Source organism: Calonectris borealis, chromosome 3 (assembly GCF_964195595.1).
Source record: "Calonectris borealis chromosome 3, bCalBor7.hap1.2, whole genome shotgun sequence".
Taxonomy (NCBI): domain Eukaryota; kingdom Metazoa; phylum Chordata; class Aves; order Procellariiformes; family Procellariidae; genus Calonectris; species Calonectris borealis.
Window position 1 is genome coordinate 118,300,577 of NC_134314.1, and position 144,179 is coordinate 118,444,755.

Sequence of the window (144,179 nt, forward strand, 5' to 3'; positions counted from 1 at the left end):
CGCCCCGTGGGCGTCCTCCCCCAAAACGTGCGAAACACCTGAAAACCACCTAAAAAACACTTGAAAAAACCACCTGCCCCCACGCTCCCCTCTGCGTTTGGGCGAGTATGGCCCGTGCCCGAGGCCAGCAGCATTTGCCACTGAAAAACACAGAATAAATCCATTTTTTTCCTCAGAAACCCCGAGGTCTCGGGGAAGCGACTCCGGCGATGGCCCTGCGTTTCCCGGCACCCCTCATTTTCCAGCCATCCGAATAACAATAAACGGTGTCATTTTGATATGATGTATTTATATTTACATGGTACATTTTAAAGCAATAGCTACACTGATCATACATATTAGAAACAATAAAAAAAGAAGTTAAGAACTAAAATGTACATCATACACTTGTATATATATTTTTTTTTTTTACACAGAGGTAAAAAGGCTTATAAAAATCAATACAACAGGGTTTTAACTTTTAGTATATAGATACAATAATGATGAGGCTTCAGGCACTTTAATTTGTTAACGTGAGCAATAGCTTGGAAAAAAAACAACAAAAAAAAAAACTTTCCACAACAGAAAAAAAATTTGGTTAATGTTTTGTTACCACAGATACAAAAATAAAATCTGAATAATTTCTCTCAAATGATTGATGTCAGTATTGCAAAGCTGACTGGGAGAACGCTACACACTGTTCAGCAGCAGTGTGGAAATTAAGGAGAAATATTTACAAAAAAACACCCATTTCTATCATTGTGCCCTTACACCATTGCCTTCACAAACCAAATAACACACGCAGCAAAATCTACAAGTATTACAAAAACCCAAGAGAAGAGGGAGGAAGAAGAGGGGAAGAAAAAAAAAATTTAAAAAAAAAAAAAAGAGGGATTTTTTTTTTTTTAAAAAAAAACCTTTTATTTCCAGACATACAGAAAGGCTTGGAGTATGTCTACTTTACTTAAATAAATAGGGGCACTTCAAGACCGGACAAAAAGCTGTAAGATCTTTTTGTAGTGTTGTGCTTTATAGAGAGAAGATCTTACAGATGTTTGTTTACATGAAACAACTTTCAGAACAGAAATAAAAGGAAAAGGTTGTTCCATTAATTTTTTTTTTTTTTTGAGGCTGGCTTGATGTTTACTAGACACCATTGAGAGATTTGTCAACTGCTATTAGGCACAAAATATTTATATTTCATTCAGCAAACCCAGACACATCACCCAGAGTGTAACACTCCATCCCTTTTCCACTATCATTCATTTTTTTTTTTTCCCCAACCGAAAAAATCCCCAGCAACTGCTACGAATTAAGCCTACCAAACTCTATAGTGTATAAGCACATTGCATACTTAATTCATGGTTGACTAAAAAGCTGTGATTAACTCTTAGAGGAACCGTTGGGACATTCCACCAAGAAAGAATGGCAAGCGTTCCTTTTACATTTATTTGGCAAATTAATTTAAAAAAAAAAAAAAAAAAAAATTCCTCTCTTTTAAGACTGATGTCAATGTGCAATAGAGGGAGGGAAAGGACATGCGCCCACTGGCAATTTACTGCAGAAAGAAATTATGGCAGGAACAGCAGTGCCAGCTTTGACAAGCCAATCCCTAGCTGCCTCAAAGTATTCAGATTGTACTATGCTAGTTAGAGCTCACTGCGCTAAATCTTTTTTTTTTTTTTTTTTAATAAAAATTATTTGGCTATTCCTTGTAATATATTAGAAAAATACTCTTTTCCCAAGCTAATTACAAGCCTTGTACACAAGACAACATGACATTTAAAAAAAAAAAATTAAAAAAATTAAAGTAATCTTATCCTGCTGTATGCACCTTATGCATCCACTTGATAAATCTGGGTGGTGAACTGGGGAGGGGAAAGCCAGGGAGACGCTTCGGTCTGGCTCCTGCAAAGACTCACATGCTTAATCCTACACACAGACTCACAGGAACGCCGGTTGCACGCGCAATACGTCGGGACACGTGTAAGCATCTGGAGGATTGGGACCGCAGGTCAGGAAATGGAAGTGGTGGTTAACATCCTGGCTTTTGATTTTAAATACCTGTTTAGATTGCTAAATGTAGTTTCTACCGTGGATGCGTATGTTCTCATGCTCATGTATTATACAGAACACAAACAAACAAATACGATTTTCCATATAATCCACCACTTAATGCAGCATTTCCCCAGAATTGCCATAATAGTGCTTTTGACATTGCATTGTTAGTAATTCTTTGCATAACAACAATTTTCCTCATCTGGAACCTTAGTGTTTTATTCACAGATCATTACATGGCTGGCTAACGAAGAAGTTCCCTTTCTTTTGGGCAGAACTCTGAAAACACAGTTTTATTTTTCCAATGTTATTTAGGGAAAAAAGAAAACCCTAAAATTGTAAGTTTCCCTTTCAAGTAGTGGTCTGAAATGATTACAGGTAAGGAGAACTACCAGATTCTCAATGGTTATGTGACTATGGTAACTGAGCCTTGCTTTCTGTTCCCGGAGCTTTACGAACAGAGAAATAATTTACGATGTTTGCTGAAGGAAATGACGATGGACTCTAGAAGAGAAACTGCAGCTTAGATGGCTATTTTGGCTTTGGAAAACAGAACAAAAAACCCAAAGAAAACCAGTGACAGAAATACTGTGTTGTGGTACAAGTTTGTTACTAGCACACCTTCTATACACACACAATAACTTGACGGCAAGTTAAAATATCTTCCAAGTGAGATTTCATTCACTACGCCACCCCGTTTCTAGAAATGCCAAAGCTTGCTAACACGCTGATGGTACCACACAAGCGGAGGCAAGACGGACACAACCTGGAGATGTTCTACAATCCACCACCATTTAAAGCAGTTCTTTTCTCAAACTCATTTTAACTGAAAAAAAAAAAATAATATAAACATGTACAAGACAGTCTGTTTTGATTACAGATTAATAATACAAAAGTCTATGCTGTAGGTTAGTTAGTTAGAACACTTGATGAGCAAATCAATGCAGTGTGAGCCCCAGACGACCGAATGTAAAGTGATCCGAACTGGTGGTTTCTGGATGCTGTTGGGCACAGTGGCTGCATCAAAATGAGTGATCTCAATGCTCCAAAACCAACGTGTTCCTTGAACTACAGGAAAAACGTAACACTTTGAATGCATCTGTAGTCATCCAGCAGCTTTGTGTTTTCCACCACAGCACCTGCACATGACCCCACAGTGGTAACAAGCCCGAAGCGGCAAGTAACAGCACATACATGGAGCAATGAAAGACAAGGCGATAAGGGCCATCCACCGGAGGCAAAACATTTCATCACTGGTGTCGCACGAGCAAGGATCTGTATAGTCTCCTTCTGGATCGGACATACAGTGATAGAGCATAGTGTCTGCGCACCACATACAGCTCACTCGATGGATGCAAGTCTTGACGCGGTCTGGAGCATCCTGGCATTGACCCCGTTTGTTCTCCTCGTGGTTGAACATGTCCCTGCAGTACACGCACCGCGACCTCTCACCATCTTCCTTCCGCCTGGGCTTGAATTTGACAGGTTGAGTCTTTATCACAGCACCCTTGATATCTTCACCCAGGTCAAAGTCCGAGTTGTCTACGTAAGGATAAGTGTATTCGTGTTTTGAGGCCTCGCTTTTGGCAAAACGTACGTAGGAGTCCATGTCATCAGGATCAAAGTTCTTTCCTCGTGCTGGGGCATGGCGATAGTCCTCGTATCCAGTCATCCAAATCTTTTCCCGAGGATTGATACGCACTATCTCCTCATCATCGTCTGGAAAGTTGACGTGCCGGTAGGATCGCGGTACTGACTGTGGAAGTAGGGATGGAGATGAAGAGGGAGAAAAGATAAATAAGCTCACTTTGCTATCAGCAATCACTGTCTCCTTGCTTAGTGAAAAGCCGATACGTGACAATTTTGTCTTTCCTTCTTTGTTCGCCCTTCACCGTGACCCATCGCAGAGTTTCAGCCTTTGGCTCAGGAATGAGTACAACTGTCACAGACCTTCAACGGTCTGTGTGCACGTGGTACAACGTAACATATTAAATCACAGTGTAAACCCCCCCTTTTTTTTTTTAAGAATAACTGGAAGCCATTAAAGCTAACTGAGAAGGAAAGGGGGAGAAAGGAAGGGGGGTCCTTCAGGGATGTGGGGGGAAAACCAAACACCAGTCTTAGCTATGGCAGACACAGCCCTTTAGGTGGCAACACTGGGAAGAAACCTTACTTGTTCTAGATGGTAGTGGTCAGAGCTATAATGGTCGTGAAGGTGTCCACGAGTGCAAATTCTTCGATGTTCGCAGGATGCAGGAGAAGCCAGAGTTCGCGCAGGCTGTTCCCTTTTTTGAGAGGAGTTAGAGGAGCTATCTGTAGCATTCTGTTTTAAATGAAAAGGAGGGAAAAAAATCGTCATACATTCAGCTGTTACTGCACGCGGTATTAAAAGAGATGTTTTGCCACTCACTGACTCCGCGCACACCTGCAATATTGGCAACACCTGACAGCAGGCAGCTTCATAAAGTTTCACATAAAATACTTGAAAGAGGCAGATCTGTTGCCAGGCCATAAAAGCTGTCGCCACACACATGGAAAAATAACATGCCATAGCCTACCCGTGACATATTCACCAACACCACTCGTATTCGCTTGGCATGTTATTTGTTATACTGGGCATTGCGGGATGATGAGCGTCCACGCTAGAAGCTACCTCTGAAGAGCAAAGTTAAACTCCGTCAAATGATGCAATCGTGTAAGTCCTGCGGGCAGACTTGGACAGAGCATCTGTGTGCCCAGGCTGTACCCCACTGGTTACCCAGGCTACAAAAATACTGGCAATTTTGTTAACCTGCAAGCGTCCCATTAAGCCAAAAACTCCTTTACACGTTCTCCTTCAAACACTCACCAAATTCCAGTTCATCACAGGCTACTTGAATAATCAGCTTTTCTTTAAAAACTTCAGGCTTTTTTTTCTTGTTTTTTCACTAATCTCTAATGTGCAATGAATGTTACTTGTGTTTTTATACATTCCTGGCTCACGGTGAGCACTTTCTTTAGGTTAATTAGTTACATCATTACACAACAACGATCATGAAAGGGTGAAATATCACGCAATAACATGCTGTTGCCAATACCCGCAGCTTCTTAATATATATCTTTCTCCTCCTGGAGAAATACACAGTGGGGTACCAGTCTTAGCCACCCTCTCTCCATAGCCCTTCCTTGGTTAAAATAGTTTCCGTACAATATCTAGACATTCAGGATTTTGCCCATTAATTCTTTTCATAGATTGGTTGGGCTTTTTCATATTACCATGAATATCAGAGGACAGCTGCTAAATGCACTAACAGATCAGGAGCAGGAAAAAGAGTCTCCATGCACAACGACCAGAAAAGCCATAACATTGCACGTGCCTAAAATATTGGTGCTTTGACCTAAAAAAAATCTCCATCCCCCTCCAACTAACAACCTGTGCTGCAGCTACAACGAGTCCAAGGGAAAGGTTTCCATTTGCCACAACAGTTAGCTAGAGACAGGACCTCAAGAGCGGAGAAAAGTTGTATCGGTAGTGGGAGAAGACTGGTTTTACCTGAAAAACCTTCTCTCCTTGTCAAGAATGCACTCTCTAAACACTCTTTTCCAATGAATCGTACCAGACACGTCTCTTACTCCAAGAATACAAGAGCGTTCATTGTGGATATTTGTTTATTCTGAAAACAACGCTCTGCAAGACTCTGTCCAAAGGTTAGCACACCTTAAAGCATTACAACACAAAATAGACGTTGATCCTCTTTAACCAGGATAGTATTTAAAAGCACTGAACTCCCAACTTACTTTGTTGAAAGCAAATATACAGCTCTGTTTGCAGTGTGATGTAAAGCCAGGCTGGGTTATCTGAGAGGTACCACAAGCAGGATGAGTTTTGAATGGCTGACCCACCCATTAGGAACAGACTTTTAATGCATGTGTTTGTTTTGTTGGTTTGTTTTTTTTTTTAAACAAGTACCTAGAAATAGAACAACTCTTAACATAGTTAACAACACCTCTAAAATGTAACTGCACTGATATTCAGGCTCTTTTCAAAAAGTGGTTTCATCAGCCCAGTCTTCATAACTTCTTAGTCAAAGGCACTTCAAACCTGAGGTTTAAACCCTTCAAAGCTAATTCTTGTGCCTGTAACTTTAGGTCCTACAACATCTAGCACATTTTGGGGACATTTCAAAAGAAAATGAGCAGCTTCTACAAGCAAGTACTTCATAATAACACTGAGCTTCCAACCTATTTGGAAAATCTGAGTTAGGATTTAGTTACAACAGCCGCCTCATACGAGTACCTTTTTGCAGTGCCGTATGCTGTGCAGACCCAGATGCTGAGCTGTAATTTAAGCTTCTCAGAACAACAACAGAAAGGCACACACCCCATAGTCCGGGCAGCCTCAGCCTGCAGCACGCTCTCAAAGTTAAACTTTGACTGGTATGAACCAAAAAGGAGGCAGGCCCTTCCTTAACACGGTGCCGTGCCAGCCAGCAGGACCCTTCACCTTCACCGGAACCGCGGCCGAGCCCTGCTGGGTCAAGCCTTTCGGTGAATATGCTCCAAAAACATCGTGGGTGCTCACGGTCAAAATAACGAAGCCTGGGAAAATTACCCAACTGGAGGAGGTTGCACATACTGGCCTGTAATCCCCTCACCCTCCTAGATGAAAATAAAAATCCCGAACTGGATATAACTGCTAGATAATCTCAGCGGGGCAGCTGGGAGCTATAACCAGCCCTCCAAGCAGCGTGCTATTTGCTGCCTCTCGGGGAAGGCAATATTTCTGCAATAGGCAATTGGAAAAGAGGCTGTCGTGATTTTTATCTTGCCCGATTCTTATCTACCTTTGCTTTCCTCCACACCTTATTCTCCTTCAGATCCGGCAGGGCAACCGAGCCTCTCCTCCACATGTGTTGACATGGCTACAAAACCTGTTTGCAGCATACCGCAGAGGCTGCGGCTCTGGCCTCCGCTTTCACCTTATTAAAAATCGCTGCATTTCCACGTTCAATGTCCTCAGATTAGAGGGGCAGTTTGCCAACAGAAACACTTACTCTGAGCGCCCAGAAAGGGAGAAAGCAAGCTATCCGAGTCTAGGTCTCTGCTCACTCGTCCATAAAAAAGTTCACGCTGCCTACTGGTTGGTGACGCTAAAGGCAACTGGTTGACAAACGCAGTGACTGCAGGGTTACCTTGCTGACCATCGGCTGGGATAAGCACTGTTATTTTCCAACAAGGTCCCCCATTGAAGCTTCAAAACTTCTGTAGGAGAAGAGAGAAGGTTCTCGACACATAGGAACGAATGGTTTGAAGATGCCGAAGGTCACCAATGAACCCCACAGGCTTCTCACCTGTGCTAGTGAGCATATTCAATGATCTAAAGAGAGAGGTGAACAACAAGATGACACAGTTTTCTGATGAAACTTAAGTTATTCAAGGGAGTAAAAATGAAAGCTGACCCTGAAAACTTGCTTAAGAATCTCATCATGTTGAGACACTGGATGATTGGGGGGGTGTGGAAAATTACCCCTAAAGTGCAAAGTGACAGAAACACCTTCATCTGCCACGGACGATGATGCACTCTGAGCCAGCTATTGCTGCTCAGGAAAGAGGTCTTGGGGTTAAAAGACAGCCCTGTGACAGTGTCAGCTTGGTGGCTCAGCAACAGATTAAAAAAAAAAAGCAGCAGCAACAAAGATTATTATCAAGGCAGTGCATGTATCTGCTGTCCTTCCCCAGTCTGCCTGCGGTTCCGGCCCCCCCTCCACCCTGTGTCAATAAGGGTATTTCCACCACGGTAAGCTCACAGAGCCATGGTCAGGACAATCGAGGACACGGGACAGCTTCTCAACAACAGCTAACTAAATAGTCTGGGCCTCTACAGTCTGGAAAAGAGATGATGGAAGGGACCATGAAGATGGGAAGAGAAGCCTACTGAATCGTGAGTCCCATGGGAACGTGAGTAGGAAGAGATTATTCTTCTGGCATCCTTCAGAAGAGAAGATCATGAGGCATTCACCGGAACAGGCTCAGATAAGGTTCAAACAGACGGAGGTACTTCTAACAGAGCCCATAGTTAAAACGTGGTTCAAGAAGCCATACGGGAACACTCAGAAGAAAATAAGCGACCGAGGATCAAAGGCATGATGATGCTCAGGCCTTCAAAGGTGTACTGTTCTCTCAGTACTGCTTCACTAGGACTGAACCTGGACTTGGTGACTGGCGAAAACCAGGCATGTTCTCACAGAAAAGGCACTCTCATCTTCAGCCAAGTGAAGAACAAATGATGGCAAGACTTTGTCAGTGATGGAAGCAGGGAACAACTTCTGCCCCCCACGACAAAACTGGGTCTTGGCTGGAATTTTCTACCACCAGCACAGCAGTGAAAATTTTAGGGAGGATGGTGGAGGGGGGAGACATGAGAGGTTTGTTGCAGGTCACCCAAATACAACACACTCGCCTACAGGAATACATCTAGAAAGGACATGGTCTCCAGAGCCAGGCTATTTCACCGATGGAAAAACATGTCCCAAACCATCGAGCCACTGGTCTGTCAGAGAAACACTGTCTTCCTCTAAAGCCTCTTGAAACCAATCCAGCTCCAGTATTTGTTTTTGAGGGGAAACTATTGAAAACATGCCCAGTAGCCACATGAGAGAAATGAACCCAAATCTAAAGTTGTTGGAACAGGGAGTCCAGTAAAAAACTCTGTTTCAACACGCTCTCAAATGCTCAATTAGAGAAATCCGCGCCGCACGTACTAGAGCTTTGCGATTGCTATGGCGGTGGCGAAGTCTTGTGGTTTCACTGCTCGGATAACAAAATCGTTAATCATGACCATAATAATAATTTTATAAAACCCGTGCAACACATTTCCTTTTCCAAGTGAGCTGTACGTATCTGAGCGAGCACACGTACCGCATGTTTGATATGGCTGCTTTGAGAAACAACACCGGGCTTCTACATGCAATTGACTGCATTGTGATCATTTTTAAAAAAAAAAAAGTGTCCTTGTTTCCCCCTCAGACTTTCAGAAGTGACTCATTAAATTAAAAAACCCTAGTCATTAGTAAAGAAGATTATGTTAATCATTTACTGCAGTTTACTTCTCATTGAAATGGATTTGTTACACAAGAACGGCCGGCTAATCAGGTGCCTAAGTAATATTCTGAGATAAGCATCTATCATAAAAACCATTGAGAAAAAGAAGCCTTCTCCTGCTCCTGAACTGGACGGATCACCTTGCCTCTAATGGCTTTACAGACTAGGTTCACTCCGTGTGATGCAACACCCAAGGGTGACTATGAAAAAGAAGAAAGATTCATCGCAAAATTATGAAGCAATACAATCCGCGACAGCCTGTCAGAAATGGGCTGCCAAAGGGAAATTGTGGAGCTCTGTCACTCGTAACTTCCAGAAGTGCTCTCAGCCAGCTAAAGCATTCGCAAGTTTGCTGTCAAAAATAATTGTGGGTCAAGCAAGACAAGAAGGGTTTTTTTTCCCTCTAGGGTTTTAATGGTTACATGAGGTGGAGGGGACAAGGGGGAATAGAAGTATCATGAATGTTGAACGAGCAGTTTCACAAGCAATGGTCCTAAAGGAATCGAAAACCCGTGTCAGCCTGACCTTTGCAAAGCACAAGCCCTCTACAAGCCGACCTGCTCTCTATTGCCACTTTCTGCTTTGCTCACCTCCCACTGCCCTGCAAGCCCGCTCACTCCATCACCTGTATCTGAGGGGCACTGTCGACACGCGGCATGGAAATGCAAAACTTGGTGGGGCCTCAAGGTCTCGTCTTTACCAAGGCAGCCTTCTGCAACAGCCAAACCTCCTCGCAGCAGCTCCTGTGTTCACTTCAGAGGAAAAGGACCTGGGGGTGCTGGCTGACAGCCGGCTGAACATGAGCCGGCAGTGTGCTCAGGTGGCCAAGAAGGCCAACGGCATCCTGGCCTGTATCAGAAATAGTGTGGCCAGCAGGAGCAGGGAGGTGATCGTGCCCCTGTACTCGGCACTGGTGAGGCCGCACCTCGAATCCTGTGTTCAGTTTTGGGCCCCTCACTACAAGAAGGACATGGAGGTGCTGGAGCGTGTCCAGAGGAGGGCAACGAAGCTGGTGAAGGGCCTGGAGCACAAGTCTGATGAGGAGCGGCTGAGGGAACTGGGGCTGTTTAGTCTGGAGAAGAGGAGGCTGAGGGGAAACCTCATCGCGCTCTACAACTACCTGAAAGGAGGTTGTAGCGAGGTGGGGGTTGGTCTCTTCTCCCAAGTAACAAGCGATAGGACAAGAGGAAATGGCCTCAAGTTGCGCCAAGGGAGGTTTAGATTGGACATTAGGAGAAATTTCTTTACTGCAAGAGTGGTCAGGCCTTGGAACAGGCTGCCCAGGGAAGTGGTGGAGTCACCATCCCTGGAAGTATTTAAAAGACCTGTAGATGAGGCCCTTAGGGACATGGTGTAGTGGGCATGGTGGTGGTGGGTTGATGGTTGGACTCGATGATCTTAGAGGTCTTTTCCAACCTTAATGATTCTATGAAAGACATCGCTGTCCCCAGGACAAGAAACCCAGCTCCCTCCCCAATTCACAGCTTGAGGATGTGCCTGGAAAAACGACAGCCGGCAAGCTGCATCCTCCCCTCCCGGCCGTAGCCCAACCACCTCCGGCTGAGACCCAGGCGATGAGCTCCCCGCAGGCAGCCGGAGCCCTTTGTTTGCGCGCTCTGCCCAGGTGCGATCCCTTGGGAGCCCCGGCACAAGCCAGCTCTTCTTTACTTGGCCCTTTTCATTTGCTGGAACAAGGGAAAACACAGCTGTGCTATCAATATGGAAAGGAAAAATGATAAAGCCGGCGGAATGGTACAGCAAGCGAGCAACACTGAGCTAAGCGCCAATCTGAAGTTTATCTGCAGAGCCTCCGCTGTTTATGAACTTCACAAAGAGGAAGTCCGAGAGTTATTTCGGACGCATGGCAAAGAAACTTCCACTTTTCCAAAGAGACTAAGATAAAATATAGTCTCGCAGAACTCCCTCAGCTTAATCTTGCCAGAACAAGTCCCTCCTTTCCCCTCCAGCTTATTTTTTTTTTAAAGCCTAAAGAGATATAGCACTTTTGAATTTCACAGAGAGGGGAACAGCAAAAATCCTAATTTTTGTCTCAAAACATCTTTTTCTCTCTATTCAAGAAAATTAGAAAAGGAAACAGTTGACATTTTTCATCCACCTCTAAGGGTGCCCCGTATACTCAGGACAGCCCTCTTCAAAATGGGCTTAGATTATCTAAGTATTAAGAAAAAGGTTTAGTGTGAAAAATCTTTTAAGATTTGAGACTCCTGTCTCCTGAGCGCAAGCTTTTAATTTGTCATGGCAAGATAAAGCCATGGAAGAAAATGCTTTTGTCAAATTTCTGTTTGTTTCCTATCACTGAAGACAAGACAGAAATTGAAGAAAATCGCTTCCATACATTTTTGAAATGTTTTGACACTCTCATCCACTGAGGACCGCTGGAGCTGAATCTAGTTCTATTCCCTAGCAGAGAGTCTGAAGGAAAACCTTCATGTTAGATCATATTCCAGTACAGTTCAAAGACAAATTGGCTGTACACAACCACTACAATACACATGGATTCAGATTCTTCTAAAACCAGAACAGGACTATAATTTCTCAAATGTTTGGACTGTTTCCTAGTCACTACTTACACAAATACCAATATAAAGTGCAGAAAGCTAGCTAGTTTTACTGCTACCTTTTTTATTTTTATTTTTAAGCTTTGTGGTTATAGCTTTTAGTGCCAGAAAGATGCTGGTGGCTGTGCTGTCTTAAGTCAGCAAAACTTAAGGAACATTTACAAGGATTCGGTGCACAAGATCATTTCCATTAAGCTAATACTAAACTCAATTCTGGCATCATCGGTCAGTTCTGCATGGACCACAGATGTGGCTTAACGGCTCACTTCGAGGAGTAAAAAGAATATATGAGAATCAGACACAGTTAAATGATACGGCAAACACTCAGATGTGGTAAGGGGGAAACCTCAATGAGATTTTCCTGTTTCACTACTTGCCAGTGATACAAGGCGTCAGATACATCTCTGCAAAAGCAGGCATTTGAACAGATACAAAGAGAAACGCCTGCAGAAGTCAGAGGAGGACTGAAGTAAGACAGCACCCCATTTTGCTCGGACTCAGCCCAGGACCAGAGGCTGTGAGCGGGTCCACACAATATTTCCTTCCCATATGATACCCCTCACCTTGCTCTTACTGCACCACTGGGCTAGAGCACCACTGCAATGGAAAGAAAAGTCAAGTACTTATAAGGGAAAACCAGAATGTTGTAAGGGGAAAAAAACCCAAACCGCAAGCCCCAGCTACTGGGGCTGCTCCCCAGGCAGCACAGCAATCCCACGGTACAGCCGTGAGAGTGGGATGGCTCTGCCTACCCACGAGGCACTCGTGTCCTCCCCGATCTGGGGAGCCTCTCCTTACCAGGACTCCTAAGTTTCCTTCTTCATTCCTGTAACTCCTCCTTGCTGTGGCCTGATTGGATTTCTCCACGCTGAGATGAGCTACATCGCTTCAGCGGGATCTTTTTTGCCTAAACCTGGGAACTGTTTAAACCAACCAATTGCTTAAAACCATCTAGGGACAGAGGCAGGCTTTTCCTTTTTGCATAAAGGGCTCCGTTAATCTGTTTATGCCTTGGAAATGACATCTCAGTGCGGACTACAGCATTGTCGGGATGATCAGCTGCCCAATATTTGTGTTCGTACAGCTCCGCGAAGATTAGCAAAGCTTCCCTCCTCTAACAAGTAATATTAGCCACATTACCACAGCTGTCCTCTGCTAGGGCCATGAGAGACGGCCACCGAGGTCCGTACCGCTCTGGGGAGGTGATGATCCCTGCTTCTCCCTCCCACCGGTCCCATCACCTGCTCTGTGCGCGTGCTCGGGTGGAGAACCACAGGAATCCAGCCCCAAATCGTTTTCGTATCAGCTCCCAGACCCCAGTTGAGGGTAGAGGCTTGTGCCCTGATGGCACAGGAGGGTCTCCAGGCGAAGCAGGGGGCAGAGACGGGGGGGTCTGGAAAGGGAGGTGGGTGCCAGCTCCTCTTTAAAGTCTTCCATCTTTGACCCGCTTGACATCAGCACAGCTGCAATTAAGTTGGAAAGCGCTAGCTCCTAATTTTAAGGTGCTAACAGGGAACTGAGCACATCCAATGCTGCCGATAAGCTTTCCTTTCGGAAGACGGGCAGGGATGCTAGGAAATAAAGGAGCGAAGCTCAGCCTGGGGGGTTAAACACTGGACGTGCACAGGGGATGGCAAGAGCCCGCGCTGCTGCTGAGCGCAGCCGGGAACAGACGGCTCCACGTAACTCACCACTGAACCTCAGCTCTCCTACACAGAAATTTCTAAGGGTGGTGGTGGGGGAAATAAGATTGGAGGGGGAAGGAAAATGCTAATGAAAATTAGATGAGCTAAGCTAAAAGAATAGGTGCACCTAATCCATCATTAATGTCTTTGCTATGTACAAATTCAACACTTCAGCCTCGACATTCAGCAGCGTGCTCGTCCTATATAATACACCAGGTTACAAACAGAGGGGAAAAAACAGTTAAATGCAAACTTCCCACAGCAGACTGATACGATATTTTAAGAAGTCAGTTAGGGGTCATTTATTCACACAGTTATGAGCATCCACGTTATTTTAGCTGGAATTCATCACCAAAATAGAATCCAACAGCTGATGCAAACTTTTAAAATACCCTCTTCACATGCACTGCAAATATGTCAGGCTCCGCTTAAAAATGCAATGGTACTTATTTACTTCTGCCTTTCCTTCTCCTTTTGCAGACAGAACCAGAGACAGATGAACCGCTCCCTATAATCACTTCTGATTTAATTTTCATAAAATATTTACGAGATACAGGGAGAGCAGACCCTTGACAAAACACATTAGGCAGGTGAGGGAAGGAAACAGGGCTATTTAGATGCAGTTGTTTATAATGCATTTCTGTACTGGGCAGAGGTCCATTTTGAGCTCCCCGGACTCATGTATTCTGTTGTTCATCCTCATTTACTACCAAACACATGCCTGGGGTCGGGGCGGGGAGTACCATCCTGCAGTATTTTGTCAGTCAGAGGGTTTTTTCTTTTTTTTTTTCTTTAAAGGAATGAAAGGGCGAGCCTACCACTTTAAAGGAAAATCATTCTTGAAGCCTCATGTAAAAGCACATTTCATTGTTTAGCTTTACCAAACTCCTCCTTTTCCTTTCCAAACTCTCCCAAAAAAGAAACCTCAAACAAAAAAAAAAAAAAACCAACACATTTGAGAGGATGCAACCAAATTATGGTTGGACTAGCAAAACTCGGGCGCGCACTCCAAGCAGCCTGAATTCTCTGTGTTGTGGTTTTTTTTTTTTTCTTTTCTTTTCTTTTCTTTTCTACCTGTTACATGAGACAACAGACTCAAAGCAGATTTGCCAGTGTTTAAACAGCACGTGGAAATCATAGGCTCCCTCACGAAGAGCAGGGCAACACAGTCATTTACCCCACGGTTCCGACTCAGCCCCCTTCATGTCACCGCCAAGACGGATGCTCTAGTTCGGCACGAGGAGCCAAATGCTTTCCTCCCTCTAAATTACGCAGAGAGGCTGGGATGCCGGGGCCGAGCACGGCTTTGCCCGCTCGCTCCAGACCCGCATCCCTCCGGCCCCACCAGCGCCGCCGGGTTATGTGCCAGGCGGCGATTCCCTAATCCTTTCTGGTGCGGCGCGGGAAGTTGTCAGTCATCGCTCTGTCCCCTGGCCAAGGCTGCCTCTTTCCAATCGTGTTTACACCCTGTGCAGGGTCTGCTCTGCCTGTCACCTACAGAGGCGGCACCCGGGGACGGGCGAGACACCCCAAATCCGGCCAGCATCTCTGGTGCCTCCTACCACGAGCACCCCGGGACAAAGTGTTTGTTCAAACACAGCAGCAGGAGAGATTGCAGCTTACAAACATAGCTGCCTGCTGAAACGACTTCCTTAGGTTGTATGTTAAACTAATAGAAAAGGCCATTTTCTGTCTTTCCAAAATTTTCAAGCACCCTGCGGCCGAAAAAGGACTATACACTTCAAAGGCTAACTGCATAGCCCGGATTAAAGAAGGAACATAAAGGAAAACTACATAAATAATATCAACTGTGTATTTTCAAGGTAAGAGCGTAACATTTGGCCATAACACACCCCATCAACACCACCTCAGCTATCCTGTCATGTCCTCCTTGTCTCAATCGAAGGATCAACTTGGCAGGGGCAACATGAAGGAGGAAAATGCCATAAATACTAAGCCAGGCTCAGCCACTTGGCAAGAACCACTGGCACAAGCACAGCAAAGGTCTGCAGTGAAGCTGTCTTGCAGAAGGTGGTGTATCCACGGCCAGGGGTTATGCGACAAATTTCAGGCGGCACGATGACTATTAGCGGGGTGCGAAGGTTTTTTACCGCCTGCTTAGACGATCACTCTTACAGTTTCCCTTGAGCCAGCACTTCTGCTTCTCCAGCCCTACAGCGAGCTGGCTCGAGGAGCTAAACCACCGGAAAAGTATTCGCTTTCTTTTATAGGGCTAGTTTTTGGTTCACTTCCCCGGGCTGGCTCAGCACGGGCTCAGCCGTGCTGGTAAAAGGGGGACGGCAGGAGTCCTGCTCTGCTCCGCTGGCTCTCAGCAGCGCTGAGGATAAGGATGCATCAGTCAAGTTGCATCCCTCGGCTGCGGTTTCACATACGGCGCTAAAATAACCCCCGCAACCTCATTCCCGTTCCCCCACACCGGCTCTGCTCTTGGCACGGCTGGGCTGCAAAAGCAAGGTGGGGGGAACCGAGCTGGTTGGAAAATAACTTGCTTTTCACCGGCATCTTGCCTCAAATCAGGTCCCCCTTACATAATGCTGAAGAAATGCCTGGGGAACCACAGCTGAACAAAAGCAAGACCAAAACGAGAAGGCCACAAACCCAGTCTGCAAAGCTCTGTTGACAAGGCGAGGTAGGCAAAACCGCCGCGCTGCAAACACGGAAAAGACGAGCTGCACTTGCAAACGCTCCTCCCGGCTGAGGGCGAGGGATCAGAGCTATGCAAGGGAAATAGCAAGGGCTACGGTGGCTGCTTTTGGGGAAGAACAGCAAAGGCCACCTTCAGCAAGGGGTCCCAGGGATGGCTTTGTCGGCAGCCAGCAATTCGGGCTCCACCTCTGGATGCTCACCCCCCCCTGCATCCCCCCCTTTATCGGAGCTGCTGCTGTTGCCTGCGGGGCCGTGCGCTAAGTCCAACTAGTAAGCTGATCCAGGTTAAAAAATAAGCCTTTAAAAAAAAAAGTAAAACAAGGAAAAAAAAAATCTCTTCCCCCTCCGTTTTACTGTACGTTAAGAAAGGGCAATTTTGTCTTGGCTATGTTTTGTTTCTGACACATTTGTGCCTTCAGCACACAAATGCACTAAAGCATTCAGCTCCAGATGAATTAAAAGGGAACACGCTCATAAACAGCTTCACACTTTAACTCATCACATAGTTTAAGTACATTACTACACAGCCAAATTATTTTTTTGGAAGGCAAACATGCAGCTAGCTGATTGCAAGTGTGAAATGGTGCTACAATGCACGCAGATCACAAATTCATCGGCCAGAAACTACAGCTAAGAAGGCTCCAGTCAATTCACCTTTGGACAAGGAATCGTACAGGCAGGTTTGCTGGTGATCCTTCTCGTCCTGAAGCCTCAGGTGACTGCATATTACAAGAAAACAGGCTTCTGGTAGTCTGAAGATTACTTAAATGAATGCAAGTCTGGTTATACCTAACAAAATAATTAAATAGAGTATAAAACCGAAGGAACCGGCACACTAAAATATGCCACCACATCATCATTTAAGCACAGGGAAAGGGGAAAACAGGTGTTAAAAAGAGAAAGAAACAAAAAAACCTGACAAAAATCTCCTTTGAACTGCTGGGGCAAACTGAACAAAACTCAATAACTTAACTGGTGCACAAATTACAACACTTACAATTTCTGGCAAGATATAGCTATAAGGAAACTTCCATCACAGCAGAAGATCAAATTTCAGTTTCCTGCAGGATATATCCCGATCCCAGTGCAAGACCAACTGTGTTTGTATGTGGGAACGGGACAGAGCCAGAAAATACACTACAAAAACGGTCTTGAGAGGAAGAATTGTGACAAGAGAAATTGCTTACCCTCAGCAAAGTAGCTCAACACATCCAAGTCGCTGCTATAATTAGCTACATAAAAACTACATGACAGCGAGACTTGGAATATCTGATAGCAATACAGATATTTTCTGCTTAGGAATTTGTTACTGAACAAGAAATGCTCCTCGCCTTGTCTTCACACAGACACCCCAAACACCCCAAACTCTCAGTGGGCTGATATTTGCAGGAAAGGACCGCTTCCCGTATTTGGGCTGCTTGGGGCGGGGGGGGGTGGAAATCACGTCCTTTCTTTTGGATCTGGTTTTGTGACAGCAAACACTTTTCTGCTTCCTCCACAAAGCACACATGGGTGCCCGTGACCGACCAAATTTCCGACCGCATTCCCATCACCTCCCCTCCGGCACGGCGGCGACTGCCGAACCCTAGAGAAGCGCTGCAGTACTGGTTGGGTGATCCCGTCCTTGCCAGGGACTCAGGAGTTTGAAGACTGTGTGTGGTAAAACAACCAGACTGATACAGTTTGGTTTAAAAAAGGGAAAAAAAAAAAAAAGAAGGTCTTATTGTTTTAAAGCCTTAGACTGAAATAGTGCCAAAGCAACTGAAGTTCAGTGTAGCAAGAAAAGCCTGCTTTGCCCACCAGAGATTGACCCGAAAGCAAAAAAATAATATGATAAATACAATAAAGCAATACATAAATTGTGCAAGACCTCTACTTCCCCCTCCTTTCTTTTAAAGCAAGCAAATAAAGCTTCACGTCTACCCCACGGTTCCCTCTCCTATCAGTTCCCTTTAGCTCTTCACTTGATTTACATCTCATGAATCTGTTATATACCTAAGAATAAATAGATTTTATGTACTGCGTACCTCCACACCACAGTAATTTTTGTATTTCCTTCTCTCCAGACAACAGCTGCGAGTGAGCCAGGACAATCTATAGGCTGAAGTAGACAGTAATTGCCCCTACAGTTTTGAAGGACCTAAAGAAAAGAGCAGCTGCCACCCCAGATCACAGCAGCGATACCTCCATCTGAGTGACAACGTTATTAAATTATCAGAGTGAGTATAGCTTGCTTGTGCTGGTAGAAAGAGCAAGAAAATAAACGGGTTAACTTCCAGCATCACTTAAAAGAAACAGGAGGTCCTGAAGGACAGGGAGAAACACAACACTATAAAAAAACCTGACAGCTAGAGAAAAACTTTCCACTTGACTTTCCCTACTGAAAAATCTCTTTGAGCATCGGTAGCTATTCCCATTGAGTGACGTGAATTTGTTGTGGGCAAAGTTAACCTGCAGAAAGGCAGAAAACAAAGGAATAAAAAGAAGCTAGCCTTAAAATAGCTGGATATTCAGGACCTTTTCACTGTTTCAGTGGCATCTCTCCTGCCTCCTAACCCCTGGCATGAAAGCAGGAAGAATTCCACCGAGAAGCTGATATACCCTGGCATTAATGGGAGGAAGGAAAAACCAATTAAACTACAGATAAACCAATTACTTCAGACTCTGGGACTACCTTGGTAGTCAGTCTGCTGGAACAAATCAAGGCAAGATTTCACACACTGAAGTGCGAAGAGCGAAAGCCGCGTTCAGACGTGACGAGCGATTGCTAAGTTGGTGTTGCACCGACTGTTCAAGCGTAGGACGGGGACGCCCAGAGCACTGTGTATAACTTGAGAGACCCAGCTATAAAAAATATGAATAAATCTTAGTCCAGTTCATTGCTCAAAGCCAGGAAAAGCTTTTTTCTTTTTTTTTTGGAAGGAGGGATTTGACCCTACTGGTTTCTGTGTGTGAATTTCTCTCTTCTTGGCAAGTACTTTTTTTTCTTTTAAAATCTGAATTAGAATAGCTGTGGTTTACAATGCAAGCCCAAAATCCAGACATCAGAGGATGTGGCTAGCAGCAACGAACCCTTCAGCCGTACATGCACAGCACAGCTGGCTGCTGAGCAGGAAGAATAACAAAGGCAAGGCCATCTAGTCCTATCGCTGTGACCATCCCCTAATGGCTTTGCTCAGCCTCACAGAGCAAACAAGGTGGATTTGCTCGCGGTGACAACCTAAGCACCGCACCCCACCACCCCCCTACAGAGCTCTGCGCCTCCAAAAGACATTTTTCCTTTCTGTTACTCTAGCTTAGCCTTAAGAAAAAGGAAATTGCAGGCTCCTGCGGCTCCTCAATCCCTGAGTGCGACCCGTGAAAGAAATAAATCTTGCAACTCAGTGCTCCTCTACTCTCGGCAACGTTGTTTTCCATGGAGGGGTGGGACGAGAGATGCTCCAGCGTCACACAGAACTTACAAATATATTCCAAAGTAATTGGACTGGGTTTCTACATGTCGACTTTAAAGAAAAAGAGCTACAGTGGTTCTTTAAAAGAACCATCTGAACGTGAAACGACCAAGCCAGCAAGAAAAATTAGATTTAGTGTTTATCTAACTAACATAAATCTTATAAATTTTAATAGTGAGGCTGTAACACGCTTGAGGCCCACATGGGAGATGAAAGTAGGGAAAAGGTTTCATGGAAAGGCAGCAGGGAGGAATCTGTTTTTTTAATTAGGGAACCAGAAGAGATGCAAGGAGGACTGTAACGTTAACATCTGCCACAATCTGCACCGCTACGGCGGAGAATGGGTAATTGTGTCTGTCTCTTAAACGACTGTCAGCAGCGTCCAAGCCACATGACAAACTTCCTAACTCGAACATCCCCGAGCACGGGAGTACACGTTCATGCTGAGAAAACAGGCACGAGGGGCGCAGGATCGCTCCAAACACGCAACTTCGTGGTGAAAACACGAGTCTGAAGGCTTCTGCTGGAAGCCTGAGAAGAAAAGTGGTGGCGGTGGTGGCAGCAAGGTCTGTCCACATCGCCTTAGTGAAGCAGGAGACTATTCTCCCCGTCTTGCAGTTGGGGAACCAAGGTAAACAAGTTTTTTGCCAGGAGTCAGCAAGAGAAGCAATGGATCGGGTCTAGGTATCTTGAAACGCAACCCTGTAGCTCAGCCGTGCGCCTCTAGATCACGCCTGCTCTACCTGCAAAATTCTGCAAGTCTCATTTTGAACAAAAACTAGGATTTTTAAAAAAATTATTTCTGATTACATGAAAGCTATGATTGTAACATGCATATCAAACTTAGTACGATTCAGTTTTGTGGTTTTCTCCCTCACATGCCCGTTAACCCAGAAGGGGACTGCAGTCATTTTTAGGTTCACAAACCAGAACTGACATGGGAGCTGTTGCTCCTCCTGCCAGTGGGTGTCTTTTCTTTAGCACTAAAGCAGGCACAAGGCTGCGGATTTATCTGAAAAACACACGAGCGGTGTTTCAGCTGAACTGGTCTTAAGAAGAAACACCTCTGCTTTTTCGGATGGGTTGCTAAAAGAGACCATTTCAGGCACTCTGCAGACTCTGGAAGACATTGACCTTTCTTTCCTTGGACTCAATTCACATTTTTCACTTCATAGTCATGTGGGATTATTATCTGTAATTGAAAGGAAAAGTGTAGATTAAGGAAAAAAATTTGCACTAGAACTCACTTATATATGGCAAATTCTGTAGCTGAGGAACTACAGAATATATTCAGGCCTTATTAAACGTTATTTCTGAAATGAATGTTAATTAAAGAAGGCTGAAGATGCGGGCTGGATGGATGAAGACAAACAGAACAATCTCAGACCGTTGCAATGACAATGTTTCCCCCAACGGAGACAGAACGGATGGCTAGTCTTACTCAGATTGCATCTCTTGAGAGGACGATTTATAATGTACAAGACAGGAGAAATTTATTTGCTAACATATGGAAAACATTTATGCGCTCTACTGAGGATCTGGAATTAAAGAAACACAACTACATATTGTTAAAACTTCTAAATGGAGATTTCATTTCAGAAATGAGCATTTTTCCCCTCAAGTCAGTGACATTTATTTCTATATACTTCTGCTTTCTGCCCTGTCAGGTATGAATTTCAGAACAGGGGGTTGTATCGATTCGTTTAGTTGCTGTAGGTCTAATCCACAGGAAAATTATTAGATCGCAAAGTCCTGTTTTTAAAGATATAACCCATGCTTCAGAATGATGGATGGGGAGCACACGCCGTAGGGATGGGGCAAGGCACTGCTGCCCAAGTTATCGTCTTGGCACCGCGAGTGACAGTGATGGGAGGAGATAAGGCTACCGACACCAGTGATGCTTCCCAAGCAAATGCTCACGCAGCCACGGCTGCAGATAATTCACCCCCTTAAAAACAAAAAAACCACCTTCTGGTACAAGAAAATGATCCTCCGTTAAGCCACACAAGATCATAGCCTGAGGGAGAGCTCTACCTCTGGGGCAAACCTTCTCTTCCCCATGAAAATAACTTGCTGGATGCCCGGAAGGGTTGCGTGCTGGCTGATGAATAAACGAAACGGATGATGTACGAGTTGCACGCGCAAAAACACGCCCAAAGTCATCATCCCGTGGAGCGGTATGGAAGCTAACAGGATCAGGGTCGGTATAAAAGCCCTGTGTCAATCAATATCCAACAGCCATATCAGGGTCAGTGCTTACACGTAATGAGGGTGGTTGTTTTAAAGCCGGTACCATTACATTGGTGCAAACATCGGCGCTGACGTGCAAGATAAAGCTGGGGCGGCCATCTGTAAAGCAGCGTAAGAAATGTGAAGTTTTGGACCGCTGTGGTTGAACGTCTTCAAGGAGGGGCAGGACCTCGGGCCAAATATTTGAGGCAGCAGCGACGGCTGGGATTTTCAGAGATGGGTAAATGACTGATTAAATGACTCAATCATGCAGATGCTTTTGAAAATTCTGCCGCACGCAGTTTAGTTTATTCATGCATGTGTGGGAGAGGGGGAGGACTGTGAAGATTTTAATAACTACCTTAGGAAATGAAAAAGAACAAATGTACTTTCTCTTTAAAACAGAGCAAAAAAAACCCAAACCCAAAAAATCCACTGCTGTGGCTGGGGAAAAGACTTTACAGAAAAGTTGTAAAGAAGTTTTGTGTGCAAGGATGACCAAATGGACTATGCTACACAAGTCAAAAAGAAGCGCAAAGAAAGAATGAAACAGAAGGGTAAAAATAAAACATACCACAGCCCTATCAATTTCTTCCAGTCTAAAACCCCTCCACGTTTCAGTCTGTTATTTCTGGCTTATGCAGACTTCATACTCCACCGTCACCTCCCAGATAAATGGGAAGTTGAGAGCTCCAAAGAGTTTAAGCACTGCAGGAAAAGGAGAGACTTCATCCCGGGAAAGCAAAGAAGAAATGTTCAGGAAAAAGATGCTCCTAAAACCCGATTTTTGGAGTATGAGAACACATCCGCCCCGATGCGACAGCTTGACCAACGGCACCACGCGAGCTACCGCCATCGGTGTAGTCCCTCTTGCCACTCTGGAGATCGTGCGACACGCAGCGCGCGCTGCCGGGCAGGGCACAACCCCGGCGTGAACGTCCCCCCGGACCCCAACACGGCGCCAACCGCAGCTGAGGTTTCCCTCCTTGCTAATGCTATCGAGTAGCTTGCTCCTCCTTCTCCGCCGAGCATCCTACCATAAATATCTGCACGGTGGGGGGTTATCTGTCACCTCCCTGGGGGTCAAGTAGGGGGGAAAAAAATCTCTCGGCTCTTCACTTTGAGTGCAGCAGTTTGAGCGATTTTGATGCAGCTGGAGCACCGTTCATCCAACTTTCCCAATGTAAAGCAACACCTGCTTAAAGGCAACAACTTCTTCCTCCCAGTAAAAAGCACCCTACGAGTTTAAAAATCAATACTCGACCACAAGATTGAGCTTGTGGAGAAATACAGGAGCACTCCCAGGTCCCTAAACATCAGCCGGTTGGATTTTAGCAAAAATATCCTTTCCTATTTCCACAGGCTACTTTTCACTGCTTTAAACACGGAGCATTTCCACGTCTAACCCAGCGAGAGCTGGCACACACCCACCCAAAGCACATTTCGACGGTCGTCCCTTTTCCGACGAGCACAGAAGAGCCGCACTCAAGTCCAGGGTGACATCCAGCCCCAGCAGAACACAGCTCACCCGGCAAATTTGGGAACAAAACAGCACAAATTGGTAAACCGCTCTGGCTCCAGCGGTGCCTCCCCCCCCAGCCCGGCCCATCCCAGCGCCTATAAATCACTTCTGGCAGGTAGTTGGGAAGCAGCTGCTAATGATAGTTTTGCTGCGGAGCGCAGGAAGTCACCTTTTAACCCTGCCCGCTGTTGTTTGTCTCCCGGAGCCGTGACAAAAGGACAGATGCAGACAACATGCCAGCCATCCGGAGGATCTGGTCAAAACGCGGCAGGGAACCTGCCCTGGTCCCACACCGGTGAAACATCACCCTCAAAAACACCTTTCGGCTTCGGGGGCTTCCCGGTGCTTGTTTTCAAAAGGCTTGATGCCGGTCCTCAGTTTTCCCTCACTCACCCTAAAGATGCAGGGAAGCATCCCAAAGACGACTTTAACTGAGTTTGCTGCTGCTGCGCTGAGGACGTCCCACCTTCCACCCTCCTGCCACCCAGTCCCCACCTGCGCCGCGGGACAAGGACGGCATTTATAATATAACTAACGCACGTACGCGTGTGCGTGGGGGTTCATGATCGGAGCTGAGCAAATAAATTTAATAGACAAAGTATTCCTTGTGAGCGTCTTGTTTTCAGCCCATGGAATATCCACGATCGGATTACAATTTCATCCGACATAATTTTTTTTTAATTCCTCTTTTAAAGTGTTCAAGTGTAGCAGGGACAGTAGCTTCTTCTGTTTCAGAAAAGCTCCAAAACACGCTTTAGACATAACCACAGATTAAATATGAGCAACTCACTCCTACTTCAGTCACCGCAGGTTAGGTAGATGGCGTGCTACTGTGCCTGCCTCTAGCTGAAAAACACTTGTTTGAACTTTCTACATTTCATGCATAGGCAAAACACCTTTAAAGTTGGTTTTTGTTAACAACTGCAATTCAAAATCTCATTTCCTTGAGTATGCACCTGAGTAGCAGCCATGTACTCTAGCTTGTGGGAAGCTTCTTATGGACAGAGAGAGAGGTATTAAGAGGTGTGTGCGCCACTCAGACCAAGCCATAGGAAATTTGAGGGTTATTATTCGCTCACTTCTAGCCCTGACAACATCTGCTCTGCCATGCTTTTCACGTGGCGATGGAAGGCCAACTTCTGTTGGCCAAGGCTTTACCTTCTGGAGAGGACATACTTCCATCAAATAAAACACACCCACTGGCCAAACACGATGACGGCTGGAAGCCAACCCCAAGGCATAAAAAGAAAAACCCTTTCCAACCTGAACCATGTAAAGCGGAGCGTAAAGGAGAACGACCTCGAGTGAGATGTACTTACAGTGAAGACATCATCATCGCCAACCTCGGCCTCGTTGTGAAGCGTTGATGAGGAAGTCGTAGACCCTAGAAAAAAAAAAAACAGCTTTTTAAACACATGACATTTCTACGCAACTTCTTTTTATTAGGCTGGTAAACATCTGGATTCTCACAAGTTTGTATGTTGTAGATGTGTATAAGAGTGGCTCAAGTTAAAGAAGAAAAACCCATCTACTGGTAGCTGGGTTGGAAAGGTAAAATCTGAAAGTGTTTCTTGACACACAACTGCATGGCTGCCAATGCTAATTAACTATGTTAAAAATAGCAGTTACTATTTCCAATTACAGAAGACTTTAATTTCTCAAGAACGGTAAAGCTACGTACTAATCAGTGCTCGAGACTCGATCCTCCGCTGTCAAGAAACCATATACGAGTTATTCTTCACGTACTCCCTAAATCTGGTGGGAAAATGACTTTTTATTTAAAAAAAACCCCTCACTTTGACAATGAAGAGTTAGATTGGGTTTTTTTATTCTTCTAATTTCAGAAGTTGTTATATTGTAAAGGTCTTCTCTGTTATCAGCTATTTCTCAGAGAACCACCTCGCCCCACGTAAGCAAAGTATTTGAAAGGAGCTGAAATGTGTAAAACCATAGACAAGAGCAAAATACTGGGGTGCAGTTCTCATTAATTACACAGCAATTATCTGGAAATCATATTAAAAAAAACCTTCCTCCAACCTCTTTCCCCATCCCGCGGGTGTCCCCCTCCGGAGCCGCGAGAGAGCCCGGTCAGCACCCACATCGCAGAGGGTAGCGGGGAGGGTGGCACTCGCCGTCACTGGACTTGGCAATAAATTTATGCTGTGGCTAGAAGGGGGTGACCCCTCTCCCTACCCCCAGCCAAGGATCCCAGAGCCCCCTCCCGGCTGGTTTCACCCCCCATGAAGCTGCCAAGGAGGGTGGGTGCAGCAAGATGCTCTGATGGGGGGAGAAACCCCAAGACAAAGGCTTTTTTTTTTTTTTTTGATGTAAGCCCACTGTTATACTGAATTAGGGCCACATCACATCCCTAACTAAAATAGTTGAGTGGTTTGTACCACCTTCATTCTGGAATTTTTTAAAATAATGTGCTTTATATAATGGTATCCGCACCAGCCTTGGCCGCTCTCATTTGCATCATCATGAAGATGTGCAGAGCTAAGCGCGAAAGCCCACTTAAAACACTAAGTAACGTGAAAACATTTGTGCCATTTGCCACATTAGCTTTAAAAGTAAAAAATCCAGACGCTCCACAGAGCTACCTAGGATTCCTGTACTTGTGCACAAAACTTCTGATGCTACAGCGAATAAACTATCGGTTCAATATTAATAATAAAGCAGCAATTTTATGAAGTGACGTTTCGAATGCATATAGTTTGTTGTGCTTAATATTACCTGCTAAATTTGATGAACTACGTGAACAAAAAATGAACGATAAATGAAATCCACTGCCCGACGCCGTGTGTGCAGGAGCCAGTTACTGTTTTTCATTCAGAAAGCCTTATTTGGAAATTAAGGAGGAACATATTCATGAGGATCAGTCTGTGCTATTAATGGGATAAATACAGATTTGCTGATTCTGAAGCATCTGAGATACAGCAGAACTTGATTTTAAATACCTCCACTGTAAAATGGATCAGAAAGAGCAGAACAGGAGTTGCCACGTACCGGCGTCTCCAAAATACCACTCAATACAGCTGAGTTATCATCTCCTTGAAACTTTGCACAATCCCATGCCACTTACAAAAACATCACTTTTATGACTCAAAATGCTTCCCAGTTTTAGCAAGCAAGAAGAAGAAAGCGGAAGGCCTAGCTGTAACTAATTTCTTCACGTTAATGGCAGAGGAAAAAGCAAATGAATAATTAGTTGAGAAGATCCTTCCTCTAACTGATGAGGCATTTACCAGGAAAGAGCCGTGGGAGATTAATTCTCTCCCAGTATCTTCCATTTCCACGTTAAAGCAAGGAGAGGGCATTCAGAACGTTAAGCTGTCTTATGGAGCTAATGTCGTCAAAAAGAATGTATATTTGTAGGAATATATGTATATTTGAGCTAGTATCCTTAAAAAATAGTACCATCTGTATATAAAAATATCCCAGTCACACTGGATGAGGAGGAGAAAGGCTTTGGACCACTGAGTCCCTACATGAAGTGGCATGGTTAAAAAAAAAAAACCAAAAAACAAAAAACAAAAAACAAAAACCCAAAAAACCCAAAAACACCGAGTAAAAAACCCATGAAGAATCAAATTTCATTAAAATAAAGTACTATTGAATTATAGCTGTATTATGATTGCCTGATTGTAATGAAATGTGAAAAGGAAAAATTTATGACAACTTCAAAGCACAGGCAATTCAAACACATTTTTTACAGAATTAAAAAGAACCGAAAAACACAACAAAGTCTTCAAGAACTACCATTCAACTAAGAGGACGCAGACAAAACTAATTACTGCAAAAAAACAAAAACAAAACAAAGTTTGATTCAACTCCAGGCTGGAATTCATACTATGATTTAACAAAGACTCAGTAAGACGAGATTCGGCTGCGTATAAGGAAGAGCCTGGGCTGTTTGAGTTGCCATCATTAGCGTGAAACCCAAGCCTATCAAAAAAAGCAGTAATAACAGACTTTTAAGGGGAGAAGTCTGGACAGACCAGGCCAGATAGGATTGGAAAATACTTGGGACTGAAATCCCTTCTCTCCATAAGGGATGAGAAAACTCAGTTCTTAAAAGTAAGCTGGGGCTTGCTCAGCGCAGGGTAAGCGCCCGGCTACACTTGGACACATGCACAAGAGATGTCCAAGCTCAAGAACTGTTTTTAAACCCATCTTTCTTGCCAGCTCCGTGACTCAAACACTGTTCCCCATCTTCCAAGGGTCGAAGCGGCCACCACCGCACGCTGCGGTACCTTCAATGAGGTCCTCGATGGCTTTCCTCACTCCTCTGTCGAAGGCTCGAGCATCGGCGGGGCTTTGAAAAGTGAGCCCGAACTTTCTGTTGTCGACTTTCCAGTGGTGGAAGGTGGGGTTCGCCTTTGTGTACACCAGGTCCTTCTTCACAAAGCACTCCAGCACCACCTGGGAGGGCGTGAGCCCCAAAAGAGGAGCAAAGTCACTTTTCCCACCCCAAGGACCGAGCCGGCACCCTCTCAGCCCAGACCCAAAAGCAAGCCAAGTCATGCCTCGCGTAGGGGAACATCCTTCCCTACCAAACGATGACTAATAAACACCAGACACTGTAATTGTTCTCATAACCATTGCACATTCATCTTTTGCTTGAGCTTCGAGTAGGTGCTTGCTCCCTACCCCAGAAGCCTATTTCGGACCCAGACCCAGCGCGGCACAGGTTACAGCTGGTGGGGGCTCAGGTGGAGGGAGAACCTCTTCCCTCAATAATTTTGCTCAACAGAAATGCTATTCGCCAGCAGATTTAGGAGGTGCTGTAACACTCCCCTCACCTTTTTTTCGTCCCTCGCACCCAGCCAGGCACTCATCTCAAGCTCTGCTGTGCCAAAAAACATCTCTAGGGTGATGCTCAGGGAGAACAGGAATGGCTCATAAGTCTTACCCCGTCCCCCAAAACCATAAGCATGGCTCCAAAATAGTGTCAAAAAAAGCATCCTAAGCAAAATAGTATTGCTAAAGACAAACTGTACTTGAAACAGCTTTAAAACACCAGTCTTTTTGAAAGCAAGATAATTTCCGACTCAAATAATGCTTTTTTTTTTTTTTCCCCAAACACTGAGTTCGCAGAGCCTGTGCAGGGAGCGTATTTTTAAGCTAGCCCATCTCTTCACAGGAGCGAATTTCAGAAGAATCAAACATATAGAAACGAGATAATAAACTGTAACATCTAAAATGGACCCTGGAAATAGGGAAGAGGCCTTATTAATTTGATTTGTGCGGGGCAAGAAGAGAGCTCCTTTTTAGATAAACAGCTACCAGGAGAATCCGAGTGCGTCAATTCATAAGAGACAACTTGTCTTCATATTCTCACTCTGCTCATTCAAATCTTGAACAGCACGCAGCATAAATAATTCATGACCATTTTAAAGGCTTGCACTGCATTACTCAGTGCAATGTGACTGGCTTCATGGGTTCTTTACACTTCAATTCACTTCTCACTTACCCCTGCTAGGTCTTAGAAAAAAAACACAGGCCCTTTTTCGATCATCAAAGGGGGTCTTTGCATATAGATGTCAAAAATTTACCTGCTCCTTCCAGGTGGCGGCACGCCAACCTAAATAGCGAAAGACGGCAATGCTAAATGAGGATGGGTTTGTTTTGTCCAATCTGGTACTATTTGCACATGCCTGTTTTTTACGTTTTAAAAAAACTTGCACAAGAATACAATAGCAACAGATTTGGGATAACTCTCATTATAAGAACAGACAAAAGTTGAATTAGGGTCTATTACCAGTTTGTCTTTCTGCCTTTCACCATGGATTAGAAATCCACTTCTTCCATTGCCCTCCGGGTACGTGACCTTGCAGACGCCAACTCTACTGAGACCGCCTCCTTCTTGCGGCAACCATCCCCCACTGGAGTCATCTCGGGTCATAACCACAGCTTTGACTCGCACAATATAGCTGTCACTGCAATGGTAACAAAACAAAAACAAAACCTTTTGTGAGCATCACACAGTCTCATCAGAGCGTTTTTCTTGAGGGCGGTATTTAGACAGCACTGGTCTGGCCCCAACACAGAGTTTCTGCCCAGGATGGAAGTTCACCTCCGTGACGGATGGCCGTGACCACTCAAGCCACCATAGGAAAGAGACCCATCAAACAGCAAGGAATGAACCCATTGGGTTTCCAGATGTTAACATACAGATCAAACAATGGCCCTGGACACTCTTTCCTTCATGCAGCTGGGGACAGGGACCAAGAGAGCGGGGTGAGCCAGGCAGCACCCCAAGGCCACCACCCACAGGGGATGCATTGGGGCATCAGGTCTCCAAAGTGTTGAAAGAACTTGTGGAGCTCAAATAACCCATGAACGAAGTGTTTTAAGGTTTTTGTGATCAAATTACTGAAGTGGGCTTTGGAAGATGACACTCAAATTCCTCCGCAACTGGGACAGCCTCATGGGAAATAAACCACAAGTGTGGCTCCAGCTGGTACCTCAGACGAAAGGAGATGGGAACCATCTCAGCTCAGGTCATCAGGACCACACCATGTCCCTAAAACAGCTCCACCAGCATTTCAAGGGGCTTTCAAAGGTGGCACGTCATAACCTCACAAGAAGCTATTCTGGAAGCACCTGAGATTTGGGGATAATTCAGGTACCCATCGCAAGGGGTCAAAAGAACCCCCCACAGCGGGAGGCTCTGTTCCCCCAGACTCCCTTCCATACCCTTCCCACAGAGCAGTTGCTCCAGCACGTGCTGGGATATCACCAGGGAGGGGTCATTTGGGAGCAGAAAGGCCACTACAGGATGCAAGCAAAAGCCGTGCACCTTGCATGGGACACGCAACAGACTCCAAGCTAAAACGGGTTGTTCCCACCCCAGAGCTGCTGGAAATACCCAAATTAGCTTTTCTGTCCTTACGCTGCCACTGAGTCCCGGCTCGGTGCAACCCATCACGTGTTAGACATCAATTAACCCAGTGACTGCTCAGGAAGAGCGCTGATGACTGTGATGCCCTCACAAGGAGGTCACCACGGCATGGTTAGACATCAACCACGCACAACCAGAGCACTGGCAGCTGGAGAGCTGCCGAGACACCCACCAGCGCCCGCAAAGGTGCCGCAGGGCACTCAAACCAGGGCAAAACTGGGAACATCAACAGGAGCTAAGAAAAAGGACGCACAAAGAAAATTGCCCAGGAATTGTCCATCTCCAGGCCACCAGGTGAGCTCACCAGGAGGAAGCTCAACGCACAGAGGGCTCCAAGAGGAGGCCTTTCAAAACGACAGATACCATCTTTTAGGGAAAGAAATTCCTCCTTGACAGATCTCGCAAAACACATGCTGCGATTTTCTCTTCACGGGCTTTATTTTATGGATACACCAACTTTCTCACCGGACCTACACGACGAAGGCAGCACACAGATGCTTAAGGTTCATCCCCTGTTGCTCTGAGGACTTTGCACTGGCTGATAAAAAGCTTTCCAGCATACTCAGATACACGGCCCGTACCACAGCTGACACACACAAGGCATTCACAGAACTGAGAAACAACATTTTTAAGAATATTTTTGCTCCTGAGTCCTTAAAGCAGCATCCTGGTAGAGGAAACAGGGCAAGCGTGTCTATAAAAAGATCCAGTTACCTTTTTATTTTCTAATGAAGACCCGTTTCGAGATTTTACCAGTGGTAACTTTAATCTCTTGGCTTCCTGATACTCAGAATTAAGCAAAATACTTCAGCTCATTTCCTACTATGCAAAAATTGCACTGCTTCCATCCAAGATAATTTCTGTTTTCTTCTCTGTACCTTTCCCATATGGTCTATAAGGATTAGCAATTAACAGATAAAGAAAAAAGAAAGCAAACTATACGTTCCTGTATGGTTCTCCTGTTCCCCAAGGATCCGTTCTGGACTTATTTTTAACTCTTCTCACTTCTGGGGAACTCCCATTAAATTTCAAGCTCTCTTCTGAAGTCGGAGCTGCTCAATACGACCTTCCTTCCCATCCTCCCACAAAAGTCATCCACGCAAACTGCTGCTTCTCCTGCTGCACTTGAAAATTGCCACTGGCAATATAGCTTCCTGCGGGATTTACCGTTCACTTTTATGGCAGCAGCCGGAGCTTTCGGCTGTCCCAAAAGTAATGTCGTCTTCAGTTACTTTGCTGCAGGAATCGTCCACTTAAAGGAAAATTAAGAAAGCAGCAGCTACTCAGTAATTTCTACTAATTATTTGTGTGTTTCCATCACCTCTCGGTCATTTTTCTAGGTTCATAATTACATCTGAATACTAGTGGATGCCTACACATTAAATTTAGGTCCCCTGACTACTATCCCTGCCCATTATAATCAGAACATGGTGGGGCACAGAGCCATACGGTTTTCATCTTCATATCCACACCGATACCGTGAGCTATGGCTCTTACAACCTCTGCCACCAAGGCCACTGATCTCACCCACGTGCCAAGTGAACACCATATAAACTGCATTTCTCCCATCTTGAAGAGCTACCTCCTTAAATATATCAAGCCAGAAAACCTAGTTTCTTAGAATCATAGAATAGTTTGGATTGGAAGGGACCTTTAAAGTCCACCTACTCCAACCCCCCTGCCGTGGGCAGGGACATCTTCAGTGCTGCTCAGGTTGCTCAGAGCCCCGTCCAACTTGGCCTTGAATGTTCCCAGGAATGGGGCATCTACCACCTCTCCGGGCAACCTGTTCCAGTGTTTCACCACGTTCACTGTAAAAAATTTCTTCCTTATATCTAGTCTAAATCCAGTTTCCATCTATCTCATTCCTAATCTAGTTTCCATACCCCTACCATGGCAAGAAGACCTCTACTCCCCTATTAGAAAAGGGCCTTGTCCAGCAGAAGGGTTCACCTTTGGCAAGGTAAGCAGAGCTCTGGCTCCATCAACGTAATCCTTTGGCACGCTTTCCTGCACTATCATGGTGACATCCCCATCCCCACTCCCAGGAGACTCCAGCCACGGGCGCACGTTTCCCAACACGCAACCTACATCAAGGGACTTAGGAAAAAAACAAAGAAAAAAAGAAAAAAAAAAAGGTGTTTAAGGCTTCTTAGGGTTTGACGTCTTGGTTTAGTCACTGGATTAGGACTCAGAAGCTGCACGTTGAGTTTTTGAGGCTACGCACTGCTTCCTTCAGTTTGATGTGTCAAAATCTTGCCTGTCGTTTCCATCCGCAAGCCTAGAATAGGCAATGCTTCTTTCCCTCATGGCAGTGTTGACGAACACTTGGGAGGAACTCAAATATTTCAGGTCCATATAAGGACCTTGCTTCCTTAGCGTAAAAGCTGTTTATTTTCTTTGCTATTTGATTTTATGCGACTGCACTGAGGCTCTGGCTGGCTGCAAGCGCTCAAAATCCTTCGGAGCGAAGGAGCAACCTGCAAATCATAGAATCATAGAATCATTAAGGTTGGAAAAGACCTCTAAGATCATCGAGTCCAACCGTCAACCCAACACTACCATGCCCACTAAACCATGTCCCTAAGCGCCACATCTACACGTCTTTTAAATACTTCCAGGGATGGTGACTCAACCACTTCCCTGGGCAGCCTGTTCCAAGGCTTGACCACTCTTTCAGTGAAGAAGTTTTTCCTCATGTCCAATCTAAACCTCTCGTGGCGCAACAAATCCCACGTGATGTCACTGCTGAAACCTTGGTGCACCGCAGCAGCAAAACAACCGTGTTCAAGTCATCCACCTGCACTTTATCATGGCAACTGTGCAATTTGACTATTCCAGGAGAAATGGTTCATGAGGTACGTGAAAATATTTGGTCCATTACCATTAATGAGATACCGATTGCTGCTGAGATTAGGTAACGCAAGCCTTGCGTATAGTTAAAAAGGAAACAGCTAAAAAAAACCCGCAGCAGCCTTAGTTCCCCTCATTTTATTGGCTTCTTAAACTTTAAGACTGCTCTAATTGTCGGGTTTATGGCCTACGCGCTACGCATTTCATGCAAACTATTCTTAACTACGCTCTTAAATAGAATACTTTGCTATCTTAACCCTACAGATTTGTCTTCAACAGCCTTAAAAGCTTGGGAAGAAAGTATCTGCAGGGATTACCCAGCTGCATGGCAGCCGGCCAGCGTGTTCCAGGGCTGCTTCAGGTTGTTCGCCCGCCCCACCCTGAGCAAAAAAACCATAATGAACCTGGGGAGTAAAGGTAGCGCAGGAAACCACGTGCTGTTTTTATTGGAAGGAAAAGAGCTTTAAAAATTATAGCTCGTGGGTGTGCGCACATATATATATATATAAAAAAAAAAATTAGAAAAAGAGCGTGTGCATATATAATTGCTACTCTGAGGGATATTGAGAATTTTCCTAAACAAGAAGTGACGGTATGATTACCTCTGCGATAACTGAAACCACGGGTGCATTACCTATAGCCTAACTTTTATGAAGCATTTGTGTGTCTAAGAGACAGGTGACATTTAAGGCGGATAAAAGCGCTTTCCTCCAGCACGCATGAGCTGCATTGTAACGCCCAGCCGACACCACCCAGGCTCTCCGACACGAGCCACATCGCTTACAGCAACCGCGCCGCAGCAACAACAGTGGGGGAAAAAGCCCTCAGCCTTGTCGTACGCTTGGCGTGGGCTTACGGCCGCAATCCTGCATCCAGGACTAAACGGCAAATAACTCCTTCGTTAGTTAAGACTTTAATTTTGCCAGGGTCTTTGTGAAAGGAGGGTCGAAGTACGCAGCTCCCTTCCACCAGTCGCTGCTCTTTTCCACTTTGCTTCAAACGCAGCAACTGCAAATACCTTGTCTGAGATGTCTTGCAGCTAAAAATCCCAATGGAAAGAAGAAGGGGGGGAAAAAAGAAAGCCTCCAACCCACCACATTTACTACTTTCCTTTGAGTCACATTTAGCATCTAAAACACTTCCCAGACACCTTCCATAATTCAATAATATTTTTCCTCTAGTTGACCAAAATATAAACTTCCACGCAAACGCAGCCATAAGGCACTTCAGTATTTTCCTCCCTTCTCGACTTTCCAGCTTACAAGGCCAGGAGAGATTCAGGTCTCAAACAGAAAGGTAATTGCATATAACGGGTTTCAAAAATATAGACTGTTGTCTTTAACGCATCAGCATTCCCAAATCCCAGGGAAGAGCCAAAATAACAGCAGGAGGCTGCTAATGCAACGGTGGCAGAGGTCGGGCTGTTCAGCTGAACTGAACTGCAGACAGCGAATGCTTAAACGCAATTTAAACTATTTGGATCCATGCAAATTTAACTTTATGATTAGTGGGACATAACCTGTCTTTGGCTGAGCTGGATGTATTTCACGGTGCTCTTACTTTGCCCTCCGTGCCCGGCAACTCTGACAGCTGGAGTTAAAGCCACCCAGTTCTGCCCTGGTGATTGCTGGAAAGCGAATTGCAAGATCCTCTCCGGAGTTCATCCCACCGCCGGAAAGCAGTGGCATTTTGATGGAAGTCATGAAAACCTGCTATTTCTGGAGTCCCGCTTTCTTGATCTGATGCTTGGTTCATGAACCTTCTAGCAAGGGTAAAATATCTGCAGAGTATAACCAGCATTTTCTTCTTCAAAACCCTAATTTATCACTTCGTTAGAAAGAAAAACTTCTGAGTGCACGGAGCCACAGCAAAATAAAGTTGATATTTTGATACCATTTAGATTTCCAGCAGGTTTGAAGCTTTTTCATTAAATACCAACAAGGAAAAAAAAGAAAGCCATCTGCACCACCCTGGTCAGACCCAACGTTAAAATGGTGCCTGTATAAAACCATGGAAAAACCCCAAAAGTTTTCCTTGCCCTCACCTCTGCATCACACCAGGAACACAGAACCACCACATCGGTAACCCGTCTCAGTATAGCAAATTTGCAACCTGTATTTTTCTGTCTTTCAAATCCAATACTGACAGAATAAAAAGGCGTTCCGGGAAATTTGGGTTTCCACCTGGTCAGAGTAAATACGAGACAGTTCAATCTCCACACGCCTTGCTCCAGCGATGCTGGCCGAGTCCTGCAGTACGTCTGTCCTGGGGCACTTCACCTTAAACCAATATTAACTTTACTAGCGCAGTTTCAGGACATTTCTCTCTCTCTCAACAAAGTCAGAAAGCTTTGTTGGCATTTAGCATTTCCTCCCAGCTTCCCTCTGAAAACGGAAAGGAGTTTTCTCTTCCAACTCCCCAGTTCACACCTGGCTACTGAACTGAGTTCGGCAGCACGTGTTCAGCTTGTACACTGACCATGTCATGAAAAAAAAGGGAAAAAAAAAAATTATATTAACTCCAAGAACGCTGTTAGCTGCAGCAGCGCAGAAGGTGGCAGAGGAGAATCCTGCCCCGAAGGAAGTGCTCGAGTAGGATTTGGAAATCGCCGCCGGTAAGGTATAAGACATGCACAGTCCTACCTGCACGTCCCATAAAGCACCCCCGAGTAGTTTTGCACGAAGGTTATTACCTGCTGGGAGTTTTCTTGCTGGCTGAGTGCTGAGTGCCCAAACTCTTGTTGTGTGCAGCAAAAAAACCCCAACCCAGCGGGGCGATCGCTCCGATGGACTGCGAGGGGGCTGGGTGCGGCAGGGATGCTCGAAGGCTCCAGCGCCTTCAACCCTCAAAAGCTTGTCTTCTCACACGATGCACGGCCTCACGCAAGCAGCACAGCTCTGGGAGGCCGGGGCAAACCCAAAGAAGTACCTTTTGATTTTATTTTTCATTCCTCGATGCCTTTCTGGCTCTACAGCAGCCCTAAAGGCAGAATAAAGAGGGGCCAGGTCCCTCGTGGCTGGGCTATGCCCCTTCTCCAGCAAGCTGGGGTTGGCTTCCAGCACTGCAGCCCCATCCGAAAAGCCTCCGTAAGAAAAACTAATAGCAGTTTTGTTTGTTTGTTTTTTTCAGAAGGAAAAGGACTTCTCAAAAAACCAAGACACCTGCAACAATCCAGCCACCCGCCTCCACATCTCCCTTAAACGCCGAGGCAACGACGAACAAAGGAACCCTTTCACCAAAACGTTTGTTAAACATTTAAGGCTGATTTTATTGAGTTTACGAGAAACAGCTCTATCCTAACTTGCTCGAATGAGATTTCATAATCCCATAATTATTTCAGATCCTTCCAGGAAGTACATGGAAAACTCTTTTTTTTAATATATATTTTTATATATTAAAATATACATACATAATATAGAATGTAGAGATGAACATTTTCTTTTATATCTATTCATTTCTTTTATATATATATAAAATTTTTCTGTTTGATACATATTTTTATATTTTTTTAGATGACACACACAAAAGCATCAGCTTCTGCTACGAGAGTAACTCTCGCAGAGCATTTTTACAATGCAACGTCCCAACTAACTTGGATGCACCGAACTAGGGGACAAGAGCAATTTTCGGCTGCAGACGGGGCCCTCGGCCCTCGCTCCTTACGGATCTGGTGTTAAAAACCAGCAGGGTTTGGCGTGGGCAGGGTAACGCTACTGCTGTTCACACAGCTGTGGGGTTGGGTGTTTCAGCCCTGCATGGGCTAAGCCCATTTTTTCAGCCAGCGTAACCTCCCCGCCTGCGCCAGGCTGGCCCAGCGATCCCCACAAAGGGCTGCACATGTGGGCAAAACCCCAAACGAACCGGCAAGTGGCTTTTTAGGGAAAAAAGCAGACTTGCAAACATGCTGACCGGCAAGCGAAGATCCACTGACGCAGCTCGAGCGCATAGATTTTAAGGGCTCTCCCCAGAAATTAGCTTACTATGCAAACAATATTGAATTAAAATGAAAGTCTAACTGCATCAGAGGCAGATTAATTTACTACTTGCGGCCCTATTGAAGCACCTATGTAACATATTGTTGAAACTGTGTTAGAGCTATCGAAACCCACAGCAAACCTTGCTACAAAAATACCCCAAAAGTTGTATTTTTTTCTAAAAGACAGCCACACCACCACTGGGATGCACACTAACGACAAAACTTTTAATGAGCAACCATTTAATGAAACCTCTAAAAAAAAAAAATCACAGCAAACCTCCGTCTCAATGGGGAATTGAGCTACCCCAGGGCCAGCCTCCTTGCAGCTTTGCAGGGCAGCTGCTTTGTCGGTCATTGCAAATTACAGGTTTGGGGTTTATTAAAAAAAAAGCTTTTTCTTCAAATCTGTTTAATGGATCAATTCTGCCATAAATCATTATAGCTGCACATGATGGTATGTCTTGGAAAGTTGTAAAGAGCAGCAAAACAACAAAAAAAAATCAGTTTAATAAGGTAATGCATTTGAATAATTTACCCTGCAGCTCATGAAGCCGGCATGCAGTACAGGGAAGAGTTGCACGCTCAAGTCCTCCTATTTTCATGCAAGGGTACAAAATATTAACAGATTTTAAGGAAAGCTAATTAGTATTATCATTTACTGTAATGAGGAAGGAAGTTGTTATTGCATGACAGATGGTATTTGGTTTATATCACATGCAAGATAAGCAAAAAGCGCATAAAAGCATAGCCAGACGAACAGGTAGTTGCATGAGATCTGCATCCTGAATTGATTTCCACCCCCCACCTTGAAAAAAAGCCACAATCAAGTTCCTAAGTTTTTTCTAACATATACTGACCATAAACACTCCATTACTGTTATCCTACGTTAGCTAATGAATGGCAATACTTAGCAAAATAAGAAATAAAATGAACAAGCACAGCAATTCTGTATTCCAGCTTTAGAAGTCTTACTGCCCTCCTTATTTTGTAAAATGAGACTAGGGATTTGACACCGCTCGCCAAAAATTAGAGGAATGTAATGGAGAAATCTATTCAATTCACAAGACGACGGGATTTCCACATGACGCTCTTCCTCAGCCACTGAGTTTTTGCTGTCACACTGTAGACGGCCGTGATGTCCATGATGCCACCAAAGGCGCTGACCAGATGAGGTATCCCATTGCTCCCGTGTAACATCATATTTTGCAGATTAAGTGTTACCCGTCCTAAGGCAGCTGTATTACAGCGCGAGAGAAAATAACGCAAGGCGTGCTTATCTTCAGCTACAGAATCAATGATAATCCGGAACATAAAAATAATTATGTATGCACACACACATATCCACAGTATTGCTGAAAAATTCGAAGTTTACAAAGAAAAGAAAAAAAAATCAGAAATTGCTCACCCTAAGCAATTTGCATTTTCCCTCCACTCTCCTCCATTTTGATGAATGAAGAATACAACTATATTTATCCCCCTGTAAACATCCTCCCTGACACGTACGATACAACTACAAAGGCTAGACAATATTTTGCAAATATAACAAAAAAATTCCGTGACTCAATTCCAGCTGAATCTATTTCAGAGAAGGGGGGAAGGAATAAGCAGGATAACTGCCGTCTAAATATAAATGGTTTTTATCTTTTGCCAGGTAAATGCATTTTAAAGAAATAAAATAAAGTAAGACATTCTTAACTACATCAAAACCAGCATGCCCACTGAGTTTACCTTCCACCTCTCTTTAACGCCCCCCAACCCCAATAAGCATCTGTGGAGAGGGACATCAAGGGAAGCAGCTTCCCAGGTAGCATCTATTTTCCTCTTGGGATGTAAGAGAGGGTGCATGTTAAACCATTCATTCTGGAAAAAACCTGTATGTGATCATAAAAGAAAGCCTATGATAAATTATATGCTGATTTAGAAAAGATTCAGAAGGCCTGTGGGGGCAGATGGGGGGAGGCGGAGAAAAAAAAAAACAAACAGTAAAAAATATGAAATTATACACAGCGAGAGCACACACACATACCTGCCGGGGGATGCCATTTCCTCTACATTTTACACCCCGATTGCTCCGTTTTACCATCATTGCCACTACCAGCCAGATAGATAAAGGGGCTCGGCGTTGGCTGCCCGGCGTCCCAGCTGGCTGCTGCCGAGCGAGCGAGCGGCTTCCCCCCGGTGCGTGATTCAGTCTCCTTGAGGGATGTGCTGCATTGTACCGGGTGAGTCATCCCAGAGGTATTCTGCACATTACAGCCCCGGCCGGACCATTACTCATTGGCAACATCCTCCCGGCTCTCGGAGAGCACAAGCGCACGCACCGACCAAAGATCCTTGCTTCCCCACCCCGGTTATAGGCTGGAAAAAAAATAAAATAATTACGATACAACCACCATAAACTAATAACGGGGGCGTTTAGCAGCGGCTGACGGAGCGAACGCGCTACCGAGAGGTTGCACCAGACCGGCGGGCGCGTCACCCGCTCACCCAGCGCTGCAAACAGGTCCAAAGTTGAAAGCCGGCGTCATCTCCTCCGGTAACCCCGGCTGCACTTTGTTCCCCAAAAGCTGCTAACGCAGCGCTGGGACCAAGGGTCCAAACAACTCAACAGGCTTGGGGGAAGCACTCAGCCTCCCGACGTCCCTGTCTCCATCGCAGCTTTTAACAGGATTTTAAATACTTCCAGTTTGCAACAAATTGGTATTTATAAATATCAGCTATAGGTCCTTGTATACCATACCTTTGCAGGCAGCCCATGCAACCAAAGTGCCTACATCCCTACGCGCGAGCTTCGTTTTGGGCAGTTGGTCTCAATTGCTCCCTTGCTGCTCAAAAACTTTCATAACCGCTTTAACTCCTCGCTCAGCCAGTGCGTCGTCCCCCCCCAAACTTATATGATCATCCCTAAATGCCCTCTCATATTTTTAAAGCAGAAATGTTGCTCAAGAACTGCGTCGGCACCAACGACAAGAATAAAAATTGTGACATTGGGGCTCTGAAAGCAGCTTCTAAAAATACTTGCCTGGTTTCTGAACTAATCTACGCTGATGATTAGGCAGAAGGGGGGAAGAAAGATAATTTAAGTGTTTCCAGGCTCAGCTGCTTCTGCCTTCCTTAAATCCAAACTGTTTTAACCTTGATTTGAGGCAAAAATCCCTTTTCCCTAGGATGGAGAACGGCGGTCGAGGTGCTGCTGCCTGAAAGCATCCTTTAGGAAAGCTGCATCCCCATTTTACAGACATAATAACCTAAAACCACACACGCTCTTCAAAACTTCAAGCTTGGACCATGGAAACACCGAGCTCGAGACCACCGAGGCTCGAACGCAGTTTCAGCGCGTAGACACCAGGCTGCACGGAGGATGCTGAGGACATCCCGAGTCGCCAGGACGGAAGCATTTGTTCGCCGCTTCTCTCCAGCATCCAGCGAGCACGAGGGCAGGTGTAGCTGCAGGCACCTATTCGCACCTTGGCTGGATTTTGTCAGGACAACGGCATCACGCCACAGTCCAAAGCCACGCTGAAGGCAACAGGCTTCATTTTAAGTTTGTTATAGTGGCATCAAGCGACAGCTGCGTTACCTATTTCAATATACAACATAAAAAAGTCCTTAATTTAATGGGCAAAGGGTATTCCGTTTTGGTAGAAGTGCATTTGCGACCACTGGGTAACGTATTAACCAGTCAGCGGATTGTGCTATCCAAGTAATTTAAAGGAAAAAAAAAAAAAGTAGGTTTTGGGTTTTTTTAAATTTTAATTGCACATCCCCAGTCCACAACTCATCCTACCCAGATGCGCCAGGATTTGCCGCCTTGCTTTCCTCTTCAAGCTCTGCAGCAGCGCTGCTTTTACCCTCAAATGCTTAACACGGCGCCCATCACCTCTGTCCTCAGCTGTCTCCAGCAAGAAGTCGGCACACAAGTCCAAAGTAACGTCAGCCAGAAAAATTAAAGAAAGATGCCTGGCCCTTTTTGCTGCAAGTCCAGTTTCTAAAGTTTTTCTCCCGAGGGACGGGGCAAGATGAAATTAGCCTCCCAGTGTAAGACAAAACTATCTTTGAATAAGCTGTGTTGTAATCATGTTTTTGAAAGAACAGCTTGAGCTGTTACATCTCCCCAAAGCTTCCCTGTTTTCTTGCCTTCCCACTGCTCCACAGACCTGCCCACCACTGGGTCCTCTTAGAAACTCAAAGCACAGCAGACGGCGAGACTCGGGACTGAGCACCGACACAAGGCAGCTTACGGAGGAACAGCGTTAACAAACACGATGCCAGCATTACACATCAAAAGTCGGGTTTACAGGGAAAAGCCCTCACGCCATAAAGCTAACGCAATTTCGCAGCTGCCGCAGGGGAGCTCTCGGCTCAGGTGGCTGGGTTGAGCCATGACTTGGGTATTTTCTACAAAGTCACCTGGCGTGCTGGGATGAGGGGCACGTAGGGAGAAACGCTCTGCCTGCGAAAATATAAGACACAGAAAAGCTCTCCATTATAAACGTTACAGTGTGCTCCATCCGTATGGATGCAACTGAAGCAAGTCGTGCCCTGGCTCTCCGTCCACACTGAGAAGCTGTTGCATCAGTCAAGAAGAACCACCACCACCTAATTCAGTCGGCTTCAAGCCCTGCTCCCAAGGGCTTTCTCCGAAGGGAAGGGGATATCAAGTCACCGGATAGTTGTGAGCATCAACTGAATCACTGGCTGGGTTCTCGCTTTTGCAAACGTTCTTACGGCTAAGCTAACAAACCTCAGCTCCAGGGTTGGCAATGCTGCTGCACTTTTTTTGTTTTTAAATTATTATTTTTCCCCTTAAATACTGCCCAGTCCAGTACACCTCAGCACATTCATCCCTACTAGCTTGGTGTTACACTGAAATATCCTCCAAAGCTTTTGTGCATTTCCTAGCTTGGACTGGTGAGCGGCTGCCCTAATACATGAATATTTTCTCCAGATTCCAGCGGGATGCACGCTGCTACAGGATTTTGCTGTTAGAAATCTAAAGCAAACATTGCAACTGGAGAGCCAACAAGGCGGTGGATCTGCTTTCCGCTGCTTGCCGGCCAACTACAAGCACGGTTCAAAGAGCCGAGACTGTGGTCAGAGGAAGAGGAGCCCATTTTCACTGCAGCTGTTGGAGTATTCGTGATTAAGAGAATGAAATTCAGTCACCTCGTTAATGCCACTCGTATTAATGGGCTGAACTTCTGCAGCACAACATTAACACAGCGCACAGGACCAAGCCCTGACAGCTTGTGAACCAGGCAAAAATATGTTTCAGCACAGTAATTTCGGTGCAGTGTAGGCTTCCAAGTATCTGCAGTCCCGCTTGTAACGTCTCATCATCTGGGAACACCAGGCAACCTACCTTAGGTGTAGCATTCAAGATTTGCTACAGCGATATTGCCTAAACATTGCTTACTGTGCCTTGTGAGGGGTAAAGGAGGTTGCTTTTCTCCATTTTTGTTTTAATTTAAAAACAAAACACACACAAAACAACCTAAACAAAAGACTTTATAGACACGGTCAGTGTAGCTTTTTGTCCACCACTTCAGAGACACCCATTTCATTCATGCTGTCCTTATTGCCCACAAAGTTTTTTTGAATACAGCATTCATTCAAGTTGCGTTGCAGGGAAGAGCTGGAAGTATAGCAGAAATAGGAAAAAGGGCAGAAAAGCTGATCCTTAAGAACGACTTCAAACTCTTTATGATGTGCTTGGGGCTGCTGAATATTCAGGAGCACTGAAATGCTCCTCCCTACCTACCATTACCATGCTTTCCCTATTTTCCATGAAACTGGAATAAGGCTCTCCCCATGCTGCACACCTCTGCCAGCACAAAAGCAAGGTATTATTAAAAGTAGAGTTGAACAGCACTTCAGCAGTTGAGGAGTCTGCCGGGGGATAGATGGTCTATAAAAGCCCACGCGGGAGCAGTTCTGGTCATGGCACAGCTCGATTCTGCTTATGCATTTCTTAATATAGACTTCACCCAGATGTTAAGCATCACTGAACACGATGCTTTCCAAACACAAATGCACCCCGAGTACTCCAGTAAAACTAAGGGAAGAGGAAAGCTGCAGTATTTAATCTCTTGTAGACATCATCTGATCTGAAACAGAGAGGATCCATCCCCTTTTCTTTTTGCAGTTGGCTCCGGCAAGCTGCAAGCCACCAGCACGGTGGGAGCATCTTGCCATTAACGCCCGGCAGCAACTGCTTGGCAGCTCAGGCCATCGTCCCAGCTGGACTGGTGCAGGCGTCCCTTCGGCACCAGATCACTCCATATAGTACAATCCCGCATCCTAGCGAAGGCATAACCTATTTATCAATTACAGAGATGTTAAAAGAGCATGGCGAGTTGGAGGCGGCATTTCTTTGCCATTTCAAACTGTGCAAACCAAGGCAACTCTTTATATATCGGTTTAAAAAAAAAAAATCCATCTCCAGGTGACCGACAGCTTCCGACAACCATTTTTCTTTTCTGGGTGTTTTAAAGCTTAGGCCTTGGACAGACACGTCATTCTCATAGATGAATGGACCTTTGTACATATGAATGACAATCAAAACCGACCCCAGCATAGATGGGTATTTCCATCCAGGATGCAGAAAGGTTCTGGGTGGAGGCCATGTGGATTTAATTTTCCTGCAGACAGATCAAAGGAAAGCCTCCAAGAGCGTCTTAGTCGACTCCAAATAAACATCCATGACCAGAAGAGAGGTTACACAAATGACATGCACCGAGCTCCTCCACGCCGGAAAAGCCTCGTTTGCTTTCTTCTAATTAAACCCTTCCTCCATAGCTCCTAATTGATACCTGGACAAACAGCTGTAATACGCTCCAGGAAATCTAACCCTGCACTTTGCACTCATCTAACATGGACTCGATCATCACAGGGCAGGCTGCGAATTTTTTATTTTCTTGATAAAAACATGGTTTGGGAAAAAAAAAAAAAGCCAGTAAAACCCCAAGACCTTCCTCCTTCCTTTTTTCGCACTTAAATACATAGTTCAAAGGAGAGGTGCTTTTGAGGTCCTGCCTGTCCACAGTTTGCATCTGAATTTGCATTTTTCTTGCACTGCTATCGATATCTCCTAGATTGGCCAGATGGCAGAGCTCAACCGCTTGAAGAGCTCCTTGCCTCTACGAGCCAAGATCAATCACTGCCACGGATGGATTCATACCTCTGACCCCCCGAGAGAACGGATCGCTCGTAACACAGGTTGAAGAGCTTGACTTGGCTGTTTGTTCCTAAATCAAACTTTTGTTTCATTTCAGCTTTAAACTAGACTGTCTAATCTAACAGACCCTTTACTCCAGTTTATCTGCAGCAGATCTCAACTGATGAAGAATCCACAACATTCCTAAAAAATGAACTTTTTTTTTTTAAATGTGAATCTTCTTTTAACTTCTAACCACTGCATCTTTGCTTTCCCTTTCTGTAGGATAAAAACTTTTCCCATGCAAGTACTCCCAGACTAATGATGTGTACCCCAGACCGCGTATATCCAGTTTCTTGACTTCTCCGATTTCTTCTTTCTAGATTTCAAATCACTCTTGCTGCTCCTTCTGAGGGTTGGCACTACCTTTCGCAAAGCTCTCATGCCAGGGCTCAATACTTCATGCTAAAAGACCTGCAAAGGCAGCAAGATAGAGCAGACCACGAGGCAAGCACCGTGATACGATAACCTTTATCCACTTACATCTCTAAATCCACTGAAATATTCCAGAAAACCATCTCGACCAGCTCCAAGCTCATACACGCAAGCCGATGTTGACTGCACCTCCTCTCAGCCAGCTCCCTGTTTTGCTGGGGACTGACTTAATCTGACCGGCTTAAATTTTCAAGATTTATTCTGCCTCTCCTCTAAGCATTACTAAAACATTATCTTGCCCTTAAAACGTACCTCGTCCGGCTCTTTTGCACTGCGCTCTTGGGAACAAGCTGCTATTTTATAGCCTTAAAGGAAGATGTTGAATGCTTATGACTCTGCCTTGATTTTTAGTAGTGTGGGAATTATTTTATTGTTAATTGAGGGTACCGATCCTCGCAGCCTGCCTCTTTTGGAGCACAGAAATGATACGGGGCAGCTTTCCCCTCCTGCAAAGAGTATGCCTGCCCTGTACGAGGACGCCTGGCATTAACTATCACCCAGCTTTCTGATGTTATTATTTAAATCCTATAGCGACCGGAGATTTCTCACCAATACCTTTGGTTTCCTGCAACCAACTGCGCGCATCTCCCAACCTCTACTTTGTTCTCCCTGCAGCCAGCTTTCCTGTTTACATCTCTGCCGCCGCTTCCCTTGCGAAGCAGAAGGGCTTTGGAACAAGCACAAACAAACAAGCGTTTCCTCAAGCCGCAGGCAGTTGCGTGCCTCTCTTCCTACCACCATCCTTCGCCCGGTCACAAGTGTCACTGGCATTTAACGGCTTGTATTTCCTGTGCTCTGCTTTAACAGGCAGATCTTTTGAACGCTGGAAGATAGGGCGGTGCGAAGCGCCTGCTGAATGTATCACTGGCAAGAGCAATTTTGTTCGCATGCGGCACAGAAGTCAACCAGTGGAGATCACCTCGGGGTCATCCCGTATTCTCCCTCTGACGGCTAAGGATGAGTGGTTCAATGTGCTGCACGTTCGTCTTTTCATGCCAATTCTTTCCAAAAAGGTTAAGTTTTAGGTATGTCTGCCTAGGGACAGTCGGTGTCCTCTGGCATATCTGAAGGTGACTGAAGCCTTTCGGTCATGAGAGAGGTGGTCTTTCTTTTGAGCAGCGCAGATGGCAAAGGAGCTTCTCGTCCCGTTCCCATCAGGGTTTTTGGTGCAGTCAGTATCAGCTGGGAGCTGTGATCTCAAATATTCTGGGTTTAATACCAGAACATCAATGCCCCACACAAGACCAAAAAAACCTGCTAAGCTTAGAAAATATTTAGTAACAGCTTATGCAAGTCTATGCATTTAATAGGCCACAACACTCGCTTTAAGCACTGTTTAAAAACATGAAAAAATGAATACTGAAGAAAAGCAACATTATCTTCTTGCTGAAGATCTGCGAGAAGAAAATATTTACCTGTTATCTTTGGGCAAAGCCCCATCTATACCTTGCCCACCCCCAATAAATTATTAAGGTAATGTCTAGAAAGGAGGAAGAAGATATACCCTGATTTTTTTTCCAACTTCTCACTTGTTTTTCACTGTCTCAAGCTGTGTTACAACCACTCTATGCGTGTTCAGCAGATGATAATGGAACCGCAAGTGTTTATCTCAATCCAAAATGGCTTGGTTTTTTTTTTCTCCCCTTAAACTCAGATTTAACTAGGGTTTTAATTTCTGTTTACCAAGGACACAAAATCGAGAGGAGGGGACGTTGAAGGATAAGCATGCACTTCTACCAACTTGGTTTTCTTTTTCCTTAAGGCGGTTTCATCCAGTTATATCATGAGTCTCTGGCTTCCTCGCTTAGGATTTACCTGCCTCCGCGCTATGTCCGCTACTATCTCGGAGCAGGAGAAATTTTAGGAAGGAAGAGCCTTGGTCTGAACACAGGTCTCCCCTGCATTCGTGCAAAGGGAGAGCAGCTCCGCACCCAGCAATCCAGCGGGATGTTTTGGCTCCCAGACAAGACAGCAGCGGAAGCGCAACGTGCCAAGACTGCCCTGCAAGGCCTTGTTGTCCGCTACAAATTAATATTCAGAGAAAACTGCGATGGTGTTTTGGCATGCTAACGGAGAGAAATACGCACATATTGCCCAAAAGCAAGTTGAATACGAGCTTTGCTAAACAATTCGCACCGGGATGGGAAATCACAAGTTGTCAAGTTGCCTTAAAAAAAACAAAAATAAAAAAAAATACCCACCCCACCCCCCAAAAAAATACCCCCAAGCCTTTCTAAGTTTGATCAAGCGCTATTTCCAATATTAGTTTGCAAGGTGGGGCAAGGGGCAATTCAAAAGGTTATGCCTCGAAAGATCCGCAAGCTGCTTATTTGTCCAAGGATGCCTTTTTATTTGTGTTAGCATCATGAGGAGGCAGGTGCCCAACCCATGTTTTCTCCACCGTGGGGACAGCCCTGGAGGAGGCACCAGGCCAATGCTGTGAAGACGCTGTGGGTATCGACGCAACCCAGCGTGTGCCGCGGAAACCCGAGGCGGTGCCAGCACGAGCACTGAGTTACAGGCGGCGTAACAGACCCAGCTTCAGCGGGTTCAGTGACGGAGTCGGACGATGACAGCTCCATCGGAGATAGAAAGCCGAGGTGGAAAGCCACCTACTCGTCCCAGCCCAGCACTCTCCCTTGGAGATGCATGGATGATGCATACCGTCAATTTTGAGGTAGAAGGGAGAAACCCCATCCTCGCTTCAGCCCATCCAATGTGCTCGGGCTGTTAATGAGTCCACAGAGAACTTGGGAGTTGAGTCCCCATCCACCACGCGCATGCATGCAGGTTTTAGGAGGAATATATTTAAATGCATGTATTTAATGCACGTATTTAAAAACTGAGCTGAGATAAGCTAAAAGTAACAAAAGTTAGTGGCGTAGTGGCTGAAAAGATCGCCTCCATCCCGTTATTACAAGGCAACGCAGAAGTTGGATGTAGAAAACAGGCATTTCTCTGTTGACTAACGGCCAACGCTCACCTTGCTAATAAATTAGGTGGAAATCCATGGCTGTCTCGAAACAAGCTCCAGACGTAGCAGCATCCCTCTTCTAGGAGTCTAGGTAACACTTGGACAGGAGACCTCCAGATGCACTTACAACCAAATAAATGAAGTTTAACTGAAACAATGCTTCGCCAAAACCAACACAAAGACAGTGACCTCTGGAATTTGGGGCTACTTGCAGATGTCCTAAAGGATGCCATTGACTAAGTCATACAAAAGGTACTTTAACCCCTGGCAGTGATTCATCTAGATAGTTTTTCTAGCAAAAAGCCTTATTACTGGGGGAGAGTTTCCTATTATTTGCAGGAAAATTCAGAAGAGAACAAGCAGACACTAATTTGTTAAAGAGACAGATAAACATGTACAGGAAATACTTCTATGAAGGTCCTGATCCTCTGAAGATTAATAATCTACAGTACTGGAGACAAAACCATGACACTGAGGAAATAAGCAAACTATAAAAACAGGAAGAAGTGGAAGTTTATTTTTTTTTATGTTATTTTGAGGGAATATTTGTTTTTCTGAAGCTTAAGATACCGGCAAAAGCTTCCATCTGCAGGTCACACTATTCTCTATACAAAAGCAGCTGCAGAGTTTCCTCACCCAGGTCCCCAGAGCTGTCCTCCCGCTCTGGGGAGGCCATCCTGCCCAGTACGGATTAGCTGCCTCCCTAGCCAACACTGTTATTGGGTTTTCACCTCATTTAAAGTCTTTACAAGTCACTGAAAGGGCTGTCGCTGCGTGGACAATGTTTCATAGGTGATACCAAGAAATCAAGTGATTTTGCTGTTGCATTTCCCCCCCCATAGCCACAGGAAGAAGGCGCTCCCTCCAGATACGTATTTCACTGTATTTACTTTAATACTCAACATTAAGGTAGTACTTGCTGGAAATGAAGGGTTTTGCCACAAACAGAAACTCTCAAGAAAAGCTATTCTGGACTCTCCCGTCTTGGTTTTTATTCAAACGAAAATAAAACTACGGCCGCCGTGAATTACAGACCCTCCAAGGATGCAGCGGGGATGTGCCGAGGCCAACCACCCGGCCAATCGCTTCTGCGGCGATTTGGTGGTACAACTATTTTCGGACCATCGGAAGTCACCAAAACTGAACAGGCACCACCGCTTTGTCCGAAGGCACTAACTTTTTCTTCCATCTCAGAAACGTCTCATGCTAGCTGACGGTGGCATCACAAGGAGCCCTCGGACTCGTGTCATATACATTAAGTTATCTTACTTAAGTGAGTCAGGCTGAGGCACAGCACTGCCCAGGGGTCTTCCGCTATTAAAGGAGGTGGGGGAGAGTAGGGGACAGGGACACCACATCAATTTGTCCTCATCCAGGAACTTTTTGAAGCAACTTCTCCACCTCTTTCTTGCAAAAGCCTGCAAGAAATGTAGATCATTCCCACTGCAACCAATGGTATGCAGATATACTGAATGCCACCCTAAGAGCTGAATTAAGCTCACGTCTGTCTGCACAATTCCCAGAGCACGGAAAGCCATCAGTACCGAAATTAACTTTAACTTAACCTGAAAAAAAGGTTTAAGTATTTATGCTTCTAATATGTTCTCGTCACTTCGCTCTTTAGTGCCATATGTAGTTGAATTATTTTTGTCCACTGGAAGTGACCCCTTTGAACTATGACATTCATCGTTTAGGAAATGTAATTAAATTTCCACATTAGTTCACAGATGTTAGTTAACTAGGGGGGGGGGAGAATGATCTACATTAAAAAAAAGCTAGTGCAATACTATCAACCCAGCTTTCCACTTGGATTTGACCTCTACCACAACTGCAATGAAGACCTATACGCTATTTGTATGCTTACTGCATGGAACATTTGTATAAATACATAAATATCTATAGATTGTATCAAATATTAAGCATTTGTTATTTGTCTGACACAGAATATACCAAGCCACATGTTTTCTGTTTTTATACGTATCAACTAAGACAGCAACCAACTATAACAACAGTATGGTCAATTAAATTGCCGTAAAATCAGAGAAGCAAAGATCTGATTCTGAAACGATTTAAAATTTCAGTTCACGCAAATTATTCCTGTCTAGAGAAATGCCGATGCTGCTACAGCGGCGTAGAGCGCATCGACGTGCGTCCCGATGGTGAGGGATGAGTAAAGGTCTATGGTCAAAAGCCCACCTGAGCCAGCCAGGCTAGCCAGCGGGTACCTGCCTTATGCCAATTCACATTCCCTTTTCAAGTAATTACTTACATTAAAATCCTGCCGAACCGCTGCACATCCAAGTAGACCAGCTGTTAATCTTTTCTAATTGTGTCTCCCACGTGTGTTAGCGTACCAGGGTTTTGCGCAACGAAACGTTTTACACCACCTCGTAGCTCCTCGCGTTAACGGATGGTATTGGTAATTAAACAACTCGCATCAATTACAAGCAGAAATTGGAATAATAACAACAGACACAGACGGAGCCCTTGAGCACCGGCTTCTAGGAAATCACTATCAAGAGCGCTGTTAAAGTTCACGCTCTCCGGCTAATTAAGTGTTTGAGGCGGCGGTGAGAAGCTGCACCCATATACAATGCTCGCCAACATTCCTTGTGCTTCATACCCTGAAATCTCACCCAGAAACGTCATTTCAACCCTGAAATGACACACAGATATTCTGGCTTCCCCCCTTTTTTGCTCTAGACGAATACGAAGGAAAGAGCTACCAAAAAAAAAACAAACCTGGACAATACTTCACACAAAAATACCAAACTTTGACTCCTGCCATTAAGGCAGTTCATCAATTAGCAAAATACATCAGTCTGTTTTTCTCCATCATCTGCCAATACCCAAGAGATACTTTCAGAAGTCTTTGATTGGCTCTTCAAGCCCCTTTCTTCGAAGCACATAAAAATAGTATGAAATAACGAAAAAGCACAATAAAATGACGGGTGCCTTGTCCGAAGCAGTCTTCTAAGCTTTGGCAGCCCTGGTTACAGAGCACGCGGTGCGTAAGGACAGCTGTAAGCCAGCTGATGCTGAAAGCATCGGACACCTCTTCTTCTGGGGCATCTCTTGGCTTCTTGGCTTTGCACAGCCCTGGCTGCACGGGGCGTTTTTGCCTTATCCGTTAAATCAACCAGCGTTTGAGGTCCATGGGTACTTCAGCGAGGCAGAGATGCATGCCAATGACATCAGAAATAAAATAAAAAAAAATAATAAAAGAAATCAAGCAGCTTTAAAAATTTCCACGGCACTTACAGGCTGTGGACCCTCCCGCCAACTAAGGTAGCAACCGGGAAGGCTGGGCTCTGGTGCCAGGGACCCCAGATGCCCATCATGCCTATGATGACCAGCTGTTGCCAGTATGGAGGATGGTACGGGGACTATTCCAAAAATCCCGCTCCTGGATAGCGCTCGGGACTTCCTCGTGACCTTCTGCCAAGCAAGCGGCATTGCGAGCTCGCAGTGGCTCCTCGCTTGCTTTCCTGAAACGCTGCTGTGAAATGGGCACGGACAGCTCTTATGAGCCCGGCGGTGCCCACGCCGTTTCCAAATAGCAGATTTTATTAACTTTAACCTGCTAACAGCTGGCAACGCAATAACCCGCATCCACGGGCTGCTGAAGGTGCTACATCCCATTTAGATTTGTAGGGCTGGAATTAAGCTTTTCCTTTGACAAGGAGTAATTTTTGTTCGGTGCCCCAATGCTTGTTCGGGCAGGCTTTCTATTCACCTGGGGCAAGCATGCTCTTCAAGCTTAATTAAGTCATATCCCAGGCTAAAGAATTTAATAGTTAATTGAAACATCGCGCCAACCTATGGTGTGCTCTGCATGTCTCTCATGCCTCGCGTAGTGGAAGTCCAAGGGTGGGAGAGCAGCTTGGGGTGGGGAGAAGGTTTAATTTTAGCCAAAAGGAAGAACATGTTCAGCACACTGCCTAGCTAAAGAAATAAAAATAAAATAAAAATCTACTCTGCCACAATCCTGCTCCATGACATGGCCAGACTAATTTATGCATGATCCATAACGCAGAGGAGCGCTAAATGGCAAAAAGCGTTCACAAAACTAGAGCTACAGCCATAGACAATGTAAGCCAAGAGTGCTGTGCTACGCAACGTGGAGAGAAAGCCTGCACAATACCCAAACCTTGACGCTACCCAAACCTTGACGCTACCCAAACCTTGACGCTACCATGCATGACTTCACCAACACACTAAGGGAGCCCATCACAAACCCCATCGTTGAGCCGTTGCTGCCGAAAGCGTGGCCTCACAGAAGCTGCTGGCCACGCTCGGGCAGGAGACTATCTTCAAGCTACCTCCCGGTCACCACACACATGGAAAATACCTTCTTATATAAACAGGTTTCTTGCAAGCTTATATATCGCCGTGCCAGTTCGTTGTGTGTTTTTGTACAAAAAACCACAAAGACCAATCTCAGAGAAACTTTTTCCATGTCTGCCTGCACGCATTTGAGCAGAGGGAAGACGGTAACCGTCTTCTGACCTTTACAACAAGGCACTCTTGACAAAATTAAGGCTATCCTGCAGAGGGAAGTTACCACATACAGAAGTAAATATCTTCCTTGAGCACAAAAAATGTTGGTATATTTAGCATTTTAATTAGATCATGAATAACAAAGCCACATTCCTGCAAAAAAGTTCCTGTATTTGAGATATTCCAAAATAAAACGAATATACAGAGACTGGATTTTAGCCTTTAAGTATTTCCTTCCCCATATTTAAGGTCTACAATTTTCTGAAGTTAAATATAAAATAGCAAGAACGTGTACAAGCTGTGAACATGCACAACCTTTCAACTTCTTTTATTCAATTAAGCAAAGAAACTCTTGCACGGCAGCGTTCCCGTTCCCTGCAACGCAGCACCTTCCAACAAGCCACATTTTCCCCTCCCTCAGTCTTGAGTTTTCTCAGGGTTTTAAAAATTTACCTTTGCTGTCAAGGGAGTTTCTAAATCCCCTTTATGAATTATACAGCAAGAGATGCCTGAACCAGGTGCTCAACCAGGCACATTCCTATTGGAGCCATCCAAGGAAAACCCTGCTTGGTTTTCTGCCATTTTGCCAACCTAAGCCATCTCAGGCAATCTACAGCTAGGACTTTCCCGGACCTTATATCATGCACCCTCTAGAAAAGGATTTTAAACTTCTGGAGGTTTTTTTCTGTCCAGAATTTGAAGCTAAACATCGTATCAGCAAGACACCCCAATGGATGACTTCCTTTCCTTGATGAAGAGTTATCATTTTCAAGTCTCTTGAAATGCATAACGTAACAATGCATAACGTAACAGGAAAATTTACCTATGGATTGAAGAAAACCTTTCTGCATTTTTTGTACTTGTGGCAAGAGACCTTGAGCATAGCTTTAGGCACCAGTTAGTTTTCTCCTAACACAACACCACTTCTGTAAAACACGGCATGGTTCCCTTTATCGTTTGCTTTGCGGACTTCCACGCCGCACGCCCTTCCTCGCCAACCGCAGCCATCCGTCATGCTTCAGTCGCCTCTCCCTGGCTATTTACTTAAGGCTGAGTACGGCCAGGAATTCCTTCGCGTAACAAAATGTACAAACGTGCTTTTATACGGTGCATTTCAGCGCTGGAGAGTGCTCTCAAGGAGTTTCCCTCTTCTGTCCTGAGGAGCTCATTTTACTCAGAAGCTGAGGGAGCAGCAGAAGTTTCTCGCTGACAAAAGTCACGCGCAGAAGTAGAGGAAAGGGGCCGAGTATTTATTCCTTCCACCTCAGGAAACGACAGCTTAAAAGAGTGGTTGGGTTTTTAGTTATTGGGAGCCTCTTTCAATTGAAGAGCTAGCTAAACCCACTTGGGCTATTTTGCAAATAGGGGCTCGGCGTGACCTTGTGCTCCCCACTGCTTCACAGAAGAAAGCAGAATTGGGCTTTCCTCTGCAAATATTATAGCAATTCAGCGCTGCCAGGCAAACACATAAAACTGCTGTCGCTGTACCTCCGGAGTCACCTGAAGCCGCACCGGCACCACGCATCTGGGTGACACGGGGTGCGCAAGGCAACGAGGATGAGCCTGAACTTGCAGTTGGGGTTGAAGCCAACAGCACGTCCCCCGCTATCCTGCCACGCTGCCGGGCATCCGCAGTCTGCCAGGAGCCAGAAAATAAGACGTGGTACTAGGCTTAATGGGTAAGAAAAAAGCCAGGTGCTCCATACCTGATAAGAAACAAGCCTCTGAACGATAACGCAAGGAAGACGCACACCATCTGGCACTGGAAGACACTGTCTGCAGACACGAAGAAGATTCACTTCTGCTGGTCTAAGAAAAATACAGTCACCACCTTCCCATGCCCCTTGTAACAAGGGGTGACCCAAGTGGCCCAGGCTGACTTTGTGGAAAGTTTATAAAACCACAAACTGGAATGAATCAGTACAAAAAAACATTAGTACTTTTTCTGTGGACCTATCACCAACTAAGTCAAGAAATTTCTCTGCCATCCCATCCTTTTCTCCTCTCCCCACCGCCCCCATTACACACAGGGATGTTTTCTTCCATATACACTGCAAAAGAATCCAGCGCTAACCGTACTCAAAAGCAACGCGGGTAGCTATTTACCAGGTATTTTTTAATGCATCCTAATATTTAGACTGTCACTTTCATAAAAAGATGAGAGGATGTGAAGGATCTCTCTTTGATGCTCGGTTCCTAGCTGAAGGCCAGCTAACGTTAGCCATCTGAAGAGAACCTCTTCCAGGGACAGGCATGTTCCCTGCAACTACGAGCAGCAGCTAGATCCCTGGAATGCCACTGAAGGAGTCCTTTATAGCATTAATTGCAACAAACAGCATATGTCATATATTGTCTCCAACCGTTCCACAGACGACTGGTGAGAGACAACAGATCCAGAGGCCCCTCGCAAAGCCGCTGGGTTTTTCCACCCTTGCTTACAGGGCAGGGGTTGCTTTGTTGTTGGACAAACGCGGCACCTGGCTGCTTTAAACATCTATACCATGAGTAGGTAGCCAGGGCTCACCTCCGGTGACCCAAGGTGGATGATCATCTGGAGAACGTCCAACTGGGGATGCTCATTTCTAGTCCCACCCCTACCATTTCTACCCTAAGCACAGAAACCAGAGCAACTTTTTCCTTCTTAAAACACATATAGGGAAGTACTACTCGCAGTTGACTATTTTCAGAAGGGTACCAGACCCGTGTAGAACCACAATCAACACACAAACCTTAGATACATTTGTAATCCAAAGAGAACTGATTTGCAAAAGCACCGAGTGATTTTATTGCTTAAATCACTGCAGAACTTGGAGTGCATTTTGTCCAAGAGGCAAAACCCAAGCAGCAAATGCTCTCCTGCTCACTGCTTTTCCCCTTTGGTTTTGTTTAAGTCAACGCTGAGAAATCAAATTAAGCTTCCGACTCTCAACTCCTATAATCGCATGAGTTACACGGCACAGACTCCAGAAGTTTATATATTTTCTTTTTAAAACATGAATGGGAAAGTGTACACAAACACCCTTCTTTCCCCATCCTTTCCTTCCCATAAGGAGGAGTGTTTGTTTTTATATTCGACCTTATGAAAGGTTGGGGAAGCTATTCCACCAATACTCTGATAAAGGTAGCCCACACTTCCTCAGAGATACAGTAAAGGAGGAAAAAAAAAAAAATCCACCCAAACACCCCCACCAGCAACAAAGCTGCTAGAAATATTTTTTAATGACTTTTGTACAGAACAGCAAATGATATCAATAAATTAACCCAGTTTACAATTCACCTAGAGCTTTCATGAACAAGAAAATATAGGGGTACACGGATGCCGAGGCACTAAGCAGAATTTCGGCGCTCCATAGCCAAACCCTCGTGTCCAAGATAAAAATGCCTCAGACGGAGTTTTTTGAGTTTCTATTTATAGATCTTCATGATCACCATTTCTAAAATAATCCACGCGGCTGCTAACTTTAGGGAACAGTCTTTTTTGTTGCTTATGGGAGTTTGGGGTGGCGGGGAGGGCTTTTCTGCACACCCTGGAAATTTATTTCAGGGATCTTGTTTAAAGGCACGCGTGCAGAACCAAACCAAATGAGCGGTCGGTGGCAGACTTCGTTAAGCCATGGTTGTTTTCATTCACGGGCTGTGATTTCGAAGAGCTCCTTAACCGCTCGCTGGGGGAGGATCGGCGCGGCTGAGGTCAACAGGCGCACCAACTGCTAGCTCCACACCCAAGCCTGGGAGACCCCAGCTAGATCTCGGCCTCTGGGTACGCAAGCATTTCTGGGACCTAATAATAAAACTGGGAGAGAAGCAAGAAGGTTTTTAATGTGCAAACACAGGAGAGAAGTTGGGTAAAAACATCGCTGTACTGCAAGCACATATATTTTAACCCAGCATCATGCAAGACGGCCATGGCAATCCCAGGACCAACAAACTCTTTTGGAGTTCCATCCAAGGCATCAAAATAAGCTTATTTCTGCCTCCCCTTTATCCGCTGTCTGTTAATCATTTCCACACATACCACATATGTATAAGCACAACTTTTAAGTGGGGGAAGACCCCCACGCACACATCAAGTCGAACGGATAAAATCACCCACCCTCCTTCTGCCTCTGCCCATCGGCACCAAGCCGCGCAACTCTGCGTTTGGAAGGATTTTAACCAAAAATGGTCACTTATCCAGACGAACTGAGCTGGGAAGGTTTATGACTTTTGGATAAGGACGAGGGAGACGCAGACTTTTTAATAACTGATAAAAGCACAGACAAACCTGATGAACAGCTCAAAAAAAAAAAAAAAAAAAGGCTGGTATTTATCATACAACTTGTTTTAGGAACTACTGTAAAAAGGCCCATCGCTGACCTGATAAGATCTTCCAGACCAGCAGAGTTTATGTATACATAGGCATAGGGGGAAATGGTTTATTTGGGCTTTAAGGTTCTTCCTGTAGGATGCAGTGTTTATAAAGGGTATTTCTAGAACTTCCTGACTGCATTTGTGAGACCGTGCTCTCCGTACGCCTCCAGCTCCTCTCCGCGCCAGCCTGCCTGTCCGCAGTATTTATACCCAGTGCCTTAGAAGGACAGAGGCTGCAGATGCTTCACGAGAAGTCCCGCGGTTCAGCAGGACCAAGCTCCAAGTCACTCAGGTGGACAAGATACAGGAAAATTACAGTTGTTCTTGATGTGTTTTTTCCTAGAAAAACCTGCAAGTTATCCTTGTCTCTATAACACATAATGCTGTTTGGGTTTTTAACTGCATCTTTAAAATGCATTTAGTCCCTCCTCTCCTATTGCTCCCCCTTTAATTTTTTATTTTATTTATTGTTTTTAACCAAGCTAGCTATCTCTCTACATTTCACTTCCTTTGCACAACAAGCAGAAGCTCATCTCCAGCATTGCTTAATAACTTCCCAGCCATTCAACATTTGGGCTCTCATGCAGTATTACAATACCAAAATGCTAAATACTTGCAGAGAAAAAAAAAAAACAGGAAATTTTTCTCTTAAGCAGCTCTAGTGGTTTAATTATACTGCAGCCTTTTATTCTTGTTTTTAAACACAGAAAACAAGCTCTGCACTAAGTTTTTCCTCTAGTTCAACTAAACATCAGATGCCTTTTTAAAAACACAAGGTCATTCAAGCAACGCAAGTATCGGAATTACGATTTTACAAAACTCTATGCCATTTCCTAACCTTTCTATCTTAACAGCCACCAAACTGCATACATCCAGTAACAACATGTAAAGCAATGACGGGCTGCAACCAGCTTAACACCTCCCATGCCAAGTTTCAGTCAAGGATGAATTATGTTGGCAGCGCTATAAATCTCCAGCGATAAAGTTTTCGCTGTAATTTCACCAGTATTTTAAAAAAACAAAAAGCGCAAGCATGCTCCGCTGAAGTATCAGTGGCTTTTCTGTAATTTATACACACACACACACTTTATATACATGGAGCGTAACAAGCTCTGAAATACCAGGATTTACGCTGCGGTCTAACAGGAGTGGCTGTACCCTGGCTCTCCATCCCTACCGAGGCAGCGGGGGTTTTAATAGAAGTTAAAAAATAAACTCTAAAAAAAAAAAAAAATCAAAAAAAAAATCAGTGCTAAGGAATCAAGCACCTTGGGTTTTAGGAAACGTGATCAAGTAAGGCGGTCGCATTGCCAAAACCGAGGAGAAGATGGCAGAAGGCAGGTCTAGCCCCCGCTCTCAGCAACGTGCTCTCCCGTGCAGCTCTTCACCAGCCAACCTGGCAGCAGAGGAGGGCGAATTTCTCAGCTTGCCAGCACCGTGAGGACCCACTGCATTGGGCGTCTAAGGCAAAATTAGGCATTCATCTCCCCATCGTGCCGCTGGACTTCTGTCCTCGCGCCCCCACCCACGCAGTACGGACGGACGACGGAGGGATGCAGGTCCAAGCATTACAGGAATGGTGCTATCAAACAGAAATGAAATAAAACAGCTGAAAAAACTCTGAGCGTGCTTTGAATTCGCCTGGGTGATACTTTCTGATCTCTGTGTAATTTTTAAGAACCAGACTGTTTGTAAATAACCCGCAACTCCACACCCAGAAGCCCTGCAGCAGCGGCCGAGCCTATTCGCCAGCTCTGCTGATGCCTTCCAGCAGCTCTTTACAGCGTCCCTTTGATTTCTGGAAAACAAAAAAAAGTAGCTCTCCAGTATTAACACCTGGACGCTTTTTCTCTTCTCAGCCCTCAGAGATCTTCTAAAGACCCCACGAACAACCGTCCCGATGGTACCCTCCTGGCACCCCAGCCCAGAGGCGGGGTGATGGGCTGCAGGGGAGGAAGGATGAGCATGACGAGCCGCCCGGGCTGCCGCTCGCTACGGGGGCACGAACCCAGCTATTCACCCTCTCCTTGCCTCAGTTTGTCCCAACTCCAGGCAAAGCACACGTTTCCCTATATGCTGCAACTTGAAGCATTAGTAACCTTATATCAGCTTGGGGGCATACCTTTCCACTCGTAAAACCACGTAAACAGCCAGCTTGCCTTCCAAGCGCTTAAAAACCCAGGCGGGAGTGTTTGGACATGTTAGCGGAAGAAATGCAGCGAGCAGAGGTGAGCTGAGCTCTCGGCTTTCAGCGAGCGCAGGCGTGCGACGGAAGGGGGTGAGCACGACGGAAGGTATCTTTTCGGGAAGCATCCCCCTCACCACGAGGACCTGCTCCAGGTGCTACAGGCGAGGAGTCATTTGGGCTGCAGAAAAATGAGTGTTGCCCATATTTAAAGGGAGGAACCCTCCACCTAGAAACAGATATACATAAGGCTATGGGAGAGCCTTCTTTCACCTCATATTCCGGCCCCCTCCACCCCAAGAAATGCTTTCCACCACCAGTATGTGAATTAATAAATAAATAAAAAGCATAAATGGTCTAGAGACTCGAAAAGAAAAAAAGTATTACACAGATGTGCTTTAGCTCAGATGCTAATTGCTGCTAGTGGCATCAACTAATCCTAAGCATGGACTTAATTCCTATAAAACCACATCATTTAAGAAATGTTGTCTTTCCGCAGGCGAGGGGAGGAGGAGGAAGGAGCTGGTAGGCGAGACCGTGGTGCTGCAACAGGCTCCGGTGTTTAGGGAAGAAGCTTCATGATTTCCCACAGCGTTTTGAAACTCTCGACTGCCGTGCAAACACCTTCAGCGTCTTTAAGCTATTGCAAAGGAAACTAATCTTGCTCCTAACTACTCACCGAACGGGCAAGCAATGCTAAACATTTTAATGTACGGCACAGGGAGGGAAGCTGCATAGTCTTCAGACCCACTTTTAACTAGCAAAAAAAGAAGTAATGGGACTATCCAAACAGGACGTACGTATAATGCAATTAAAAAAAAATAATCTAAGCGTTTCCAGACCTCCTCGGGACTTGAGTGCATGTGCAGAACACGCTCCTGTCCTTGCACGGCAACGCAGGTCCTTACAAGCAGAGAGACATGTTTCCCATACGCTAGATCAAAAGACACTATCAGGTTTTACAACACATCTCCCAGCACCATCAATGCGAGCCTGACAAAGAGCAACAGCAGAGGTGTAACAGCCACCAACTCAACCTTCCTATTAAAAAAAGGGGGGGAAAAGTGGTTGCTCTCAACAAGAGACACACTTTTGTTCCTAGAGAGAGACGTACACAGGCAACAAGTCCTAACGTTACTTTTGAAAGGCCATTTAATACAGGCGCAAACAAAAAAAAAATTCATTTAATTGTTTAAGTAGTTCACTAAAGACGCTATTTTTGGCTTCCATTTTGCCTAGTTTCTGTAGCACCTCGGACAAAAAGCACTAGCTAGCAAGGAACGAGCTCCACCGCCACGGTAGTCTTCAAGCCATGAAACGCTTTTCTCCTTGCTCGGCACCGCTGTCAAAGTCCAGGCACTTTGTGGCGGTGCGCAACTCCGCAATCTCACTTTTGAAAACACCACAGATAGGGAAATCAAGTAATTTTGTTAGAAAGCCCTGTAACCCCTCCTCGCCACGCCTGCCAGTAAGAAGTTTCCTTCCTAGCTGGAATAGCCATCAGCTATCGGGCTCAGCTGATAGACTCAAGATCTCTCCTCCGATTACAGCACACGTAGGAGTTGAGAACAAAGGGAAGGGGGAAAAAAAAAAATAAAAAAACCAAAACATAGTCCTTGAAGTGTGAGTTGCAAGCAAAGAGAGTCAAAGAAGAAAGTTATTCAAAGAGCCTAAGAACAAGCAGACCGGAGACAAAAATAATAATTTTGGTTAAATCTCACTTAGACCTACTGCAACAGGTAGAACCTGCCTGCTGTTGCCAGAAAGGTTTTTAACAGCCTTGAAAGCACACTTTGTAATGCTGCTTTTGATAAAACACAGCTTACTTTTAAGGTGAAGCATCTACTTCTACTGCATGAAGCAGACAGCGTTTCACTCCAGCGGCTACATCAGACGTACGTTACGGGAGACCACCTTCCCCTGACGCTGGGGAGAAAATATTGCCACCAGTGGAGACAGCGGGGTTTGGTTTGCACCAGGAGTTGCGACGATGGCAAAAGTCCGGCTTCCAGACAAGAGTGACATGTGAAGGAATAGAAATAAAACAAGCAAGAGACAAAAAAAAACCAAACCCAAGAGCGCAGGGGAAAGGAAACGAAAGAGCAGAAAACAAGAAGCGAAACGGAGAAAGCGGGCAGGAAAGCACAGAAACCCAGCGGAAGGAGGGAACAGTCCCTCGCCTCCAGCTCCGCGCCGAGAGCTGCTCCAGCCTCGGATGGAGGCAAAGCTACATCTCCCGCGCCGGAGAGCCGCTTCCCTGGGCGCGACGGGTGCAGGGCAGGGGAGGGAGGAACTGCCGGTGACTTTGCAGAGGAGGAGGGACAGCGATGAGACGGAGTGAAGACATCCTCTTGGACTTAAAGGAGATGCTCTTCCTCTGCCCACACAACATTTGGTTGACATCAAGCTGGACTAGGAAAAGAGGCGAGGAGCACCGCTATGATATTTGCGGGTACCAACACCTGATATGATTAAAAACCGTAAAAACGACTGCGCCAGCAGGCAGAAGCGCAGTATTCGGGCATTGCTTTGCTATTCTTGCTGCATTAGCAGGGCTCACCCCCGTGCCCCAGCTGTGTTTCTGCAACCCGCCACCCTCAGACTCACCGAGCGGAGGGGACGAGCAGACGGCCGGCCTCGCCGCGTGAGGAAACGAAGCGTGAGAAACTATGCGGGCAAATCCAACCTTTGCTCCGAAAAGCTGATGCAAAACCAAAGGTGAGGGTTAGGCGCAAAAGGAAGGCATCAAGAAGGTGGCCGACGCAGCCCAGCTGCATTTCTCCGCAGCTTCAGAGGGTCAGGTTTTCAGTTACTGAGCAAGCACCAAAAAAATAAATGATTAAAGGAAATTTGACAAGGAAAGGGGGCGGACGTGGGTAGGGAAAAGGGAAGGAAGGAAAAGAAAACTCACAAAATCTTGGCAGAAAATCAACAGGGTGGAAAAGGAACAAAAAAAAAAAAAAAAGGAGCATTAGAAACCATCAGCTAAGTTGACCCATGGCCAAGGTGGGAAGAAAGGGTCAGTGCAAGTGAGGTGCCGGGAGATGCTGCACTGCTCTGCTTGCTGCCAAGCTTGGAGAAGACCTTACCAGTGTCGGGATTTATGTGACAACAGCTTCTCACTTGCTTTCTGTAGTCCACAGAAATGGGGACCGCTGCAGCTCGCATCTGCTGTCAATCAACTCCGCAGCCTATTTGTGTCTTTTTTAGTCAACTGACCTTTTTGACTTTATTTCTTTTTAAATTTCTGCATTGCTTCAGAAGTTTAAGTCTCCAGAGCTCTGCTTTTAGTTTTACTGATCTCTGTGCCCTCTCCACTCCTGCACATCTCTTGCAAGAAGGATTACCTTCTGCTGTTAAAAAAGGCGGGGAAAAAAAGGAAAAATAAAACACATTTTTCAATGAATTTGTTGAAGGGAGCAGTTCCTTTGGCCAAAGCTGGTCCTAACGGCGGAGAAAGCAAGAGGTGCACCTTTGCTGATCAGCCCCAAGATCTGAACTTCTGCAGAAACAGGGCGCTGCCATTCCACGGGCTGGATCAATGTGCAACCCCGCTTGCGTCGGGATGCGGCCGACCGCCTGCACCCTGCCGGGACTCAAACTTTCCAAGTACATCTCTCCCAGGTTTAATACCTCCAGAGGATCATTTATTCTTATTCTGCTGGAGGGAAGGAAATTGAATTTACCCATTCCTCAAGCATTCCAGAATGTGTAAGAAAGCAAAAGAAGGGATTGAAACCAATAGTTAGGTTGCCTCTCGGTCCTCAGCTCCTATTTTCCAGCCTGGACCAGAAGAAGAAGGACAATTACCATCCTCTCCCTGCGGTTCGGTGACCGACAGGAAACAATTTTGTGGTTTAAATCCAGCTACCAGAGAACCAAGTCCACGTTAAGAGCGAGCCTCGCCACACAACGTACTTTTGTTTGCAGCCTCGGGATTTAATTAAACGAGCAGATAAGGCCTACCTTTTAACCCACGCTCGAGGGTGCGCCCCAGCGAGATAAAAACCAAGCTGCAAAAACAGGTCGAAGATGATCCCATTGCGGCATCTGCGCCACGCTTGAACACCGTCCCACCGCGCTTCTTGCCGAGGGAAGCCTCGCCGAAAAACCTCACTTTCCAGCCCAAAGGCGGGTTGTTTAGGTTTCTCCTCTTCAATACAGGATGGGGGTTATCCGAGGGCTGCCTGCGGCCATAGCGTGGATTAACACACTGAGAAATTCAAGCCCTGCTCCCTTGTGCTTGCGGCATCTCTCTTCCCACAGGTCTCCCTTCCAGTTGTCTGACCAAACACCCCCTCCATACGTCTTCCACCTATAGCTCCTTTCCAAGTCATTTCCAAGACAGAAGTAGAAAGGGTAAATCCCTTTTTTTCATCCTTCATACGACAGAGCTATTATTCCCTTATAAACAGCAACTTCTCCCAGTAACCGAACAAAGCAGCCACTTACATGTCATATTTTAAACAGGCATGTTTTCAGGCCAAGAAATAAACAGTTATATTTTGGCAATCCTTCATTTCCTGTCCTATTTGCGAGCAATAATGTCATGACATACAGCGTGTCCCATGCCTTCCTCCCCGGCTTAAGCTTGCAGCAAAAAAAAAAAAAAAAGTTAGCTGAATGAGCCACTTATGACAGCTACAGAAAAATCATCAGTATTGGGCAAAAGCGTGGTGAAAATTAAGAAAACAAAAAAAAAGAAAGAAATTATTTTTTCAGTGTAAAGGGCAAACTGCAATATCGATAGACTCAGTATTCCGAGCAAGCGTCGCCGGTCCCTGCTTAGCGCTGGACGCAAGCGGGATTTTGGGACCAGCAAAAGGACAAACGAACGTGAGTCAAGTTTAATTTTCTTTCCCTGGAATGGGAAAAATGCATCACCCCGAAGCATCGGTGCGATCTCTCGCCACATTTTGCTGTCCCGTATGACACTGCAGCAACCCCCTGCGCTGCCTGAGACGTATCCCACTTAACCCAGCTCGTTAAAAACCTCCGGGGGACCGGTCCCACTTGCAAACACTTGGCACAGGCGCCCCGGGCTTGCTGGAATAAATGGAGCGGGCGTTTGCCGAGCCGCAGGGACACCCCGGGGATGCGGCCGCTGCCTGGCTCGGGCAGGGCGTCGGGGCTCCATCCCAAGCAGCGAAAGGCTGCGGACCGACACTTCCTCGTTCTCTGACCTTTTCCATTTAATTACTTCCTGTGACTTTCTTGGAACCGTGCATCGGAACGAGCAGGCGGCAGCCTGCGGGTGTAACCGAATCACTTTCAGGCTTCAGCTCCATCCTCCTACTTACAAGCGGAAAGAGGCCAGCAGCCCACCCGGGAGCTGCCGGCTGCGGAGAGGGTCACCGCTCGCAGCGGGCAGCTGCCCCTCTCCCGGGTGCAGGCAGCGCTGCCCAAAACTCTCCCACCACTTACGCTCAGCATCGCAGCTTCCATTTATTACCGGGTGTCCCCATTTCACACACCCCCCCCCCCCCAATGTGCAAAGGAGAAGCGCAGCAGCGATGGGGGGAAGGAGGGAAGCAGAACTAAAGGCTGAGATGCAGAAAGAGGCGCTGGCTTTGCAATGACAAATTGACCTCTAAGTATCGATCTCAAATGGTGCAGTCATGAAGGGACCAATGAGTTTCCAGCATCCTAAGCCCTATTTTTTCCCCTCCTCGGTTTTATAAATTGTTTCAAAACTCAAAATCTTATCGAGCTGTTCTCAAGGAATTAAAAAAAAAAAAAAACAAAACCAAAAACAAGGGGAGGGGGAACTCTCAGTTTACTTGAAGAGGGTTATTTTAAAATGCATCCTGACAGTGGTCTTTTTTTTGTAATCTGGCTGTTAACATTTGCTCACAGTGCACTCAGTGAAATGAGAATAGCTATGCAAATTAAAGCCAGATATCTAGGGCAAATAGCACGCTATACTACCATTGTTCTGACAGCTTGAGAAAACTTATCAGGAGAGCCTGTCCTTATTTCTTTTAACACCATATATATTGAAAAAAAAGAAAAAAAAAAATCACTTCACCCACCACCGAAATGAAAAACAACCCATGAGTCACCGGCTTCAGCGACGCTATCAATCAATGCAAGGCTGGAAGCGAAGAGCTTACGAAGGAAACCATGGCTTCCCTAAAACACCTAACCGTGCCCTGCAAGGCGAAGGCCCGGATCATACCGCAACGAGCCCAACTGCAGCCTCCGAAACAGCTGCTCGGGATGTGCACCGGGGTATGGACCACGGTGCATCACTTACCCTGAAAGCCAACATGTCCAGCCACCAAGAAAACAGCTAAAACAGCTAACACTGGCCTGGGAAGCGGGTTGGGTACCAGCTCCCCATCTTCCAGGGACCAAAGCACAACTTTGCTGGGTTGACCGGTGACCCCAGGAGAGGCGGCGTGACCCAAGAGCCTCCCTCCCCAGCCCAGGTAGGACACACACGAAATCCTATTAGCCAAAGCCTCCCTCGCGGCGGCACGTGGAGGAAGAATTTACTCCAAAACAAACTGCAGCCTACAATTAAGGGGAAAAAAAAAAAAACAACAAAAAAAAACCCAACAAACCATCAGAGCCGAGCGCTCGCTGTTTTACGCCGACACTCACCTCCGCACCGAGCCCTGCAGGAAAACGCGTTTGGAGCAACGTCTTCCCGCAAGATGAAGGTTGGCGAGCTCCAGCTTTCATCCACTGCATCGGGTTAGGTTTGCCCCCGCGCTCTCAAGCTCAGGGATAGGGACCCACCTCTCCTCCTCTTGTCCAATTTGAGAAATGAAACCAAAAAAACCAAACCAAGAACCAGTGGGGGTTTATTGGAAACGAGTTGGCCACATTTTTCCAGCCTGCTAGGTCATGGCAATCCACGAGAGAGAAACTCAACTTTTTTTTTTTTTGGAAGAACCATACCAACTTCAAAATAACCACAATTTCAGAAGCTACATATAAACATGTATTTATAGTCTCTTCATTAAGAAGTGCCAAAATAACAATTCCTCTTTACACACACGTTGCAGGCAGAAGCCATTTCCTTCGCTGCTCACATTTCTCCAGTAAATCACCTTAAAATAAGTTTGACTTTACGAAGGTATAAGCGCAGCACATGCCGCCAATTATGATTTTTTTTCGGACTCCAAAAACCGAGCCGAAAAGTTGCACAATTTTGACGCCGCTTTATAAGCCCTGAGAGAAGTCATTTTAAAGCACGGTACATCCTATGGCGCTTGGCACGAAACCAGTCCTGCACGCAAGTGAGTCATTTTTCTTGACTGTCAAAAGCCAGAAAGAGATAGCCAGGAACAATGTTTGGGCCAGCACGGCTTGTAAAAGCCTTTCCTGTAATTTCGCTGTAATATCTTTAAATTTGGGGGAAGAAAAATTTAAAAAAAGGGGAAAAGAGCACCATCAGGCATTTTGAAAGCCTCGCTGTGGCCTCTCGGGGGGGGTTTATTTTGCGGGGAGGTTGCGGGAGCGTTGCCGAGCGGGGGTGCCTTTGCGGGGGGTGGGTGCAGCCCCCCCGGGATGGGGTGGGGGGGGTGGTGGGGAGCGGTGAATGGGGAGGCCGCCGGTGACCGGGTTTATGAATGCGGCGTCATGTGACGGCGGCGGCGGCCGCCCTCCTATTCACAAAACGGCGGCGGCGGCCGGGGCGGGGATCCGCGACGGTCCCCCCCTCCGCCCGCTCCCCGATCCCCCCCCCCCCCCACACTTCAACCCCGGGGGTGCGGGGCGGGGGAAGGGGAGCGCACCGCCGCGCCGCACCCCCCCTCCCGACCTACTCCCCCCCCTCCGCTTCCGCCGCAGGCCGCCCCCGCCGGGCGCCCCGACCCCCCCCAGCGGGGCGGGGAGAGGTGGCGGCGAGGGGTGTCCGGGGGTGCGCTTTCCCCCCTCCCTCCCCCAACCCCGCACCCCGGCCTCCCCGCGCCTCCCGGGGGTTTTTATGAATGAAAAGGCGGTATGCAAATGAGCGCGGCCCGGGGGGGAGCGCGAAATGGCGGATGCGCGGGCGGGCAGCGCGCACACGTACGCGCGTGTCCGTGTCCCTCTGTCCGCCCGCGGTCCGTGTGTGTGTGTAGGGGGGGTAAGGGATCCGCACCGGCTCCCGCCGGGGCAACAAAGGGCGGCCCCCGCCCGCCCGCCCGCCCGCCCGCCGCCCCCGCCCGGCCCCGGCCCCGCTCACTCGTCAGGGTAGGCTTCCTCGGTCATCTTCTCCCCGTCTAGGCTCATCCCTCGCCGCGGGCGGCCGGGCTGCGCCTCCGCATCTTCCTGCGCTTCACATGGCGGGGGAGGCCGCGCCGCGGCGGGCCGGGGCTGGCGGCCGCGCCGGGCCCGACGGCGCGGGAGCGCGGGCGGCGGCGGCGGGGGGGGCGGGAAGGGGGTGGGGGCTACGGCCGCGCTCGTCGCCGGGCGGCGGCGGCCGGGGGCGGAGGAGGAGAGGCGGCGGTCAGCGCGCCGCGGGGGCGCGGCGGGGCGCGGCGGCGGCGGCGGCGGCGCGGGGTCCGGGCCCGGGGGAGCGGCGCAGCGCCCGGGGGCAGGCGGCGGCGCCGGGCCAGCCCCATGGCCGCGCTCACGCCATGGCGGGGCGCCGCGGGTGGGCGGCGGAGCGGGGAAGGAGGGAAGGGAGGGGGAAGCCCCGGCAGGAAGCGGCGGCGCTGCCGAGCGGCCGCGGCCGCCGGGAGCGGGCAGGGCAGCGCCGGACCCGGGCGGGAGGGAGCCGCGGCGGCGGCGGCGAGGAAGGAGGAGACGCGCCTGGTAGTGGCACCTCCCCCGCGGCGGCGCGGCCCGCCCCGGCCCGGCCCACCGAGCCCCCGCGGCGCAGCGCCCGGGGTGCGGCCGCCGCCGCGCTCGCCTCCGCCCGCCGGCGCCGCCCCCCGCGCCGCAGCCCCCGCGCCCCGCCCGCCGCCGCTCGGCTCCGCTCCGCTCGGCTGGGTTCGCCTCGCTTCGGCTCGGTCCGGCTCGGCTCGCTCCGATTCGGCTCCGTCCGGCTCGGCTCGGCTCGGCTCTCGGCTCTCCTCAGCTTTCCCGGCTGGGTTCAGCCTCATCCAGCCCCGCTCCGTCCTGTTCGGCCTGACCTAGTAGGGCCCGGCTCAGCCCGATCTAGCCCATCTCAGCCCTGCCAGGCCTAGCTCGCCTCAGCCTGACCGTGCCCAGCTGGGATGGGTTCAGCCCAACCCAACCTAGCCCGGCTCGGTTCGGTTCGGCCCAAGCCAGCCTGGCTCGGCGCAGCTCCTTGCCGCGGCTGACGAGGCCCGTAGGAAGGATTTAGGTTCCTGCAGGCGATGAGCGCGATGCCACCTGCGCAGCGAGGGGCTTGACAGCCCGTTGGTAGAAGAAGAGCTCAGGGAGGCGGCATTGCCCCCACAGAGCCGTGTCCTGAGGTGACGGGGCTCCTCTGCCCGTACGGCTGGGTTTCTCACCTCCCTTGCGTTCTTCCTACCCCACCTTGCCCTCCTCAAGAGCTCAAATCAACCCTTGGAGCCACGCTCAGCAACGCTATGGGGTGAGCGCAGGCATGCTGGTAGTAGCATCGCACAGCTTTTTTTGTAGGTCAGTTTAAATGTTTTTTGCTACAATGAACAGTGCCGTAGCCGTAAACACTCTCCCAACTTGTGGTGTGGTCCGCAGCTACACCGTGACATCTTCTCCTGCCCTGGAAACTTGCTTGGTCCACAGAGGAGAGGGTGACAGGAGCTGACTTTTGAAAAGAAAGTTTGGCCCATGAAGTTGAATAACTAGCAGTGAGGTTTGGTTTTGCTTTCTCCATCAGCTCCCCTGTGACCGGGCAATCCTGGGAGGAGAAATCTGTCTGTCCCACCCGAGCACATCACCTTGCCCTTCCGGCCTCCGCAGGCTCCTTAGCGGCAGCATCTCTTTCCCATTGCGGGTAGGGAGATGCCCTGTCTCTGCTCTCACTGCATAGGGATATTCAGACCCTGTACGGTTGCGATTCCTAAGGAAGCCACTTACCAATTTATCTTTCAAGTCTAGTCTATGGGATTTAGTCTTGAAGGGGCCTTCAGATTTTGGGGTGGAAATTGTGTTTCTGCTCGGTTGGGTTTCAGTTTCTAAGTGCTGTAAATTTTCTTTTCAGGAACAGAAGTGGAAACTTGGAGAAAAATCTGTGGACTGCTAGTAATGCGATGGAGGCAAGAACTGATGAAAGCTTTGAGGTCTTCTTTATGGGAGGTTACCCCCAGGGAGAAGCAGCATGTCCTTTGGAGACGGTACCAGAATCCGCAGCTTTGGTGGCGTTACAACACTATAGTAACACACTTGTCATTGCTAGAGGTTTGGCCATAACACCAGATAACGTATGAGAGCGCAAGCCCCCTTCCCTCCCCTTGGCAGCCTGTGGCGTGCTCATTTGGGTGGCAACGCTGCCTCTCGTCCCATTCCCTTCCCATCCATTCATTCCTCTGCAAAGCACAGTTTGACAGCCCCTCGGCTGTGCTAATGCATCCCCCCGTCGGGGAGTTACACTGCTGGATCTGCTAAATGGTCCCAGCTAATAATACCCCCCAATACCTCTTTATTTTGGAAAGTTATTCAAGGATCCAGCTTGCAGAATGGCATGAAAAACATCTTGGCAAAGCTGAGCTGGCAGAGAAAGGAAGTGTCAGGGCAGGAGTAAGTGGTTGGGGGCAAGGAAATGGCAAGAACGTCTTCAGCTGCTGTAGCATAAAAGACCAGATGTAATGATTTGACACACTTTCACTCATCCTATGTTTTTTTTTTCCCCCTAAATGATGCTGAGATTGCACAGACGTCTAACATCCTTAAAATCTTACATGCCAAAAATCTCCGTGGTCAGCAGGAGCATCGATGCGCATGAAGTGGGGAGCGTGGCATTTAGCAGTTGGCTACTACAGAACCTGAATAAGGGGAGAGTTATGGCCACATGAAAAACCCAGGGCGCAATCATGTAATTAAAAGGCCATTATAATGCACATACCGCTGTGGAGGACTGGGTATTAATCACTGTCTGATTAATGCTTGAGAGCTTGTATGATCTGGATGTATTTTTGTGTACTTGTGTTGTGTATGCATGTATTTGCCCCAATGGCGAGACGCAAATGTGTCTGCGGCTTGGAAGCCGAAGTTTTACTCGATCTAGTTTCTTGAGTCATTTCCTGTGGATTTGCAAGATCTCACATTTGATCTCTGCTTTCACTGTCCTGCTTATTTGGAAGCTGCTAAGCTATTTATTCTCCGAACGATTTCTCTCACTGCACAACCCTCTTACTCTTATGTATACGCCTTTCGTGCCGATAAATATTGAATTTAATTTTCTAATATTCAGGTTACTGTGCCGGTTCTTGCGAGTAGCGCTTTCAAGATGACTGAATTTTCTGAATGAAAAGGCTCTCAGAGGTGCGATTTCTGTTTGTGCATTGTACTGTTTGTATACAGGGCTTCTGCTTACACACAGAATAGCGCTTCCCTGTGATGTGATCGTTATGGTACCTAGAATTAATTAGCCATTGGTGGCGGAGCTTCAACACAGCAGCTTCTGCGTGCTATGACTATTCTGTATTTTATATTCAAAAGGAATGTTTATTTTGCAGCATAATATTTCAGTCGTTGCAGAGAACCTGGTATATGAACCTTGTTTCTGCTTGGACTGAAAATGGACTTCCCCAAAGTGCTGTTACACCTTTAGCTGGCACTTTTTTGGGGTGAGAAGCGCTGGAATTTGAAGCGGCAGGGTTTACGATGGCATTTACTGCAGGCTTGCAGTAGCCTGCTCCCTTTACCCACTCTTGCTTTTAAAACCCATACCTTTGAGCTGAAATCTTCCTCACTGTTGATTTAGGAACCTAAATACGAATGTCGGTACCTTGTTGACTGTGCTAGTTTCAATGACTTTTCCACTGACTCACACGGTGACTTTGAATGAGTGAGAAGTAGAAGTCAGCAGTCCTGAATCACACCATCCTCCAGACAATTACCCCCCTCCCCGATAATTCTTTCGAGCAGCAATCATATTTTAAAAGCAATTAGTACATCCATGTTTTCCCCCATTATAATCGTTTAGAATTTAAGAGCTACAGAAACGATCTGCAACATTTGCAGTCAGCTTGAAAGCTTTCAGAGTTGACACATTTTGGGAAGTCACAAAGTTTGGAAATACAAAGGTTTTTTTCAGCAGGAGAGGGATTTCAGCGTGCGGTTTGGAGAATTGTCGGGAGGATTTCGGGCACCTGCCAGGGGAAGAGGAGGTGGAGGGCTCCTCGCAGTCTTCCCAGGATGTCCTTCTGAAGGGCGGTAAAACCAGAGCAGGAAAGCAGAAAGGGACCCTCGCTGCCGGATGGGCTGCTTTGCCCAAGATCTGACTATCCCACTGTTTTCTTCATTTCTTGGTTTTTGTAACCATGTGTTTTACTAAGACAGAAAATGGCCACAAAGCTTATGCGATCTCTTCGCTACTGCATGCGTGCGCCTCTTCTGTACAGCTTTGAGACGCTGGGGCTGGTGGCCAGGGGGAAGAAGGGGAACGGAGGAATGGGAAAGGAGAGTAGAGATCTCCAAAATAACCCAGTGCTTGCTGGTTCAAGTGAAATAAATGGCTGCTTAGAGGAGCAGCTCAGTGCTTTCAGCTGAAAGCAGAGGTAGAGCAGGAGCTCATCCCTTTCTGGATACCACAAGATCCACCTGGGCAACAGCAATGTCCCCCGACAGCCAGGAAGGCATTGACCAGCGCCTGCAGTCAGCCATGAGTCACACATACAGGACAAACCTGGTTCCATTTGTAGCTGTATTCACGAAACCATGCGCTCTCCACCACCGTCTCCCAAATTAAAAGCAAGGTTTATTGAAATGAAGGGATTGTGAGGAAAAGAGGGCTTTTTAAAACCCTTGCTTTTCTACTGGGCGCTCGGATGTCCTCTTAATATTCAGCAGTAAGTGATTTATAGCCCATCCTGACATGATGGTTTAGTGTTTCCTTTGTGTGCATAACTTCCTTTTGATTCAAAGGGATGATAACAAACCCAAATTGTAATCTCACAAACACATGACACATTGTCTTTGTGGTGCAGATAGCAGGAAAATGCTCTGATCTTGAGTTCAGCGCTTCAGCCTCCCCCCCCAGCCAAATTTCACCCTGGTGTCACGGTGGCATTAGCAGGTTTAATGAGACAGCAACATTGGTGGGGGAGATTCCTTCAGACGTAGTGATGCAGGATGACGTTTTTTGGGAGTCCCACTAGAGCTGAGTCCCCGGCATGGACTCAACAAGAGATGAGTGCACAGCTGCTTCTTGAACTTCTTGCATACCTTTTTTTCCTGAATGCTTGGAAAGAAAAACTGCTACAAAACCTTCACATAATCAGCATCGGTTCCCCAGCAGTGCTTTGCTTCTGTGCGTTCCCAGCTCAGAGCGTGCCCTGGCCCATTGGATGGAAAAATAAGTGTGCACCAACTCTGCCAGTGTCACGGATGCACTGGCAACCTCAGAATTAGTCCTAAAGCTGGGCTACTTTTGGCATGAGGGAAGGGCTGCTCTCCTCTCAAGATGCCTTTCCACCTTTGAGAGGTTTCTGCATTTATGATACAGCTGTTTCCGGGGCCTTAGGGGAGCTGAATAAACAGATGCCACATAATCTGTTTTTACTTTAGGGACCACAAAAGTGGATGGATCTGGGAAAAACACTGGAGCTGTGCACACCTTTCCCTCTGCTCCTTGGGGATTATTTGAATTAGGCTTGAACCCTTAAGTGTATTTTAAGAAAGTCACCTTCCGATACCCAAACTTCACTGGATAACCGGCGTTCCTCCCTTTCTCGCACAGCTAATGGGCGACCATCCCATCTGAGCACCCCTATCTCCTTTATTGCAAAGCTCTTTGGTCGGCCTCAGCAGGTGACAGGATGAACTGTTGACTACTTACTTTGGCAAAACCAGTTTTCGTGGCTTGACCTGCTTTTCTCACCTAGCGTCTTGCTGTGAGTAGAGGGTCAGAGTTCAGTATCTGAGCAGTTGTAATTGCAGGTTTATCCAGTCCAGGCCCAGCCGTGGCAGAAACCCCCACACAAGTATCGATCAGGAAAGGCTTCTGGAGTTAAATTAAGTTTTTGAAATATGGAAATGAGGACATGGCTGGGTCACGCGTTTAGTGGCGTATGGTACGCAGGGGAAACGAGTGGAACGAGCGTTGTATGTACCCTGCCTGTATCCCTTCAGGGCTGCTGAGTGACACTGACCCACGCAGTCCTTTACAGATGCTTGACAATATTTAATTTCAAAGGGTAGCAGTCCACCCTCTTCTCCAGGCAGGTATTTTCCCTTGTGTCAACGTCCTCGTAACAACTCCAGCTAGGCAAATGTAGCACATGGCTTATGAGTGTCCTGGAAGGACTCAGAAGGGGAGAGTTGGAGCTAAAGAAAGTTCATGCCCCACGCACCAGTGGATGGCTTTGCCAGGAATAAGTCGCAGCACACGATGAAGAAGCTGGGAGAGTTTAATGGTCCTGCAGAGAGCACCACCTTAGACAGCCATCCTCCAAGACGCTTGCATCGCTGTTCCCGAGGATTCCCATGGAAAATAATCATAAGCTCCTTTTATGTCCTTGTAATCACAAACATATTATGCTTCCCTGCCCACTTCTAAGGAGAAAAGTAATTAGTTACCCCACACAAATCTTTTGGGACTGTATATATACTCCGGTATGTATTCCAGCTCTGTCTACAAGCGAATGAAGATGCACAGCTCTGCTCTGTGCATGGTTATTAACAGATGCTGCCATTTGCAGAAACTGGGTGCAAGGCCTTTCACGTGCTTACTGCCAGCCGCATCTCCAGCAGCGTTTGCTGCCAGGGTTAATGAAGCCCAGAAATGCAAGCCCAGGTTATGAGAGCTTCACGCCTGCAAAGCTAAAAGCACAGGCTTGTCTCCCCAGAGCTCGCAGCCTGCTCACAAAACTCCCTTGTTTTAGATAGGAGCCTCTCCAGTCTCTTAGCGAAAAAAAAGGGCTGGTTATTGCTGGGTGCATGTTCTGACCTTAAAAGCTGAAAGCAAAAACAATCCAAGATATGAGGCATACTGAAGTGGCAGCTGAAGGGCTTTTTTTTGTTCATTCTACAGTTAATACCATCATGCTAAAATTGCAAGCGGGGAGGAATGGGGGTTAATTTAAGGTTTATTGTGACAAAGAAGAATTATTTAGAAAGTGCTGGAAAACAGCAAATGGAGGATATTCTGGAAAAGAAGCTTCATTTCCATAGTGAGGGTACTTGACTTATGTTGCAGGGACTGTGAAGGAAACCGTCTAGATCCATGGTAGGTAAACATTTGCCTTTGATTCTGATTTTCCTCTTCAAGTCTATAAACCCCAGCATTTACACTTAAATGGATGTGCTGAAAGCTGTGTTTGGGAAGAGAATTTCATCCCCTCCTGCACGTACTTTTAACACGTGATAATTGTTTAACTGCAGCTTTACAAAGTATGGCTGGAGGGGTGGTTTGTACAGGAGGAGTTACGTGGCACTGATGATATCTGCCTGATTCGGCCCCACTGAAGGCAGTGGCAGAAGGATCAGAAGAGACTTTGTATTTTAAATAGCCATAATGTACCTTCAGTGGCTTATGTCAAATTCCTGCCTCCTGATTTCGCACATCGGAGAGGTCCCATTGACGCATGGGGAACACACCTGTATGCTAGGACTATGCGCGGCTTCAGTGTCACACGTGTTCAGTGTGGGTGTGAATCTCTGCACATTATGGGCCTTGCTTCAGAAAAGTTTTCAATTGCCCTAAATTTCTGGGGGAACAAAGAACAAGATCCTGAACAGTATCCAGACACCTAGCTTCTTATACATCTCCAACTCGGCAGCACTGTCTGGCATTTTAAGCATTTTATCACTTTTTTTTTTTTAAACAGGGAGATAGACAGCTTATGAAGACGACGTTTTGGTGACTGATGATTTTTTTTTAATGCCATCAGTTTTGTCTTCATCAGACCTATCACTGAGTCTGGGCTTTTCCTTTATTTTTCACTTTCTGCTGCTTCTCTCCCACCAGATCTGTTCCTCCCATACAATGTAGTCCAAAACTCATTGAGGGGTGACAGAATTACCCTAACCGCATGGCCCGTATGCATTACCTTGCATATAACTGCTGCTCCTCGTACCAAAGCCATCGCCACACTACCAGTATTTAATTTATTACTGCATAAAATTCTCTGGATGAGTATGACATTGAAAAGCTGCTTATAAATCGGTTCCTGCTCAGCTCTAAAGAGAGTTGGGTCTTCTCTTTGACATTTCTGAGACTAAGGAAGTAACAAACATGAAAGCTCTCCTACAAGACTTGATGAAAGGCCTGGGAGATGGCAGTCCGAATTTTGGCCCTTCTCCTCTCTCGGGGTTGCAGACAAACTGGGATAAGTCTTTGTCTTCTTGAAAGAAAGATGGATAGCTCTCTTGCTTTAAAATCTTGGGAGGGTGCAAAGCAGAGGTGATTTTCACCTTGCTGTAGCAAGTCAAGGTCAACTCTATCCCCTCTGCAGATAGACTTTACCTCCGCTAGTAATGGGATGAGCGAGGCACCCTTTGAGAAAGGGCACAACAGCCTGCTGCCTTCTGCTTTCTGAAGAATACTAACAGTGGAAAGGGCTTTGTGCCACTACTATACAGCTGTCACCAAAATCACGGCCAGAGCTTTACTTGACCATAAAATCTGCTATACCAGAAAGCGGTGGAATCTTCGCAGTAACTTACTTTCCTGCACACAATTACCCCAAAAGGGGCTTTGACCTTTTAACAATGGCACTTCATTATATAGAATTTTCTCATATTCATTTTTCAAGTATCGGGGGGAGATAATCACTGAGGAACATGAGATCTTGAAAAAAGATAATCACCCAGGTAATAAATGATATATTGTGACTTTTGATATAGTTAGTGCATCTGTGTGATCATGTCTGGTCTTATATACTAATTTTCATTAGTATCCTTCACAGTCATTTGTAAGGACGGAGAAGAGCATTGGTCTTCCCTTACAGCAGAAGAAATCACAGCCCGAGGAAATACCCAGGTGTCAGGGGGAGAACTCTGGAGCACTTGGGAGTCATCTCAGACAGGAAAACAACATCTACTTGAGCTTAATTCCCCGTGCTTATTTACGTGTGTCTAATTGCTTGGCTGTAAGTGGTATTTAAATCACCTAAGCCCCTCTGTTCCCCTGTAATTTACTATCAGAAAGACAGAAATAAATTCTAACATGTTTGTGAGACATATCAGAATTATCCCAAACTTATGAGAATTTTGGAGTAAATTTAAATGCTTCAAGCCTAAATACCACACTGCTTATTCTCTTCTCATAGTTTATATCAGCATGGATTAAAATTAAATGCTGCTGTGAAACTGCCCCATCAAACTGAATGTGGTTGTAATCGTTTGCCCGGTGTGGCCTGAGTGAAAGTGCTCCGGTGTGTATTTCCACCCTAGGAAAATTCTTTATGCCCTAATTTCCAAGTTCGAAAATAACTCCCTACAGATGAAACACATTTTTCACCCTCCAAAGAAGTGTTTTTACCTACAAATACTTTTTGCTGCCTAAACAAGAGCCCTTTCCTTTGCACTTGTGCCAACATGTAACTTGGATAAAGAATTAAACTTAGATTCTTAGTTATAATGCTTCCCCTGACTTTTTTTTTTTTTTAATAATGACTGTAAGACATATGCCGTCTCTCTTCTGAATTTTAATCTTTCTAATGAAGGTGTGTTTGAAGAAGGCACGCCCTTCAGAAAATGTTTTGCGGTATCATATTTGTGCCTTTAGTCTTGAGGACCAGCTGCCTTTTCAATTTTAAATGCACTTTTCAGGGTCTTACATCACAGAGGCCTAAATTAAAACACACTTACCATAAAGAGGTGCAGCGTATGCATTCATCCTGGAAATTGCACTGCGACATGAAAGATATCCAAACACTATATGTAATTTCGAAGATGAGCAAGGCTTGGCCTTTCAGATGTCCCACGCGAGGGAAGCACCCACATCCCGCAAAATTGCAAGCTTCTGAATCATGGAAGTCAGATCATAAAGCGTCTAATTCCCACTGGTTTGAAGACGTGTGCGACTGTGAAAATTGAGCCCAGTGCTGAATCGGGGGTGGCCGACAGCCTGGAGGATGTGAGCCTGTGCAGGAACCCCTGTGGCCAGGCAGCCGGCGTGACCCAGGGAGCTGCGCAGCTCAGGGATGGGGTAACTCTCCCTCTCTGCCTCCCAGCTCCTCCTCCACATGGTTTTCAGGCTCAGGGGTCAGGGTCTGGTGGCTCCCCGTGGTGTGAAGATTTTGCTTAGTGGTTTGCAGGCTGAGAAGGGCTGGTCATGCCCAGTGTAAAGAATTATCTGTTTAGCTCTAGGTGTCTTTCTCTAATTAAGACTATTGGAGAAATTTTTTCCTCTCCAAGTACGGTGGTATAGACCACCAGTAATACCACTGGTGCCTTTACTTTGGATATATATACCATGGTGGGACCAACAGCTGGCCTTTAACAGAGCTCCCTGAAGGTATGCAGCTATGGAAACCTTGCCACAGACTGTGCATCCTTCAGAGCCAGACTCCTGGGGTTGATGCCAAATTGGTTCTCCACCTCCACGGCTCCCGGGAGCCAAACGAGTAGCTTTAGGGGCCATCAGCCTGTGGGTATGGGGACCCCCCATAGAGGGGACCCCCCAAACTCCAGCCGGAGTGAGACTTCCTCTTCTGCCTCTATTCGATGGCAGTCTTTACTTGTAACTCACTGTTGGGGGAAAAGATTTTGCAATTCTTTTCAAGTATCGGACATTGGCAATCCCTCTCCTAGAGCGTCGCAGTTGGAGAGTATCCTGGGCTAATTTAGGAGGCGCAGTGCTCTCCCATGTCTAGACATTGCAGTAAATGTTATTCAGCTGCCTGCGGGGTTACAAATATGCTAGCCAAGCTCAAAAGGAAGAGGAAATATGGGAATATTCACCACCAGAAGACACTGCCTCTCTTGACATTTTCATCTGCAAAACAATGGCTTACAGAGAGTTTTGAACTGGAAGGTGTTGTTGACCTTTTTCCTTTTCCTCTTTTGACTTTTGTTTCCTGTAGGAGAGTCTCTGGAATTACTTAACATTGTCATCGAGTCCTAGGGATTCCCCTCCCTGTCCTCTTCCAGTTGCGCTACATCTCCCACGTTCCCTGCGATGCGAAATTGCTGAGGGAAGACGTTTCTGTTTAAACTGGAAGCCATGAACACAGGAGCTGCTCCTCCCAAAGGAAATGTTGTTCTTTTTACTTCCATGTCCTCAAATAAATCTTCAATCTTTGCTCTGTACCCGCGTAGGTCCACTTGGGACTTCCCAGTTTCCTACAAATTCTGATTTACTCTCTTGCTGAGTCTGTGGAACCAGATACTAAATCCGTCTTACTGAAAAAAAAAAAAAGAACAATAAAACCCTAATTGAAATATTTTGCTGAAAAATGTCACAGCGTAGTGATTTTTGAAACAAAAGCCCAAGAAATATTTTTTTGCTTTTCTAAACTAGGAAAAAAAATGCATGCATATATCCCTTTGGTTGGAGTGGAACTGGAAACGTCTGATATGTTGTACGCAGTGCCAGCTTCAGGGAAAGGAGAGCCTGGCCTTGCCTTTTTATGTGTATTTGTGTGTCGTTGTGATGAATATTGTAGGGTCTGTCTTGGGAAGTTTTGTCGTGATGTTGAGGAGAAGGCGGCTGTCTCAGGCACTAAGGTGGCTCCTTCGGAAAGGCTGAAATCTGGCTGCCTGCCCTCGGGTGCCCCTCACCTCCTCTCTAACCTCAGTCAAACCACGGGGGCTCTGCACCCCGCTTCTCTCTGACTCAGGGCAACCAGATGCCCAAGGCTTGGGTCCGTCCTGGCACCCTAACAAGCATCTTTGGGATATTGTTTTGTCCTGATTTTCTTTTCTGGATATGTTTTTTCTCCCAACAAGCCCTTCTTAATACACAATGAACTGACCTTATTCCATGCCAAGAAGACAGGATTCTCCCACGCAGGAGACACGTGCCTGACCCATCTCACCACCCTCCCCAACTCTTCCTCCCTTCACTGCTCCTTTCTCCCTTCAGAGCCATCACTCAACTAAGCACCTCATAACTTCAGTGCATTTACACCCCTGCTCTCCCAGATCTCGAGGGATAAATTCCCTGTTGATCCCACACAGAGGGATCATTCTTGTGTGTCCAGTGTCTTTAGGGTGCACTATGCAGGACCTCGACGCAGGACTCCCTGGCTGAAACCCAGTCACCACGTTCTGCTCCACCACGTGAAAATGAAAGCTTGGCCGCAGCGAAACCACAGAGCAGCGGTGGAGCCTCGTGTGTTTGGGGAGACGGCGTAAGGCACCCAAAGCTTTACTTCAGATTTTCAGGGGAATGTGTCCATCAGTAGGACCTCCTGAAGGACAAAATGTCACTGGGAACCCCGCTCGCTACGAAGAGCTGCCCCAAGGTCGGTGTCACAGGATTTCCGCAAGCTTGTGCTTATCTTCTAGACAGATCTCCTGGGGAGGCAAAGTCGGACACACACACAGGTACAGTGAGCACAGCTGTCTGTTGTGGGGCTGTAAGGAACCGCCGGAAACCCGCAGAGGAAGATGCAAAAAAAAAAAAAGTGAAAAGGAGAAAGGGGGGGAGGGAAGAAGCTGTTTTTCTCAAAGCTTGGCTGCCCTTGCAAGCAGAGTAACATCCCAAAAGAGACACACGCATTGGGCAGGTTTAGACCATTACAACCTTTCCGTATTCTGTAGATGCTGAAATAGAAGGAAAGAAACTTCGCTGCACAAGAGTCCAGTGGTTAACGTGCTGTTTTCAGGAAAGTGCACCCATGAGCAGGCACAGCAGCCTGCTGTGATAAAGCTGATAAAGCTCGTTTCTGCTCTGGAGTCGGGGAAACTGAGCCATGGGAGCAAATCGACTTGCCAAAGCTGCACAGTAAGTGTGACAGAGTTGGAAAGAAGATTAAATACGAACAGATTCCCCTTACCCTGCCTGCTTCACGCACTCATGCAAAGACTGTATCTGCATTGAGCGTTTTACATGCTCGTGAAATGCATGAGTCTGGCGGCCTGGATAATACCGACTCGGTTCTTATGTAAAAGTTAAGATGGAGTAAAAACAAGGCACCTGAGGGTTTGGTTTGCCCCGAAGGAGCAGAGCTTTGTTGCTTGCTCTGTGTTTGCCCGTGGACTAAATGGCAGGGAGGCACAAAGCAGAGAATATGCCCTCTGGAAAGACCTGGGAAAATGATAGCTGCCTCAGTTCAGGGGCTGAGCTGAAAAATGGAGAGAAAAAGAACTGGATTGGGTCAAAGTGACAGAAATGGCAGTTTTTCCTTTTTTTTTTTTCCAGGGGAAATGAGAAAAAACCCAACGTATTATTTTGGGTCAACCCGAATCGCAGTTTGAATGTAATGTTTTGTTTTGAGGTTAGTTACCCCTCTTGCTTCTCACACTTTCTTTTATTTCAGGTCTCTTTTGAGTGGAAAATGCCACTTCAAAATAGCAAATCAAAGGGCTGTGTTTAAGAGGCATTGAAATAAAATGCTGTGGCATTTTCAAAACAAACAATTTCTTTCAAGAAATGTAGATATGTATGTCCTTTCCCCCTATATTTTGGGTACAGTTGAAAATGTTTGCCATGTTTCATTCATTTTGGAAGCTCCAAAATTGCATGTTTTGGGTTTGTCTTTTTTTTTCCTAGACATTTTCGGGGTTTTTTTTGCCTCATTCAATTCCTGCTGAGCAATTGCTTCTGCAGAAATAAGAAACGGGAGGTGTGAAACCTGTGGAATGGGGGGGTCACAGCTCATATTAGCAAAAGGCCCCGGGAGTGCTTGCAACTCCTGGTTGTGTCTTCAGGGCACTGGACGAGGCTCACAACAGTGGCTGGGGCAGAGCCTAGGCTATGGCTGATGGCAAGAGCATTACCCGTGCCCTCTTATTTCTCAGCAAAGATATTGAAGAAGCAGCAGTGAGAAAAGAGTTGAGGCAACAGGGGATGGATGCGTGCAGCTTTATGGCGCTCGGTTTTAAATGGCTATGCCGCTGGATGGTTGGTTTTCTAACAACCAGATCGCTGTCACCGGCCTTTCATCCCAATAAACTCCAGGTTTTCTTAGTTTGCTGGCAGGTCGTATAGAGGTGGATGTGTAGGGTCACGCGAGAGGCCTCGGGGGCTGGTTTTATTAGTAAGCACCCCATCCCCGTGGGGCTCTGCAGGGCTCTCTCCTTCAGCGGGTTTGCCCTGTTAGGGCTACGGGTGCGGAGGTGCACTCCGAGCTACCTCCTTGCTTGAGCTGGGGGCTTGCTTGCTCGCTCACCAGCAGGCAGACTAGGGACGTACGGAGGAGCAAAATGCCTTGTGCTCACTCCAGATAAGAGAGGTGATGCTGATAGGCATGGGAGAAACATCCCAAGCAACTGACTGAAGCAGAAATGTGGTTTGCAGCTCAAGCGTTTGTCCGACTTGTTGGCACTCTCGGGCAGGGGCAGGCGGGAGCTGGTCCAGGGGGCTGTGGCTGCACTACGATGTCCAGCGGACACTCAAGTCCTAGATCTTCTCTTCCAGCCGTAACATCTAATGTGAAGGCAGTAGCCCTTTAAAACCAGATGTATGGTAACCGGCGGCTTAGGTGATGGGCATTTCCTTCCAGACCAACAAATAATGCTGTGTGCTCTGACTAGCAGGGCACAGAAATTCTGAATTCAAGCTATTTTAAGTTAGCAAACTCTTTTTCTGATTTTCCCAGAGCTGGCCAGCTGTGGCCTTCTGTGGTTGCTCCAGCATGCGATGTTTTGTAATGAAGTGGTGGGGTCTCAGCAGGCTTTATTCTGTCACTGGAACAATGGAGCACGGACTTTCTTTATATCCTGAAGGGCATCAAATAATAAGAACAAGAAAAGTTGTCCAGCTGTGCTTCAGCTGGACTAGTTTTCTCTTGTCATTTTTTCAGTCAGCCTTAGTAGACAGCACGGCTGCCTAATTCACTTATCTTCCGAGGAAGGTGCTTAAAATGTAAATAGAAAACTGGATTTAAGAAGCAGCGTGTGTCTAGCATGAAGAAGTAAGAATCACCCCTGCTGGAATAACCTTCCTTTCGTTGGGATTATATTAGGAAGCTACTTGGCAGCTCCGTGCACAAGCTGAATGGTGGCATCGTTGGCATTTGTTACTAACATTTAGAAATTCATTCCTAACCTTAGTCACCTCAGGTATTTATGCTTGAAAAGATCACATAGCCTGGTAAATTTGGGAAGGATAAGTAAAGGAATACCAACCCAAACTGCCTTCTGTCTGGCAACAACGAGGGTTACTCAGGTTTCTTGGCAGTGCTGCCTATTCACTACTTCAGTTTAACCCCCTGCAAAGTCCATATAAAGGTGAATAATTGCGGGCAAAACCTACCGGCTGGTCCCCCGGCTCGCAGGAGTGCCCGGAGGTGGCTGTCACGTCTTGCTGGGGCTCAAGGTGTTGCGGAGAAGGAAGCCAAAGCATCCGGCAGGCCCCAGCCGGCCTGCGGGAGATGTGCCTGCGAAGGGGCAGGCGGATGTTTGCTGCTTGCAGCCTGCCTCCAGCTGCTCATCATAGCAAGGTGAAAATGAGTCCGATAATCAGCTTAAAGAGCAGATTTTGAAGGGAGCAGGTCGAGGGACCTGCGGGGACAGTGGCGATGGGAGCGACTCGGCCAGCACAGCTGCAGCCGGAGGAGGACGTGTATCTCCACCCGTATCCTGCCGCTGGGAAAGGACCGCCTGGGCGGCAAAGCCCATCTCAGCAGGGACCTGGGGAAAGAGGTGGCAACAAAACGATTCCCCTGCACCCACTGAAGCGCATCAAGCGTGGGGAATGGCTCATATGTTAAGCCCATCATACTTGCTGTTGGATTTTTTGTTGTTGTTATTGTTGAAACCACTACAGAGAGCCGCACGTTTCCAGGAGTCTGGCTCCAGCAAGCAAACTTCCCTGTGGCTTCCTGCCGGCGTGGGGAGGATTCGTGGCTGGGGATGCTTTACCTCTTCCGTGCCAACTCGACTGGAGCCATGTCTCAAGATGGTTCTTTGATATCCTATACAAAGGATTGTTCCTCGTGGCGTTTTTGTCACGAAATAATACGTTTCTGCAAAGTTTAATCTGATTAAAATACAAAGAATTAGGATGGGGGACTGGATACGTGCAAAGTAGTATTTACGTATCTGTTTCTTTTGTTAATAGATAGGCCTGCCAGTGCCACAAAAACTTAAGCATGCACTTAATGTTCCCGGTGGCTAATCCTATGAAAGTCTACTCCCGGCGTATAGTCAAGCACGCACGTACATCTGTATAAGGCACGGACTGCACAGCCCTAACACTGATGTGCTGACTTAGGACTGTTGCGTTGCGAATGTTTGCATGTCTGGAGCGTCTCGTCAGACTCAGGGATGGATAAACCCTCACTGTCTGGATCCACAAGGTATTAAGTAGGACTTGGAAAATGGAGGGCTGGCAGGGAGAGGCAAGACGTTACATTTAACGATGTGAAAGAATGGTAGAAGCCAGGAACAGGATCATTAAATGATGCCTTTGGTTGTCCATTATTTACTTCAGCCTTCCCTCTGCCTCTGTGAAATGCTGACTCCTGCGCCGTCTGTCTAGCAATGGCACAGTTGCCATCACTTTTTTCAAATGGACACTTTTGTTTGATATTTCGAAAGCAGGCCTAAAACGTACACAAGTATCAGCGTTAGGCAGAGGGAGAGAAAGCTCAGAGATAATGCAGTATATGCACATAGTAAGGCATGCGCCTTATCTCTCAGTAAAATTGGTGAATTACTATCAGTGCCACAACAGCATTCTCAATTACTGCAACAACTTACGGCCTTTGATACAAGACCAGCAGAATTTTTGTCTGCAATCTGATAAAAAGCCAACTGTACCAGAGCAGCAAAGAGATTAAAAGCAAAACAAACAATTAAAGGAAATGGGGAAAAAAAAAAAACAACAAATGAAAAATTACAGGCTAGAATTTGAATTATATGACATATTTTTTACTGAAAGCTCTCAGCGTATATTACAGTACTGTCTTGAAGGCAGAGCTGTTGCCCGTGTGAGACTGGAGTGACTTACACCGGTGTGTAGGTACTGCTGTGCAATTATGGGATCTCTAAAGCATCTGCGATTGTGAATCCTTCCTTCCTGCAAGGACCCCGTAGCCCTGGATACTTGGGGAGATGTGCTGGGTTTGGCTTTCAATTTAACCTGAAGCAAAAGTCAGCTTGAGACTGCTAGATTGTGCCTGGTTTCAGATCAAACCCCTGTGAAAGTGGTGAATTGAGTATGGTTTCCACTCAAAACCATAAATCGGTCTTGATTTGCTTGAAACTTTGCCCGGGTTTTTTTTTTTTTTTTTGCGAACTTGGCCTGTGTTCTAGGTTTGTAACAAAACCTAAAACAAACATCACTGGGTTTCAGGTTTAGTTGTGAAAGTTTAACACAGAAACCATTTTCCTCCGGGGGGAAGGGGAGATGCTGGCCTGTGCGCTAAAGCTGAGGTTCGTTTTTTATTCTTTTTGAGAATGACGGTGACAGTTTGTAATTTCTACCGTGAAAGCAGCTGGAGAAGAGGCATTGGCTCAACATCTGATCTGAAGGACAGAATGGATAAGGGTGACCATCACGTCCCCGCTTGGATCTCCAGCCTGGTTTTCCCATCGCTGTTAGCAATGGGGAGCGCATTAGTGGAGAGAAGCCCCGCTGTCTCGCTGCTATGCCATTTAACTCAGACTAGCGCAGCTCTGAATCAGGGTCAGCATTTGATAGCAGGGAGGCCAAAGATAGCAGGAGGACAGATTTTTGCCTGGCACATGGTAAGATCAGCAGCTGGGAACCATGCCACCACAAGAGAAGGAGCTGTAAGAAATTACAGCTTCCAGCTCACGCTGAATTCCCGTCTCACCAGGAGTGAGGCTTGTCATGTAAGGAAGCAAGATACCATCCATTAATTGCTGGCAGCATTTTGTCTTTCTGTGAGATAGGAGCTTCCGATTCCTCTTGTGTTTCTCCCAGCAAGCTGAGCCTCACATTTCGAGAAGGAAGTCCAAGCTGGCATGCCAACCTTGCTCTGGTCTGCATGGCGGGGAAACCAGGACTCCAGCATTTTCCCATTAGCCTAGTGCTCCATGTGCCATGTCGTGCAGTGTGAAACAGAGATTTTTTTTTTTTTTTAAATGAGATTACGACTGTGCACAAGGTCAAAGACTACAGGAGTTACTGTTTGCCACGCTAAAACGTTGCTGCTGTGTCTGATGAGCACAGATACGCTGTGTGGTCCTTACAGCTTTTGACCCAGAGGCGTGAATGCTAACACCAGAGCCCTCTTGGTGTGCCTGGCTATAATCACAGGAAGCTCATTCATTACTCAGGTCCTGGAGATATGGAAGCCTTGATAATCAGTTTGGATGGGAGGGGTAAATTAATCATTTCCTTTTACACTTGTTGATAGAGCAATTCATAAGAAAATTTGGAAGGGGGGGGAGTTTCAGTAAACTGTGAGTAAAAGCTGAGATTTCAATCAGATGTTGTAGTCCAGCTTTGCTGCTGCTTTTCTCTTTAATCTTACTTCCCCTGCCTCCTCACAACAGGGCCTTTTTCAGGGCTAAGCCACGCTTCCCAGAGCCATCCTTTTGAGATAACTGGGACGGTAGATAACTTTTCATCCAGGGAATGGAGTAGGAACCTAGGGAAGTGCATCTGCTATCCCCATTCAGGGGACCAGATGAGGTCCTGGAGAAAAATGCCCAAGGCAGTACAGCTACTATTATCACCAGCCACCAGCAGCAAAAGCAGATGAGAGACCTCATATGGAAAGTAGGAAAGGAGTGTCCCAGGCAGTTGGGACAAATCCCTTCTGCCTCTGCCTGGCCTGTTGGGCGCTGCTGAACTCTCCCGACTTGCTGTTTTAAAAGGATCTGAAATAACACTCCTTTGGCTGCTGCCCTGGGCTAGCTTCATGGGACCGGGGAAGTAGTGCCCATCTCCAGCAATCTGTGTCCTTCTCCTGGCAGTGCCTGACCCTTGCAGGGATATTTTAGCCTCTCCAGAGGCAGCTACTGAAATATTGTTGAGCATAGACTTGGAAAATAAGGAGAACTGAAGCTGGGGCTGGGTTTTTTGTTTTGGTTTGTTTTGGGTTGGGTTTTTTGCTACATCAGGCTTTAAACTGCTAATTCTAACAATAACATTTCAAATCATAGTCCAATAATACCACCATGTGTTTTAGGGACATTGCTATCATGGTGGTTTTAGATGCTTGTCTAGGTCCTACCAATTTTGGTGGGGTATGTACATAAGGGACCTTCACGCTACTTCATAACACTGAGGTCTGAAACCCAGAGATCATTAGCAAAATGTTATGTGTCAAATCCATTTAAACATCCTACATCATTTCGATACAGTAGTTGTCACAGGAAATGAACAGTACCTTTGCGTGGCTGTTGTATTAGCAGAACTTGCTGCTTATTTTGCCTAATTGCTTACCTGTCTGCTGCAATCTCATTGTGCTAAGTACATACCTTTTTAAAGCTCCTTACAGTGGCTATTTGGTAGGCTGGGACTGGATGTTATTTAAATTAGAACAGGGAAAAAAAAGCGTAATTAGTGTTTCCTGAGATCACAGAATCACCTTTCAGTTGCACCAGTGGGAGATAAAGCTTGTTAGTTAATTGGAAGGGCTGAAACCCCAAGGCACTAGAGGCCGTTGCGTTTAGAGGCTGCAAAAGAAGACAAAACTGTGTGCTATAGGAGTTTTTAGTCTGCCAGGATTGCATGAGTGTGGCTGCACTTTCCATTTACAAAACACAGCTATTATTGTTTTTATTAAGTTAGTACAGGTGTGAAATGGTCTTTTTTTAGACCTTTTCTCCTCAAAGCACCAGTGCTGCTTTATCTGTACTGAGGCAGTGAAAATGTTATATGCTACCAACCCAGCTGTGCACCATGTTAGTTTATGGAGCTGACAAAGGGGTTTTAAGTTAATCCAGCTGATTTGGGAGCGCTCTGATACAGAGCTGACCTCTAGCTTCACGTTGATGACAGGCACCAGAGAGTGGTCCCATCAAAGGAACTTGGTACTTAGGTGTCTTTAAGCTGATGTAAGTGCTCCTTCTCACTCGGGTTGTATTGGTATGATGCTTTGGATATTTATAGTTAAAGCTGTCAGTGGGCAAAACACCGCCCTGGGGTTGCAGAGACCTTGGCAAATCAGGTAGTACCAGCTGGACCGAGCTTGGCGCGAAGTGACGAAATGTTGGCTATGTAAACGCCTGTCGGTTGGGCGTTGGTAACCTCACTGCTTGCCAGGACCTACTGCTGTAAGGCAGTAGCCACAGCTGCTCCTTCGTCAGTCGATGGCCAAAACCTGTATTGATTTTGTCAAACCATTTGGTTTCTGCTCTTGCTCTGGTTCCTCATGTCTTGAGTGTAGCTTCTGCTCTTCAGCTCCTGCTCTCTGCCTTGCGTTCCTGAATGCTGGTGCCTATCAGTGCAAGCGGCGGTCTTGTCAGCAGTTCACGTACGGAGGCTGGAATACGGGGGCATAGGAGTGGGGAGGATTTCCCTGCTCTGCCTGGATGGGTCATGGGGCCTTTCAGTGTGCTGGGGAGCGCCGTGTCCAAAAGGGTTTTTGAGAGTTGCCTTCCAGGGAAGCTCATGTCATAAAGATAGACCTTACTCTAGCAATACAATGCTTTTGCCTATAGGCTTTTGGCCCTGAAATGGAGTGATTCTCTGCTGCAATAATTGTACCTAGGCAACATTATTACTGACAAAATGATGTAGTTCAACCTTCCCTACCTCCTCATAGCACTGTAATCCAAATCGCTGTGTTGGTAAAACAAATGGCAAAGTTACAGAAGAGAGCTTGAGCTGATCTGATGGCAGATTGCTGCTAGAAGAGGGGAGCATATCCCCCCTTTCCCTGTCCACCCCCTTTCTGCCCTTAACTGTGACTATTCTGCTTCCCCCTTTGTGCCAGTCTTCAGCCTCTTTGGGATCCCTCAGTTGAATGCACTGAACCAGAGACTTGAAAAATGAAACCTAAAGTGAAAAAGTAAAAACCTAAATTCACACACACAAAAAAAGGAGATTTTTTTGACCACGCTGGTCAGCAGAGGGTGGAGTCCAGCACATGGGGAGGGAAGGGACAGAACGCAGAGTAAAAATGAGAGCTGCGGTGAGGATGGAAATGGGATAAGGAAGAAAAGAGAAAGGAAGGAGGAAGAGGGAGCAATGAGTTGTTATTTAAGCCCAGCCATTTGGTGGAACTTCACCTTCCTGTAGTCCAAGTCTCAAGGCGAGACACCTGTCCTCAGCCTTGCATTTTTGGCGGAGACCTTTGCCATTTGTTTGCAAATGGGTCTGGCAGCAGCAACGACAGCCACAGCACCTGCCTGCATGCAGGAATGCGGGATGCACATGACGGTTCGGGGCGCCCTGCTCCGGACATCCGCATTAAACTGTTGGCCTCAGCTTACCGAGCACGGCTGCTGGACACATGGGTGCACAAAGACCTGGGAAGAAGCAGGGAACTAAGCTCTGAGGCAAGGAGGAAATGAGCTGAAATGAATGTAAGAAGCCCTGTTTTCAGGCTGCAAGACATGTAATAACTAACCTGAACAAAAGCTCTCTATCCCAGCAAGGTGTTAATTATATGCCTTGTCTTTCTGGATATGTGCGAACAGGGTCTCTTTGCCCACTGGGAACAATAGGTGTAATTATTATTTAGTTGGAAAGAGAGGAAGCCCAGCTGCCTTTAATGCAGAGGATCAAATGAAGGCCAATAAAGTCTATGCGCACGTGGCCTGCACTCTGTGGCTTAGCGTAACCTACAGAGTTTGCCAGTGTAATTCTAGGGTGTGGAAAGAAATCAACTCCCCCACCGCTGGCAAGGCGCTGGTGTAGACAGAGCTATGCTGACAGATGAGTGTTTCTGACAGTTTAGCGTGTCTGGGTACGTAGGTGGCGTTGCCGTAGGCTGAAATTCCCTTTGGTGGCACAGGCCATGTCTCTGCTAGGGGGTTCAACCCATGCCGCTCCACGGCAGTAGCTTTCACAGGACAGGCAAGGACAATTACACTTTGTTGTTGTTGTTGTTGTTGTTACTGCAAGGTATCTCCTAGCCGGGGACAACATTTTTCATGTGTTAGTTTGCTGATGTTCCAGACGTATTACGGGGTACACCGTATGTTTGTAACAGTTGAGCTCTGCGTTTCAGTCTCCGGCTAAAGAGTGCCGCAGGGGAACGAAATCTTTGAGGCTGAAGCAGGAAAGTATGCCAGAAAGCGATGCAGAACTGCTCAGGTCTGCTGGAGGGAGGCAGGGGGCTGCATCATGAGGACCTTGTAGAGACAGGGGACAACCCACTCGAGCCTGTGTATATAACACTCTCTCTCCTACCATTCCAGAGCTAAATTAGAAGATAAATCTCAAAAGCCATCATAAGACTGTCCAGGTAAGGACTGATACCGCTCTGCCTCCAGCAGTATCTGTGCAATTCTCCCTGTGTAAGACATCCCCTATGCAGAACAATCCCGTGGCACAAAGCTGCCCAGCTCTGCTTCCTGCGACAAACCCTCGATGCTGCTCACCACCTCTTCAGCACACTCTTGTTATAGTGTATTCCTCCAGCCTGCTCACTTGCTCCTTCACTTTGGGAACCGGAGGATTTTCCCCCTCCTGGCTGAGCACACGAAGTGTGGACCGTTATGTCAACATCCATGCTGGCTCTGATTTCAAGAGTTGACTGTCATCAAGCATCAGTGTCACCAGGGAGCTTTCTGCTAGGTATGGTCCAGACAACTGCTTGGACCGATCTTGTTAATGACTTATGTGCAGCTGTAGAAGAACATGGAAACCTTCTCTGCCAGAATGCTAGAGGAATTTCTAGGTTTAACCCTCCATGGAGTATCCTAGGCTTTGAATGTGAATAAAAAGGAGTCTTCTGGTAAATGAGATTAATTTTATTAGGAGGGAAAATGTAAGAAAGTTACCATTAAATTTGTTCACAAGTACAGTAAGTGTTGGTTGGAAAAAAGCATAGAGACCACCTTATGGTAGCTTAAACAACCACGGCTAACCGAAATCTGAGAGTGCAAACATAGAGCACAGACCTTTCTCCTACCTCCTCAAAGCGTAAGAACTGGGCAAAGAGGTGCTTTGACGAAAGTTTCTTTCCCTCTGCTAAATGCATGCTTTTCCTGAAGAGGTGCCATGTATAAAGAAGAAATCATGCTAAAGGCGTAATTTTGTTTTCCAAGTCAATGTTTCATTTGCCTCCTCTTAGAATATACATTTCTTTGCTTATGATCTTGGCATGGCTGTACATATTTTCTATTCTCTTCAGGGGTGGTTTGCTTTGTTGTCATAGCAATGCCTTCTAACTCCTGCACTCACCAGTTTCTTTTCAGGTTCCTGCAGGCTGCAACCAGTCCCTCATTGTGATGATCACATCTCCTAGCAGCTTTAACGCCTCTTTTTTTATCTCCTGACTATAGGCACATTCAGTAGCACGATTCCAAAGAATTCTGGCCCAAACAGGTTTTCAGCTTGAAGTTAAAAATAAAAAAAAAGAATAAAGGCAATAACATTGTTTGTATCTGTTTGGGGTTTTCATTGTTCTACTGATGATGTAATATTTCAACATTTTTATTCATTCATCTTCTTAGCTTTTCTTGGACATGAATTATAATTGCCTTGGTGATCTGGCTATCGGAGATGAGGTGCACCAGGCTCATCAATGTTGCTTGAGCACTGTTTTTCCCTAGGTCGTGATCACAGTGGCAATGTGAGGCTGGGACCAGGCCAGCTCAAACAAAATTGTCGCCTTTTCCTGTGCAGTCTCGCTCAACAGCTTTCCTTCCACGAAGCTCCACTTTTAGAGGCTCATCGCCTCCCCTTGTGTCCAGCTCCACCTGGAACGGCTGGTGAGGCAGAGCTCTTCAGCTGTTCACTGCTAAGCCAGGCAAGAAAGAGTTAAAGCTACAGGAGTGAGGGAGGCTAGATGAATTTCTTAAACTCCTTCCCCTCATCCAGGGCACTCTTCTAGTATGAAGTAGATCATGCCAGCCATGGGATATTGCTGGACATGGGCAAAGTGGGATGGGGTAAGAACTCAACTTTGCACTCAGCCTTTGGGCCCAGCTTTGCTGCGGGCTTTCCTGTCCTTGAACAAGCCAGTTCCTCCATCCTGCACATCAGCGCACCCAGGGCAAAAGGGAGAAACCACCCTTTCTGCCTCATGCGGGAGGGCAAAATCCTTCCAAGCCCATCTAAGCTTAGGTACCCCCATGGAAGGGACGATGACAGATACTATGTAGGGAGAGCATAGACTTTCTTTATCATTTCTGCTGTCCGCGGCAGACCACAGCAGAAAGAACTGTGGGTTTGAAGGTACTGCTCAGTGGCTGCCCTGGACTGAGGCAGGGATGCTACTTTGAGCAATGTACCTAGATTTAAGCTGAAGTCCGACCTCCTTGTATTATACCTCCAGTGTGTTCTGCAGCTGCCGGTTTTATATGTATATGGGAAACGCTTTTACAGGATGGGGTGATTCTACCATCTTCCACAGTGCTCTCTCATTTTGTTGATGCAAGCCATGTATCTGAGAGGATACATGAGGCTTCCAAAGTAGCAAGCCAAAGGAGCCGTAGCCTATATGCTCACCCCCAAATATTTTCTTGAGACAGATTATTACAGGCTTGCATTCCACTCTTACCACACAAAATACAAATCAGAGAACAGAGATGGCTCCTGCTCCAAAGAGCTTTGTTCATCGCACAGTGGCTGTATGAGGTTGCTGGCTAATATTTTGTTGCTGTTGGAGTTAGTTTCAATATGAATCAATACCATTTTTTTTAGCGCGGTAGGCACATACGCTATACAATTGAAAGCAGTTTTAAAGGAACTTGCGCTTTAATGACACTCCTCTTGGGTTTCAGTTCCAAAGCGGCTATCGGGCAGGATCATTAGTTATTTGCTGTCTTTGTAAACATTACATTCAGTTTGGATCATTGTTGTTGTTGTTGTTTTTAAAATCAAAGACGTTTGATTTTATTTTTCTTTTTCCCCAAAGTAGGAATATTTATCTTTGAATCCTCCAACAGCTTTGGAATGCAGCCTCCACACAGACTTTAATAGCAAAACCCACTTCTTCTGACTCAGGGACCATTTGATGAAATGTCTAGAGAAGCAAAAAGCAGCAACAAAAAAAGCTTTACACAGATGCTTCTCTGTGACTAACAGGGAACGTCCACCCAAAGCAGAGAGAGTATAAGTACGTTTGTCATATGTGGGTGTATTTTTCCCATACATTCATTTTTAAAGCTATGCAGTAGAGCACTATAAAATTATAGTTTTACAAATAAGCATTATTTGACCGTCACTGGGCTGAGCTGATGACTCACTCTGTGACCTCCATGCAAGTCATTTGATTTTCTTGTTCCTCGGTAAGACTAGCTGGGAAACAGGCTGAAAAAAAAATAAAAGACAAACCCAGAAGACATTCCTGACAGTATGTTCCCTACCTAAGCTTTGTGTGTTGACTGGAAACACAACATTGGAAATAAGAGCTTTACAGCTGTTGGCTTGATGTCTGTGCCCAGCCCTGCAGGAATTGTGGGTGGCCAGTGTCTCTGAAAAGCATGCTCTAAATATGGGTTGTGGTGTCTGACCTATTCTAAAACATTAGCAGTAGAAGACTTGCAGTCAGCTGCCAATATCATTATAGTGTCCCACCAATATCATTATAGTGTCCCATTGTCCTTGTGGTGTGAGCTGGGTCTTTTAGCAATATAAATGTACCATCTCCACATGCACTTGGAAACATTAGCCTTATAATACAGAGCTTACAGGCTTCAGCATGTCTCTAGCCATCTCTGTCCTCGTTGTTTACTTTCCGATACCAGGTTTCTCTTTAACCTGAAAGCTGCATATTTGCACATAAACACCTTTGTTTATGAAAATAGTCTCATTATGTCTAGAAAGCACCATAGTTGTATAGTGTTTCCAGAGCCCAAATGATTAATTCAGCCAACCCATGCAGTATTACCAGCATTTTGAACACTTCCTCACGGTTCAAAAGTTGTGGGGCAAATCTCAAAGAATTACCATGTCGCTGTGGTTTTAAAGACCCAGTGTTTGCTAGCCAAATCCGGGTGCCTTTTCTGGCTTTTCTTTAAAGCACATCTATGTTATGTTTTTGAAGTCTTCTTTGCAGAGGATAACAAGAAGGAGAAAACAACTTTCTTTAATGACACTGGGGACGGTATGCAATCTCCTGGCTCCAGGAGCTGGGGCTTAAAAGGTGAGGCTTGGAAAGGCCTGTCTGTTTTGCTTCTGTCTTTGTTTTACGTGTTTCTAGTTTATTTTCCTGTCGCGATTCATTGCTTTTTTGTTTTGCTTTCACTACACTTTTCCCTCAGTTTCCACCTAAGGGGTCTTGATCTATTTTGAGGACACAGCAGTTATCTCAGAAAGAAATCTCATTAACTTTATTTTGATTCCTTCTTTCTGGTTGCCAGTTACGCGAACCTCTCCTTCCAACCTGCCGTCTAGTGTAATTGCTACCTAGGAACAGCAGTGTTAAGCTTTCCATACATACAGAATGACTTACTAAGTGTCAACTCTGAAGCATCTATACCATACCTTGAAGGCACAAGCTTGCTTCGGAGCTGACTCGTGACTAACATACCAAATCTACTGGATTGAAGTGCCACAGCCAAAGAAATAATTGCCCTTCTTAGTTTACATTGCCTGTCCATCAGGTGCTGGCATTTCTGCAGCAGGGTTGGAAAGTGGGTCTTGTTTCTCTCCGTCTTTAGGCCCAATTCATGCTTTGTCATTTAGATTATGTGTCTGATGAGGATAGGACAATGATACCAGGAGAGCAAAGCCAGCGTTTCCCTATGCAGCTGACCTGCTGGCAGGATTATCTTGCTGGCCCCTGATGCTGTAGCGGTCCTTGTCCTTGTCCACTGTGGTCGGCTGCCTGGGACAAGACAGGGATTAGGGATGTGGGATGGGTGAGACCTGCAAAAGGATCCGTATGACGGACAAGCCTGCTGAGCAATGGAGCTTATGAAGCGATAGTGAAATCAGCCCCAGGAGGGTGACTCCTCTCTCTTCTGAGCGTGTAAGCTGCTGAAGCTGAGTCACAGTCCCCGCCGTTTGGGAGGATGGGGGGCTGGAATGAAATATAGCAACAATTTACAAAAGAGAAATGTACTGAATAAGAGCCTCCTCCATTTCATTTTCCTTATGGATGTTATTGATTCATCACTCTCAAAGTCCTGGCTCCCACCCAGGATGCAAAGGGCATAATATAGGTTGTCTGGAGGCAGTGGCAATGGAAGATAAGGAATATTCCTGTTCAGTATTTTGTACAGGAAATCTTCTCGTACGTGTCCTACCCAAATTGCTTATGTAGAACAGCGAAATGTATCATGGGGAAAGAATCGTGCTGGTTTGGATTACTCTGCTATTTGAAGGTGGCTATTACCAAGTGGGTAGTATCAGTCACTGCGAGTAGTTGTTCCGGGAGCAGCTGATGCAGTGAAAGCTGCTTCCTATGCGTCTTCATCCCATGCCTCTGTATACACAACCCTATCACTACAGCTTCACCCAATGACTTGCACAGCCCTGCACCACCTCCAGTTCCCCCCATCATATAAGTCCCACCCAGCAGCAGACACTGGCGGTGGGAAAGCTCAAGTAACCAATGTACAGGCTGGCTGGTGTGTGCACGTTGCTGGGTCACCCCATGAGCCGAACGGGTGACTGTGGAACTACATGGTCCTGCCTAAAACAAGGGCATTCACTTGGGTATCTCTTCTCAGACCAGCGCTGATTTTCATTAAGCTCGGTGAGGTTGCGAAGATATTATTTTCCTACCTCTCTGCCAAATTTAGCTGGAATTGGCCAACAGGTTTAAAAGCATTTGAATGGGGGAGGAGAGTGGGAAAGGAGAGGAAAACAGACAGCAGGATCACATAAGCCTCATTTTATTAGGAAGCCAAGCTGAAAAAAGAGAGTTTAACTGCTAGCTATTAAAATTTTTGGATTTGTCTTGAATACTTAGCTATACAAAGAGAGCTGGTTTTTATCCAGACCAGTTAATAAACAGGTGTCACCACTGGATATATTTGAGCGATTGTTTTTCTGTTACCTATGTGAGTGAAAGGAAGAAGGAAACAATCTTGATGCTTATATATTTGGAAGGGGAAAGTGGAGGAGTACAAGAGATTATGAGCAAACAGAGGGGGCAATGCTGATCATATACAGTTAAAATGATTTTTACCATGGTAACGAAAAATAACCTCCCCTAGAATGCACTTGAATCTACAGAACCAATGTAAGCAAAGATAGTGATGAAGTACGTCTTGTTTAGAACATAATTCATGGCAGCTCCAATGAAATTCTTAATGAAGTATGATATTTTCCTCTTAAAAATCACTTTTTGAAAATGGAAGCTGTTAAACTCTTTTAATCTTCACTTCCAGTGGTTGCCAGCAAAATCTGATCCAGGGAGTCAATTAGAAAGGATTCTTCTGTGTGCCAGGTTTAATTATCTCCTTGCTGTGCGTTGAATCGCTATGTAACTCTTCTCTCTAACTTCCTGAGCAGAGTTTAGGATTGTTAAATCTTCTTTTCCAGAGGTACCAAAAAACATTGGATCGTACAAAGCTAGTATGACTGCGTCTGTCTTGTAATAACGAGCACGGTCTTGAAAAGGAAAGGGTATGCTTGGATTTAAATACAGTCTTAGGGAAGACTTTCCCCCCAGCAGTTACGGTTTGCTGGTGAATACAATTAATCGTAAGCAGAAACTTTGCTTGGTTCTTGTGTGGAAGAAGCTATGTATGAAAAAAGGAGTGACTCTAAACCCTAGAGTCTGTGTCTTACTACTCTAAGCCAGCTGTCTGAAAGGAAATGGTCAAAATCTTGTCAATCGTTAAGAAAGAATTTGGTTACCAGATGTTCATAATAATCCTGTGAATATATAAAAAAAGGCAAATCTGACTCCTTACTGAGGACCAGAGCTTGCCACTCCTGTTTCATTGACATCAGCAGGACTCCTCCGTGTCACAGAGGGCAAATATTTTCTGAGAGCAGATTCCTGTTCTGAACCCTCCTACGTCATTTACGTACACGCCATCGTTACAGGATTGCTCAGGGGCTGCTGCCTGAAGCAATGACCTCTTTCTTTCCACCTCCCCCACGCTTATGGTCACATGTGTGTGAGCCTCTCGGACTCAGAACCGGAGTACTAACGCATGTGGTCTGGGCTGGATCTAGATGTTAGGTATGGCAGGGATAGGAGGCCTCCACCAGCATCACCAAAACATCTTTAGTGAAAGGTTAGTGGTACGTTTGAAAAGGGTCATTCAGCTTGGGAAGCCACCGGAGAGTGACAACCCAGAAGGACAGAACACTCATTCTCTTCTCCATCCGCTTGGACCTACAAAACGATAATACCACGGTCACTTTGATGGAGTTGTCCGTCTAGCCTCCACTATGGGCTTCAAGGAAAACCTGCTGGCTGAGCTCAGCCCACCAATTCAGACTGTTTGAGCCAGCCTGTCTGATTGTGCCTGAAGTGGATTAGGCAGCACTTAGATAAGGTGATCCCACCTACAGAGTGGGGAAGGTGGTAACCCTCTAGCAGGCAGGAGCTGACAAGTAAGTGGGAGGTGGATATATCTTCAGCAGAGCAGCTGTTTGCATCCCGGCCAGGTCTTTTAGTCCTAACTTGCAACTGCCTTCCAGGAGTCAACTGAACAGGAGCAGAGGCTGCTGAGCCTTGCAAGAGATCCATTTTAGGATCAAGTTGTGGCATTTAGTTATTTTTGGAGGGATGCTCGGTGGGGGTTTTTATTAAAGATGGTAGCTTTACTTTAACACCGAGTCACCATAAGATGCTGCTGCACGCTCCTAGCAACAGGAAATAGCAGGCATCCTCTTAGACTGCTGGATTTGGGGGGTTTTCAGAAGACACAGGGAAAAATAAGTTGGGTGAAAGGACAGTGGTGTCACAGGAGCAGAGCAGAATGAACTGGCCATGGAAAGGATGAGTTCTGTAAAGCAGAGGAGTGAGGTCCTTGAACAGCCTCCCAGAGCCGGAGCCTCCCAGCCCTGGGTGCAAAGAGGGCAGCTGGTTTGAAGCCAGGAGGACCCACCGCTGCGGAAGGGAGGCAGCCTGCGCCCCAGGAGGCCCTTTTGGTCCCCAAACCAAGTGCCTAAACTCTCCCTTTTTCAGCAAGCGGGACTGAGCTCTTGGACCTGCGCGGGGCACGCCAGGAAAGAGGCAGCAGGTCCGCGGGGCAGAAGGCGGGCGGCCAGCGGGCCCCGAAAGCCGATCCCCCGTCGGCCTTAGAAGGGGGCGGCGGGACGGCCCTCAAGCGGCTCCGCGACATGGCGGCCGCTCGCCCAGCGGCGCATTTCCGCGCCAGCCAGGCGCCGCCGCCGCCAGGTGGAGGCCGGCAGGTCTCGCGCGGCTCCGGTGAGCCATCACCCCGCCGCCTCCCCCGCCTTCCCGCCGGAGCGGTGGCGGGGCTGGTCCTGAGGGGGTCCCCGGCCGCCCCGCCGGCCCCGGCCCTGGCTGAGGGCAGGGCGACATCTTGTGGCGAGGCGCGCGCCGGGCGGAGGCGCATGGCGCGGCCGTCGGGGCCGCGTTTAAAGGGAGCCCCCTCACGGCAAGCATTGACGGCTGAGGGGGTCTGTCGCCCTCACTGCCGCCGTTGTCCATCACGCACACGCCCGTGCCTCTTCTTGAAGGGTTTTCTGCGTGTCTCCCTGCTCTCCTCGGCTGGAAGAGGTAATTCTGAGCCGCTGGTGGAAATTATTTCCTCAGCCAGGTCATCCTCAGCTGGAGGGTGACTGCGCTTCAGCTGAGGCCCTCTGCTCCGGCCTGCAGGAGAGGCCCAGGCAGCTGGCATGTGTCGCTGTGGCTTGTGCTGGGCCTGCCACATGGTTTAATGTTTCTGAAAATGGAGGTACCTGTCAAAGGAATAGGAGTGGGAATCTGGCTGGGGTTGGCACAGCAGCATGGGTATGCAGAACTACACCCTCAAGAGTGGGAGCTCTGATGTGTTCTCGTTCCACTTGTGATGCAGTAGGAGACAAGAAAGAAGTGGCAAATTAATGAGTGACTGCAATGAGGTTCCCGTTAGGGAAGGAAGAGCAGCGCTCTGAAGTTCCTTGATTGGGGGCAAGTGTTCAAAGCCTTTCCCCAGCATTTCCTGCAGAAGGTCATTTCCCTCAAGTCTGGTATGAAATGGCACTAGCTTTTCTTCATGCAGAAGCGGGTCCCTGTTGCATCTTAGTGTCTTTGGTTGCATAAGGAAGAATGATTTGCGGCAGAGTGTCCTCCAGTGTTGTTACATCCCACCAGATTTCCACATGGATTCCGATGAAACCACAATGTGACAGCCCACGAGTAAACATTAGTTATCAACTGCTGTTCCTGTCCTACTTGTGATAGAGGTAAGACTAAGGGAAGCTGGTGGTGGACTGGGGATTAGGAAACCTTGTTTATATTCCTCTTTCTGCTACTGAGTGGTGAAAGGACCTTGGATAAATCATATCACCTTGTAAGGCCTTGGTTTCCCATCTGTAAAGTTAATAGCCATCCGTTACAAAGCACTTCAAGTCCTTTCAAATAGAATAATAGGATTTCTCATTACTGAATTGTTTCACAGCCTGAGAAACCTTATCTTTTAACAACTGTTTCTGATTGGTTCTTTAATAATTTCAATAAATTAATTTTCAAAGATGATGGGTTTTCTTTTTGTTTCAGTGTTGAGATAGCAACATGTATTTTCTTTCAGGGGAGGGGGTGGATTGTGCGGTTTTGCTAGTCTATATATTTTTGGTTTACTAAGATGGATAAATAAGTAGATGGTTCATTCTGGTACAAGATTGCAATCAGAGTTTTACAGACTATGAATTAACCCTGCACATAAATATTTTAAACATTTCTGCTTTTTTTTGTGTATGTGGAAACGGCTGCTTTAAAAACAGTCTTTTGTGTCAGAGTCCATCTCCATTCCAAATAGCACTATTTCCTGTGAAATATTATCGCTTGCTTTCCTCATCTATATATTGGTATATAATAAAATGCATGCCTAAGGAGAGAGATCTGTCCTGCACAGGTGCTGTAAGCACCAGTACTTCCCACTAAAAGCAATAGGAGCAAGGCTGATGGTCCTGGGCAGCCTGCTCTAGGTGACCCTGCTTGAGCGTGGGGGTTGGACAAGATGACCTCCACAGATCCCTTCCAACCTCAACCATTAGGCGATTCTGTGACACCTCTGAAAGTCAGGCCGTGAATTTGCCTGCCTTTTCCACACCAGGGCTGAGAATATTGGTCTGGGAAAACAGGACTATTTTTTTGCTCTACTCAAGCACGTTATGCTCAGGGGAATTTGAGAATACCTGTTGACTGACAGGATGCAAGTCACAAGCTTTGCTCCTGTCTTCGTCCTCCAGAGAGGCATATAGGCACAAAAGTAGTTGACACAAGTGCTGAGGTCATGCAGTGCATTCAGCTTGTCTAATCCCCGTGTACCAGAAGAAAGTCACTGCCGTAGAACAGATTCATTTGCCTTAGAAGGATCAAGGAGACGTGATGAAGTTCCTCAAATAAGGAATAGTGTAGGAATGATGGCAGGCATTTTCTCCTTGTTCCATCATCTGTGGAATATAACTCGCTGGCACATCCTCTGCAGTAGCAATGGGACTCATATCTTTGAGTGCCTGCACATTGCGCCCTCCTTTCTTATATCTCTGTCTCACACTTTCAGGACTCAGTCCCCCATTCACTCCTGTTTTGTGAGAGAGAGTGCTGATTAGCCTCATCTGTAACCTGCCCTCATCCAGCTTGAGAGGTGGGTCCAGCTGAGTCTCTGATCTTTAAGGAGACCTGCTCCTTGCTGATCATTTAATAGTTTTAATAAACTGATGTGCAGGGGGGGCTATTTTTTATTGTGATCGTCATCCTGTGACACAGGTCCAGCCAGGAACATGCCCTTGTCCTGTGAGATCCCGTAGAAGAAAGAAAGAAGCAGAGATGGCCACAGAGGCATGCTCACTGTAACAGAAAAACTTCAAAGCTGCTGATTCCTGGGGGGGATCACAGCTGCCCTGTGGGAATGCATCTTCACTTAACGTAGAATTAGTCTGTGGAACTCATTGCCGCTAGATTACATTGGAACCAAAATTCAGCAAGAGACAGAGAGAAGAAATCCTCTTTGTCTGCCTAATTAAGATAACCAGTTTCATAATAGTTTATGTTAAATGTGTTTTTTGAAAAAGATACACAACCTGATGGAATCAAGGTGAAGTCCAAATACAAGGGTGGTTATTGTTGATCTTTAGCGTCCTATATCTTTCTCCGAGATGACTACTGCTGTCTGCTTCCTGAGCTGGAATTGGGTAAGATTCAGTAAGAAAGTTCCTATATGGGACTGGGGGTTGTTCAGGTGTCTTCGTAAAAGGAGCTGGTAATGTCAGTCAATTAGCCAGTTCAGTCATACATCTCTCAATAGTCATTGCTAATCGTTAGCACTGTCAATAGAGTAATTGAAGAACTAATGGGCTTGGGGATGAACTCTTACCTTTTGCCTTTTGGATAGCCTTCTCTAGCAGCATTAGTGCAAGCTTCTGGTCAGATAAGGGTTCAGTGGAGAGACGGGCCACTAGTATTGGAGCATTTTGCTTTGCTATTTGAAATTTTGCGTAGCTGGGCAGTAATAGACAACTACTGTGAATGAGCCCCAAAACAAGGAGCCAGCGGCTGTCTGGTTGCCCTGAGGTGAAACCTGCTCTAGCAGCATTGTTGCCATCATTAGCACATTTGGTAGGGAGATAGTGCTGGGAAAGACTTTCCACTCTCCTTGTGAGAGGGGTTTTGCTGTTATCTTCCAAGAGATTATGAATGGTCCAGTCTGTTGGTCTTTTAGTCCCTTCTGTATCTTATGTTAATGGGGATTTCCAGGGACCCCACAACTTCAGAAAGATGCTCTATTCTCCCCTTTATAGAGAATGGAATGATTTTCCTTAATTGTTCCCAGTCAGTCCGTCTCATTCTTCTTGGGGGTTCTGGATCTATTCCCTTGACAGCTTCTTGCCAGACTGCTGTTTCTGAGAATGCTCCGCCTTCCTTGGGCTGTAGTCTTTTATTCTAACCACTGCTAATCAGTACATACATAGCTGCAGAACATGAAGTAGCTGCTCAACACATTAACTCCTTCGTGGCTGGGTAAGTATTGGGCTTGAACTCAGCATTCTGCTCCTCAAAGAATATGAAACTATGGAACTTCCTATTTTCTTTTGGGTGGTCTCTCTGGAAAGGAAGCACTTTGCTAAAGACTAAAAGAAAATCCAATTGTAAGGAATTGCCTGAGGAATATAAGTTCCCATTGGAGAGAATAGAACAAAATTTCAGTCTCTAGTCTCAGCTAGTGAGCTATTTTGGGGAAAAATTAATTGTCTACATGAATAATCATATATAGCATAATACAGCAAAAATAGCAATCCTGCACATGGCCATCCTTCATTCTTCTTCATGTTTTTTTTCTTCTTTGTGCTTAACAGGAAAAGTTGAGCAAATCTCACAGGAGTGGCAGGGGTTAGCTTCATCAGCTAGTGCATTTTGATGGAAAAGTTTTTAAGAAATGTGATTCCCTTATTTCGCAGGCAGGGATGTATGTAGCTGCATGCTCTCCTCCATATTCCACTGGAACTATCCCATCCCAAATCCTAGAGCATCACCACAAGGGAGGAAGATCTTCAGCTATTTCACACTAGCATAGCTACATGAAGATTGATTTATGGCTGTTGAGGATAAGGGCTGTGGTGCTTGGTAATCTGCATCTGACTTGGTTTATGCATTTAATTATTATGAAGGCTTTTGGAAGCCATCCTTAGGTCCCTTAGGTATTTCAGTGTGATCATGATTTTCTCTGCAGTGCAACTGTATATCCTCATGTTGTTTGTTTTCCTCTTGCCTTTTGGTTTTCTAAGTGATCTCAAAATTCCACTGCCAAGAAGAACAAGAAAGATGAGGCCTATTTTCCCCATTCTTTGATCTCTAATAAATTGGAGCCAGTAAATTATATCTGCTAGCAATTCTTGTGTGTATCATATCTCTCAGGAAACCACACTGAGACTTCTATAACAGTTTAAGGAGAAAAGTATGCTTAAATTAGCCTTTCATTGTCTGTATTTGATCAGGGAGTATATGGCCTAAAATTTATTTCTATTTTAGTAAAAACACATCTCTGGCTTTTCAGATCCCAAAGCAAAAGAAAGAGATAATAGAATAATCGGGAGAAAACACGTGAGCTGTTTTTGTTACTCTGTGTGTGTGTGTGTGTATGTTTATAGACAGAACCAGCAAGACGATACTGATCCAGGTTGACGTGTGACTCTGCTAAGGCAGAAACAGAAGGCCTTCTTTCAACAAGGGGAAAAACAAAGACAAATTCCACAAAACCTGATACTGTGGGGAAAAGTCATTTTTAGGATACAGAGACTTTGGGGTGGTAACGTCTGGTGCTTAGGCAGGGTGAAAAACTCGCAAGAGATACACTTACATGTGACTTTCTGCAGTATCTCTCTATCTTTGGCCAGTTGACTTTGTAGCGATCTGTATATAGGGAAAAAAAAAGATTGGACCCTGGAGAGGATGCTCTGTTTGTGTGTATATATGTATTTATACACACACACATGCACACACACATATATGTACAATTATCTACATACAAATGGACTGAGCACATACATGTTTATGAAAGAAAGTTTGCGTGCTCAAACTGCCAAGAAAGAAGTGTGCCACCATAATTGTAAGTTTGAAAAACACTCAAACAACTTTGTCGGAGATTGAGTGTCTTGGGCCAGGATTGGTAAAAGATGCCTAAAGAGCAGTGAGAATTGGATTTCAGAAGTGCCTGTGTGTGGAATCCCCAAATTTTATTTGCCTACATATCTTGGTCGTTTAAAAAAGAGTGCTGCGTACATCCCTTGGGCTGTAGAAAATAACTGCATTTTCCCCCTGTCCCAGAAAATCTGCCATTGAATCCAGGTGCAATGAGCAGTAGAGGAGGCCTTGCACTGTTCAGTACCTATGCTGGGAAGTTTTGTTTTTCTTTGTGCTTAACAGGAAAAGTTGATCAAATCTCACAGGAATGGCAGAGACCAGCTGGCCACGACTGACTGTTGTGGTTGGTCTTGCCAACTCTCTGCATGAATTCAGGAAAGGGAACCGCTGTGTTGACCCTAGAGCTGAAAGGTGGCACAAAAATGATACTGCAAGAGCTACAACCTCTGTGAGCTCTCAGTTCCTTATCACCCTACTCAAGGAACTTGCTGTTTCTGCTTAAGTGAGACTTGTAACTTTAGGAGAAATAATCCTGTATATCTTGGCAACAGCTTAGACTTCCCCTGAGGTCTCAGTTATACAAGACTCTGTTGCTTCATGCACAGCATTGTCTGTACTTGTGTAGGAGTGTTAGGGCTTGAGTATTCTCTAGGTTGCGGTCACTAGATGGCAACATGATCACACACAGAGGCAGGTTTCCTATTCCCTTCCTTGGAAGACGCACTCTCTGTGGAAGGACTGAGAGGACCGGAAGATTACATTCAACTTCCTTCATGCCTTGAAGCTTTCTAAGATGGCAGTCAGTGAATACAGCCTTATAGGAGATGTGCTGTGTCAGACACAGCATCTGCAAGTTACTTCGTATTGCGAAATTCTTACTGTGTTCAAAGGGTCCCATTATCTGCCTTTAGGGATTTGTGGTGAAAAGAAACTCAAGTCAAGTAATTTTTTTTTCATGGTGGTTCTTAGCACAATATTGTTAAAACATAATTTTCAACTTTCTGTTTAAGTTTATGCATGTCTGTGTGCACATGAGTGCATTTATACAACAATTTTTATCTTGTGTCCAGCTATTTAGAAGAGCAGTCCCTCTGGGCATCAGGACAAATAGGATTCGAGTCTTCCTGTAGGCTATTGATACTGTGCTGCCAAGTTCTAGCTTAGCGCAGTGGGAAGGTGGACAGCAACCCTGGCACATCTCATTTTCACTTGCAGATCAGCATTTCTCCCAGAGTCGGGGCATCCTGTTTGCTGGAAGAGCTGCACAGTCTCAGCTCCTGCTAAGCGGACATTATGGGTTAGCAATGGCCATTGCCATTGGTGGAAATATGTAATCCACAGCCTGACACAAAACCGCCATCACAATTATGCGAAGGTTTCCATAACAACTAACAATTTTCATCTGCATTGGTCTTGTTCCCATCCTTCCCCAAGCTATGGGGTCAGAATATTTAACAACTGCAATGTTCAGTGATAATGAAATTACTACATTGAGGCTCCTGAGATAACTCATATCTTTATACAAGATTAGCATTATTTATTTGGCTGAAGGCATTGGTGCCTCTGTTTTAAGATGTGTCAGAATATTTATTAATTTTTTGGAGTACTACATACCTCCTAAACATTCTTAGACATGTCTCTACTTTCCAAAAGAATCATCAAGGGAATGAACATTCATTAGCTGTGTGTTTACAGTAAGTGGATCACAAAATATTGGCAGGATCTGGACATTTGTGTGCCAGCTGACTTGGGAACCTTTGGTGGCTGAGCCTTTCAGAGTGATTGAGATTGATAGGAAATTATTTCAGGGGCAGGACTCCTGTCTGAGTCTGTTATCAGCTGTAGGAGCAATATCTTCCAAAGGTGAATTAGTCACCAACTACAGATAACTTCTCTGTGCTGATACCCTGCCATCAGCCTGCAGTGTTTTGTAAAGAAAAATGTCATCCATATTGTGCAATTGGAAACACACTGTTTTCTCTCTGCTAAGTTGTTTGCCTGAGACTTTTCTGCAGCTTCAGTGCAGACAAAAGACATACTTGGTTGCATGGCCTTCAGTGGGTAGTGTAGGTACAAAGCAGTTATTGGTCTCAGACTTAAGCAGGTGCGTTATTCCAGGTATGTGAGAAATCTTACACTTAACAAACCAACCTTCCTCTTTCACAGCTGGACATTAGCTTCTTATTGAGCAAAGCACTTCTTTCTGCGTCTAATTAAAAACATCCTCATACATTCCCTTGAAATCATGTCCTTAAGAATTTGGTCCTTGAAGACTTGTGAAATTGAATCAGTTTGGTTGGAAGTAATTTTATATTGCAGATCATTTGTTTCATAGTTTTCTGTGATGAGGTCACAAGAACCTACTTAGGAGCTGAAGGGATCTGATGGAGGCAATACATCTGTTTTAATATGCTCCACCAGTGGGCCACAACTGAGAAGGGTCAGGAAAAAACAGCCACCTAGATGAAAACTCTGCTGCCTGAGCTAGTGGCAGCGAATTAATTTTTGTTGTTATTCCTGGTCACACTATTTTGAACTACTGGCGTGCATGAACATTTCCCAGTGCACTGGCCTCAACCAAAGACATCATGTTCATGTGCAGCCTGACAGAAAGACCCTTTGCAGGGGATAGATCCCCAGCCATATCACTCATTTACCTTCCAGCGATACATTCATCCTCAGCTGACACTTACTTCTTCCACAGTGACTGAGAAACATAAGGGCGCATAAGGAAACCTAAGGGCATGTGAAAATATGAAGTCTATCTTTCTCCTTCTAGGAGGATATCTTACTCTAGGGTTGCTGCAATGGAGAATTCATTTGAAGACTGTATCTTCTCTTGCTCTCCTGAGCAGCGTCCCGTGTTTCACCCTGAAAATTTTTTCCTATGCTAGCTATTCTTTGAGAGGAAGAACTACCACCTGTAATCCAGCTGCTATAGCTAGTCAATGTGCTGTTATTGCCTGTTCAAGTTATTTGATCTTTCTTCTGACATCCTTACTCTGAATCACCTTATTCTTGACTCCAGCTAACGATAATAGGAATTAGTAATGGAGAAATGAGCTCTTTACCCCTTGTACTTTCCTGTGCCTCCCAGGCACAATACTAACTTGTTAAATCAGTTGGAACCTTGTGCAGGAGGGCAGAGTTAAAACCTGAGCCAGAAGTCCCTATTTTTATTTTACTTTATTTTTTTAACATTTCATTATAGCCCCATAGGGGTATGTGCCTGACAGAAAGCGTGAATGCATGGAGGCAAATTCTCTTTGGAGGGCTCTATTCTGCATGAGGTGTTCAACAGCTGCATGACCACAGTATCTGCCTGGAGTAGTCCCACTGCAATAAATGGAATTACCTGGATGGTGTAAATAAGAGCAGAATCTACCTGCAAGGCTCCTTGCAGTTATTTTTATTATTATTGCTGGCCAACAGATGAATCCTCTTTTTTTTCCCCAATACCCTGCCAATAAAATAGCACTGTTGTTATGATTCTGGTATTTTCCTGTCTTAATTAATTGAAATTGTTATTAAAATTCAGTGGTCATCCAGACAATGCCAAGGTATTTGGGAAGCCTTTTTACCCCATTTTAATTGTTGTCAGCGCTGTCCAAGGTATGCACTATAAATGGGGAAAAGTGCTCTCTCTCATTCAAATCTCAAACTGAAAAAGCTTGCCTGATGCTCCAAATAATAATAGTAATAAAATCGTGGCTATTTATTTATATCATGTAGGCATCTAAGAATTCATTGTGGGTACTGGTCAGTCCTCCTTCAAAAAAGATAATGCATCGTCTGCATTTGCTAATGCACCTCTTTTTAGCTAGACTCAAAGTCTGAAAATGATTCTCAGCTGTAAGGATGTGTCTCTGTAACATGAACTCAGTCTTTCTGGGTGTTGCATTTATTAGAGGAATTGCTCAGTAGACTGCAAGAATGACTGCAGGAGCTTTTCCAAAGTAACTTAGGAGAAAATCTTCAGTATTTTCTGTATTTATTCAGAAGAACACAAGTGAACACAGCAAAACATTGCATTTTGTCATTCTCTTGTGCCGTCAGGTACATGCAGTGTACAGTGTGAAAGAGGAATACATGTATTTTAAAGCTGAATGTTCCAGAAGTATTTTACCAGGAATAGTTTAGATTTTGTTCATGATTTTGGTGATATGAAAGCAGAGGAACATCATGGCCCCAAATGGGCTTATTTCAGAAATATGAACAGGAAGAAAACTGGGCCCTAGGTTTCAGCTAGTTGTTCTTAACCTGTACTTCAGTGTTTGCATGCCTATGTGTCTTTCCATTAAACTAGCAGGGATGCTCCAAGGTAAGCTAAATTCAAAATGCTGAGGGTTTTTGTATTTTTTTGGTAAGTCTGCGTTTCATGGATAGTAAACTTTCCTCAGACTTTCATTTTTGGCTGTAAAGGTGCTTCATCCAAAAGGGAGCCTTGCTAGGACCGTGTGGAAATCAGCTTCAGAGCTCGTCGGTGCTGGGCATTTCAGACAGGCTTTTCGTGTGTGAGGAGCTGATCCGCTTATGGCCTACACAGCTACTCCTGACTTACTGTGCTGATGTAAGAGAGGCACAGGTTTGGTGCTGACAATCAGCAGGGGTGATGCTCAAGCTGCTTGCCTCAATTTCCTCATTGGGGACACGATAATTTCTCTCCCTGCAGAGGCTGTGTGAAGTTGTTCAGTATTTGTAAAACAGTGTGGGGAGGCACGTTCCCACCCTCACCAGGCAGAGGAGCATTGAAAGGTGCTCAGTCAGCCTGGGAGTCCTATGCAGTGTGAGGAGGCTGGGCTATCAAAAGATACTCAGAGTGGAGTGGGAGAGCTGTGCCCTTGTGGGAAGGAGGGTTCTGGAGATGGGGCCCTGTGTTTGAGGTGCAGCAGGATCCTGAGGTTACCAGGCAGCAGAAGCTGCTCTCTGAAGGGTGACTGATCTGTTTTAACTCCACTGGCTGTGTTGGGAGCTGATGAGGATGGGCTTGGTGGTGGGCAGGGGAGGTGTGAGGAGGAAGCAGCGGGTGTTATCCCTGCAGGTGCTCCAGATGAAGCTGTGGTGCTCCTTGGGCAGATGAAGCTATGTGCAGGATGTTGTCAGGATTCTGTAGTGGCTGTCTGCGTTGTGGGTTATACCTGGATGTGGGGCGACTTGAGCGTGCTCTCTGCAGAGACATAGGGTGTGTTGGCTCAGATAAGAGTAAGTGAGAATAGTTATATGTCTTTCAGGAGTAGCTTGACGCCAGAAGTGGTGGCATTGCTGTTAAGCAGCCCTTGAGCAGTTAGCTGATAGATAGGGTGACTCTAGAAGTGAGAGCACAGGCAGAGACAGCCTGCCCCTGTGTCAGTGGGGCTGAAAAGTCTGATTCAGTGTTGACTGTACTGGACCTGGTCTATGTCTATGTACTGTCGCTTTACTTGAGCTGTTGTAGCCCCACCTGCACAGAGCATTGCCAATGATTCCAGTAGCTGGCTTGGGACTGGTGGTGTTGTAGGGGTCAGGAGGCCTGATGGATCTGAGCTGAATCTGTGTGGTCAGTTTGTCTGCTGTGTGCTCCCTGGTGTACCCCTTATTTCTAATGTTATCTGGAATTTGCCATTGCTGGGTGTTTGTTAGGGGAGATATCCTCATCCTTTGTTACTCTAGTTATGTAAATTATACTGTATATTGCAATATGTTACTATAAAGATATATAATTACACAATCTTTCTTCCTACTTTAAAATAGTAACCCTCTACCATTAAACTGCTTAGAAAAAACATAACTTTTCATGGCAGATCTTTTCCTAAAGAAACCTCAGTTATTTCTAAGATGACATGTGTTCTTTTAAAGTTGTCAAGAGCTAGGGCAATATTAAATAAATACAAACAAATGTATACTCTATTTAATACTTGGGTGTCTGATTGTATACTTAAGTAACCTTATGAAATATACATGTGGAAAGGCAAATTGACTTTGACATGTTAAACACATTGGATAAAAGCTTATCGGGGGCTGTAAAGAGTTCTGGTAATAGCAGTGGGTAGTATTATGAATAATCAGTCTTGTTTCTAGATAGCAGCTTCATTGTTAGGCAGAATAAATGATTTTGCTCTGAAATTTAATACCGTTGCTGCACTTTCTTCATATATCTCTCTCTATATCTATATATATCTCACATTGATTGAAAGCTCTGATGAATTTTACTTGATTCCCCCACATGGTAAAAATTTACAATGGTATGAAAGTTATGAGAGAACACTTTCACTTAAAGGAAAGGTCTGAATGATGAATGAATTAATTGACAGGCAGATGAAAATAAGTTTTCTGGTCATCTGAAAAATGATATGCTATAAGTGCAACTGCAGTGGCTTTTAGCAAATGCCAAACTAATGTGAAAAAATATCTTTGGGCTAACTTCTTGCAGTGCTAGAAATACAGAATGCAGGCTCCAGCATTTTGCTTCCTCTTAGCTGAAGGGTAGAGTGTATTCCATCCAGAAAGAGGGTACCAGAGTTTGCAGTCCTGCTCTTAATTTCCGATGCAAGTTTAGGCTCTTGTCCTGCAATCCCATAGGAGTTTCCATGCTCTTGTGAACACATGCAAAGGCATACATGCCTGTAGGAGACTCTAAAACCCAGGAGTGCTTCTGTGTCATCCACTTCTTCCACTGCCTGTTGGTGGCAGTCACATCCTGGTCCCAGGCTCTGATTGCTTGAGCAAGGAAGGAATTTCCCAAATGTCATGACAAAGCTAGGAAAAGTAGTTTATCTTGCCTCTGTCACAAGTCCCAGCCTGTAACAGGAGTTGGGGTGACTGAAGTCCGTAGACCTGGAGATGGCAAAGCTGGAACAGCCTCAGGGAAGAATGTTGGCAGACAGACGGGAGGCGGGAAGGGGATTTATGCTGGTGCCATTCCTGCTGCTAGGGTTTTTTTAGAAGACATGGTAGTTTTACAGAAACCTTCTACCTCTGCCTTTCTTCCTGGAGGCAGTATCCCACTCTTATTGCTCTGTATGATACTGTGATATTGTCTCTGCTATGGCTCTGTGCATATTTTGGATCATCTGCGGGTTTTTTTAACTCTTTGGACAGAAGGTATTGAGAATATTGTTTCTGTTCCAGCTGAGAGGAACAGGATAGAAATTTCTTTCTTCCTTTCCATTATAACTCTTCCTTTCTTTCTGTCCACCAAGTTGCAGACATTTCTAGATACTCTGTTTTCCTAGCTCCTCTCACGTCTGTTTTCTACCATCTACAAACTCTGGCTTGTTTTTGATTCTATTATCGTTTGAGGACAAGACTGGACACAACCAGAATTCCCCGTGGCATCACCTGAGACACATCCTCCCCGCTCTCTGCTTGTAATCCTTTGTTTATGGTATTTCAGCCAATTCTTGATTAAGGATCATGTGACAGTGTTTATATTCAAACTGAATGCAATTAATAAGTGTTAAGACGTCACAAAATGCTGTGTGAGTTGTGCGCTAAAAGACAAATGTTCTATACCTAGGCCTTTCCCTTCAGGCACTAATTAGATAATATATGTTTGAAAGGGTTGAGTCTGTCAGTCAAGCCATAGATCTGTAAATCCATGTTGAAATTCATATGGCAACACTCATCAAAACACTTAAAACATGTGCTTAAGTCCTTTCTGTGTTCAATCAAGTACATAAGCATGTGCTTAAGATTTGGGTCTCCAGGCAGACCCATTGAAATTAATGAGAGAAATGTTTTTCATCTCTATGCACCAGATCTCCATCTTGCTACCAGGAAAACTGAAGCCTTCATTTACCAAGAGCAAAGTCATTCTGAATCTGACACTTCAATAGATATTTAGTGCACTTATTTAAAGCACTGGAGTTATTTTAAAATAATACTTAGGAATGTAGTTTCTTTCCTCTCTTTTAGAAGTAGTTAAGCTCCTTCAGTGCGAGTAACAGGACTCTACAAACACTATCAGTGGCTCTGTTTCACATCCATGAATATTTGTGTGAGTCTTTTCCATTGGCCCCACATCGTAGTTCATGGTGAGGTCAGTGTGGTCTCTACTAAAAGTACATGGCCTTTTGGATCCTGTGAGCCGGAAAACGGGAAGCCCTGAGCAATAACCTGTCCTTTGTCACTCACTGACATTGCAAATTTGCAGAGGACTCCTCAATTCCCAGAAGCATTTGGGCACTTACCTGGGAGCGAAGTATCACAGGACTTGTGGATATTGCCTGTATTGCAAGCAAAGGGCAGCCTTGAGGCACTCAAGACCAAACCTATCTCCTCTAGGGGTAGATAGGCCTGCTAGTGCACCTGGCCAAGACTACTACGCGTGCTTAGATAGGCTGCCTCTGACACAGCTGTGTAGATGGTGGGCAGTTTGGTGGCAATGTCCAGAACACCCCGCACTTTTGCGGAGACTGCCCTTTCATTGTTCACAGAAGAACAATGGCTTCCGGGCTATAACAGTTACAAACTGACTTACATGCTTTTTTGGCCTGAAACTAATGTTTCTTTTCCTCCAAAAAACTGCAGGCTAGAAACAGCCAACATTTTTCTGGGAGGAAAGAGTAAGAAGTACAATAGGTTAAAATAGGTAGAAATAAATTTATCTGTTCTTGAGGGAAGAAATGGAAAAGGGAGCTTGACTGGGACAAAAGCTCAGGTTTCCAGTGAAGTCAACTAATCACAACTCTTGAAGAAAGGCACAGCTACCAGTCCTGAGCAGTTCTGGGAACTGGTATTAAGAATACCAGTTTGAACATGGTGGCCCACATCTGGAACACCTGTAATCCTTTAAGCTAAACTACAATTAGAGGACGACCACTCTGAAATCTTAACTCCTGTTCTGCCAAGACTCGCTTGCATGCTTCTCCAAAGAGCAGAATTAATCCACTTAAAAGCAACGGGCACTACTTGGCCTGCCAGCACACCCTTGGCTACTGTTAGAATGAAGCTATAGGAATTTGCTTCTGCTTTCCCGTAGTTCAGTATTTCTGCCAAAGGGTAGAGGGCACCAGAAATGTGTAACAGGTAGAAATAAAAGCAAGTTCCAGATCCTCTTGCTAGTCCTTTCCAGGGATTGTCCATATTGCCCTCAGGGTGCTGGCATTATAATGTTGAAAGAACGGATGGTTTAAAGCCTGAGGGAGTGCAGGTTTGTATCCTGCAGAAGCCCTTTACTAAAACTCTGAGAGGAAAATGTATTCATGTGAAACAGTGTTACACTGTGACCAGATGGGAGTGAAAGCGCTCCATGAGAGTTCAAGAACTCATCAATCGAGACCAAAATGTGATTGTGAAACAAGAAGATAAAATCCATAGCCAACATTTCAGAATAAGATGGCAGGGCTCGGTTAGATTGGAGTGACCTCTAACATTAATTAAGGGTAAACCAACTGTGATCGGTGGTGTAAAATTTAGTGGGTGAGTCCACAACTTGGTTCTTGCCCCACTGCTGGCTGTTCTAGCCTGATATGAGGGAGTGGGGTTTGACCCAAGGCCTACGTTAGCCAAGGTAGGCCTTTCTAAGAGCTCTGAGCAAGCCCTCGGGGGCATACCTGGCTTTGCAGTGCCTGCTAGTGCCCCAGCATGCTCAGAAGAGATGTTGTTATGTTCATTGAGTGCTGTTAGCAGCAAGGCTGGAGGGCAAACTACCAAAACCCTTATGGCTGGGAAATAGGCAGTCAATTGGCAAAGGCTTACGAATACGTGCAATTTTCAGCATTGGTTGAATCTGTACTCTTTGGAGGCAGGCCCATCTCATGTGATGGTGAGTAACTCAATACGATTTTCCTGGCAAGTGGCGACTCGATGCCAGCATTATGAATTAATCCAGGGCAAAGCAAGGTCAAGTGTTCAGATAACACAGATGTTCTTAAATAATCCATGGACCATGAGTGATTTCTCACCTTCTTCCCTTCCCCTTAATTTTTCTGTTGTTTTCATACTTCACACAAGATCTCCCAGCTTCCAGGCCCAGCTCCTGGAAACTGGAAACAGCCTTCTCTATCATGCACAAGGGGGCTTATCAATGGACTGTCAAAATGGATCAGCAAGTTGTGTTCTCACCCTCCTTAATCATAAGGACTACTGTATTTCACAGCTTTTCATTCGTGAATGTTTGTAGTCATCCTAACAGAAGATATATAATTAGCAAGCAACACATTGGTGGCTTCCTTTTTTTTGGTGCAGCAGCAAACAATAAATGCAACCTCGTGTCTAGATCACTACAACCTCCACCAAGAATAGGACACATGCAAGGAAACCCAGCCAAGTGGCATCATTCCTGAAGCAATCATGCTGCAACAAGTTGCGTCTTACTTAATCTATCCCATTGGGCCAACTCTTTTGTTCTGAGGAGATGGCATGTTCTTGCATTCAGTTGTTGACCTGGCTGACTTTTATCAAACAGTTTATCTTCAGACTCTGGAATGAACACTATTCAAATCACTTGAAATCAATTTACTGTCAAGATAAATGAAAAATAACTATGCTAATAAACTCATGGGGGATGTGAGGTGATCATCTTAAGGCCTGGATAAAATTCTGTCCGCATTTAGTTGCTGAGCTGAGTTTTGTGGATGTCATTGCTCCTGAAAGGAGGGAAGGCACATTGACATAATGCCTGACAGGAAGCATGTCAGAGGCCACCATTCTGTCCAAAACACACTGTGAAAGATCATGGGTTCAGGGCCTAATACTTAATCTGAGAAGGTGGACTGAATATTGAGGCAATGCATACAGAGAAGAAATCCTTCTTCCATATCCCCACACTGAATTTCAAGATCAGTTGTAAAGTTAATCCTATGGGCCTTATGTTTTCCTACTGCAAAACCTCTGCCCCATGGTGGTCTACCTTCGTCTCTTGAGCCCTCCCATGTCTTCACATTCTTCTCTCAACATGTGTTTGGGCCAATTCCATCATTAAGTAAAAATCAGGATCTGAGGAGAGTGAGAGACTGTAAAATCATCTGTGGGAACATAGGGTGAAATGACAGCCAGAGAGGTGCTTCCACTGGCTTCATGTTTGTTTTGTATAATGTGTTGTTCAGCCTTTATAGAGTTCATCAGACTCAAAAGCAGTTACTGAGTTCTAAGAAGGAAATGTTGGTTTTAGTTGAATCGTAATGGGAAATGGAGCTGCTGTACAGCCTAGGAAGAGGAGCTGGGGCAGGTAGAGAAAGAGGGGTAACGTCTTGATTTGAATAAATTATTGGAATCCAAAATTTGCCTTTCTATTCCATAGGGAAGAGTGGAAAGTGTGAAACTTTCCTCTGTTCCTTAGATGAGTTAAGGACTTACCATGCTTACTCTTCCTGTTTCTCTTCGTCTTCTTCCCCTTCCTCCCTCCCTTTCCTTCTGTGCTATCTCATGAGTCAGAGTGGGTGTATCACATGTAATTAGTCTAGATTGCTGTTCATGTTGGAACAGCTACCTTGCAGAACTATCTTTCATCAAGAAAAATCTGCCAACTGAATGACCTGCAGCAGATAGCTAGGTGACCTATTCCACTTGAGAGACTACTATGCAGTTTGATGCTTGTTGGATTAGGAAGTGTGACCACAGTAATTAGCAGGAAGTTTCTGGATCTGGATACAGCGCGTTAAATGCAGGCTGGGCCTTAGAAAAGTATGACCTTGGTAAAAGAAAGTGGGCAGGCTGGGCTGGGGTGCAGAGATGAGACGGGCAGGAGAAGATGTGAGAGAGATGCATTTGATGTCGCAGAGCTTGTCACAGGCTAAGGCTGGGCATGCTTTTTTCAGAGGCTGCAAAAAGAATTGCTTGCAGCTCTGTGAGAGAGAAGGGTATGAGTTAAAACAGATTGACTTTCCTCCTCCAGCACACACGTGCTCCTTAAATACCAGGGGAGTACAAAGGGAGCAAGTCTTTAAAAAAAGATTTGTTCTATAGACTGCAAAGATGTGCGATTACTAGCAGTCGTACAATTTATGGGAGGCAAATGTGCATGTGGGGCTTTTATGAAGTGCAAGTAAAGCAAAAAGATAGAGGGAAGGAAAAGGCATGCTCTCCAAATGCCCATCTTTTCTATCAACAAATGTTGCCTCAGAGGCAAAGGCTTGGGTGTTTCTTTTTCCTTTGGTGTTCTGTGTGCTTGTATTAGTCACACCCATTTATTTTTGGCATAATTCATGCACTATTTGAAACTTGGCAAGAGTAGGGATGTTATGGCCAACAGTCAGTCTTGCTTCAGGAGTTTCTATGAATATGAATGCCTGAAGTTCACGTAAGCTTACTCTGTTGCTATAGCAACAGATTTGTTGTGAAATCCTTGTATTTTAAAGGCTAGATTCTGTAAATTAACTTCATCTTCAGTAGGATGTGTGATGCTAGTGATTTCTACAGGTGTTGTTTTCAGTGAAGTTGCAAATGTTAGGGGAATGGATAAATTCGAGGATTTGATGAAATTAGATTTAATCACAAACAATTCCAGCACTTAAGATCAAAGTAAACTAGTTTTGTGTCCCATCCGGAGAGGGGCTGAGTGCCCTCAACTCTAGCAGGGTTCAGAAAGAGTTGAAGGTGCTGAGTAACACAGCTCAAGATGCTGCAGAATGGTGCCTTACACATAAATAGTGCAGACCCCGCAGAGCATCCAGCACCTACAGGGATGTGTCCAGTTGTAAAACAACAGGATAGGAAGTGTCTCACAGAAACAGATTATTCAAAATCTGCTAGACTTACTTCTTTTTTTAAGGGGAATATTAAAATATGTTTTTGTTTTTCTGCTTGCTCAGGGATGTTTGAGTCTCAGTTGACAATGAGCCCTGTCCAGGCAAACCCCTGCACTGAAGTCCATATGTTCTGTGTGGAAACAGGGGTCATTGCAGGTTCAGGGTCTTACTGCCTCTTCGTGAAAGGCCATCAAATACACATAATAAACTAACTTGGGAGTGGAGAGGAAGTAGGAGCTATTTTTTTTTTCTTCCTGCTGTTTTCTTTCAGTTGGACTAATCATGGTGTAATGTAACTGTAATAGGTTAACAACCCCACCCCCCCCCCCGATGCAAATGGACTTTCCAGATAGATGGGATCCTTTTTGAAGAGATAGCGGAGCCTGATTTCCAGTTTGTCTGTAAGTCCCTCGGCCTCCCAGTGTTTGCAATTGTTGAAGTAAATGGAACCCCATGCAGAGTGTAAAGCTAAACCTGTGTTTGAGCCTTTGCAGGATTCAGGTCCAGAAATGGCTCACACCAAGCATCTAAAAAGGGAATTGAATGCCAAATTAATGACTTTTCTTACTCTTTGACTTGGGTGCCTCTGGTATTTCAAGGGCTTAGAGGTTTATGGGATGCTGGGTCATTCCCATTCTGCTAACGGGAGTGTACGAGAGAAGGGGGCATGTCCCTGCAGGCCAAATGACCTTTTAGCAGTAGCTTAAGGGGATAGTTCTCTTTATGGAAGTGGGCTGACTTGCAAAACTGTATTTTTATACAAAGCTGTTTTCGGTTAGACCAGTACATAAAAGTATCTGAAACACAAAACTTTGATTTTGTGGTTGCAGTCTTTAAATATTTAAAAATGACCAAAATCCTTTTAAGATTTGTTTCTCCTTTACTTAAAAACTGCTCCCCCAATTCCTGTCAGTTTTCACTTTTTATGCTGATTTTGCAGTCAGAGATAAAGTAAAGCTGTGAGATTTTGGGGTGGGGAAAAAAGAGGGTGCTGGGGGCAAGAGGATAGGTTTAAGAGTCTCTGAAAAATTTTTTTTTAAATATATCTTTGCTGGAGGTTTTGCAATAACCATGTACAATAAGCAATGTGCAGTCTTGCCAAAGCAATTATCTGATTTAGAATACAAAACAAACCTATTGGCATATTCAGCAATAGTCCAAATTACCAATGACATTTTTTCATTGCTATAATCTAAAACAGGATGGTGGGTTGGAATAATCTGTCTCTTGTAAGGATTGCTGCTTTTCTTATAGTAAAGGGTGGATATGAACTATATTTTAAGGACAATCAGAAGCTTTCTAACTACAAGATGGGCACCTGATAGTTAAAGAAATATATGAATGAAGCAAAGTATGTGCATTTCCTAATTCATACAAAGAAAGACTCTTAAACAGTTTCACAGGGCACATTTGGAGCTGGAACGGGAAATTACAGATGGATCAGAGTCACTGCTGATGGTTTTGCTTGCCATCTCTGAGATCAATGAATATGTATGTCTGTACTGCAGAGCTACAGCGTAGTGCAGAGCTCAGAGCTGGCCTTAGGTACACACAGCTTGCTGGAGCCACCCTAGGACTCTTCTCCTTTCCTGCTGTCCATCTGCCCCCATCTTGTTAAGCTACGGCCCATCAGCCGACACAGGCATACTTCCTGGGCTTAGCAAGTATCAGGTTCACTTCTCACCTGGCCACTGCCTCTGGGGACAGTTCTACTGTACCAGGTCCATACGGCTTTGTTACATCTTTCCCACGGAGAGATGTTTCCCTCCTTTTCCATTCATCTGCAGTGAATCCGTTCAGGAGACTGGTCTGTCTGAAACTTAATCACTACTTATTTCTGTGTTTGGTGGGTTATTTTCAGCTGTGCTGGCTCCACATGTATGACCACCATAACAGTGCAAGAAAGGAGGCTGGATTATGTGACTTGCATTACAGAGATGAAGATGGGATCAAAACAGGCTCGAGCTCGAGCTACTGTGGAACCTTATCCTCAGGCTTAGATACTTGTAAAGGGAGAGAACTTAGAAAAGGAAGGACAGGGTTGCAAATAGAGTTGAGTTCTGCATGTAAAGGCATGGGGAATTTAAGTCATAGGGTAGAGAGACAACCCACACATTGCTGGGGTCTTGGCTCAAGATAGGTAGGTTATGTTTTAGAAGCGGCAGGGGGGAGTGAGGATTTGGGAGGGCAACCTTGTTTCAGGCCAGCTCTGGCTGAGATACTGAGCTGGCTTCTCCTTAAGGTTAGATTACCTTGCACAGAGACCTGAGCTATCATAGCGAGTATGCTTCCACACCCAACCTAAGTCACAGTTCCCAGCCAGAAATGTCCCTCAGAGTGCCAAAGAGATGGATAAAATGAGAGGATTTCAGCGTTGTTCTTTTTTAAGTGGTGTCCAGTTGCTGTGTTCTTGGTGCACAAAGAAAATTGGAGGTCAAGATGAGTCTAATATAGAAGGTCTTACACAAGCCTGTCTTTGGTCTGCCTGGTGTGTGGCTACCTGCCTCTGGGTGCAGGTAGAAGGCAGGTACTGAACCTTGGAGAGGCATCCCAAGGCATCCTTTGCAGTGCTGACTGCTTGCGTGAGTTGGCTGAGAGCTATACCTCACTGTGCTTCCAGAGCAGGAGTATTTGCTGCTTTTAGCCAGTACCGGAGAAGGTTAGTAGTTCAGCCCTTTGCTGGGACAGCCTGTTCCACGTTATGTTGAGTCCATTAGGTTTCCGCACAGACAGACAAACTGTTGGCTTTCCAAGGCGCGGATCTTGGCCGCCCCTTAAAATGTCTTGATAGGCAGCCTGACCACATTCACTCGAAGATGGGGGGTGGTGTATGAGACTTCTGGCTCCCTTAAAGGAAACAAACGCAATGAGGCTTCAGTAAAATGACAAATTACTATCAGGCTCAGGAGGCAGGCAGTGCTCTGCATATTATAATGTGGTGTAAGTAGCTCTACCGGCTCCTATCTCTGGCTTATTTTGACATTTTCTTGCAAAGCAACACTGTGATCTCCCCCCTCCTTCTTCCCCTTCCCCATTGTTTGCTTTGTATGTTTAATTGGCAAATTGGAACAAGTGTGGAAGCTTGGAAGGTTGTTTTGCCCGAAGCTTGGCTTTCTAACAAACAGCTGGCCCCAGCTCCAGGTCCAGATAGTTTGTTCTGGACACTTGAAGGAAATGCATACTTTGCAAGTGGTCCATTGAATGTCACTATGATGCTCTGCAGAAATTCAGCTCTAATGAGGTTTGTCTGGTTGCAAACAAGATGAACAGAAAGCAGTTTGGAATTGTCAAGTTTTTTTTCTTTCCAGTTTTGGGTGCTGAGCTCATCTCTTATTCTAACTTCATTTCTTAAGCACAGAGGTATCTTGTCCTCACTCCTTTGGATGACGAGGGAAATAATACCAGTTTAAGTGGCTTGCTAGATTTAGCTTATTGGTTTCTTTCTTTTTTCTTTGGGACAGAGAAAGCTCCACAGAAAAATACTGCTGGCTCACGTGTTTTAGGGTATGCTATGTCTGTAAAGAGTAGTATTACACAGGACTTGCCATCACTGGACTTCTAGTATTATCCCTCACTGTACCTAATTATCCTCTGGGAGAGAGGTGAAAAGGCCTCACTAAGGTTTTGCAAAAAAAGAAGTAGCTGAGCAGTACTGGATCCCCTTGTGCTGCTGTCCTACTCATTGAGCAAGATGAAGCAGCAGAACAAGGAGTAACTGAAAAGAAGTGGTGATCAAGAGCAAATGGACTGTGAACACAATGCCCATAATTAGTGAGACAAGTATTTTTTTCATGACTGTTATTGCTAATGAGAAGAGTTATTTTTCTCCACTTCTTGAATTGTAAGTTTTAAGGGGGAGTAGAAGCAGCTAAAAAATACTAATCAGTGAGCAAAGGGGGAGAGATGTTGTCTCTCTCAGGTGGTGCAGGCTTGTTTTGTTTCAGGGTTCAGACTTCCTGAATCAAATTCTGGGCTGATACTGCCAGGGCAGAAGAGGCATGCAAGCAAAAACAGGGCCAGCAGCTGGAGTAGCACAGAGCAGGAGCCACTTACCCGCGCTTGATCTCTAAACACTGCAGGGAGGTGGCTGTGGGAATTGTGGGGTGAGGAGTGTGACCTGTGGGAGATTCCAGCTAGAGCCGCTGCTACTCTCAGTTAAGAAAGCTGCTATCCCAGATGTCCCTTTCCAAGGCAGGTAGTTATGCTGGCTGAAGGAGTCTCCCCTCTTAGCTTCCCATCAATTTAATGCCTGTGGGCCCAATGACAGGGGTCTAATTCCTATCCTTCCCTTCCCATCTGCTGTCTGAACTGTAGGTACGGTCACTGCCTGAACTGGTGTAAGTCCAAACAAGCCCACTTAAGTTAACTAGTCTTCACTGTTCAGTTAAGTGATTGTTAACAAGTTTTGCCCTTTTAACTTGGGTCATTTTTACTAGATCTTGCTGCTGGCTTCTTTAGCCTGTCTTGTTTAGACCAGAACTTAACTGTTGCATGACCTGCCCACTCTTACTGTCTTCTAGCAGAGGTGGAAGGGTGGGCAGTGACTGAGGTAGGTCCTCTGTGATCTGAAGAGAATATATGAAAGCAGTAGAAGTTATACCATTGCTCTTCTATAAAAGTGTCAGCATTAAGGGTGTGTATGGATTTACTTTTGTTAGTTTACGAAATAAATACCACATCTAAAATAATTAAATCAGGACAAAGAGTGTAAACCAGTTTGGGGAATAATAAATTTAATCATGTTGTCTGACCTCTGGTAAATATGCATGCACGAGCCCTTAGTCCCTGAGCTGGTAACGTACCTTGAACATAGCTAATTTCTGTTGCTGAAAGTTAAGCTAATTCAAAATCCTCCCTTAGACTCCGTGTCCGTGCGTGAGCAATTACCACAGCTCAGCTGAAGCTCAATGTCTTGAAAGTGTGTCTGATGCCTGAGTCTCTCTCATCATACAAAATTGGGAAAAATCTGTGGCAGGCAAGCTGTCTTTTTGCTGTGCTTAATAGCAGGCCTCAGTCCTAATGGATACTGGTTGGTATCACTGGAGTATGGAGATAGCACACTACATCCCTTTGAAGTTCCATTTACTGTCCTCCTGGAAGCATAGGGAACCATGGCCATGAATAACACCTAGTCCATGGTGCATTTTGCAGAGCAAGGCTATATTTCTTCTCGTCCTTGTTGAACACTTCACTGTCCAAGGAGAAAAAAGAGCCTTGGTGACTACACTTCCCCAGCCTATCCAATAGTGTAGAAACCTGTTTCTAACCTGGAAGGACTGCTGGAAGATTTTCTGTCATGGGATTTCAATTTTCCCATTTGCCCAAGAGAAGGATCCCTCCAAATTCTTCACTGGTGAAACCTAAGCCACAATATGAGCAGGGAACTGTATCACTTGGAAATCCGGTGCTGGAGAAATCCATCTTGACCAACAGACCTAGTAGGGAGTGGCCTGTGTTGTCGTGTTCTGCACACAACTTTACAAAATAGCACTTAAAATTCTTTATAACCTCAAGAGCACTTTGCAAGCATCAACTAATCCTGGTAGTGCCCCCCCTGTTGTGAGATACTAAAATAGGTGGTATTGTTCTCACCGTAAAACTAGGAAGATGACCTTAGTGTAGTTAAGTGGATTAACCCGAGGCCACCCAAAGCAGATACAAACCTTGGCTCCTGCCTCTGTCTTTGACCACACCTTTAAAACCGGTATTTCAGCCTGCAGCTTGGAGCATGTAAGCACCGCAGGTGAGGGACCATGACTGCAGGGAAAGTCAAAGCTCTGCAGGGGCCATTTTGCGATACAAAAAGAGTCACAGTCCCATTAAATACCGTCGTGTCCAGGTTAGGTCACAGAAAGCAAAGGTCTCCAGCCAAGCCTATGTGCATGACTAACTGCTTTGAAGAAGTAAAAGCCCACTGTATCCTGCTATACAATAAGCCTCCAGATGGACTCTAATTAGGCAAATGCTATGTCATATCAGCCCAGAAATTTGGGCTCGGTGTGGCTTCAGTTTTTTTCCCATAGAAGCCAGATGAAATGAAATCTCTGGCTTCAGGTTGGCTCAAGGTCCATGTCTTTTGGGGCTGAATCACAGCTTCAGTCATTAGAAAAACTCTTTGACTGAAGTGTTTTGGTGACACGATCTCTTTCTGGAATCAGTGTAAAAATATAAGAGAAAACAAAACAACTTCAGCTCCCGATTCTGGTTGCACTTTTTTTCCCCCAGAGAGTGGAGGAGTCTGGGCACATCAGCTGTCTGGCCTGGAAGCAACTGGCGATGTTTCAAATACGTGGACATCTTTCCAGTTTTCGAAGAAGCTGTGTGTGGGTTGGAAAGAGGGCTGACTGCCTCCGACTGATAGATGAGCTTCGGAAATTCTGCTCTTGTTTTTAGATATTTTCAAATATTTGGAGAACGATTTTAAAATAAATGACTGACAAAATGATGATTACATTTTCCAATATTTCCATGGTTGCACAATAAGGACAGCACATGAAGAAAGAGCTGAAAGTTACATTATCGTTGTAGGAGCAGCAAAAGTGTCAACATTGATTTAAGAACAAAGTCACACAGACGATTTTATTTGTTCCTGGTCCTCCTCTGTGATACTTCAGTCTGTTTACACAGTGTTACCCAGACTGACATTTCCTATGTGTGTCCAAATTAGTTTAATTTTAAATTGCAATGCATATTGAAGACAGAGAATTACAGCTGATATGCAGTAATCTTCCAGAAATTCACCATTGGTACTGATTAACTTTTATTAACACCACTAACAACTGAATTCAAACTGAATGTTATTTCAGATCACATTAAACTGATGATGAGTGCAACATTTCTATTGTTTGGAGCTGACACAGATCCACTGAAAAAATGATTCCCTGTGAGGTACAGATGGATTTTTCAGCAAATCGGAACACAAAATGTGTTTGTTTTAGGCTCAATATTCTAGACCAAGAAAAAACCCTGAACTGTGTCATATTGTCTTTTAAAAAGATACGTTTCCAAAATCAGGGGGCAAAAGTATTCTGGCTAATAAATAAATCCTTTCAGCTTCAAAGAGTCCACTATGGTAAGGATGAATGAAAACACAGAGTTTAGGAATATGAGGAAAGTGGTTTAAGTAACAAGACTGAATAGCAAAGCCCATCAAAGCCATTAAGGCATAAACCAACAGATTTTAAAAAGTGAGAGTTGAAGATTATTTAGCATGGTGTGGAGGCTTTGCAGAACCCATTTCAAATGAGGATGGAACAAAAGAATGAGCAATTGCAGCTTTAGGGGAGATTTATTTCAGTGGAAGGGAAAACACTTGCTCTCTGATACCAATTAACCAACAAGAGGACGGCGTCACAAGCCCCCAATATTAAAAATGTAAATCCCAAGCCCAAGGGTGCCTGAAATGCAGGTCATACAATTTGAGGAGAGAATGCATAAAGAGATAACGAGACTTGTATTCAGACCACATCGGCTGCCTGATTATCTCCTTGCCTTCTGCCTATTCTGCTAGCTTACAATAGGAGAGTGTCAGAAGAGAGGAGCAGGAGGCTCCACGGGTGAACAGGATCACCTTGGGAAGTGGGCTGAAGTTGATCAACTGTATGCCACAAAGGTTAGGAAAACAGAAGATTAAAACCTGATATGGTACTAGGAGGCAAACAGGTGAGGGAGAAGCAACATAAAGGAATTGTGGCACAGTTTTTGTACCCTACGACCCTGGGGCTTTGTGTGGGGCTTTAAATCAGTGGTTCCCAACAGAGGGCATGACAAGAGTCTTTTGGAGCCTCTTGGAGAGTTAGGATGCATTTGCTTACTCTCACAAGGGGTCATGACCTCAGCTGAGACCACGACATCCAGAAGGAGGGTTTCAGGGTGTCATGAGCAGCATGGGAATCCCGTCACAGATGTGCGGTTTGCAACTCGAAAGACAGCATGAGCCAGATGGAGCACAAGGATTCTGGCTGGGAAACTTTGGACCAGCTGCTTGCCATGTTCAAGGGGGCTGTGGACTTGAGTGGGAGAGCTAAAGCTAAGAGTCTTTATTAGTACTGATGCAATTAGGGCCCACGTTGTCCCCCTGAGGATCTGCCTGAACTGAAAAGCTGGATCTGGAATCTCTCAGGCCTTGGGCTTGAGTCCAAGTGAGGCAACATGGGCTATTTTGATAATACCAGCTCTTTTCCATGCTGTCAGGGCAAGAAGTGAATGGTGATGGGTAGACGAGCTGAGGTTCTAGCACTAGGAGAATCATATCCTTATTCACCACAGGTTACCTGGGTTTAGTGTTAAAGGTAAAAGGCTTTTAATGTAGTTTCTGTGTAATTGCTATGGTTGGTAGTAACAATCCGATGCTACAGAAGAAGGGACAATATTGCAAACTCCAGAATATAGCCTCAAACACAAGACTGTACTGCTATAAAAGAACCTTGGATCAAAGAAATGCTATTTTTAATGACTCTAGGTGTTTCTTCATTACATTAAGTAGACATGTTGCCGCAAGACAGGGCTGCCTTTGATTTATGGTAAAGAGATTGTGGTTGGAATTAAATGAAAATTCATAGGAAAATTAATCTAAATAAGAATAATTGAAGAGATTCATGGTTCATTTGCGCTTATATTCATCATGCCTATTGTCTGAAGAAATACACTTATTTAAAGCCAAATGACAGATTATAATTTACTAACTTTGCATTCATGACATCACTGTATTGTCTATTCCATAATCAGAAATGTTAAGCCTGAGCAGTAATTTTTGCAAAATACTATTATAGAGTTATAAATGTCATTAAACAATAGACTGAGGTAGTGCCTTGTAACTTCAATCTCTGGATTAAAAAAATAGCATGGAATGAAAGTATTCTATTAAAAACCAAAGCCTTGGCACTGTCTTCTCCATTGCTGTTATGCAGTAAGTCGTTTAATGTACATCTATTTTCCCCTTGTTTTAGACTCTCATCTATAACTTTTATTTCTTCTTTACATTTTAAAAGTCGTCTTCTCCAGTTCTAATAGAACATAATTCAAAGGTGCACAGCCCTTCCTTGGGAAATGTTAGAAGTGGATTTACAGTGCTGCTGGGCAATCTGAAGTTTGTAAGAGCAGAAGCTATAGCAGAAGAGGAAGCAGATACATTGGTTTAGAAAGCCTGGTTGATTAAGACTGTGTTGGGTTATAATAATTGCATTTACCTTTCAAAAAAGAATTGGATATTTTTGCAGAGCCCATAGCAATTTAATTTCTAGGAGCATCATTTTTGCTGCTCTTGGACTTTGAGCAGTTTCTGTTCCATGTTATAACATACCGTGTGAAAGCTAATCAGAACTGGGATCTTCACTGTTTGAATCATACCTCCGCCCCATCTAAAGTCATTCTGTGCATTAGCAGTGTGCCTCAAGGGACACTTTGACCATGTCAAAAACTGAAGCAGGGAGTTCAGTTAGCAGCTCAAGGAGATTTGTTAGAGGAAAATCAGATACTTCAGTCCTGTTTCCTACATTCTCCCCAGCGTGATGGTGAAATGACAAAGCTTTGAGCGGCAGATCAAGTGTTTAATGATCTCCGTTTATAGCTTATAGTTTGTCTTTCTTTTCTAAAAGCGCTTCTCCTTTAGAAACATTTGAAACGTTGTACACGCTGTTGAAGGCTTAGGTTATTCTCCATGCTGGCCACTAGAGAGAGCAAGTGGCCAAGGTAATGCTTTGCTTAAGTGCTGTAAAATGTTTCTGAGTTGAAAAGAATACAGTCACTCCCCCGGCCCAATCTATCAAATGCCGTTTGATGCCCTGTCCATTTTTACATCTTTTCCCTTTCTTAATACAGAGGTGTGGCTTGGATGCTTCATCCCAAGTAATTAAATCTTCCTATTTCACCGACCAAAGCTGAGCAATTGGTACTAGTACGTACTTTTCCCTCTGACGGAGCAGTAAATTTCAGTTGTTGCAACGCTCTTAGTACAGCCCATTGTTCCTGTGGGCAGAGCTCACGTTAGATCTTAGCAGTCTTGCTGGAGAGATGTGAGGATTTTGCTAGTGGTCTGCAATGTTTCCCAAAACATGGTAGAAGGAATGTCTACATTTCTGCCAGTGCTGAGGTAACACGCATAGGTTTTTAAAGATTTCTGTAGTAGTTGCACTTGCTCATGTTATTACATATGTAATATGTAATATTACTTCTGTTGTTCACGCTCATTACTGGACAAGGGTTAAAGGGGACTCCTTTCAGTAGGGCTAATATGCTTCAGAGGTGGATGTTCTTGTTCTTACTGACAGACCCCTAATCAAGAAGCTGAAGAAATGGGGTGAGAAGTTTAAGGGAAACCCTCACTCATGGAAATCTTAACTTACACTTTAATATCCAGCTGGGATCTCTTCTTATCACAGAAACCACATTTTACAAATTATTTACCCTAGCGAATAACCAGGTACGCATGTTAAGAATGGCCGTAGCGCCACGCAAGAGTGGGCTGTGAAACAAAGGAACTTGCCAGTGTCTGAGATCCTGTCTCAAAATTGTAATTGCTTAGGGAAAGTGATTCTCTACTTCATAAAACGTTATGTACTGCGAAGTGAGTGACTCATCAATATGGGGATATTACCACTAACTCTTAATGCAACTCTCCCCTCTAAGGGCAGAAAAGCTGGGGCCTGATTCTGTTCCCATTAGAAATTATGGGAGTTTTGTAGATGATTTCAATGGAGACTGGATCAAACCTTGGTTATTTTTATGGGCTAAATGTCCTATGCATTCAGGGCTTATGCCATTACGAAGACTTATGTTTGTAATAAGAGACATATTGCTTTGGATATAAATACAGCCATGAGTATCGAATACAAAAAAATATTTAAACACATTGAGCCAAATTTGTCCCTGTTGCAACTCCAAAAACTTAATACAATTACACCAGGGATAGCACAGGGGTAGCATAGCAATATAAGTAATTGGTAACGGAATAAGCTTTTAATTGTCCTAATCTAACCCCTTGTCCCTCACTCACAAATTTACTGATAGCAAACATGAGTATTCAGAAAACCAGCCACCCCAGTTGCTGTAAAGGGAATACAGTGGTATGACTATGACTAATACGATGTGACATGACAGAAGATTCCTTACGGGTCCTCATGCATGGGGAACCCAAAAATCAGTTGTCATTAAATATGTGCATATGTTTTAGAAGATTTTCCTGTCACGTGTTTTGCAGTGTCCCATTTTATGACTTCCATTCCTACAGTCTCTGAGCAGCCCTGTTTGCCCTCACAAATACCCTTTGAAGTCCTGTGGTTCTTATTGTGCAAGTGAGGAATTTAAGCACAAAGAAACACGAGGATGAGATTCACGGAGGACCTCACCCTAAAGATATAAGTCCAGGGAGGGAAAGTCCCAAAGTTTACATGAGCTGCTGAACAGAAAGTCTCTTAGAGCCCATGTGCAGGAAAAACAAGGCATGGAGGTGTAGTAGAATCCAGGTCAGCTGAATATGGTCTGTGTGAGTCCGGGCAGAGAGCTGAAGGAACAGGGGGACTGATCCTGGCTGATGTTTTGCAGACTCTAGAGCACAGCTCTCCCCAGTCCAACAGTGAAATGGTCTCAAATCTTTTTTCCTTAAACCTGAACAGCCCATGGATTTGAGAATACAGGTGAGTCTCTGTTCATCTACTTTAATTTTGAACACACCTCAGCATTGTCTGTGTGGAGGAATTGTTTTTAAAGCCTATTGCCTATGGTTTTTGCTGATCTATAAAGACTGTGTGTGCCAGGAATTTAAAGCTATATATACAGAAATGGTAAATCCTCACATGGGTCATGAAAGCTAAGGTGCAGAGGGCAGTTCTGAAATTTTAAAAAAGCCAGTCTATCTTATTTTGAGGGCTCAGTGGAGTTTGGGTATGACATCAATTTTGTTAAGCTGCTGTCTGCTCTCCCTGGAGGAGAATGTTATGTCTCCATCCAGATACTGGCATATCCCTATTTTTATGCCAGCTATGCCAGAGTTACAGAGTTTTAGTCAAGCATGATGAGACATGACAGGGCACACTTTATTGAATAGTAATGCCTGCCTTAGTGCATTTTCCATCTGCATTTAAATGCAATGCATTTGAAGTGAAGCAGCAATTCCAAAACATGTTTTTGTGTGTATACAGCAATGGGTACCTCATTACTGTTTACATGTTATGCAAATTAAGGAACAAGAAGCAAAGGTATTGATATTAAAAAAATACCCAATTGCTGCAGAAATTAGCGCTCAGCAGGAACTATGATAACTTTCTATTTGGAGGGAAATTTTTACTTAGCCTTTTCCCTCCTTTCTGTATTTTTAAAGCATTTATACTATTTAAAATGGATCTTTATACACTAGAGGTCTTTAGGAACCTGCAGGAGACGAAAGCCTGTAGCAGCCCTTCCGATGCTGACAGTTTAAACCTAAGAAGCTCTGACATTACTGGGAATCCTTTTGAAGTGGCTGCAGCTTGAGGAAAATCCAGCTGTTCCAGAAAAGGAGACTTTTCAATTAAACAACATCTTCCTTTCGATCAAAGATAGATTTTTAAAGACTTTTAAATTGGCTTTACACTGTTGGTATTAAGCGAGGACTGGATTTCACCTCTTGCCTTTCAGGGCTGGAGAGCCGAGCCCCACTTGGGCTTTATGCCAGATGGTTAGCAGACTGGAACCAGAGGGATGGGTTATTTCTTTTAAAGGAGGAAAAGGAATTGGCAGCAGGAGTGAGCTTATTAAATTGTCTCGGTCTGCTTTTATTAATGCATTTGCAGAGTCGGCAGGTAGACTCACAACTGAGAGAATTTCACCAGCAAAACAGCCTGTTTCTAGCGTGGGCTCTTTCGTGGTGTTTCCAAGCTCCTGGCTGAGCTTAATGCTCCCTTCTTCCTGCCAGGTACAGAGGCCCTTTTATTTTCTGACCCAAAATTTAGTTTCTGTCTTCCAACTTACTTTCAGCTCCATGTGTGTTTTACTGTGTTACAAAACCATTAACGTTTCTACTGTAGGCAGCTGAGCCAACTACTCTCTTACACATCCACTGTCTATTAAGGAACCATTTAAAAAGAGGTAGCACACCTCTGAGACACCTTTTTGTTGGTATTTCCATACCTGCCTTGAAGGTATCTACGTAAATGTAGCCATAGAGGAGCATTTAAATTGTGCTGCTTCTTCCTTGTAACCGAAGGACAGAAAGGTTTTTCGTTGCGTTTTCTCCCCGCTCCTTACCGCCTATTTTGCTTATGCCCATTTGTCTCCATCCTTCTCTGCTGTGATACTCTGGATTATAGTTCCACCAAGCCTCTGAAGGAGACAATACCAGGTGTCCTCTTCTGTAGCCTCTGTTCCAAAAGACAGAGTTTGTGTGCGATATACAGCCAGAAAGGGAGGGCATAGGAGAAAGGTGGGTTCCCCCTACAGCTTAGGAGACTGGAATTAATAAACATATTTTTCTTTGCCGTTGTCCCTCTCCGAGGTAGCTTGAGGGTATTTGACTTCGGACGTGCTATGTAATGTTTTAGCGGTTAGTTGTTGAATTGGATGTGATGAGATTTATAGTGACTGAGTGAGTAGTAGTAGTGACTAACTGATTCATTGAGCCTGAGTACTGACATAGGCTACCCAAAAGGTCAGCTCTGTGTCTGAAGCCTCTTCTAACAGCAATGCATAACAGGATTTTCTGGGAAGATCAGTTTCTGTTTCTCCTGTGGTTAGTGCTTGGCTTCTTATCTCTGTGACTCCTCAGGGAGAGCTCATCCCACAAGTGTTCTGCAGCTAAAAAATTGCTCCTGAACTGAATATGGAAGGCTGTTTCCTGCCATGCAATAGAGGAACAGGGTTCTGCCTCCCTTCTGCCTTGCAGACCCCTAAACCCAACAAAGGAGAAGCTATCACTTTACAGACAGATATAGCATCTTCCTTTTCAGACAGTGGCACAACCCATTGGGTCCATTTTATAGCTGAATCTGGGCTACTGGCCCTTTTAATTTGCAATGAAGTTAGTTTACTGAACAGTTTGCTTAGGTACTGAGTTCCACCTCTTAAACTGAGACTTCAGCCTTGTTTGTCTTTCACTTAGGTCTTGGCAAGAAAGTTTGTCAGAAGACGGGGCATCTCAGAGAAGTTAGTTACGTGCCATGCACTTTAGATATTTTGATAGCTCCAATTTAGTACAGAGTCTGGCATGGGAAGAACCAATCTGAATTTGCCTGGATCCACAGGAGTGCTTAGGGAGATGCTTATCTGCTACAGTCCAAGATGGTACAAGCAGTTCCTTCAGCATTATAGGTAGTTTTATAGTGTTATGGATAGTTTTGTGATCCTTGTATGAGCCATCAATAAATCAACTCAGCCACAGGGTTCTTGGGGGCCTTCCGTTAGTATGTATCCACCATAGTTTCCCAATTTCCTTTTTTTTTTGCCTTCCTTCATATTGAATGACCATTTTCCTAGTCCTTGACTATGAGAACCTCACCTTCGTAAGCTTTGGTTCCCACACAGGAGCAGACACAGAAGAAAAAGATCTTGGGGAAATTCTGGAAAGTTACCTCTCCAGAACTAAATCAGGATCTTTTTAATCTGAGAAAGACTTTCTTCCTCCTGCTAGAGGGAGATCAGGATCTCAGTTTTACACCAGATCTCAGTTTGCACTGATGGAAGGATCTGGTAGCACTGCTCTATGCCCGGGATACATCAACAATGGAACAGGACAGTCCACAATGCTCTTGCAGAAATTAAGAATATGCTGAATTAAGAAGTTACTTTAATTCCTGTTTTGTCTTAGCTGCAGACCCTGGCAGGATGGTTTGTCCATGCACAGTTGCTGATGATATTTATTGCATCTGACTGCACTTCAATGAGCAGAGAACTTCCTGCTGTCCCCCTACCCCCACCCCCCCACTTCTCCCCATCCTCTGCCTTGATGATCCCATGGGTTTGAAGCTCATCTGTGGAAGTAATTTTTTTCTAGTGGGATGCTTGTCAGATCCTGTCAGCTACAAATTGCTCTACTGAAGGTGCAGAAATAGAAATCCTTACCTGTTAGTTGTGGCAGTGGGCTTTTTTCCTCTCTGAATCTCAGGACAATCATTTGCAGCAATTCTCCCAACAACTCTCAGTGCGATTTTTTAGGTCTTTTTTTCTGCTTATTCTGTGTCCCAAATGTATCTGGTCTTAGGAAAAAAGGAGAGAAAGAACCGTGATATGTACTCATTTATTGTGACTTGAGGTGACTTTCAGCAGAGGGGTAATCTGGGGTAGCATACGCATAAAAGCCAGTTTGGTCGGCTCGCATGGAGAAGTGAGTGGCACAAGGCCTCTGTGAGTACGGAGGAATCCAGAAGAAGTGTGTTTGCTTATGGCCGATATACACAAATCCAAAGCCTTCACTGGGGGTTTGCAGCACTCCATGAAGTGTCTGACACACCAAATGCATGCGCTAGAAATCCCCAGACTTTTGTTCTTGCACACAATCCTGGCAGCATAGCTGGCAATGCAGCTGGTATTTGTCTTACATGTGTAGAAGTGTGAGGAGGTAGAGAGAGAAGACTCCACTGAGGGCAAAACAAAAGGCTTTAGAAAAAAGTTACGATTATCCTTGTGTTAGATATTAAAAAAGATGGGTAAAAAATGTCTTCAGTTAGACTTATTCGCAAGAGCATCTTCCTTTTTGTAGGCTCTCATGATAAGTAGGAAATACAAAGAAAAAGATGTAAAAACCGTCCTAAAGCCTTATATTGCTCTCAGGTACTTCTGTAGGTGTTCCTCCCAACAGGTCTGCTCTGGATATGGCTTTGCTTCTTTTCAGTTCTCAGGTATCGGAGGTTGATCTGATTCAGTTGTTAAGGCCTGGAAACCCACTGGTAGGTAAAAATGATTGCTTATTGCAAAGGGACCAACTCCAGCCCTTGTAGGGAGAGTGTTGCTCACTTAATGCATGACTGCTGCTGTGGTGTCCAAGGCTTTGTGGGCAGCTGTGAGAGCTGAAAACAATCCCGATGTTTTTTCCCAGTGTTATACCTCTGCCTGCGAAAGGATCATATGCATTGTCCCTAATCCGTTAAAGGTAAAGCCAGATGGGTTGGTTTAAACCGGGATTGCTAACCAATGACCAGTTTATTGATTATTGGGTTAGCAAATGATGGATGAAAATAAATCAAGCTTCTCTGAAAGTTTGTGAGGGGGCCACTTTCAGGCAAGATGCTGTCATCCCTTGAGGACACACAGAAAGTACCTTGGGGAAGGAGGCAGTTTGCAGTTAATGTCTTTCCTCCTTTCGTGCCCGGGAGTTCCGTGGCTGTTTCTGCCCAGGAACTCCTTGGATGGCAAAGGACTAGTGAGGTGAATTTTTGAAGCTTGCCTCGCCAAGGTGTTTTCAGGCTTGGAACGCTGCTGAATTGAGATAGCTGGCGAGTAGGGTAGGCTGAATGTAAATGTGTTTGTGTGCTAACACTGGGAGTAGGGTTTGGAGGCAAGGTGTATTTGGCAGCAGATATGAGAAATTGCATATTAGGGAAAAAGAGAAGGAGAATAGAGATGGGTATAGTTGTTTCAAGCTTACAATGGAACAGGAAGGCAAGGCTCAAGCACAGTCACTGGTAGTTACTGGAAGCCAAAATGAACAATGCTACCTTAAACAGTGAGATGATTTGAGCTGAGCAATTTGACCTTGCTGGACACAAATTTGGGGAGAGTTTACATGATGAGCCTTTGGGTGTATAGAGGAGGGACTCACTTCCAACGAGTGAGTAATAGACACTGGGTGATGAGAATGTCCCCAGATGGCATAGGCAGCTTTGGAAGAGGGTGCTTGCTACAAACTGGTGGAGTTTGTGCTGGGTTGTGCTGTCGTGAAAAACCTGCTGATCCCTGCCCTCCCCACCCCAGCAATCTCAAGTGGAAGAATATAGCGATGCAGACCTGGCTGTAATAGACATAGACCCAGGTCACAGAGAGATCAAGTGACTGGCCCAAGACACCTGAAGAAATAAGTGCTGATCTCCAGAACTTCAATTCCAACCTCTAACTAGCCTTCATCCCTCCTGGGCAGCTGCCTTCTATTGGGATTTCCTGTCCATGGCGGGGTGAATTTAATCAATCAATGTGGTCCTTTGATAAGTAGAATGGTCAAAGAATGAAAGGCTCCCAGAGGAAGAGATGGTAAAGTTTCAATTTATCTTTTGGAGCAATAGCTTTGCTGCTTTGGTGTAGAGTTTTTGGAGGCACCACTAGGAGTTATAAAGCCCAAGCTAGCAGCAGAGCCTGTTGTTCTTGTGCAACAGTTACTGTGGTGTGCTTGGGTACAAAGAAGTGTTCTGGTCTGCTAAGAGAAGGACAGTGTTGTTTCTGTTTCACCTTCAGAAATAAGAAATCAGCCTGATAAATAAAAGATGAAAAATAAGGCTTTTGAAGGGCAGATTTGCAAAAGTAAGGAGTGCAAATACCGGAATGTTTACAGCAGAGTCAATAAAACTCTGTGGAATCAGGCCCTTTAAAATTCATTGCGATCTAACTAAATTGCACTCCAACAGACATTTCATATCACCTACAAAACCCACAAATCTGAAAATCCTGCCTTATGAATATGAAGAGGAATGTCTAGACCCTCAAATCCTGTTGGTCCAGGTAGCCACATCACCTGATGCAGTGTATTTCTGCTGTCCCTGCAATCAGTGTTGCAGCTCCCACTTGCTGAAGCAGGGGGCCAGCTCTGGATCTTCTTGAAAAGCTGAGCCTGAAGGTCTCTTTATATGCAGATCTGACAGGTCTCCCCTCAGCAAAGCCAGCTGAGGTAAAAAGTGCCAGACTCCCAGCACCGCTGCCCTTCACTCTTTGCATCCATAAAGCCATGCCAGAAGAGAGAGATTTTGGAGCGTTCTCACAAACTGGTTGTGTTCACGTTAATTCAGCTAGAGAGGGGGTAACCGTAGAGCCAGGGAACTTTTGTGCACACAACCCTGCCACTCTTTCAGAGTGGGAAGCGTGTTCAGAGAGGGCAACTCTGGTGTAGGGAACCCGAACCCTGGAGACAGGGACAGGTCCTCATTCCAGACACCTGACTTCAGAAAATAACAGTTTTCACCAGTTCACTGGAGGAATGAACTGTGCTTCTATTGCCTGTAGAAGCTGATCAGAGAACTTGGTCTTCCTGAGCTTGAAACTGGTCTTTCCAGAGGCTCCAGCCTTTTCTGGAAACTGAGTAATAGCCAGGTAGACAGACTGCAAGCTAAGCAGCAATTTACAGGGCAAAATCAGCTCCATTACACCTCCCCCTCATGGAAACTTACTGGCAGTCAGTGCAAATGGTAGAAAAGGAATCATTTTCTTGGGAACTTGCGCATAACAATAGCATGTTGCATTCTGCTCCCATTTCCAAGTGAGTTTAAGTGTAGCCTGGGGTTGGTGCGTGCTCCATACACATAAAGCAAGCTTATAGTGACGTGCCGGATGCAGGAATAATGGCAGTGAGGCTCCTAACTGGTGAAACAGTTACAATTTTTCAGCCATACATAATGAGGGAAAACAGGGAATCCTTGTTACCAGTCTTGGAATAGCTGAAGAGCCATCAGAGCCCCAAGCTGCAAAGTATAAAGTATGGGAAAGATGAAGATACAGCTGTTGCTGTATTTCTTAGTTTGCTTTGCTTCAGCTAACCATATGGGTTGTGTGCTAGAAGAGTTATTTCTTTTGGATGAAATTCACCCTGAATAAGTGGGAGGGAGGAGTGGTTTTTTTGGAGAACTAAGAGCTAAGAGTAGGGAGAAGGGATTTGCTCTCTATACCCCAGTCAGCCTGAGGGGCTGTCCTAGGGATCTCTCCTAGGGGTAGGTATTATCTGTACAAGTGGAAGTGCCTCCAGAAGATTTCTGGGAAGATGGTCCTTTCTTCTTGATTTCTTACTATATTCTTGTGCGTGTGGAAGTGCAGAACTATACTGGAGGGCCTCTGAGGAGCTGAAAATGTTTCCCTACCCATGAACTTGATCTACAAACCATCTGTGTATCCTTACCAATGGATGCCAGGTGGGTCAGGTGTCCAGGGCCCACCTCTGAATTGAATTCCTTTAGACTCCATCTGTAGTACTCAGATAAATATGGAAACGCTAAGAAAGATGAAGCACAAGACTCTTCAACGCACAAACAATGGAGGAAAATAATGTGTGTGTATGAAATATTTTTAGAAGGCACAATCTCATGGCTTTTATCCTTTCACTTGTTGTATAATGGTGTTTGTGGTTACTTACTCAGCCATCACTGCAGTTTTTGCTTTGGGAGTATAATCACCTACTAATGCAATTTATTGCCTCGTATATTTCTCTGCCAAGAACATTATCCCTTAAATAGAGGCTTTGTAATAATAGCCTCTAATTTCCACAACTTCATTGTTAATTTCCACAATTTCTACTTCAGAAGTATTAAAACTCTAAACTCTCCATGAGTCCCTAGATTGTTTCGGCTTAATGAAGGTAAATCCAGTATTTTCTTCCTGGAGATTTTAGTCCTTCAAAGGGCATGAGTCCTTGTGTCTCTGCTCAGTGCCATTTGAGGTGCACTGGAGGCACTGCTGGGAACACTGGAGTCCGCTGTGGAGTCTTGCTGATGATTACACCACATACACGTTAGCGTCCTGGGACCAAGGTCAAGGATTCCTTAGGTGTCCTATAGCAGAACAGGAGCAAGACGACTCAGCCAGTGTTTATGTAGAGACCAGATGGCTGAAGGAACCTGAGCAGCACTGCTGTCTCTCTGTGCTGGGGGGCTGACCCTGTGCAGTGGCAGACCCTCAGCCTTTTTCTAGTTCATTTCCTCAATGTATTTCTTCACCAATCTTTGAGGAGAAAGGTAAATAGGGAGCCTTTGCCGAGCTGGTTTTTATGTCCCAGAGGAAATACAACACTTCCTTATGTGGCTTTTTCACATCTTGTCTCTACGATTGTTTTACCCTAGAATCCATTTATTTATTATCACTTTTCATGCCAGAGCCAGAAAGGATGCCAGCCCAATACTGTCATCAGCTGTACAGCCGGCTTTGTTTTCCTGAATCACTCATAGGAGATTGTTCCATCCATCTCTAAATATTGCCGAGATGATAGTGTCTGTCTTGTTTGTTCTGAGAAACCCCGGGAGGTTCCCTTACAAGGTAAAGTAGGTGAAATGCCTGCAGGATCCTCAAAACTTCCAGTGTTTTTCTGCAATATTTTGACATTTCAGTTGTTGCAACAGAAATGTTTTGCTCTTTGTCACAGCAGACAGCTTGCATAAACAGGTTGGGGTGCAGTCACAACCTCCATGGTAGAAAAGCCATGTGGCAGGGAATTAAAGGGATGTATGCCTCTGTCTTTGAGTCGGTGTCTCACACAGACCTGCTGAAGGCCTATTATTGTGAAGACTAGAAAATGGAGATTCATCTTTTCCACCTCATTGCAGGTCTTGCTATTTCCAGAGAGGGAAGAAGGGGTGTTTGGTCTCCTGAAGAAATTCCAGCATGGATTACTGCATTCTGCCTGCCTACTGAAACCACAAAACTTTATGACCAGGGGGAGAAAATTTGCCAGTCCAGTCCTGAGAGACCCTGGACATGAGTGATATCTCTCATTACTAACATTTTTAACCCCTTCTGGATTCTGCGACCTGTTTTGGTTGCAGCTTGGCACTCCCAGGGGATTTCTTGTGATTTCTGGTCAGGCCCCAGGTTCTTGATTCTGCCTTCTTTTCTCTGCTTTATACACATGACCCTTGTGAGCAAGACATTAACTCCTTGCTTGCTGAAAGGAAAATTGGTCCTCTGGATATTGTCACACCTCCCAATACTATGTGGGCAAATGGGCAGAAACAGCTGGCATTGGCAGAATATGGGACGAATGTTCTTTCTTTTTTTCTGCTTAATTATCTTATTTAGTTTTACAGATGCCATTTGGCGGCCTCATTCTGTCCTTAGCTGGCCTTGTTTCACTGGGTGGGCTTCTGACTTGTCTATAGCGTGTGCAGCTTGTAAACCATTTGGAGATCCTTCTCTGTGAAAGGCACTTTATGATACAAGCCAGGGGTTTCCAAGCTGTGGCGTGCATATCACAGGCCACTTCAAAGTCATTTGTGCAGAGCAGCGGCTGCCATTACTGAATTTGTTACTTGCCACCACCGATGGAAATGGTATGCAGCAACCCCTGTAGCACTCCACAGAAAAAAGCTCCCTAAAAAGAACAAAAATCCCACATCCGAATCTTTTTGTAAACCATTTCCCTAGATTACAGTTCAGTTAAATATAGTATGAAATGAAAAACACTGTGGTCTCTCCAGGATCTGTGTTCTTTGCAAATGCTCAAAAAATCTGTTTTTGTCCCAGTTTTATATATTGGTTGTAACGGTCAAAGTTCTGTCTTTCTTTTAAAGTAGCACAATCTACTGATTCAGAGCAACTGCATGGACGGAGATGAGGTTAGTTTGGCTCATTTTTCCCCAGTGAGATTATAATTTGTTTCTCTAAGTCATGAGTTATTAATCTTCCTAAAAATTATTCCTTCTACTGTGCAAAAGGAAAAATAAAATGGAGCCGAAATATGCTAGATCATAGCAAAATTCATTGGAAATAATTTTCTTTTAAATAAGTTGCATATGTGTTTCCCTGTTTAGTATTCACAATGTACAGCAGAGACGCTTTCAGAAATGAACTCATTTTAAAAAGAGATAGATTTACACACACTACAATGAAAGCAGTCACTGGCAGTATTGTATACCATATCAAATCAGTGACTGTTGTTACATATTTGAAGTTAATTTGACACTGAAGTAAACAAATCAAAGTGTGTTTATAGAATAATTAGACCATATTCTCAGTATTGTGGCTACGAAATTTTGTCACTGCTATTGAAGTACTCTGTGGTTTTATTTGGTTTGTTTACAGAATTTCCTAGCAACACAAAGAAAACTGTCAGAATTACATAAGTATAATTGTAATGGTAAAACCTGTCTTTGCATAATAGTCACAGACCAGCTATATAAATCATAACCGCTGGTGTCGCTTGGTTTCATATTTATGATTCAGGAAGCATAAGCAGATATATTTGTGAGTTAAAAAGAGTTTGAAAAAAATTGCAAAGATTTATTTTATCCAGCCGAAAATAAAAAACCAGCAATAGGCTCAAACTTTTTGTCAATATTCTATGTTTTTTTCTACAACATAGAAACACAATACTTTTATATAAATAACCATTAATACATGGACATATTACCACATACATTTTCTTATCTGGTGTGGTTTTGCATCCTTCAAGAACAAGTGACTGTTAAGACAGACTAAACTGATAGCAATGTAAACTTCTTTTTACATCCAACCTCTTCCTGAAAATGTGCATATAACCGTGCTTGAAAAAATGATCAAGAGTCTAGATTATCCCAAAGCTGAGAATATACCTTTTTTAGGTTTCTAAGTCAGGTGAAGAGACCATCTGTTATTTTCGTTCTTCTCTTCTATGGTTCATGGTATCATTTGTCACTTTTGCTGCCTCTCTTGAATGCAAGGCAGCTGCTTTTGGTTAATTGGGGCCTAATCCTGCAAAATGTATGGGTTAGTTCAATTCGACTTGGGAGTGCTTGGCTCTTCTCAGCAGCAGTTCTCAGACTATAAAGCTTTCTTCTTCTTCTTCTTATGCGTGCACAATAAAATAACAGCACGTGCAAATCTGGATCTGAAAGTAGGTGTTCCTTACTTGTATGGAAGGAGGAGCTGTTAAGAGAAACAGAAGTAACAAAAAGAGGTAGAAGAGTAAAGAATTAGAGGTGAAGTCCTAGACTGTTTGAAACCAATGAGAAGTTTGTCACTAGCTTCAGGGGATTCACCCCCCCACCACAGAGTCTGCTCTGTGAATGGCTGCCTACCTTTACTGTATCCTTTCATCTCTTCAGGCTACATTTTTCCCCTTTATTTTAGTGAAAGGATGCTCGCGGTAGATATTTACTGATGGGAGTTATTCCCCTAAAATGACATCATTCTCCAGTAAATTACTTCAGAATCATATTCACTTCAGTGCCTCAAGTGAAAAAAATGTTTGGATGTTGTGCATGAGCAGGGAAGCTTTATTTGGAACACAAATTTCCTACTTGTGAGTTTTCCCTCTCTCTGTGCCTGCCTTCTGCAGATCTGGGACCCCTATGTCCCGAGAGTCTATTTTTTTCAACACTGGACTTTCTACTCCAGAAAATGATGTGCCCAGCTGTTTGCTCAGGTTGCAGGGCTTCATATGTTGACAGTCCATGGTGCAACCCGGTGTCAGCCTGGGACTGGACTTCCTGCAAGTAGCGAGAATCTTTCCCATTCCTTCATGCAGTATCCTCCTCACGATGGATCTGAACTCCAGGAGGTATCCCAGTGCACAGCAGCGGACACAATGCCACTGTTTCAACATTACAGGTCTGATTCTCATTTACCCCAAAGCCCTTTCCCAACTGTAGTCAGATGAGGATCCAGGTATCCAGGTGGCTAGTTTTGTTTTAGTGTTTCTCCCGTCTGGATTCCTAGTAATGTAGCATCTGGAGCCTAGCTTTGCTTCAGTTCCTTCCTTGCTAGGAGTTTTGGAAAACACACGTCATGTAGTCTTCTCCTAGAGGTGGCAAATTTCTAGGGTTACAGAGTGATAGATGAAGACAGTAATTAACAAGTGACTTAACTGTCTCTTAACCCTTTCTCCTTTTGGAGAAGAGATGCTATAAAAACAGAACTGGAATCTCCTGTGTTGTTTACTTTGTTTATCAAGATTATATAAAAAAATCAATATCTAATTTTTCTATTACACTTTAGCACTGCATCTTCCTAGCCCTTCAGAATCATATCCTATTGATTCTACCTTTAATGACTTTGAAATTTTCAGTGATTTGTTTGTGGAGAATACTGTGCCTGATATAGATTTCCCCATGTTAGTTTAAACGCTGATAGTATACTTGGTGAATTAATGAAATAAAAATAGCTTTGTCAATAAGCAAAAGTGAAGCCACTTCCAACGTTTGTTCTGTAACCACTGCTTTCTGCAACTGCTGCCTACACAAAATTAGTTGGTGGGATTAAAGAATATATTCCTCTTTTATCCCATGTTTGAGTACTTGATCACAGAGGCATAGTTTAATCCAAACATCAATAGCACCTCATCAATTCAGTCAGATGCAGCTGTCAAAGTGGACTTTTGGTTTGTTTAGAGCTTTGCGATTTATCCTTTTTTAAGGTCATAGAATATTTTCTTTGATTTTTGATGCTGAAATCTTTCTTAATCTTCTAAACTTGAGAAACATCTGTTAAGATTTAATGGGGTGACTTTTGTCTTAAAATTGGAGTTCGTCTTGCAAATCTTTGGTTTCGAAAAATGAGAGAAAAGTACAAACATATATTCCGTAACAGTTATAAGCCCTGCTTGGTCAGCAAGTGATTAAACTAGTTAAAATGGAGCAGCAGGCAGTGCAGTTGTATTTTAAGTGTTTCTGTGGACTGTGATTTCAAATTTGTTTTGTTTCACATTGGCATTAGCCGTTTCCCTTTACCATAGCACTTAGCTAAGGATCTGAGTGACAGATTTATGAGAGCTTTCAAATAATGAGACAGAGTGATGTAACTGAGTGATGCAGAAGCAGAAAGAAATTTAACCTGCATTCTTAAGCTTAGGAGGTTTGGAGCACTTTGGAAGAATATAGTAGTTAATATGTTTGGAAGTAAATGGCATCTAAAAATACATGCCCCTAAAAACATACAGACAGCTGTCACGTCTACTGCCTGAATATATTAGTCATTATCCTCATTAACAGATGCAAAATCATCGCTGTTTTCATAATGTAAGCATTTCATATCAGGTAATTTGTAGTAATTTTTAATGGGGCTGGATTCTTCAGCTCCTGTGTGAGGTGGTGTTTTGAAGCAGGATTCAACTGAGAACTGCAGGATCAGGTCCAGGCATCTTCCCTGTGCCCTCTTTCACTTTCTTACCTACTACAGCCTAAGATCATCTTTGCCAGGAACCTAGCACATGGATGTTTTTTCAAAGAATAACATTGCCTCATCAGCTTTCTCTGTAGCTGATAGCCATGCATGTCTAATATGTTTGATGTGAGGTCTTGTCTTCCGTCTTCTTCACTTTCATTTCAGTGGCAGTATTACCTGGATGAGAAACACAGGATGTGGCTTTCTGGATATAAAAGCTCTTTTCTTTTTTCAGGTTATAGAGAAGAACATGTTGTTCTATAATTGCAGAGACAGCACTGGCACAACTTGTGAACCTCTGCAAAGCGCTGCAGAGCTGCCATTCATAAGTACCAAGAGCTAAGTACAGCATGAAAAGCATGAGGGCCTGCCAAGTTTCTTGCCACTTCCTCTTACTTCTGACAAGGTTTTCAATTAGCAGCTTGTAGAGGCCCAGCCTGTGGTCCTATTTTCATGCAGTATGCATAACTTAATTCCCCAGAAGAGGCTGGAACTGCAGAGGAAAGGAAAATACCCATAGATTTGTAATGTTCTATATTGGAAGAAAACAGTTTATCAACAGCGTGATTCTGAGAAGAGGAAAGAAAGGGGGGCACCTGGAAAAGGAAGAAATGGCTAGAGTGGGTCTTGAAAGCAACAAAATCTCACTGAATCTTATTTTGTTAAAAAGCATACGGAGCCCAACAGTTTTTCTCCCTGCAGTCCTTGTGTAGTCTTTGTGTAAGTTTAACCTGAAACAGCAGTACCTTGAGGAAGATAGATGCATGTTCCAAATTAAGCCGCATGTCTGCCTAAGTGCTCCACACAGCAGATATGCTAAATTAACACTGCTTTATTACATTTGGCAATGTTTGGCAGTGTCTCCCTTTAATGCAGTCACTGCGAACAGAAAAATCCTAACCTATTGGGCCAAATAATTCATTGACATAAGTCCTTGTACAGTCCTGTCTCCGGATAGTAACCAGTGTCTCATAGCAGAGGAGGTCAGGTGAAAGAAATTGCATAATATGAGTACCAAATACACCCCTTGAAAAGTGGTGCAAACAAGTAGGGCTGCTATACTCTTCTTCGGATTTTGGTTTTAGCACTCCATGACGTGTCTGTGCATGGAGTACACTGTGGCAACACATCAGCGATCTGATAAAAGCACAGGTAATGTTAGGGAGGTCTCCAATGGACAGCGGAAGTCTTATGGTCAGGTTGGGAGGAAGAAAGCCCTTCTGAGTCCCTGCGGTCATAAGAATGTCTTAAAACAGATGTCCATCTGGAGCTCTCATAAAAACTGAGTGAGGGAGAGTGGTCATGGCATGCTGTCCTTTGGGAGCTGCTGCTCAGCATGACTAGAGTGGGTTGTTTCCTCAAAGCCTGGGGTGGAACCACAAGTGGGTTTCTCTGTGTTATGCCAGGATGATCCTGCTCCTTTACTAGCCAGTGTACATAGAAGTACAAAGGCTCGTGGAAGATGCATTTACCTTTCCCTCCCTGTCTCTTTTCCTCTGCTAAGAGCTCCAGTGGGAACAGATAAGCTGATTTATGGCAAATGTATACACAGCTGCAGTGGAAGCCTTGAAGCAAAACTGGAATAACACAGCTACAGCACTGAAAGGGCCAAGAAAGATATGAGCTGTGTGGACAAGAAGTTACATCTGTGACGTGTAGGTGCGGATGCCGCTGTGAAAATTGGCCTAATCCTCGGTGATGGAGCAACCAAAGCTAAGCCTTCACCCATTGCACTGGCGTGAGACCCACTAGACAGCTTCACTCATGCTGAAGCATCTGTATCACTGCATATATTCCGTTAAAAAAAATGCAGCCCTGAGGGGAACGAGTAGGTTTCCCATTGACTGATTTTAAGGAGCCAACCATAGCCCGTTTCCTTGCACCTTGTATAAATGTTGGAGAGGGAGAACGGATCCTCGACAGGGCAATTCAGAGCATCTCCCCTCGTCTCCTGCCTGAAGCTGGGCTCTGGAAGAGACTGCTTCACACAGGTAGTTCAGTGAGGTGCTGAGCTTGTTTTCTGGGGTGTGGAAACTGGGCTCAGCATACTGGGCTCTCTCTGTGTCCTGGGGAAACTCCCACCCCACTTACGGAGGGAGAGTTTTGGAGAGGTGCTGCTACAGGGAACAGTACGGCTTGGCGGTAAGTTTGTCAGTGCTTTCCCTGTAGTCCTCTAGTGAAAGGACGAGATGTTGTAAACTTCATACATAAAAGGAAAAGTATCACATTTTCCCCAAATTCTTCAGGAAATTACTCTCATATACAACCCCAGAATTTGGCTGCATTACAGAGACAGAGTGTCATTTGCATGCCATTACCAGGCTGTAAAAGTCTCATGGTGACCGCCTACTATACATTTGCAATCTTTAGGGATCCTGTGAGGGTCACCCCTGAGGTCAGGTTTGTTTAGTCTGTTCCATAACGGTGTAAAGTGGACTTGAATGTGTACTCTGCTCAAATAATACACAATCTGATTGATACTTAAACATCAGTAAGTGTTGTATATATGTTGCAGTTTCTAATGTTCCGGGCAGAGGAGAACCATGTATTTGCTAACAAATTGTTTCTGCAAACAACCTGATGTGGCTTTGAAAAGTGAGTCAAAATAGGGAATGAAATGCACCCTTAAAATTATGATAAGAAAAATCTTCATTTTTTCTTTCCTTGACAAAACTTTCTTTTTTTTTGGAAATCCCCTCTGAGTCCTCCCTGTATTTGGAATTCTTCCTCCTGTTTACTTTTAATTCACTCACCATCCATTCACTGATTGCCTTGCAGTTCAAAAGCCAGGTTCCTTACGTTGCATTGTTCAAAGATGGCTTAATTAAAAATAGATCACGTCTTCTGTGTTGTGCTTAATAAGCATTGTGCTGATTGGCTTCATAGAGACCTGGATGATATTTCAGCCTTTTGCAGATCTTTCAAAAGGAATAATAAAAAGAAAGGGAGGGGGAAAAAAGAATGAGAAGTCTTTTTCATCCTTAATATGTCATGATTTAGAAGGCAAGAATTATTACTCAACACAGGCTTAGGAGAATAAAGAGAGAATAGCTGATATATGAGTGACTTTGCTCTATCTCTTTGTTTTTAAAATACTGTAGAAGTATAATCTGTTGTGAAGTCTGGCCTCACCATATTTTTCTAGTGCTTCTCTTTCAACAGAACTTTCATGATGAAAATATAAATAAAAAGTGACAAAATTATACAGCTCAGCACAAAACTGGTTCAGGCAAAATGTTCTTATTTCCATTTTTATGGCTTCACCATAAAGTTAACCAATTAGTTATTAAGTTTTCTCCTTTTTTAATTCTGTGTTGTGCACATGGGCTCAGAGAGGTATTCCCTCTTTTTCATCCTTTGCTCATCTCTGGATCAATAATATGTCTGTGATGCAATTTTTCATTTGATTCCTTCTTGCATTAAGAAGTTTAATTGTTTTGCTTTACTTAGTGAAGAAATTGTTCCTAGAGAACAAATACAAGAGCATGATTCTCAAGAAGTAAATTGTAGCTCTGGATTAAAACTGGCTGCTGCCAAGGTGGGAATAGAAGGGAAAAAAGAAGAAAGCACAGAATATTTTCCCTTCCATTCCAGTAGCTCACAAGGACTCCGAACTTCTCTGCTAACTCACTCTGAGTGAGTTGCCTATCACAGGTATCTGTGATAGAGAAGCTCACAGATACCTGAGGATGGCATTTGTCAACTCAGAGGCAGGGTCAGCATCCTCAACACCTTTGGCTTTTTTTTTTTTTTTTCTTTTAAGCAGCAGTAACGCAAAATTACCTGTGTCATAGTCTAGCAAAGCTGCCTGCTGTGCTTTTGGAAATGCTATTCGCAGGTGCACCAGAAGTGATGCTTCCCCTACTGCGAGCAGTATGACAAGCACTGCCTGATAGGAGTCAGCTGAGTACCTTCCTTTATGGCGTGAAAAGGAGCCCAATGCTGTGCTGTTAATCGGCTGCTCCTGGCCGGTCCCAGCTGGCCAGGGTCCACCCCGCGGGGAGTA

At 45.1% G+C, this 144,179-nt stretch overlaps 1 protein-coding gene across 1 annotated transcript; it reads right to left on the reverse strand.

The window, feature by feature from the left end:
• Positions 1 to 269: 269 nt before the first annotated feature.
• Positions 270 to 66,964, reverse strand: SPRED2 (sprouty related EVH1 domain containing 2). The gene is made up of 6 exons (XM_075147642.1): positions 66,821 to 66,964; positions 29,013 to 29,190; positions 27,505 to 27,673; positions 24,571 to 24,635; positions 4,211 to 4,360; positions 270 to 3,793 (listed from the first exon to the last, which is right to left on the reverse strand). Exons 1-6 carry the CDS (start codon positions 66,865 to 66,867, stop codon positions 3,143 to 3,145), a joined length of 1,260 nt encoding a protein of 419 aa, XP_075003743.1. The 5' UTR covers positions 66,868 to 66,964; the 3' UTR covers positions 270 to 3,142.
• Between the last annotated feature and the right edge of the window lie 77,215 nt (positions 66,965 to 144,179).

Excerpts from the sequence above, each read along its gene's own strand:
- SPRED2 (XM_075147642.1), bottom strand. The coding sequence starts at position 66,867 with ATGAGCCTAGACGGGGAGAAGATGACCGAGGAAGCCTACCCTGACGA. Across the intron at positions 27,674-29,012 it reads AAAGGCAGAAAGACAAACTG|GTGGTGCTGGAGTGCTTTGT; the intron begins GTAATAGACCCT and ends ACGCCCTCCCAG. Across the intron at positions 4,361-24,570 it reads GCGATGATGATGTCTTCACT|AATGCTACAGATAGCTCCTC; the intron begins GTAAGTACATCT and ends CATTTAAAACAG.